At 38.4% G+C, this 123857-nt stretch overlaps 9 protein-coding genes across 26 annotated transcripts; 7 read left to right on the top strand and 2 right to left on the bottom strand.

Moving 5' to 3' along the window:
• Positions 1–11034: 11034 nt before the first annotated feature.
• Positions 11035–15685, top strand: HHP1 (heptahelical transmembrane protein1). Its single transcript, XM_077381850.1, has 4 exons — positions 11035–11424; positions 11544–11636; positions 13067–13124; positions 14784–15685. The coding sequence occupies exons 1-4, from the start codon at positions 11192–11194 to the stop codon at positions 15462–15464; spliced, it is 1065 nt and encodes a 354-aa protein (XP_077237965.1). The 5' UTR covers positions 11035–11191; the 3' UTR covers positions 15465–15685.
• A 2975-nt stretch (positions 15686–18660) lies between these two features.
• LOC143879454 (putative glycosyltransferase At5g20260) lies at positions 18661–24304 on the top strand. 2 transcript variants are annotated; one of them, XM_077381848.1, is made up of 4 exons: positions 18661–19037; positions 19140–19309; positions 22960–23323; positions 23523–24304. In XM_077381848.1, exons 1-4 carry the CDS (start codon positions 18720–18722, stop codon positions 24183–24185), a joined length of 1515 nt encoding a protein of 504 aa, XP_077237963.1. In that variant the 5' UTR covers positions 18661–18719; the 3' UTR covers positions 24186–24304. The 2 variants fall into 2 exon arrangements, with proteins under 2 accessions (XP_077237963.1, XP_077237964.1); XM_077381849.1 differs by lacking the exon at positions 18661–19037 and having other exon boundaries at positions 19166–19309; positions 22955–23323.
• A 6237-nt stretch (positions 24305–30541) lies between these two features.
• LOC143878280 (putative glycosyltransferase At5g20260) lies at positions 30542–34215 on the top strand. The gene is made up of 3 exons (XM_077380581.1): positions 30542–30642; positions 32504–32858; positions 33676–34215. The coding sequence occupies exons 2-3, from the start codon at positions 32517–32519 to the stop codon at positions 34213–34215; spliced, it is 882 nt and encodes a 293-aa protein (XP_077236696.1). The 5' UTR covers positions 30542–30642; positions 32504–32516.
• A 1520-nt stretch (positions 34216–35735) lies between these two features.
• Positions 35736–57113, bottom strand: LOC143879453 (flowering time control protein FCA-like). 6 transcript variants are annotated; one of them, XM_077381843.1, is made up of 19 exons: positions 56620–57112; positions 53989–54059; positions 53389–53467; positions 44708–44790; positions 44571–44622; positions 42465–42532; positions 42149–42212; positions 41939–42018; positions 41775–41839; positions 41632–41694; positions 41373–41535; positions 41172–41255; positions 40517–41065; positions 39914–40117; positions 39606–39812; positions 39486–39518; positions 36880–36945; positions 36614–36659; positions 35736–36104 (listed from the first exon to the last, which is right to left on the bottom strand). In XM_077381843.1, the coding sequence occupies exons 1-19, from the start codon at positions 56918–56920 to the stop codon at positions 36097–36099; spliced, it is 2286 nt and encodes a 761-aa protein (XP_077237958.1). In that variant the 5' UTR covers positions 56921–57112; the 3' UTR covers positions 35736–36096. The 6 variants fall into 6 exon arrangements, with proteins under 6 accessions (XP_077237958.1, XP_077237960.1, XP_077237957.1 ...); XM_077381845.1 differs by having other exon boundaries at positions 42465–42526; XM_077381842.1 differs by having other exon boundaries at positions 42146–42212; positions 56620–57111.
• A 5985-nt stretch (positions 57114–63098) lies between these two features.
• MMH-1 (MUTM homolog-1) lies at positions 63099–71610 on the top strand. 8 transcript variants are annotated; one of them, XR_013251293.1, is made up of 12 exons: positions 63099–63412; positions 63543–63594; positions 64577–64634; positions 64869–64937; positions 65038–65163; positions 66625–66675; positions 69352–69429; positions 69526–69596; positions 69681–69783; positions 70196–70362; positions 70945–70979; positions 71065–71166. XR_013251293.1 is itself a non-coding variant. In XM_077381839.1 (11 exons), exons 1-11 carry the CDS (start codon positions 63184–63186, stop codon positions 71096–71098), a joined length of 906 nt encoding a protein of 301 aa, XP_077237954.1. In that variant the 5' UTR covers positions 63107–63183; the 3' UTR covers positions 71099–71229. The 8 variants fall into 8 exon arrangements, 4 of the variants coding, with proteins under 4 accessions (XP_077237954.1, XP_077237956.1, XP_077237953.1 ...); XR_013251295.1 differs by lacking the exon at positions 69681–69783 and having other exon boundaries at positions 63105–63412; positions 69526–69625; XR_013251294.1 differs by lacking the exon at positions 69526–69596 and having other exon boundaries at positions 63107–63412.
• Positions 71611–73069: 1459 nt separating this feature from the next.
• MAK10 (MAK10 homologue) lies at positions 73070–86165 on the top strand. Of its 4 annotated transcripts, none has more exons than XM_077381835.1 (16): positions 73071–73247; positions 75046–75113; positions 76140–76298; positions 76376–76543; positions 77534–77684; positions 78418–78497; positions 81656–81928; positions 82051–82194; positions 82781–82897; positions 83032–83130; positions 83774–83830; positions 83935–84143; positions 84937–85117; positions 85215–85283; positions 85372–85470; positions 85562–86165. In XM_077381835.1, exons 1-16 carry the CDS (start codon positions 73142–73144, stop codon positions 85799–85801), a joined length of 2220 nt encoding a protein of 739 aa, XP_077237950.1. In that variant the 5' UTR covers positions 73071–73141; the 3' UTR covers positions 85802–86165. The 4 variants fall into 4 exon arrangements, 2 of the variants coding, with proteins under 2 accessions (XP_077237950.1, XP_077237951.1); XM_077381836.1 differs by having other exon boundaries at positions 73073–73247; positions 83935–84139; positions 84999–85117; XR_013251291.1 differs by lacking the exon at positions 85562–86165 and having other exon boundaries at positions 73070–73247; positions 83935–84139; positions 85372–85440.
• A 7196-nt stretch (positions 86166–93361) lies between these two features.
• Positions 93362–103632, top strand: LOC143879449 (putative clathrin assembly protein At5g35200). Of its 2 annotated transcripts, none has more exons than XM_077381833.1 (16): positions 93362–93516; positions 93769–93889; positions 93985–94054; positions 94487–94584; positions 94908–95049; positions 95133–95233; positions 95997–96080; positions 96246–96296; positions 96402–96467; positions 96551–96616; positions 96717–96797; positions 96916–96987; positions 98770–98910; positions 99021–99096; positions 99824–99942; positions 102918–103632. In XM_077381833.1, the coding sequence occupies exons 2-16, from the start codon at positions 93791–93793 to the stop codon at positions 103296–103298; spliced, it is 1647 nt and encodes a 548-aa protein (XP_077237948.1). In that variant the 5' UTR covers positions 93362–93516; positions 93769–93790; the 3' UTR covers positions 103299–103632. The 2 variants fall into 2 exon arrangements, with proteins under 2 accessions (XP_077237948.1, XP_077237949.1); XM_077381834.1 differs by having other exon boundaries at positions 93472–93619.
• Positions 103633–107421: 3789 nt separating this feature from the next.
• Positions 107422–115147, top strand: LOC143879448 (uncharacterized). The gene is made up of 3 exons (XM_077381832.1): positions 107422–108053; positions 109438–109625; positions 114390–115147. The coding sequence occupies exons 1-3, from the start codon at positions 107576–107578 to the stop codon at positions 114897–114899; spliced, it is 1176 nt and encodes a 391-aa protein (XP_077237947.1). The 5' UTR covers positions 107422–107575; the 3' UTR covers positions 114900–115147.
• A 3508-nt stretch (positions 115148–118655) lies between these two features.
• LOC143879447 (protein trichome birefringence-like 9) lies at positions 118656–123379 on the bottom strand. Its single transcript, XM_077381831.1, has 4 exons — positions 122386–123379; positions 120849–121238; positions 120600–120758; positions 118656–119942 (listed from the first exon to the last, which is right to left on the bottom strand). Exons 1-4 carry the CDS (start codon positions 122745–122747, stop codon positions 119591–119593), a joined length of 1263 nt encoding a protein of 420 aa, XP_077237946.1. The 5' UTR covers positions 122748–123379; the 3' UTR covers positions 118656–119590.
• Positions 123380–123857: the final 478 nt, after the last annotated feature.

Raw genomic sequence — 123857 nt, 5'->3', positions numbered from 1 at the left:
GTGGTGTTTGTGGTTGGGCATAGAAGTGTTTGATATTGTTTTTGCTTTATTAGGCTATCCAGCGGCTGGTCTGGACTAATTTATGTTGTTTATCATTTTATGATTGCTATAGGTTGTGTATTTTTTAATTGAAAATTCTTCTTTGCTTAACGCTTGATTTATTTTTATAATAATTGAATGGAAATCTGAGTTTACTTGATAACATTTTTCTTCACTTTGATTAGAGACTAACTCAGTCTTGTTAGAGTTTTCCTGCTTGAGATCTTAAATTGTTTTCTCTCTTCTTGGGGCGCTATCTTTCGTGTTGTGGTTTGTCTCTTTGAGACGCTATTTGCTTGTTAGGGGTTTTCCCTTTAGATTTAGGGCTTTGCCCTAGTTTGTGGTATTACTTGCGTGTTCCCTTTAAAATTGAAAACATTTAAAGGTTCAGAGCATTTGAAAAGCTTTAAAATCCAAAAACATTAGAAATTTAAAATTCAAAAAAACATTGGAAAACTTTAAAAATATCAAAAACATTTAACAAACAGAAAAATCCAAAATCATCTAAAGTATTGAGTAGTTTTAGGAGTGTAGTAGGAGAGTTCGATTTTCGAACTATGTTGGCTTGATCCTCTTCCACGAGGTACGTAGTGCAGCTTGGGATACATATCCCGAGTCCAGCCAAACTTTGTAAATAAAAATGCTTTAACCCTTCAACTTTAAAACCTTGTTTTTAACAAAAATCTTCCTCTAGAGTTAGGAGTTTGTCCTAGATAGAGAGTTTTAGAGTTAGGAGTTCGTCTTTGATTTGTTGTGTGCTTATTTGTTTTAGAGTTAGGGGTTTGTCCTAGCTAGGAGTGCCTCCGTCCGGTTAGTTGACGATTCACATCGCCGACTGATGACTAGGTCTTGGATACGTTAGCAATCTTATTGTTTTCCTTAGGGCACACAGCCTAGTTACACATAGGTTGTAGGAACCACCTGCATTAGCTTAGGGCTAATCTGCATTTAGTTAGGGCTTATAGGGTGTCCTAAAATCTACAATTCACTGGAATTTAAATAATTGCTCAAGAAGCTTTAATAACTAGTCCGGTCTTTTAGATCGAGTCTAAGATAGAGGTCTAGGTGTCTTAGGCATCCTAGCTTAGAATAGGTGCGAAGAACTACGTTGCCTTGATTCTCGTGGAGGCGGGGATACGTAGGCTTCTTTGGATGAACATCAGACCATCCGAGGACTCGGGCTAATCATTTAGAGTCTTAGGATTTGTTGTGTAATTATTGTATTTCTTTTGATGTGTTTTCTTACTTTCTTGTACTGATCTTATACCTTTAGTTATAGCTTGCATGTGTTTGCACATCAGAACTTAGACACCAGTTAGGTATGTCACTCATAACCTAACAATATTTAGGTGGCACCTCTTTCATTTATTTTTTATGTGTTTATTATTTCTATTCTCAGGAAATGCATGTTTAGATAGACGACTCCTGAGGATTGTTCCCATTTCACATGATTTTTGCCCAAAACTCTTCGAGGTTAATAATAAATGGCATAAGAGACCAAGTGTTCGCACTCGGGCGAATTGGGGGCGCTCTTCGGACCTTCTCCATTCGTCATCAGGCACGGACCTTTTATATCTCTGGTTATCCATTGCAAACAGAGCATTTGTTTTGGTTCCATGGCGCATCCATGGATGGCGACTCTGAGTTATTTCTAGATATATCTTGGTTTCGAGCCCTGGCTCCGGATCAGGATGTATCTCTTTCTTTTTATATCGCCACTCATGCTATGCTATGAGGGTGGCACCAGTTTCGAGAGTTCCTTGCCAGAGCTCTCCTTCACGTTGTGGAGATCTTAGAGGATCGCAGGAGGGATCTCGCGTCCCTCGGCACCGTCCTCAGGATCGGGGTCCACAATCGCCTGTGGCCTTGTCCATGGAGGAAAATCCCTTCCCTTGAAAAACTCAGAAACATCCTCAATTCTCTCGACCGCTGGACTCTAACTCACATTTGGAGAGAGGGCAACAGAGCTGCTGACTTCCTATCTAAACTAAATTCTATCTATAAAGGGGACCCAATCCCTCTTTGTTTGGCTCCTGATGAGCTTTTAAGCATAGCATTGGAAGATTTTTCCGGCATGGCTTATCCAAGATTGTAATTATGTTTTATTTAATTTAGCTGGTGGGGGTCTGCCTAACCCCAAAGTACCGAGCAAAAAAAAAATATAAACAAATAAGGAAAAAAAAACTACAAAGCAGTCAGTTGGGGCTAAATCAACAAAACAAGAACTGAGCCGTTGATCAAGATATGAGATGATCCAGATCAACCGATGTGATCAGATGATGATCAATCCCAACTGGCTGTGATCTAGACCACAAGATCACTCTCGGGTGTGATTCGGCAGTTAGACTTGATTGAGTGTGATCTGAATCGTAGAATCTCACGGTAACAGTTAGTGCTCGATCAGGTGCGATTTGGGCCACAAGATAGTTATCAGTTGTGTATCAATGATCAAATCCTGATAGGGTGCGATCCAGGCCATAGGTTGGCGATCGATCACAATCCAAGGGTTAAATAATCATTACAGGGGGACTGAGGCTTTACACCAACCAACAATCACTACAGGAGTCAATCTGGAGTGTAGAATATCGATCTGGCATGATTTAACGGTTACATTAACAGCCTACATTGATCAAGTGCTAGGAGATGGTGCATTTCAACTTGAAAAGGCATTAGTAGGTTCATAAACAGATCGACCAAAAATACATCATTTGCAATAGAATTTGAGATTCCATTTTGGATACCATTCATATGTATTTCTATAGCCTTTTTCACTCTCTTTTTATTCCATTTTTTGTTGTTTTCTCTGGTTATCTATTTTCTGCATAAATAGAAACCAATGTCTCACAAATTTGCCAAATTCTAAGGTTGTTTCGGGTCTGTTTCCGTTTGTGCATGACGTCAACCGGCATCGGTAGTTTTATCTACTAGTGTCCAAGACATTCTCTTGGATATGCAAATTCGTGGATACCCGGTGAACTTCAAATCTTCAATAGATGGGGGTAAACATTGTCTTGAGGAAAGTGACAGTAACTAGTGCGCCTTAAGGCAACATTTCTTTCATATCTCGACTAAAGATTCATCATCCCTTACGTATTTTTCTTCAATAGGAAGCATCATATTTAGCTAGATGTTTGACATAAGTGTTACCTTCTCTATGAATATGGGGGAGGAACACTCCACCTCTCTCTCTCTCTCTCTCTTTCTCTCTCTCTCTCCATAAGTATCTAAATTTTCAATGGAGAGTAGGCTCCATACGAATCCACCAAATAGCGTTAATTGAATTTCCTTAAATCCAACTTAGATACACCAATATTAGAAATCATTGTCTCCCCTCCACTCCATATCCAACATCTGCTCGGTCACCTCCTTTGTACTATTAGAAATCATCGTCTCCCCTCCACTCCATATCCAACATCTGCTCGGTCACCTCCTTTGTACTCTTGACTCTTTCAACTCGCACCCAGGTCACACCCAGTGCTTCGAACCACAAGCTAAATTACCCAAGAAAATTCCTTTTCCTTTCAAATTAAAAACATCTCGCTCATCCAACCTTTCCTTCTACCATGTACTCCATGTGAATGGTTTACCCTTGACAAGGGTCTACATCTCCTACGACCTACTGGGCCATACGTCCTACACTACATCATGGCACAGCACCTCAGTAACCCTAACCTTTCTCTCCCACCCATGGTCACACCAACCCCACTTAATTCTTTGATCTAGAGCTAGCAGTCATCAACTATCTGTTGTTGTGACCTAAGCTAAATATTTTGAGCGTTCTCCCTTTAACCCTTCATTTTTCTTCCCCTTCCATCTGCCAATTGTCAAGAAGTGCTCCACGGGTAGGAATACTATATAAGTAGGATCCAATTCTATGACATCGTATTCAAAGATTTCTATCCTACGGTGTATGAAACAAGAAGCTTGATCTAGGTTTATGTAGAGAAATTTGTAAGGAGAAATCAAATCCGATCTTGCACAATGCACGAACAAATGAAAAAGTAGAAATAAAAGGAAACCATTGGATGAACATCGTGATTTTAAGTGGTCGGCCAAATTGCCCACATCCACGGCGAGAACTGAAAAATTTAGAGAATATTTCACTAAACTTCAATTGCCCACATCCACGGCGAGAACTGATAAATTTAGAGAATATTTTACTGAACTTCGATACAATACAATTAGCCCTAATGAGTAATTATATAGAACACTCAAAAGGGTTAAACATAGAAAGAGATAAACATAACAAGGCAAGAGATAATTCAAGAAAACCTACCTACTAAGATTAGCCTAATTGCTAATTTATGCTAGCTACCTATTCTAGTTAGGTTACTCTATTCAACCCACTTGCCTAATCTAGCCCCATGATGATCCAATGGTGTGAATTCAACACAATCTGACTATGAGATCCCACATATTCTAACATGCCCCCTCAAACGTATGTGGAATGGAAATCAACATACGTTTGATTACAATGAAATTTCCCAATAAGAAAATAAAATTTGCTCCCCATAAGAAAATAAAATCTTTTGATTGGAACCGCACTGCCTTAGTTTGATGATGAATATACCTTGATGTTGTTGCCGAATGTATATTGCCGAAGAAGACGCCGCTTGTTGATTTGCCGTGAAGAGATGGATGAGAGCAAATCATAGCCTCAGTGGGCTAGACAAGAATCAAGCCTCGATAGGCGAGTAGTAATGGGTCATTATGGACCAATGCTGGAATGGGCAAGAAATGGTTCACTATGGACCAATGCCGGAATGGGCAACAAAAGAGTCACTGTAGACCAATGCCGAAATGGGCAACAAAAGGGTCATGATGGACCTATGCCGAAATGGGCAAGAAAATGGTCACTATGGACCAATGTCGGAAAGGGCAACAAAAGGGTCACTATGGACCAATGCCGGAATGGGCAAGAAATCAGCCATGATGGACCAATGCCGAAATGGGCAACAAAGATGAGAAAAAAAACGAAGAGATGGGCGGCAATTAACGGCTATATTGAAAAGGGCGTGACAATATTAGGACTTGTGAATTTTTATTCAGAGGGTGAGAATATCAAATTTGGGGACAATATGAAAGGGTGCAAAGGAGATTCTAAAACATGAGAACTCTTAAAATGGAAATGGTGCCATCATCTTGGAATTTCAAAACAATGAAAAGATAGGAGTGCCCTTATCAACTCTTGGACATGGGTATTTAGAAAAGATGAAGAGAGGGTGCCTCAATAACTATTTATCACTGCTACTTTTTTTTCCTTTTATACTCAAATGGATGAACAAGATGACAATGAATAAAAGGCAGATGACATCAAAGGCAATGAATAAAACTCACATTGGATTGGATAGCAAAGAACACCAATTGGATGCACATGATGACATAGAAAATCACATGATATGAAACAAATTACGGTGACCGAGCAGTTCAATAGAAAATCACATGGAAAATCCCTCCTACTTCATTGATGACAGTGGATTCAAGATTTAGAAAAAAAAATAGCACGAGGGAGATGCTCGTTGACAAGTTTTAGGTTTGGATTTGTAGTAGTGGGATCAATGAGGGCTGGGCAGATCTGGTAGGAAACAGCGAGCGAGGCAACAATGGTCAATGGTTGAGAATGAATAAAATTGCTATTCTCATAGAAGAAGAAAAACTAGGATTACTTGCCGGGCGGACAGCCTTGGTTAGATCGGCCGTCCGCCGGAGAACGAGATCTCTGGTGTTGTGGTCAGTTTGAGGTTCGATTGACCAGCTCTGATACCATGATAAATGTAGAGAATATTTCACTAAACTTCGATACAATACAATTAGCCCTAATGAGTGATTATATAGAACACTCAAAAGGGTTAAACATAGAAAGAGATAAACAAAACAAGGCAAGAGATAATTCTAGAAAACCTACCTACTAAGATTAGCCTAATTGCTAATTTATGCTAGCTACCTATTCTAGTTAGGTTACTCTATTCAACCCACTTGCCTAATCTAGCCCCATGATGATCCAATGGTGTGAATTCAACACAATCTGACTATGAGATCCCACATATTCTAACAAGAACACAATCTTCCACAATGAGAAGATAAAATTACAATGATTATAATGAATTAACCTGCAAACCCTCAAACCCACAAAGTGCAGCCCTTTAATTTGTCCTCTCAAGTCTCAACCAAGATCGTACACATTAGTAACATGACTACATGAGAAAACTCCAAGAGAAAAAACAAGAAAACTCTCTCTTTCTATCCCTCTCAGGCCGCTGCTTACATCATATATGTGATTGAGCTTCTAAATCAAGCTCTTCTTTTCTCATAATATCAATCCACTATTATAAAATGTGAAAGGTGGGGTTTTCATAATTATGGGACGTTTCTCTTTCTGCCAACCTAAAATGACGACTGGTAAATTTTTAAAAGGAATATTCCAATTTTATTCTGGCAATATATAGTTTTAATATAATTGATAGGCAAAGGTCACTACCATCACTTAAGAAATTGCCAATCTACCAACCTTATGTAAGATACCTCACTTAAAAAAGATAAATAAGCTTTCAGGTAATTTGATATTTTAGGTCCCTTGCTTTGATAATCACACTTCTATAATTATACGGATGGGCATTTACTTGGCGGTTACGACTAAACAGTATAAGAAAGAGAAAACTCTTGGGTTTGCTAGATATTTTTCGGGAAAGCCATTTCGCGGCTCCCTTTTGCAGTAGATAACAGCCACGCAGGCTGACTTTTAAAATAATTTTGTCTTATTCATTTAATTCATCTAAGGTGGCATTTTTCTCCTGTAAAAGTGAGCTGTGGAATGCTTTCCATGAAATTGCCTTACAATCCCATGTCGAAATCATTTCCAAATCAATTATTATAAAGTTTTTTTTGTAGCTACTACTTGATTTTGCGTAGGCTTCCCATATGGGAGATGATATATTCACCCTTTTTTCACATGGGACAGCCCCCTCTAGTGTAAAAGAGTAGTCATAAACATGGTTTTTAATTTCGGCCAAAATACCGAAATTTCAAATTTCGGTTGGGACCAAAACCGAAATGCACAAAACCTGAAATTTTGGTTTTTGTCCAAATTTCAGAAAAATAATTTTTTTATTTAAAATTTTACTTTTAATCCGAAATTTCTGCCGAAATATAGGATTAAAAATGAAATTCGATTTTTTCCGAATTTCGGTTTCGACAAACTGAAATTTAAATCCATGGTCATAAGTACACTGGAGGGGCTGCGCCTAGGGGTGGCAAAATTACCCATCAAAAATAAATAAAAAATTGGCCAAACCGAACCAAATCCGAGCCGAAAATTCGGTTTCGGTTTGGTAAGACCAAACCGATTCAAATTTCGGTTCGGTTCGGTTTCGGGGTCAAACCAAACCGTTGCCCCTCGATTCCCAATGAATATGAGTGAGGGGTGGCGAAATTGGCTGAAACGGAGCTGAAACTGAACCGATTCAAATTTCGGTTTGGTTTGGTTCGGTTTGGGGGTCAAAACGAACGGAACCCGAACCATTGCCACCCCTAGCTACGCCCCAAGTAAAAGAAATGGGTGAATAAATCACTTCCCTTCCCAAATAAATGGTTTGCTTCAGTGAATATGTGGCCCTCACTTTTACTTTTGTCCACTCATATTTTTCCTTAAATGGGCATAAAACAAATTTTACACTCATTTTTCACTTGAAAATAGCCATTTTACAACAAAAGAAACAGATCTTAAAAAATGTGCGCATCCTAAGTATGAGAACCCCACTGTTTAGGCCTTGCTTTGAATCTCCAAGGGCTCAAAAATCATTGCAAATATCCAATCCTACAAATAATGTGTATTTGTTTTGTTACTGACAATGCGTGGCCTACAATCTACATAGAGATTTTTACCCTCCACGTTCAACTATAAAATTTACATATTATTGGATGTAAGGATTAGATGATTTGTGTCATTTCAAGGGTGTGGGAGATATAAGGCAAGGCATGTAGTTGGTGACATGTCAGATCAATCAAAAGTGGGACCCAATATGCCGTAGTGGAAGGAAGGACCACGTTGTGATACCAATGAAATTATGTCCAACCCGGCCACTGTTCTCTGCAGCGGTACGAAACTAGGCTTTATTTTATCCTTGGATAGATTTGCTATACATGATTCATGAGGAAAACAAACCCGAATGGATGGGGTATACAGTATACTATCGAAGGAGCTTTTACACCCACATAATTGGATGATCTATACCGTTCATTTAATTGGTTCACGCCTATAGGCAATACCCCAATAACTTTCTCCACAGGATGATCTTAACCATCTGATTTTATAGAGGTTCCTATACCATGCCACTGAAGCATTCCTCTATTCTCACCATACACCTTGTGCCATGATGGATTTTACGAGCTAAAATCGGGACTGTACATTTTTAGGATTGTAAATTCCAGGTTTTAGCTAATAAAATCCTGATTATAAAATCCATGATTCCAAACTACCCTTGTATATATGTCCTTGAAAATAATTAAGTGTAGAAAGTTTTGGAGGGAATGATCTACCCTTTCATTTCTTAGTGATTTCTGTTTTAAATTTTGAATCATGAAGGTAGGTGGCTACGGTAGGTAGAGAGAGAGGGGACAACGAGTACGGAACTCACTTTTTTGCAGAGCTTGTCTTATTCATTTAATTCATGTTAGGCGTTTGTTCTCTCCCACAAAAGTGTGCTCCAAATTGTTTTTTACAAACTTTCCTAGCAAATCACTTAGGGCCCGTTTGGATGCCGAGAAGATTTTGATTTGGACTTCTCACATTTGCAGCCCTTTTTGCATTGTAATTTGGATCGGATCAAATTCTTGGATTTCTAATTCAGCAGCTGCCAATGAAAAAAAATCTAATTTCTAAATATGCTGTGGAAATAAGAAATTGAAAATCCACAGATGTGGCAGTTTCCTTCACCCTCTTTGCTCCTCAACCTCTCCTCTCCACTAGGAAGTACTCCCTACCCTCTGTGTCTCCCTCTACATGAGCTGCCGGATCTATTCAGTTTGTATTCAAAACAAAACTCAATTCCAAATCCAATTACAAAATGGGAGGTATCCAAACGGGCCCTTATTTTAAATTCCCATTTAAAATTGATTTCCCCATTTAATTTTGGGAAATGATTTTTTAGCACTCCATTCCTTTGATTCGTCGTGAAAGCTTCTTGTCATTTTGTTTTTAATTGGCAGGGGACGGTAAAAAAAAACTTCTGATAGCCCTTTAAACACTAAAAGACAGGAAGCTTTCACCAAGTATCACAAGAGGGGACTGCTAAAATCATTTCTCTTAATTTTTCTCTAAATGCAACAGACCATCCGTGAAATGCCTTGTGCGATGGACGCTAGCAAATCCCAAATACAAAATGGCATTTTCACCATGTATTTTGATTAACCGGTGGGATCACCGTTCAGCCTGAGACTGGATCGCAGCAAAGATGATGAACGTTCCTGATCACTATTTACGTCACACGCGTCAAATGAAAAATGAGGTGACGCATGCAGAGTTATTGCCTTGTTTGGGCATGCGTGAGAAGTGAATTAAAACGTGGTTTTGTTGTTTTGATGGTCAATGAGAGTTATTGTGAGAGTTGTGTGGTATTTAAATAAAAGTAGATAGAGGGTCTGGAGGTCGGCCATCTGTCCTCTGTGATGTGGGCCCCAATAATATCGAGGCCGTTGAGTCAAATGCTTTTATTGTGAATGAAACCGGTAACCTCCCCCCAACGAACTATCAACCTAAAATAAAACCCTGGTAGACGACACTCAACCCTTTTCTTCATCAATTCCCCCCACACAAATTTCTTTTGCTGTTTACCTACTTTAATTATCTTCCTTTACTTCCAAGATAAATTTGTGGCCAATTTACGAAAGTGCCCTCCGTATGGACTTTTTACAATTTCCTTGAAAACAGCGGGAATTTTCACTTTACAAAAGGGCAGTCGCCCCTATAAAGATGAATCCACCTCTTTTTACTGCACAATAGGTACAACACGGTTTAGATTCTTGGAGAAGGTGAACCCCATAAAAAGTATATATTTTGGCAAATGATACCCCCAAACATTATTCGTTAAGTTCTAAAGGTAAAGAAAAAGGTGAGCCCTACATTAGAGGCCTCGCCCATAAAATCAGCTCCATAGGTTGATCCAAATACTACGATCAACATTTACGAATCGGAAAGTTAGAGTGGACCCAGATTGTACAAAGATGGGAATAGGATGCCGATTCCGGTGCCTGACTTCGGCATTGAACGCACCCAAAGGGTGTTTTTATCAACATAAGTTTTGCCAGGGACTTCCACAGAAAGGCATTTTGCACCTGGCTGTTGCATGCGAGCAGCCACCCCAGATTATGCGCCCCCTTTTACGTCAAAAAGCGTTAAAGTCTGCCAACAATTCAGTTCAAAGGGGGGCGCATAATCCTACAGGGGGTGAAAAAATAATCGCTCTATTTTAAGGTTAACTGATACGAAGAGTCATCCTTACCAACAAAGTTGCATTTAATATTCCGTTAATTTTATGTTGGTTGGCACCGATTTCATTTCTTACAAATGAACTTTGCTAAGATAGACTAAAAATGGGTGCGCCCCTTGTTGTTGTTTATCACGTGGCCTTCAGGTTATCATCTCATTTAACAACGCAAATCTACCAAAAATAGGGATACGTCTGTCATTTAGAAAAGAACATTGATTTTCTTGTCATAAAGCAACTTTATTAATGTCACCTGTAGGCCTGTAGTCCTGTAGACATGTGGCGTAGTAGAAAGGGTTTTGATCTGGTGCCCGACCGTCAACTACCGTGCGAGCGGTACCACCTTTGATATTTGATCCAACAGCCACGTACCCAGAAGGCAACTCAAAAATAACTAGAGGCGGTTTTCGTAATTTCATAAAGAAGGAAAGCTTACATTTGTAACCATATGCGTATTTTATAATTTCTCTTTCAACTAAACTAGAGACTATAAATGAAGCAGTTGGGAGGGGGTCACTGATTCGACGAAACTGCACTAAATGATCAAACAACCACACCCACACTATTATCATTCCTAAATATCTTCACCGAAACCCGCCCCAAAGATATTTCTATCTTCTTCTTCTTCTTCTTCTTCTTCTAAGAAGTGATAGAAGAAAAGAAAAGGTCGTATGTCGAAGAGAAAGAAGGGAAGGGATTTGGGTACAGAGGAAATGAAATATACAGAAAAGAAGAAAATGATTACATCCTCTTCATCAAGATGGGGTTTGATTTCTTATGATGAGTTGCCCGAATATATGAAAGATAATGAATATATATTGAGGTATTATAGGGCCAATTGGCCTTTAAAAGAGGCTCTCTTTAGCATCTTCCGTTGGCACAACGAGACACTTAATATCTGGACGTAAGTTTCTTTCTTTCTTTTCTCTCTCTCTCTCTCTCTCTCTCTCTCTCTCTCTCTCTGTGTATTCTCTTTTAAATTAATGTTGGGTCTGATGGGTTTGTTTTGTTTTTATTTTGCAGGCATTTGATTGGGTTTTTTGTCTTCTTGGTTTTAACGGTGTTGAATTTGGAGCAAGTGCCTAAAGTTGCAGATCTCCTTAGTAATTTCACCAGGTCTGTTGTAGAACAGAGAAACTCTTTCCCCCTTTTTTTTTTCTGGACTCAATTGTTTGATATTGACACCCATTTCTTTATTTTTAGCATTCAATAGTGGGAAGATGATATTTCCACCCACATTTCCATCTTTTACGTTTCGTTTTGTTTGACTTCTCCTGCTTTTTTAAGAAAAAACAGAAGGGGTGGAAATATCAACTCTTACATTTACAATTCCTAGTTCAAATTAAAGGAGTGCCAAACTAAACAAGGGGGTTGTGAATATGAGTTCCCTCGTTGCTCGTTTGAATGGGAAACTATATGATGCCCGACCGTCAAGTCACGTGATGGTGGTACCCATGATATTTGATCCAACAGCAGCCTCTTAAAAAGTGGGTAGCTGTTGGATCAAATATCAAGGGGGTACCGTTTTGACGGTATTTGACGGTCGGCCACCATATAAAAACTCCGTTTAAATATCCCTGGTAAATGCTTAGGATGAATAAGTCATTCAACCATTTCCATTTAAGCTTCTTATTATTTTTACATTTTGGGAGCTGATATTTGCACTCCTTGTCATGATAGATTCACCCTACTCTCTCCATAAATGGAAGGGTTTTCCAAGAATAAAAAAAGGGAAGACCTTTTCTGCCCATTTTATTGGACAAAAAATGGGACCTGCCCAAATTTATATCCGCACCCGCTTCTTTTGTCATAGCTATACTCTAATAGGAAGGAGTGGAGTTCTATTTCAGGACCTCCAACTCAAAACTGGAACTCTTTCAAGTGAAATGATAATCGTACCCCCTTCTTTTGACTATGACACTCCTAAATTTGTTAGGCGATTTTTTCTTGGATTTGCTAGGGCATTTCAGGGCGGACTTTTGCACAAGAGAAAAGCCACACAGGCTCACTTTCCAGAAGGCTCTGTCCTATTAATTTAATTCATCTGAGGTGACTGTTCTCTCATGCAAAAGTTAACTAGATAAGTTTTAACAAGAAGAGTGCCATTACTAAAATAATGGAGTGTAGATATCATTTCACTAAAAAATAAGTAAAGATACCTCGCAAGCTCACCATAAATGGCCTCACTCTACATTGACCCATTCAATGCTTCAACCGCTCAACTACGTCACTTCCTGTTTGTTGCATATGGTGGGGTCAGAATTCGGATCACCTAACTAGTGCTGTAATGTAAAAAAGAAGTGAAGGGGATATATTCGCCCCATATTCTCCCCCAGGTCACCCCCCCTTTAGCATATTTATGACTACTCTTTTTACATTAGAAGTGGGTGGCCCAGGGATGAAAAGGGGCGATTATCACTTTAAAAAAAAAATACAGTTCTAATACAAGTCTAAAATTTTCTCACTTCCAATTGCGTGTACCCTTCTTGTAACTATTTCATTGAAAATAAAAAGATTTCCTGATTTTCTGTATACGTTTGTGACAGGTCCTTTTCGGTAAATGCAATTGTTGATGCCTCTCACAATCACAGTAATTTCTTCTCGGTAAGTCATTACTATGGTTATAGTTTTGAAGCATTAATCCACAGAACTCTTCAGGCTGTTTTGATATATGGAATTCTTTTTCCATGGAAAATGAATTTTACAATTTTTGGTTATCCTTTCTTTCCTTCACTAGAACACAAATTTTGCCATCCTAGACGGAGAATGCCTATTTTAATTTTACAAAAGAAAAATATATAGTCATGAATCTGTGAACACGTGAATAAATATTTTCAATGTCTTGACCTATTGTATATGCGGCACTTGCCTGCGTTGATCAGGTCCGTTGATTTAGACAATGTTTCCTTTTAAACATGTTATTGGTAAGTTTGGTAGTCCATTTTGTAACCACTTTTCATCAAAACACTTTGAAAAGCAAAACCAATGCAGTTTTCTAGGAAATTTTCCTTAAACATTGAATTTTTTAGGGAAATGATATCACCACTACCGCATTTTGATGATTGCACTCCTCACTTTATTGAAAAGTACGTATGGCCCGCACCGTAGGATGATCCAAACCGTCCATTAGATGGGCCACAGCCTAAATATGTTGTGCCCCAAAAATCATTTCCATAGGTTGATCCTAAGCCTCATCGATCATCCTATGGTGCCGGCCATACGTACTTTTTAATAAAGTAAAGAGTGCAATCATCAAAATACGGTAGTGGTGATAACATTTCCCATTTTTTTAATGTTTGATAATCAATAGGGCTGCAACTCGAGCCGGGTTTTACCCGACCCGCATCGACCCGACCCGAAAATAACCTGGGTCGGGTTCAGGTTTCATGAGTTTCGGGTCGAGCCGGGTTGAGCATTCAAAAGCCCGCATGAATCTCGGGTCGAGCCGGGTTTGAAGGGGCCCAACCCGACCCGACCCGAGTTACATAAGTTATAGTATGTACATTTTTTTCTATTGTTAGTTACAAGTTAAAAGTGAAAACCCACGCACCCACTGTTATTGTATGTGAGTGTAATTTCTGCTTCTATGAGTTGAGTTGATTCAAGCGTTTGATTCAGCATTGTTTGATTGTAATTACAACATTGTTTGATTACGGCATTGTTTGATTCAAGTGTAATGTGAGTGTAATTACATCATTGTTTGATTCAAGTGTAATGTGAGAGTAATTTCTACTTCTATGAGTTGAGTTGCCTTGCCAAACAAGTATTTTCCTTAAAAAATTGCGTCAACGTGAAAAAACCCGACCCGACCCGAGATTTATCATGGGTAGGGCCGGGTTTGGGAATCGTGGGTTTTCCGAAAAAAAACCCAACCCGACCCGACCCGAGATATTTCTCGGGTAGGGTTGGGTTCTCCAAAACCCGACCCGCCCGACCCGAGTTGCAGCCCTAATAATCAATGTCTCATGTAAAACTTTTTCATCAAGAGGAATGGGAAAAATTTTCATTGAAATGTCTTTTTAGAACAGCCAAACATGTGATCTTTAAAATGCTTAATGGATGTATGACCAACTTATTAAGACTGACAAAAACACGAACGATTAAAATGCCACTAGATCGTAGTTTCTTCCTTCTTGCAGGAGAATTAAGCTCAAATTTGTTATCTTTACTACCATTTCTATCTTCAATTTGACTAATCAGAAAAATCCCAAGTTAATTAACACAGCAAGCTAAGACTAACTATAATAATATAAAACGTTGCAGGGAACAGACGCCCTCTTTGACATGGAGAAGACGATGTCCTCAGAAATCTCAGCGACTGTATCAACTCCGGCAACCCGATGGCCGTTCTTCGTGTTCCTCGCCGGAGCCATGTTCTGTCTCATGTCTAGTAGCATTTGCCACCTTTTCGGGTGCCATTCCCACAAATTAAACATCTTCTTATTACGAGTAGACTACTCAGGGATCGCGATAATGATCATAGCCTCCTTCTTCCCTCCTATCTACTACATCTTCCAATGTAACCCAATTTGGCAATTCATCTATCTCACCGGAATTACCACTATGGGAATATTCACAATCTTCACATTGTTCTCTCCGGCCATGTCGACGGGCAAATTCCGGGCATATCGAGCAATGCTCTTTTGTGCAATGGGACTCTCCGGCATTGTCCCAGCGATACATGCCATAATTGTGAATTGGAGCGAGCCTAGGCGCACTATAACACTTGTTTATGAGTTAGCCATGGCATTATCTTATCTTACAGGGACCATGTTCTATGTTAGCCGAGTACCCGAAAAATGGAAACCAGGGTTTTTCGATCTAGCCGGGCATAGTCACCAGATATTCCATGTGTTTGTGATCGCGGGTGCACTTGCTCACTACGGTGCGGCGCTCATCTTTCTTGAATGGCGTGATAGGGTTGGGTGTGACAAGCTTGTATAATTTTTTTTAATCTTCATTTAAGTGTATAATTATGGTTCGAAATATCAGCCGATACATGCTTATTTGAAAATTGATTATATTATTTAATATGCTCGGGTTCGAGGCTGGTTTGAAGTTTGGTTTAGGTAGCAGAATTGTTGATTATTTCAAGATAAAGTGTTTATTATTGTTTCCTATGAAACAGATAACAAGAAGGTTTCAATGCTCATCTTCTTTATTTATTTTTCTTTGTTTGGGTTACAAATATAATTTTACTTTTAGCTATTCATCTATGTATCATTGTAATTATCATCGTTAGGTTGCTGATTTATAGCCGACTGCACTGTAGGGGGCAAATATGATTCTTAAGGATAGTAACCAAGTGGCACAACACTGTTAAAGTATAAAAGATTAAATACTGCCTTTCTCTGAGCCAAGCTAGGGTCTCGAGTTCAAACCTCCTTGTTAACAAAAATCCACAAGCAATGTTCATCCCAAGAACTGGGGCCACATGTGCCATGTGTTTGCCAAGTGGACCACACGTGAGGGGGAGTGTTAAAGTATAAAAGATTAAATACTGCCTTTCACAACAGCTTAAGCTTTTGGAGTAATTGGTCGTTTAACAGACACAACCTTTTCACTTCTTCAATAGAGATCATATGAGATTTTCAACAATGATTTTATCTTCAATTTGATAAGTGCATCTGCCTTCTTTATTTGTTTTCGGAATTAGAATAGTCAACAACCTTAAAACCTTGGATTAGCCATACCAAAGATCATCATATATCAATATTTTTAACAACAAAACAAAATCGTCATGAGCATTCAAAGTTATCATGTCTAGAAGTCTAACCATTTAAAGAAAAAAGATATAAGTAATATTAGCATACAATGGCAATCCACAAAGAGAACCGAAAATGTGTTCCCAGCTGATTTGATTAGGCTTCCATACACCTATAACAGTCCTTGGTCTCTGTTGATAGGTGCATCTCATTACTAGGTTGCTCCATTTTTTGAGGCAGAGCGTGCTTGAGTCATAGTTGCTGCTTCTGTCCATTGTTTACCACTTTACCCTCTATTTCAGGGTTACTTTCTTCTCTTATAATCTCCACAAATGGAGGTGCACTAGGCGTTCTGGCAATTTTTGGGGTGTAGCTCCATTGATAAGATGACCCTGAGATAAAAGTTGAAAATGTTATGGAAATGGTTATTTTGATTGCTGTTGCACAGTGCCGGTATTGTGTTTTTCATTCGAAAATGGACGGTCAAAATTGCACATGGGTAGTGATATAACAACAAAAAATACACATTTTAGATGTTAAGATTGCTTGACTGGTGTGATTTTTGGGTCATACAACTCAAAGCGAGGCCTATCAAATGGATGGTTCAGATCAATCAAAGGTGGGACTCACTTCATATTTGGAGTGCCTCATTGTAATTACAATGAGCTTACAATGAGCTCGAGGTCTAGTCATTCACTGGTAGGGATGCAGCTCGGGTCAAGTAGTTGGGTCGGGTTGAGCCCAGCTTTCCCTCGACCCTAACCCGCTCCAACCCAAGCCTCGGGTCAAGGAGGGTCAGTCCTAACCCACCCCGCCTCTAAATCCCTCGACCCTAACCCAACGCAACCCATCTAACATGTTTTTTTTCCCAATCGGGTCCAGTTGAATCTAGTTGTGCAGGGACAAAAAATAAAAATATTACCAAAAAAAAAACATAGCCCTGAGATTTTAAAAATTATGATGAAATTAGATAACGGGACTGGGTTTAGGTCTGGTTGCCCAAGGCTTTGACCTTTAACCAACCTGAAATTAAGTGGGGTTGGATTTTCCAAACCCCGAGCCAACTCGAACTGGAATCAAGTTGAACTTGTCGGGTTCAGGTTGAACCCAACCCAAGTTGCACCCTGTTGGTTTTTCTGAACAACCACATCTATCTATCTATAATAAAATATTGGGCAAATGATAAATGCGCCCCTTTTCATTACTTGGGACAACTTACATCACATGGGAAGGATTGAAGGGACATTATTGCCATCGTACACCTGGGTGTCCACCTGGGTGTCCCAAGTAATGAAAAAGGTGCATTTATCATTCCCGTATACTATCATATATGTTTCTTTCCATCGTTTTCTTTTGAAGCATTTTTTTTTCTGAGAAAGCCTTTTTCTCACCCCACTTTCCCTCTCCTCTTTTGCAACTCAAGCATGGTGGATCCCATTTCTATTTTACTTATACCTCATGCTACGATGAGGTGGGGCCCAAAGATTTATAACCACGCCTAACCATGAGTGGGGTCATGTTTTGATGTGTTAGCCAAGGGTGGGGTCATGTTTTGCTGTGGTGGGCTCACCATCTTCGCCCAAGATCACACATAAGGTGGGGCCCACCACTTTGAACCTTACGTTATTTATGGGACGGGGCCACAGGTCTACACCTCATGTTTATTATGGGCCGGGGCCTACCAATTTACACCTCATGTGTTGGGGTGGGGTCACCATCTCCGCTCAAATCCATGCATAAGCTGTGGTTCACCATCTCTACCCAAAACCTACACATGATGGTGGGGCCCAACATTTTACACCCATGCATAGCATGGGCCCGGAATTCTAGTCTATCTATGTACTCTGAAATGCTAAACTGAAGGGCACAATTGTGAAAACCAGCCCCAAGGGTGCCCGTTGGATCCACATAACCATAGTGGTAACGACAAATCTAGTCGAAAATGGGGATCCGCCCTGCGTGGGGAGGGGATTCCCTTGATTTTCCGGCGGGGACGGGGATGATTTTGGGTCCGCCCAGCCCCGGTTCAATACATTGCTGTCCTTGCATTATAAAAAGCAGCTTATTTAGAATTTAAATTCCAATTCTGCCCTCGCGGGTATATTTCTATTCTAATTTCTAATCAATTGGGGCTATAAGGCTAAATTAAAAGTCTATAATCTGTTTTGGACACACAATCGGTTCTCAAAATGTCAAAATCCAAAACAAGCAGAGCCTTATTAAAGATGTGATGGGGAGATGTGATGGGGCGGGGATTTTTGCCCAGCAGGGTGCAGGGGTGGGGATGGGGATTAGATATTCCCCGTGGGAGGGTGGGGATTCCCCGCCATCCCGAAGCGGGACGGGACAGGAATGCAACATCCAGCCCCGACCTGACCCGCCGCGTTGCCATCCCTATCCCCGTGGGATAAACGTACAAGCACATGCTCGTTGTTAAGAAAAGGCTGTCTAGTAGTCCATTTTCGGGAAATCTGTGTGACACAAGAAAAGTGAAATGGCATCCTTGGTCCATTTGTCTTTCCTTCTCTTACTCTTGCTTCTCCTTCTTCCTCTCCTAGTTTTCTTCCTCTTCTTCCAACCCTTACATCAACCCTATTTCCAACTCAATAACAATTTCATCATATCTCCTGAAAATCACACAGAGATGAGTCATGGAAGGTTACAAACCCCAGTTTTCTCACCAATCTCAAAAGATTTCCCCAATAGGCCTCCTTTTCCATCCTTCAATATTTCCCCTAACAAAACTAATTCCACCACTATTGTGTCCTCCAATATATCCCCTAACAAAACTAGTTCCAGCACTGTTGCTAGAGTAAGTAGAAATCAAACGTACTTAAATTTGTGTAATTGAAGGATGAAGTTAGTTATTAGAAATTAATTCTCTTTTGTTTTTCATCTTTTGGGTTATTTGCAGGAGAAAGTGTGTGGGAATGGAAGTAATGTTTCTTTGAAAATGGAATTGGGTTTGGAGAAAGCTCGAGCCTCCATTTTGCGTGCCATAATGTGGCGAAATTACACTTCTCAGAAAGAAGAGAGATTCGTCCCAAGAGGAGCTATCTATCGAAACGCCTATGCATTTCATCAGTTAAGAGAAACTATCCATGATCTTAGTTGCAATTTTTTTTCTTACAAGAATATCATCTGCCATGAAGTTTTGTTGGGTTATTTCTGTCGATGCCTCATTCAAAAGAAAATTAGAAGGAAATTATTGGAAACTTAAAGCAGAGGAGAGACATGAGTTACCAAATTTAATTAACCATTGGGATTGCAGTAATTTTCTGGAAAGGTTTGGAAAGGAATAATATTTCTAAAATTTCCTACTTTTTTTACATGGGAAAAGTTATACATTGAACCAAGCCTACTCATTTTGTATTGAGAGGAACCTTCTATTTATGATAATATTCATCGCAATTAACCATAACCTTCTTAATAAAAAGACAAACAAAATAGCTTGGAAATAGAAGGGGTAAAATATCATTGCCCAGTTCACATGTGATTTATCAAAGTCATTCGGCAGAGAGCGCATGGTGCCCATATGGCTCCCACCATTTTTTGTCTTATTCAGACACGATGACTTTTCTTTCTCAAGTGAGCCTACATTATTAACACCCTCTTTCTTTTGAGATTCCACTTGCCTCGTGTTGCCTTGTTGGTAATGTGAGAAATTATCATACATAGGAATGGGCTGTAAATATCAAAACAAGGGGGGCTGAGAATTTCGCTTTATGCAAATATGGCTTTGCTAGCTGTATAAAGTAGGGGTGTGAACGGATCGAATTCGAAGCGGATATGGCTAGATCCGAATTCGATTACAGTATACACTATCTGAATTCGGATTCGGATTCGGATTTGACGGATATTTAATATATATTACCGTATTCGATTCCAGCGGATATTGTTCGAGTTTGGATATTATCCGTACCCTTTTATCCTGTAAATTTGAACATTTTATTGCAGTACTTTATCTTTCTTGTCCTTCTTACTCCTCGAATGAATTTCCCAAACTCTAAAACCAGACATCTACCTTCTCTTCTCAAAATTAACTCTCGAACCCTAAAATATATGAGATCCTCTTCTTCCTTTTAAAAAAAAAAGGCAGAGAGAGAGGGGCGGTGGGGATGGATGGTGTTGGTAGTGGTCTTTGGGTTTTTTCTTTCTTTCTTTTTTGTGTGTATATGATGGAATGGGTTTGGGCTATTTTTAACAGGGGAAGTGGGAGTACTGATGGTGGAAGATGAAGGGAAATGGGGATGGAGATGGGGATTGGGTTAGAGATGGAGGTGACTAGCGGTGATGGAGCTGGCCATGAGAAGGTAGAGAGGGGCGGCGGTGGATTTTGGTGGAGTTGGGGACACCAAGGAATGCCGGAGATGGTGTCTCGACCTCCTCCTTTCTCCTCTCTTGCTTCTCTTTGCAAACCTTAGAAGTCCTCTCTTTTAATTGCATTTTGGGTTTTTATATAACCCTAAGTTGGAAAATTGATCTGAGCCGTCCAATTACCATCAATGACCTAGATGGCCTTTTTATTTTAGAACTCTCCAGAAGCTATACCGTCTTCTTTCAATCACCATCATCAATTTGTCTCTTTCATCCTACAGCCCATATTTGTTGCTTCACAAAGAAGCCAGGTCAAACTCCAAGAATGCCCTTAAAATGAGAGATTACTCAATTTCTCACTCAAAACACTTTTTGTTTTTGTTTTTGTTTTTTTTTTCTAAAAAGAAAATTCACTTTTCTTTTAGAAACAAAAGATAGTGTGTCATTACTAAAAATAAATATTAATGATATTATTTATAATAAATAAAAATGATGTACTTCTCGGATTCAGTTATTAAACGGATCGGATATACCATTTACCAGATTCACATCCGCTAAGAGCCGGATATCTCATAAACGGATTCAAATAATATCCGCTTGAAACGGATTCGGATAATATTCACTTTAAACGGATTCGGATGCGGACGATAATCGAATTTTCAAATATCTATTTACACCCCTAGTATAAAGTACCCAGAGGGCGAGTCAAATTAGCTAAGTACAGTTGAGGCTTTAATAATTAATGCTCCATAAATTTAGGGTGATGATGTTTTCACCCCCTGCATTACTTGCACGCTCCCCTTAAAACGTGATTTACATAAAGTTGCCCACTTTTCATGTCAAATCAAGTTAAAAGGGGAGCGTGCATGTAATGCGGGGGGTGAAAATATCACCTCCCTAAATTTATTTTCTTTTATGAGGAACGAGTTTCTACACACTACTGTAGATAAGTTATCTGCACACTAGCTTAAAACACAGTGGTGGCCACATTGTTTGGCTGATCCAAAAGCATTCAGTTGATGGGCCCTCATATAGATAGGTGTGCCCAAAAAATCAGCTCCATATGATCATTCTAACCATTCGAACAGTGGAGGCAAGAAATGGACAAATTTGTGAAGGTTTATACACGTCCATTTTACCTCCACAAATCGTAGAGTTGGGATGATCCTATGGAGCTGATTTTTTGGGCACACCCTATCTATGTGAGGGCCAATCAACTGAATGCTTTGGATCACCCAAACAATGTGGCCCCAACTTTATTTTAAGCTAGTGTGTAGATAACTTATCTACACTAGTGTGTTGAAACTCTTTTCTCTTCTTTTATATCATATTCCTTAGTGTGTATCACTAGGTTTTATTATAAAAACCTAGTGATACCATTCAAAAAAAAGAAGGATATAAGATATAAGAGACTGCTTTCTTAGGAAACGGTGTTTTAAGTACGGAAAGGTGAATGATAATGTTGTTCAAAGTACATATGGGGTGTAACCGTGTAAGTACATATATATTGTACATAAGAACGTATAGAAAATGCTATTTGGTCTTTTTAGTAAAATTTGTTGTGGTGGTCATTGTAACCATGGACTCTGGTTTGACAGTGGCAATAGCAGCGACGCCAATGATAGGGGCAACACAACACCAAACTGCTGCCTAGCCATGATAGTTAGAGGTCACCGTGTTTTCTCTAGCGGATAAATAGGTTTAAATTAAAACCTAGTGCACTAAAAGCATGTGTAGGGCAAGTATCAAGTGCCATGCGGCTAGTTTCAAGGAGGAGGGATGGACAACACCTATATGATAAATGATACTCTCAATTCCTTATATAAAATGTTCCCACCAACCATATAAATTATTAGAGCGCCGAACGTAATGCCACAGAGAGACTCTCATTTTCCAAACACCTAGACCTACTTTCAACTTCGAAAATATGAGAAAAGGCGAACATTAAGATCATGGAGCAGGCGCACGTTTGGGTCCGTTGAACTCGGCAAATCTTCAAAAAATTTAAGCAAAAACCCAAAAATAAAAAAAAATAAAACATGTTTTTCTTAAAGGTATAAGAAAAGAATAGGTTTCTTCATAGTGATCCGTAGCAATCAAAAGGAAACTGTATAAAAACAAATGTTTTTCTATGAATTTTCTTTCTAGTATTGATTTCGTAAATGTGAATTCCTGATTTATAATTCTGAGTTTTGCAAGTTAGGCTCTTTAGTTCCCAATTCCTTTTTTAGTGAATTAATATAAATTTCAAGTTATTTCTACTTTTCGTAAGCAAAAGGTAATTCTGAATATCGATATCACATAATTTTTTTTGTTAAAAATAATAATAGAAAAATTGAGGGCCTCTCTTTCAAACAATTTCTTGTTCTTGAAAACTATAATTTGACAGTGATGAGAATGAAATTAATTAAGAGCAGGAGCTACATTGAGATGGAGAAGAAATTCAAGGTGTGGGCCTACAAAGAAGGTGATCCACCTCTCGTTCATGATGGGCCTTGCAACAACATTTACTCGACTGAAGGTCAATTCATCGATGAGATGGAGAGCGGAAAGAGTCCGTTTGTGGCCCGGGATCCGGACGAAGCCCATGCATTTTTTGTCCCTTTGAGCGTGGCCAATGTCATAGGGTTCGTTTACAAGCCCATCACCTCTGTCGCTGGGTTCTCTCGAGACCGACTACAAAGGGTCTTCACTGACTACATTACTGTTGTTTCTCATAAATACCCTTATTGGAACAGAAGCCAAGGTGCCGACCATTTCATGCTCTCTTGCCATGACTGGGTAGGCAAAACTCTTTAACTCTCTCTCTTTCACGTCTATCTTGTTGAACACTTAATGATTAAATAACACCAACTCTAATCGCAATAAATGAGAGCTATTGGTTATTTCACATGGTTTATATATGAGTGCTATTGCCTCACGTGAGGACCCAACAACTGCAATGCTTTTAGGGCTGAAGATTTCCTATGCGTGAAATCAGGCACCCGACGTCTCAAGAGCTAGCCCTGAGCTCTACCGCTACTTCATCAAAGTTCTCTGCAATGCCAACACCTCCGAAGGTTTTCAGCCCGAACGAGATGTCACATTGCCAGAAATCAACCTCCAATTCGGACACCTTTCAATGTCAGGAATCGGACTATCGCCTTCGAAGCGAACAATCTTCGCCTTCTTCGCAGGCAAGTCCCACGGCCACATAAGAAAAATCCTACTCTACCACTGGAAAGATAGAGATAATGAGATTCGGGTTCACGATCGTCTCCCAAGAGGCGCCAATTACACTAAATTAATGGGAAATAGCAAGTTTTGCTTGTGCCCAAGTGGGTACGAAGTGGCAAGCCCCAGAGTGGTCGAATCGATCTATGCGGGTTGTGTCCCTGTGATCATTTCTGATCACTATGTGCTCCCATTTAGTGACATACTTGATTGGAGCAAATTTTCCATTCAAATATCGATCGATCGGATACCGGACATTAAGGTGATCTTGCAAGGAATAACGGGACGTAGATATCTAATGTTGCAGAGGAGGGTCATGCAAGCACGGAGACACTTTGTAATCAATCGACCTGCGAAGAGCTACGATGTGACTCACATGGTTCTTCACTCGGTGTGGTTAAGGAGGCTTAACCTTCGCCTTCCCTATTGACCACCTTCATCACCTACATTTGGGTTCAGAATGAAACGTGTAACATCAAGAGACAAATTCTTTCTTTTCTGAGCCACTTGCCCGTCAATAAAAATTTTCGGATCTACCACTTGCAAGCTTGATTTAGATTTATCTAATCAAGGCTGTTGATTGTTGGGGGTTCCACTTGAAGCAAAGATCCAACATCGGAAAAGTGAATGTATGTGGATGGGCTTATAAGGACTTGGACACCCTATTGAATCCAAATACCTGTGTGGGTTTATTTGATCCCAATAGTAGATCCAATTAAGCCCGATTGTTGCCCCACTAGTAGATCCAAATAAAGGTTTGGAATCCAAATCAATTCACATGTATGCTTATACTAAATAAAATAGAATTCAAAGTTAAAAATCTTGGTGGATTCGAACCACCAGCCTCTTGAAAAAGTGGTGGTCAGAACTCATTTCCTAAGTGCTTACCATTTAAGCTAAAGATCCACCTCTTGGCGGCATATTAATCAGATGGATTCCAATACAATAGCATGTAAATGAATATGATAGATCACAGATTCACAGTGAAAGCCATATCATCCAAAAAAGAATTATGTTCAAGAGGCAAATAAAAAGACATAAAGATACCCATTTCATTGGTGTAATACCTCTTTGCCATCCATCTTGTAGAAGCTCTAATTGCTGAGGTAAACAACAAATTTGAAAAGTTATCTCTAAAGTGTGATAACAACAAATTAAGCGTTACCAATCACTACTCTAGAACAGTCATAGCAAAATGCTAGGAGTGAGAGCCTCACAATCCAAAGTGGTGAAGAGAAGGGCCTCTGTACGATTAGGGTGTTTCACCAAGATTAAGGGTTATTATACCAAAAGAGTAAAATGACTGATAAGACAAGATAAAAAGAAGTCTTACACCTCCACTTGGCCTAACAGACTTCCTTTTTGTAGCTTCAAACCAGTCATTATAGCATGATAAGGAACAATGCCCCACCTGCCCATGGTTCAAGTGGCATGCTGATGGGAAGCTCCCTGCGCAGGAACACTTTTCTCAATATTTTATGAAAAAAACATCAGAGAAAAGACAAACGTTTTCTCCTCTTGGTTTGTGCGTGTGGTTTTGCTATTTTAGTTTACTAGTAAAAAAGCTAAGGTATATACATTAGAATTAAATAAATAAGACTTCTTTAGGATAGGTTGGGAAGACTTTTTTTTTGTGAAAAATCTCATTGTATCTACCAATTAAAATGACATCTACTACGTAAACTATATTAATTTAGAGCACAACTTAAATGCACAACTTAATTTCCACCTCAAAAACTTCTCCTTGTAACTCAGAAGACCATCGCTTCTCAATTTGAGCTGTAGAATGCTTACCACTACTTTTCCAACATTTCTTTCCATGGTACATTTGGGTCTGAATAAACATTCTCATCTAGATACAAATTCTACATCAAAGAATTTGTGTCCACATTGTTAAAGTATAAAAGATTAAATACTGCCTCTCTCCAACAGCTTAAGCTTTTGGAGAAGCTGGTAAGTTAACATGGTATCAGAGCAAATGCCTGGGTTCAAACCTCCTTGATAGCAAAATCCACATGCAATGGTTAAACCCAAAAGTAGGGCCATATGTGCCACGTGTAGGCCAACCCTTGAAAGTGGGGCCACACGTGAGGGGGAGTGTTAAAGTATAAAAGATTAAATACTGCATTTCTCCAACAGCTTAAGCTATTGGAGAAGTTGGTAAGTTAACACACATGTTGCCTTTCTAGTTTCTTTCTACCATCAATTGGGATTCCCCCACCTGCACAAAAAAAAACTTTGGGAGAGCTATTCATAATTTTTTCAATTTGGTTAAATTAATGGGTTTTGCTAACGAGTGCACACTCGTTAAGGAGCATTTAAAGCACCTATTTTCATGTACCTACACTTTTATCCTCAAAACACATTTATTATTAGAGAACCGTTTCCCACAATTTCATTTCTATTACGAGAAAATAACAAGAATACCCCTATGTCATAAAAGATAATAGCCAAAGTACCTTAACCCAGTTTCCATGAGATTGAAATATTTTATTATTTTATATGAGATAAGTTTATTTTTGTCATTTTCATGAGATAATGTATTTTGTCATTTTTATGAGATAGTGTATTTTGTTCATAGGATCGATGATCCTAACCTTCCATCTATGCATTTTTTTTAATTGTGGTGTCCATTTTAAACTTCCTCAAATCAAAGGGTTAAGATCATTCTATGGAGAAGATTTTACGGGCCCACACTATCTACATTAGGGCCCAACAAATGAATGGTTGGATCACCCACGCAAACAATGTCGGCACACGTATTTTTTTCATTTGTTGGGGGTGTGCCCAGAAAATATTTTTCAATCCTAACCCCGATCTATGTAGTTTTTTTATATTGCGGTGTCCATTTTAAACCTTCTCAAATCAAAGGGTTAAGATCATTCTATGGAGAAGATTTTATTAGAGAGTAAATTAGATCTGAATTAGAGAATAAAATCCGGGCCCAACAAAATGAATGGTTGGATCACCAAAAAAATGCGGCCACCAGTATTTTTTTCGGGTTGCACGTAAGTGCAGAGCCATCCACCATGTAAATTGTCTTGCATTAGATAGGTCTTTTTTATTATTTTCTATGAGATATAAGTGTATTAGTCATTTTTTATGAGTGAGTGGTATTTTGATCATTTTCTATGAGATAGGGTCCGGAGGATTTTGATAGGCTAAGAATCGAAATGCATGGTAAAAGGAGAGAAGCATAGTTTGAAATGACAGAGATGAAACTTATCTTTAGATCAGAAAAGACACCCGGCGTTAGGGAGATGGTACGTGTCGTTCATCAAGATGAAACTTGTCTTTACATCTTACAATGGTAAGTACGCGTGTCGCTCGTGGAGATGAAACTTGCTAGGTTTTTTTTGGAGTATTGGCAGGGCAAAAGCATAGCTTGAAATTACGGAAATGCCAGAATTAATGAGGACATATAAGGGAAGTCAAGAAAAACCAAAACTGGGATGTGAACGGTATTTCAACAAAAGCATCAGACGAATTTTCAGGGATTTTGCCTTTTAGTAGTAAAGGATTCTTCTTCAGTTGATCTACAACGTATACAATTGGTATCAGAGCAACCTCGGAGATTTGTTCGTCGAAGTTTTGATCAAGGATTCGCTTTACAATTGGTATCAGAGCAACCTCGGAGATTCGTACGTCGAAGTTTTGATAAGGATTCGCTTCTAGGCAATCTTGATCTTTCACATCGAAAGGAGATAGAAGAAGATGTAATATTTTATTCAAAAAAATCAGAGAAAAGATAAACGTTTTCTCCTCTTGGTTTGTGCGTGTGGTTTTGCTATTTTAGTTTATTCTTCTACAATTGATCTCCAACTTCTACATGGGCAACTTTCAACGCGGAAGGGTGTGGCTCTTTGGTGTAAAGTCATGGGTTTGCTCCCCAGTGATGAGCGTTCGAATCCCCCCTTGCTTATCTGTTTCCGGGTGATTGCGCGCATCCGTAGGGAAATAGTCCTACCCCCAAGGGGGTGGGGACACCCTCCATTACCAAAAAAAAATACATGGGCAACTTTGATGCTTTTTGACGTAGAATCACGTTAAAAGGGGGCGGATGCGTACTGCAGGGGGTGAAAATATCATCGCCTAATCGAAAAAACTAGAAGAATTGCCACATACAGGGACGGAGCCAGAGGGGGGCACTTGCCCCCCCCCCCCCCTCAAAATTGAAAAATTCTCAATTTCTCAGGATCTATGTAAGTATGGACAAAGTGAGGGGATGAGAACATAGTGTTTTTTTCAATCGAATAATCTGTGTCCAAACTTTTCCAAAATTGTAATTGTCAGAAATTGCAATTATTACTTCTCTCTCTCTCCCTCTCTGGGATGAAAACATAGCGTTGTTTTCAACTTCGAATAATCTGTGTACAAAATTGTCCAAAATTGTAATTGTCTGAAATTAACTCTTGCAATTAATACCTCTCTCTCTCTCTAGGATGAGAACATAGGCTTTTTTTTCAACTTTGAATAATCTGTGTACAAAATTGTCCAAAATTGTAATTGTCAGAAATTAACTCTTGCAATTAATACCTCTCTCTCTCTCTCTCTCTCTCTCTCTCTCTCTCTCTCTCTCTCTCTCTCTCTCTTTGGGATGAGAACATAGCTTTTTTTTCAACTTCGAATAATCTGTGTACAAAATTGTCCAAAATTGTAATTGTCAGAAATTGACTCTTGCAATTAATATATCTCTCTCTCTAGGATGAGAACATAGCGTTGTTTTCAACTTTTAATAATCTGTCTACAAAATATCCAAATTTGTAATTGTCAGTAATTGACTCTCTCTCTCTCTCTCTCTCTCTCTCTCTCTCTCTCTCTCTCTCTCTCTCTCTCTCTCTCTCTCCAGCAAACTAAAAATCTCCTATGACATTGTGGATTTGTGGCCAACAAATGAACTGTTCGATCATCCTCTGAAGTGGGACCTAGAAGAAAACTGGAATTCACGCATACACACACCATATAAAATCTCCACTGATACGCTCAAAATATATTAGTTATAATATGGTGTAAGCTCGCATAGTTCAAATTATTTTTTAAAAAGTATTGTATAACTTACCATAGGATGATCCAAGCTATCCATTTGATGGGCCACATCGTAAATAAAGTGCACCCTAGTGAAAATGGTTTTTGGGGTACAATGTATTTACGATGTTAGGGTCATAGCCCAAAAACTCATTTCGATAGGATGATCCTAGGCCACATCGTAAATACAGTGCACCCCAATGAAAATGGTTTTTGGGGTGCAATGTATTTCCGATGTTAGGGTCATAGCCCAAAAACACATTTCAATAGGATGATCCTAGCTCTACAATCTGTATTGGAATTGCATATTATGGAGACCTTTCATAGAGCTAGGATCGTTCTATTGAAATGAGTTTTCTGGCATAGCCTTACATTGTGGCCTATCAAATGAACGGTTTGGATCATCATATGGTAAGTTGTACAATACTTTTTGAATGATACCAGACTACACGAACTTTCACCATCCCAAAACAAATTACCCATGCCATGCTAGGAGTGTTAAATAGTGGGCCCGACCCATCAAAACATGTGTAATATAATTTGGTCCCACTACATGAAATATAAGGGAAAAGTTGTACTAGCCCCCTTTTTTACTTGGGAGAAACCCTCTAGTGTAAAAGAGTAATGGGCCTCACCCATGTTCTGCCCCTCAAGCAAATTCCTGACTCCGCCCCTCGCCACATAGGCTTTTTAGAGAAGGGGAGAGTTCGCCCATTTTTTAATCGAAAAAACTGGAAGAATTGCCACGTAGGCTTTAGAGAAGGGGAGAGTGTCGGGTTTCTTGCAAAACGGGAGTCGGTTTGGAGAAAAAGACACCAGTTGCTCTGCTGACACGTGCTCAAGAAACAAAGAAAGGGGCACGAGCCCCTAAAAATCAATTCGAAATTGACCATATCATCAGTCAATTACACCACCTTCTTAATTTCCTAAACGGGATCCCGTTTTAGAAGCTCTTTTTTATTTTATTTTTTATGGGTAAGCTGAGGCAAGACCCCAACCAGATCCCGTTTAGGCAAGATCCCGTTTATTGATGGGTTACGCATGATCCCGTTTTAGAAGTTCTTTCCATGGAGGAGAAAGGAAGTTAGATCTTGAACTTTATAATGTTTTTTATAGAAAGAAAGATATGGGATCATGTAGTAAACTTTCCAAAGTTCGATTAGTTTCTAATTTTGAGAGTTGAACGTGCTTGCCAGTTTGCCCTTATAAAAACCATACCAATGTTTCGTTTCTTGTTCAGTTCAAGAAAATTTTGGTAGAGAGAATGAGAGGCTTCAGGTGGTTGCTCTCCTCTCTCTTAACCTTACTTGTCATTCTCTCTCTCTCTCTTTTCTACTTAAATCGTTTCAATCAGCCCAATTTCAATGTCTTTTTCAACTCCATCTTATACCCTAAAGACCAGACTAAGATCACTCGTGGAACAATACAAGTCCCTCAATCCTCAACACTCTCAGAAGAAGATTTCACAGACAGACCACTTCCTATTCCAAAAGTTAATATTTCTACTAACAACACGCCTTTTGAAGCCTCTATTAGAGTAAGTGAAATCACGCCATGTTTATTATGTTAGGGAATTTCACATTCTCATACCATATGATTGGCATTCATTATATGTGTAATGGTTTTTAAACATTCTAGTTCAGTGAGTGCAACGTCATGTTTATGTTCATATTCAAGGGTTGAATTTAGCTGAAAAAATTACTTCTGCAGGAGAATATTACTTCTTTGAAAATGGAAGTGGGTCTAGCAAGAGCTCGAGACTCCATTCGCCACGCGGTTGGGCGAAGAAACTTCAATTCTCAGAAAGAAGAAAGCTTTGTGCCAAGAGGATCCGTTTATCGAAACGCCTATGCATTTCATCAGTTAAGAGAAACTAGAAAATATTTTACTTCATAATATAAAGCTTTTATCATCGTTATTTTCTCAATTTTTTTACTGTAAATTTATATTAGATTTTCACTTCACTAATCGATAGCCAATTTGAAATCTTTTTTTTTTTTTTGGTAAGTTGCAAATCAAAAGCTTTTAACTGGTAATTAAATTGCTCCTGATTTTTATAAGTAATGATTTTCTAATTTTCCACTGTTAATTAGTCCGTTCTTCTTTTGTTAAGTTTCAATTTTCAAGTTTCTTAACTGATGATTGCAAATTTTCTTTTTTTTTTTTTTAGGGATAATTACATTTACACCCCCTCTAGTTTCTGACACATCCACTTCAACCCCTATAGTATAAAAAGTGACAAAGACATCCCCTCTAGTTTCGTTTTGTTTAAGGTTTGCCCCCTCAGCTGAAGGTTCGTTCATAGATTGAAGGGTTAGGATGGTCCGATAGAGCTGATTTTTTGGGCACATCCTATCTATGTCAGGAACCATCAAATGAACGCTTTGGATCATCCAAATAATGTGGGCCCATGCCCGAATCCAAACACTACCAAACGCTTTGGTAGTGTTTAATCCTTCGTACTTTCAAGTATAGTTTGTAACGAGTTACTTGTTTAAAAGAAACAAAGTGTGTACATCTATAAAAAAATAAAAAAAGGTGTATTTTAAAGGCATGCAAGCCATTTGGCTACGAGGAAGCCCAAGCCAGACGAATGATATGCAGTTTCTACATCATTAGATAGTTCTTTCATCATTGAATATATTCCCTAACCCTCTCAACATGTGTCTGGATCAATTCACGTGTAAGCTCCCTTATTAACAAGAAAATGATATTTCCACCCCCTTTTGTTTCTATTTTCCTAAGAATAACGATATCTTCGCCCTCCTCCAGCTGCTAATCTTTTCACGAGAATGACTATTTTTAGGAAAAGCCAAACAAAAGACGTGTGTATGTTTGGAAAGAGGGATATCATTTCCTAATGCAGTGTTATTTCCTGACGTAGGCGGAAGCACGTGGAAAAAGGGGAAGATCACCATCTTCAACTCGGTAGAAGAATACGTCTTCTTCAATAAAATCCCTTGAATCCACAAGGAACAAGGAAGAGAAAACGAAACTATATAATTCCATTCAAAGATCATCTCCTTTCAATATACACATATGCCCATATATAGCGCTTTTTGTTTCCTAATTCAATAAGAATTCAAATTTCTCTCAACTAAAATACTATTTAATCCTAAGATTCTAATTTATCTATAATTAGAAACTCTAGTAACTAAGAAATCTACATAAATTAGAATGCGCCCTACATCATTTCCACCCCAATTGTTTCTCTTTTTCTGAAAGTGGCTTTATTTTCAGGAAAAGACAAATAAAAGGAAATGGAATAGCAATTGCTTTTGAGAAATGATTTTTGTGCTCCAGTGTTTTGATAAACATGCACTCCACTTTTCTGTCGTGTAGTATTTAAAGGGATGTCGGAGGATATTACAGTTCTCAAAAGACTCTTAAAGCCCTTTACATGCTACAAGACAAACACGTGAGAGCATGTTTATCAAAACACTGGAGCGCTGAAATCGTTTCCCTTTCTTTTTTGTAAGAAATTGCCATTTTCCGGTGTGCAAAAAAAAAACATTTTCTGTATTCACAAATATTACCGATCATATGTTGTACGAGTTTAGGGCTTGGGGTTTAGAATTTAAGATTTGGGGCCGCTTGGAAAATTTAGGACAAAAAATTTACGAGTTTAGAAGGTTTGTAATTCTTCTTAAAAATTAACGAAAATTTTCTACAACACTGGAAAATTCACTAGTCTTATTATTTGCACCTCATATTGATGAACAGAAGCTACATTGAGATGGAGAAGAGATTTAAGGTGTGGACTTACAAAGAAGGGGAGCCACCTTTAGTTCACGATGGGCCATGCAAGAACATCTACGCAAGCGAAGGTCAATTCATCGACGAGATGGAGAGCGGAACAAGCCCGTTTGCGGCCCAGAATCCAGATGAGGCCCATGCCTTCTTCCTCACCTTGAGTATAGTCAATGTTATTGAATTCGTGTACAAGCCCGTTATCAACTACTCCAGGGTCCGGCTCCAACGATTGGTCACTGACTACATAAATGTGGTGGCCCACAAGTACCCTTACTGGAATAGAAGCCGTGGGGCCGACCATTTCATGGTGTCTTGCCATGATTGGGTGTGTGAATCCTCCTCTCTACCTCTTCTACTATAGTATGAATCTTAGAGAGTTATACTAGTCTAAACCTAAAAATAAATAAGATGACTTATTATGGGACTATGAATCTATGATGTAGTGAGAATGGGCCCCATTGTGTATGTGGGTGTGCCCTATAGTAGTTAGCCATCAGGACCATTGATCTGATAGTCATCAAGATAATCTAGTCATCATCTTGATAAATGGAAATTATCATGAACAAATGCACACGTGGCATTTGTGCTTCATGATCAGGACCATTGATCTGATGGGCCAACACAGTGGGTTACTAAAGAGAGGCGTGTAATATCTTTTTCATAATGCTCGTCAAAGATCTAGATTCATCCACTGAGGGTTGGATCAAGGGAAATTGATCGGACTTGGGCCCATAATATTCATGGACCAGATTGTTGAACAAGTGGCAGTCGGTCCATGCCGTACATAGTTCTTTTCCTCGACTAAAAGAATGCTTATACTTGGATTTTATAATCCTGAATTTTACAAGCTAAAACTTTAAACTTGGATTTTATATGGTAAAACCTGGATTTTAAAACACATGGATTATAAAATCCAAGTTTTAGCTTGTAAAATCCAGGTTTTAGCTTATAAAATCAGGGTTTTAGTTTATAAAAGCCAGGATTTTACAATCCTAGATTATAAAATCCATGTATTCAAACGGCTATGTTTCCCTCATTTTGATGACGACAATCCTCTCTCTTTACGGTCTGTTGGTTTACTTCAAGTCAAAGTTGTCAAATATTAAAGTTTTACTTGCTGACTTTTTCCACATGTAAATCAGGCACCGGATGTGTCAAGAGCCAACCCAGAGCTCTACCGAAACTTCATTAGAGTTCTTTGCAATGCCAACACCTCAGAAGGTTTTCGGCCGGAAAGAGACGCCACATTGCCGGAAATCAACATCCATTCCGGGCACCTTTCGATGCTGAGCACAGGAAAATTCCCTTCACAAAGATCGATCCTCGCCTTCTTTGCAGGTGGTTCCCATGGCTACATAAGAAAAGTCTTACTAAATCAATGGAAAGACAAAGATAGTGAGGTTATAGTTCATGAATATCTCCCCAAAGGCCTCAATTACACTGAATTCATGGCCAAGAGCAAGTTTTGCTTGTGCCCAAGTGGATACGAAGTCGCTAGCCCTAGAGTGGTCGAAGCCATATACGCAGGTTGCGTCCCTGTGATTATATCTGATCATTATGTGCTCCCATTTAGTGATGTACTTGATTGGAGTAAGTTCTCCGTTCAGATTTCGGTGGATAGGATACCGGACATTAAGGTGATCTTACAAGGAATTGCAGAAGATGATTATAAATTGTTGTAGAGGAGGGTCATGCAAGTACAGAGACATTTCGTGCTAAATCGCCCAGCTAAAAGCTACGATGTTACTCGCATGATTCTGCATTCTGTGTGGCTAAGGAGGCTTAATCACCGGCTTCCCTATTGATCTTCTTGTATATTTTATTTGAATGTAAAATCCATAAATATCAATTGCAACATACCTTTTTAACTAGATTTTTAGGGTTTGCCGTGTTAGACACTCTGTATCCATGCCGACACTCGACGAAATTTGAAGTTTTTGCATGCAAATTACTATGATTTGTGGACACAGATTCGTGCGTCGAGTGTCGGCATGGATACAGAGTGTCTAACACGGCAAACCCTAAAAATCTAGAAACGGGGCAAACCCTAAAAATCTAGAAATGGGGCACATATGTACATATAAAATTATTTATTACTAATCATAATTCATAACAAGATAAATATTGTATTCATTTGACAAACTCATAAGTCTTAAGATTAAGCACTAGTGCATGAGATACTCAAATAACAATGCATTAATCAATCTAATCTAGTTCTCTTAAGTCTCTAAAATTCAATGAAAAGAAGGGCCAATAGAATGTAATGAATTTGGAAGAAGAGTTTGTTTAAGATTTTAGGTTCAGGGATAAGATAACAAGAGTTAAAAGAAGAGTTGATAATAAAGTAAGAGTTAATGTGGTTAATAATTAAAGAGAAGTTAAACACAATATTCAAAGAAAGAAGTATGTCGACAAATTTATTTATTTTTTAAAGAACTGCTTTGTTTTGATATTGGCCCCAATCACATTGCTTCCAACCATGGTTTAAAATTTCGACCGAAATTTTGGATACCGGTGGGGACCGAAACCAAACATTTCCGAAATTCATATTTTTGCCATTTCGGTAATTTCGGTCCGAAATTTCGGTTTAATGGCATTATTTTTATTTTATTTTTTAAAGTGTTACAAAATTTCAGAATTTCGGTCCGAAATTTCAAATTTTAAGTCCGGAATTTGGAACCAAATTACCAAATTTCGGACCAAAATTTCGGTTTTTTGTGGGGTCCTAAACGGTTAGGGTAACCGAAATTTTAAACCTTGCTTCCAACTTTATTCAAATTGTTATAATGGCATCAAGCTCTCAGCAGACTGGTAGAAGTTCAAAATAAGGAGTTTGCCAAATCAATGAACAGCTCGGAAGCATCACTCCTCATACTTACACATCCATAAACTGGAAAATGAAAATGCTCATGCTCGACACTTCATCAAGCCAAAAAAGACGACCTAACTCAAGGATCAGAACTTCTATATTTTATTTTTTAACCCTAAACGGAGACCCCATTTGCAAGATTTGAGTTCAAAAATCAACTGCTTGAAGACAAACTTTTGGCCGTGTTTTTCAACAGAGGTCTAGAATCATCTGATGGGGACTATATTAAGGACAAATGGCCGAGCTTGGACTTGTTATGGCCAACACTATTCATAGACACAAGCTCCTTGAGTCCAAAGATCTTGAGCGACCCATCTAGCAGCACAACTCAAAAGATACAGTATCGATTCTTCCATGATGGAATCGGATAGGTGAGATTCCGAGCAAGTGTTATACAGAATCTTCTTCATTGAGAAGAAATGATTCACCAGAATTGTGTATGAATTAGCAAGATTAACAAGTTAGAGATGGCCTTATTTTAATATATATTTTACCCTATTATGCAGAGTGTATAATTTTTCAACACGAAATGGTAGAATTAAGCAACATCTCCATTGGTATTACTAGCTTGGAGCAAGGTTGAGGCCTCCCACATGTTAACTCTGCTAGATTCCTGCTTGCATGCATTCCTGGTCATGTACAGCTGCCACTACATTTTCCGTACCCATGCTACCTTCAGCTCGCCTGTTTGGCGTCAAGCTCCTGGAGAAGCACAATATGAAAAACCCGATAAATGCAGCAGAATAAACGTAGCAACGTAACGAAAAATGGAAGAAAAGCTTCCAGCAAAATAAATAGTAGCAGATGTAGACTACCCAGCATCATTCCCACTTAACTTGCCCAGCATCATTCCCACTTAACTTGCACCACAAACAGTCCCTAACTAAGCTACTTCATTCACCGATATTCATTGATCGCACTAGGACCATGAAAAGAACAGCCTTCTAGGCAACCTGTTAGGGAGGTGGAGATGGCTGGAAGACAAAAAATCTGGACCCTAATATTCTTTTGGTAATTTCAAAAAAAAAAAAAAAAAAAAAAAACGTTATTTTTCCTTGGGTAGCTCCGTAGCATCATGCACTTTATTTTCCCTTGGGTATCTCGGTAGGATCAAGCCCAGTGACCTGGACTTTGTGACATCAGGTCCCACCCAGGCAAGGATGAGGCTCAATCCCAACAAGATACAAAATTAGCGAGAGAATGGTGAAAACCTGAAGGTTTGTTTTTCCAAATCCACTCCTGTGCAGCCTGAAGTCCCTGCAACAATCACATGCAAGAAGAGCTGAAAAAAGGAAAACTGTAGCTAAAGCTTATGGGTGCAACTCGGGTTGTTTTTTAGGACTTCCGATTGAGCTTTTACCATCAGATCGGGGTCGGGTTGATTCCAATTCATTTTTAGCAAAAGTTCAACCCGACCTGACTTAAGTTGCATCCTTCAACTTCGGATGAGCAAATTAATGGATTTATATTGGTTTACCTGTTGAATGCGAGCAGGATCAATGCCTGAAATGTTGGTCGTCTGTAGTTGTGCATAACCAAGCTCCTGGAAAGCAACACAGTACCAAACGATAAAGTCGCTAAGAGCCCTTGCTGTCTACACGCAACCCACTCAAATAAAGTACTTAGGTAAATGAAGATGAAATTCCTCACAAGGAGTTATACTACCCTAATCAATCACTATTTAAAAAGCGACAGGTGAATCATATTGGCATATCCTAGAAAAACAATAATTGTTCCTTTCATGAACCCAATGTGGTTCAATAATGAATGAAGGATAAATATTATGTTTATTCAGTTTCCCTCAACGGTGGTAGCTTTCGCTTGGACGATAGCCATGAAGAGAATAAACACTTGTGATTGGCTGAAAAAGAGGAATAGTCAGATGGCGAGTCGGTGCATCTTCTGTTGCTGAAATGAAGAGTAATTGGACCACCTTCTAGCCCATTGCCCCTTCTCACTTGGATTATGGATGAAAATAATAAGCAGCTTTGGTCTTCAGTGGACACTTCACAAGTCAATCAAGACGAGAATATTCTAGAGTGGAGTGCTAGACCTTTTTGGAGAGGTTGGCAGAGCCATGTGGAAATTGGTTCTCCATGCGATGATTTGGGATCCGAGGCAGGAAAGAAACAACCGTATATTCAAAGACCAAAAGCGTAGTTGGGGAAGAATAGTAATCAACATTAAATCCAACATTATAGCGTGGAATCACAATGGGAAGGATGCATCAAATTATAGCCTAGGGAAGATATTAAGAAACTGGAAGGTGAGAATTCATGAGAAGAAGAAGCAAACAGCAGAGCCAAGGTGGAGACCTCCTCGAAGTGGATGGATCAAAATGAACTTCGATAGTAGTTCAAAAGGGAAGCCAGTAAGAGCGGAAATTGGTGGTTTATTCATGGACTCAAGTGGACGACTCCTATCATATTCTAGGTTGGCGGGTTGTTGTAACAGTGTGACTCAAATGAAGCAAAAGCGACAGCATTATTGTGGGGCTAGAGGTGGTTTGCAAATCATGGAAGCAGCCATCTGATTATTGACGGAGCTTCAGCGAATGCAATTTCTTGGGCGACCAACAAGTCGGTCGGTCCATCGGCGATAGCGGATGTTCTTATGGAAATCAGGGACCTTGTTACTTCCATTTCCTCAAAATTTTAGCATAAGCGGCGATCAGCCGATGAAAAGGCCAATAAATTAGCAAAAAAGGGTGCGGAAAGACAGAGAGAAGGGATGGAGATCATTCGGGTGGATCATGCAATGGTGCTGGGGGGAAATTAGGGGGCAGGATCTGAAGTGTCCAATCTAGATATTTCTGGCTTCTGCAGGCGAGCTATTATCTGAAGGGCTGGCTTACAGCAGAATGTGGATCCAGATTGCTAGCTGCCCATCTAGTTAGCTTTCAGCTGGTGGGCTGGGGATTATACGTACTGTAAGGGACAGTGTAATTGCTGTATTTCAGTGGGACACCTTGTCACCTTTAAAAAAAAGCAATAATGAATGAAGGAGCTCTACATAACTGATTAATGTGTCAGTGCAACAATCTACAAAAGATTAAACTACTTTAACACATTTTAGGAGCCAGTTACAGCAAAAATGAGCACAGCCATATAATAAGCTTTTGAAATTTCAAAATCCCATTATAAAATTTGCTTGAAAAGGTGTTCATGGATGCCATATGCATGCCATCACACTTAAATATCCAAGCATCCAGATAACTATTGTCTCAATCAACCGTCCTTATGGCCAGCATTCCTTTGGTAAAAAATGTGGGCATTGTGCAACTCATGCTGAGAAGCAATGCGAGTAACGTTACGGAGTTTATATCAAGCATTTTGGAATATAGGATAATAGAAACTATTAAAAATAATTTTGACTAAATACTTAGATTAAAAATAATTTTGACCAAATGCTAAGATTAAAATAATTTTGACCTATGATTTGTGGACACGGACACAAGTGTCGCATGTTGAGACGGATACAGAGTGTTGGACACGGCAAACCCCCAAACTTTAGAAACGAGGACATGGCTAAAATGGAAAGAATATGTAATCATGATTTGTAGATATGGATTCGTGTGTCCAGTTTCGACATAGATACGAGTTGTCTAAATGTGGTAAATACAATATTCAATAAAAAAACAGAATGTCACACTTAATACAGTACAAAAACATGTCCACAAGTAAAAGTGTCCAAAGGAGTGTGGACACTTGTGGACACGCGTGTCGTGTCGGACATGGCAGAACACGTGAGTCTGCAATAAATTCGAAATGTCTGTCAAATCATAGGTTTTGACCAAATATGTAGTGGAATTATGATAATTGATAGTTCATATTATTATGTATAATAATTTTCAAAGGACAAGGAAAAACCAACTAAGCAAACCAGATCAAACAATCCAAAAACTGATCCTCTAAACCTACCACAGCAGAGTTTTTTTCAGTGCAAAACAAGAATACCACATTTTTTAACTGAAATGTAAAGAACACTCATAATCCCTTAATGGTGACAGCACAAAATACAAGATTATCACAACATTTCACCCCAATATAGATCATGGCCAGTTTAATAAAAAGGAGAAGTTACCGGAATGTTTTGTTGACCAGTTACACTGGAAGCCTGAAATTGAAATGGCAAAATATGAAGTTACACAAATGAACAATACTAACTTCCGACATTATGAAAAGCAAGTAAAAAGGTACTGACCGACAAAGATAAAGACGGTTGCTGGAATTGCATTTGCTGTTGTCTCAGCTGAGATTGAAACTGTAACTGTTGCAATTGAGACGGTTGGTGGACAGACTGTATCTGTGTATGCAATTGGGTTTGAAGCTGCGGAACTAACTGCACTTGTTGCACTTTCTGTTGCTGTTGTTGCTGCTCAAATAGGGTCAACTCTTCTGGTTTCTCCCACTACAAATCCATATTGAAGGCCGAATTATCATATATATAAATAGTAAAGGTGGAAAAATTCAATAGTAAATGCTAATAGGGGAAAACGATAAAAATCTTGCCTTGCTTTCACTAGTTACACTGTTATAGTAATATTTATATCCTTCTGGAGAGGTGTGCTCCGTCCAGTTACAAGTTAGAGGAGCTGCAGCCTGGGTACTGACAGGAATAACTGGGGTACTGACAGAAGATATGCTTGCACGTGCAACAGCAGCTGGTGCAGTTGCCGGAGCGCTAACAACAATCTGTGGTATGTTCCATGGAGACTGATCAAATATATTTCATAAGATACGATCAGCAAACCAGTCCGAATAAAAATTACATCACTATAATAAACATATACAAGGCAAGGATAATAAAGCATACAGAAGAAAATTACCAGAAACAAAGATTGAAACAAAGGGAAATGATATCAGCACAACCATATTTTGATATTTTCAAAAACCATCTTGTCTTTTAGTATTTAAAGAGTTGTCAAAAGGTTGTTACATTTCCCAAAAAGCTCTCATGAGCCAATTAAAGAAGAAAAGACAGCTGGGTTTGTGCAAATATTAAAATATGGTTGTGCTGATAACATTTCCCTGAAACAAATGCATTGATAATAGTACTTCATGACAGAAATGTGCAATGAATTGAGGCCTTAGAGTGACGTAAAATTGGTGTACCTGTGGTTTACTAGTCTGGGAACTCGGCTGCTGACTTAGACTTTGAGTAGACGGTTGCATTATATTCAACTGCTGTTGCAGCTGAGAGAATGCATGTTGTGATGATTGAAAGCTTGATTGTAAAGCCTGTGGTATCTGAGATGGCAATTTTTGGTTTGGTAAAAGCAGTTGCGGCTGGAGAAAAGAGGAAGGCAACTGATGTTGGTTTGCGGCAGCAGCCAAACCATGCGGCTGAAGGTTCGACGGATTTTGTTGTGCGCCAGCCGAGGAGCCTTGATGAGGCAGAGACTGAGAAACCGACAAGGGACCGCTGAAACCGAGTACCTGTGGGGTTGATAGTGCTTGGTTGAAGGAATTTTGACCTTGAGAGTGAGGGAGTTGCAGCTGACCCAGCGGGTTTATGGATGCCTGTGAAGTTGGTGTCTGTGAGAAGGACGACGGAGTTTGTTGCTGGTAGAGTTGCAAGGAAGACGGCAGGTGCTGGGGCGATTGAAGTGGCTTCTGCAATGGCGAGATTTTCTGACCAATGGACTGAAATGGATTGAAACTCTACAAAATGAAAATAGTGGGAGATAAGAATTGTTGAATCCATGATTCTTAAAACAAACATTTATTCTGAGATCACAGCGACAAACAAAATTGAATTTGTACTGACCTGCTCTGATGTAGAGGATGGGGTATCGGCAATGCGCTGAAGAGAATCATTTGTAGGTCCACCAAGGACTCCCAAAGAACCAGACTAAGGTGTTAACAAGAAGAAAGACAGAAGATCTCAGACAGATTACGAAAATACTTATAACAGCTCTGTACTACATGACAGAAAAAATTGCACTGGAAAAATCAGATAGATTCGTACCGCAGTTGAAGAAATTGCCCCAAGACCACCTCTAGAAGTAAACTGACTCTCAAAAGCAGGAGTATTAACTTGAGAAGGTGGTCCCGCACTCCGAGAACTCATAGGATGCCAAGCATTAGGTGGATTACCCCCTACTAATGTGTCACCAAGATTGGGTGTTGGCCTGCAACATGAAAATATTAGCACAATGATGGCGTACCACGAACAGAATGAAACAGGAAAAAGAGATGAGAGTAACATTACAACTAGTAAAACAGACCTGACTCCCGGGGGTGCCTGAGATCGAGGGCCAAAACCAGGACCCCCAAATGAAGGACCAAGCCTGTAAAGGTATTGACAAAATATTAAATATATGGTAAGTTTGTGTGGAAAATAGAAAAGAAAACAAGCAAGACTGTAAACCTTGACTCTCCACCCCTTGGCCTCTTTGGATCGGCAAACCGAACGATTAAAGGTTGATCACAACCCTACATAGCAGAAAAATACAAAAAAGATTGATGAACTGAAGGCATTTGAAAATGGAAACAAAGAATCTAAAAATATTTCAACAAATAAAGCAATCTTACTCTCATCACATATGTTCCGTTAAGAGCATTTATAGCCGCTGCTGCCATATCTTTATGCGAAAATTTAACAAATCCGCATCCTTCATAGATTATATAAACAAAAAATATCAGATCAAAGAATATAAAAGAACCCAAAAGATCTGCACCACTAAAGAAGTGATCAAACAAGGAATTGAATAAGAAAACCACATATGCAAGAGGACACACCACGACTTTGCTTTCGTTCATCTCTCATGATGTAGACATCTTCAACACGACCATAAGGAGAAAATATCTGCACACAGAAAACACTGATGAGAACTTTGACAAAGATATAAATGAGTAGCACGGCAGGACCAATAAAATGAGGTAGACAGAGAAAAGCATAAGATCTCATGGAATATGTTTAGCATATGTCCATGCGAAAAGAAATCTAACTAAGAAACCCCATAATAATTAAAAATTACTAAAATATCCACATGTCATGGCACAAACAATACTCATCTATCAGAGGAAAGCTACAGTGCCCAATCTACATGAAACTTACCTCCTCAATTTCCTTTTCTGTAGCTTGTCTGTTGAGGGAACCAACAAATAATTTGTATTCAACTGCACCTAACATTAAAAAAAGCCAACATCAGAATAAAAGAATTTCGGTCTGTTTTTTAATGGCTCAATAAATTCATTAACAACCAAAATAAAGGGAAAGGACAATATAAAACACAATGGTACAAAACATCAAGCTGTATCAAGTGGTCTAGTATCCATGCCAGTGTGCGAGGATGGAAGTCTCTCACTGAGCATATATAACAAGGCAAACATGAACTTTGGATAAAAATGTATGGATAAAATTGCACGCACACACGCGCACACACACACACACACACACACACACACACATATATATATATATATATATATATATATATATATATATATATATATATATATTTCCTGCGCTCGAGTGCAGAAACAGGGCGGGCCCACATTTTTGGGGAGGTCAAAATGGACAGACACTGTTTGTCCACAAATCTGCCCATTTTGCCCTCTAGTTTTGGAGGGGTTAGGATGATTCAATGGTGCTGATTTTTGGTACACACCCTATCTATGATGGGGCCTTGCAAATAAATGGTTTAGATGACCAAAAAAAATGTGGGACCCATGTGATTTGGCACTCGAGCGTACCTAAGGTTAGGTACACTCGAGCGTACAATCCTTTTCCTCATATATATATATATATATATATATAGAGAGAGAGAGAGAGAGAAAGAGAGAGAGAAAACGGTTCCTACACATATGTGTAGATAAGTTATCTACACACTAGCTTAAAATACAGTGGGGGCCAGATTATTTGGGTGATCCAAACCATTCATTTTTAAGGCCCTCACATAGATAGGGTATCCACAAAAAATCAGATCCATAGGATCATCCTAACCATTCGAACTGTGGAGACAAAAAATGGACTAATTTGTGAAGGTTTAAAGACATCCATTTTACCTCCACAAATCGTAGGGTTGGGATGATCCTATGGATCTGATTTTTTGTAGACACCCTATCTATGTGAGGGCCTTTAAAATAGATGGCTTGGATCACCCAAACAATGTGGGCCCCCACTGTATTTTAAGCTAGTGTGTAGAGAACTCTCTACACATGTGTAGGAACCGTTTTCTCATATATATATATATATATATATATATATATATATATATATATATATGAGGTTGTTGTTCCTGCACAAGTGTGCAAGTAAGCTAACCTGCACACGAGTGCAGAAACAGGGTGGGGGCCCACATTTTTTGGGGGTCCAAAGCATTCACTTGGAAGGCACTTCCATGGATAGGGTGTGACCCAAAAATCAGCCCCATTGGATCATCCTAACCGTGCCATTTGTGGAGGGAGGAAATGGGCAGAAACATGGACACACAGTGTCTGTCCATCCCCCCCACCTTTGATTGGATTAGGACGATCCAATGGGGCTGATTTTTGGGCCACACCCTATCCATGGAAGGGCCTTCCAAATGAATGGTTTTGATCCCCCCCCCCCAAAATGTGGGCCCCACCCTGTTTCTGCACTCGTGTGCAGGTAATTTACCTGCACACTTGTGCTGGAACAACTAGCTCTCTCTCTCTCTCTCTCTCTCTCTCTCTCTCTCTCTCTCTCTCTCTCTCTATATATATATATATATATATATATTTATTTATTTATTTATATTATTATTTTTATTTATTTTTTTCTTCATAGGGACACCCTATCTATGTTAGGTCCTATAGAATCAATATCTAACATAACCAAAACAACATAAGCACCCACCCTATGTCTGAGCTCTAGCTCAAATAAGCTATTTGAGCTCTAGCTCATAAACCATTTCCTAATATATATATATATATATATCCTCTTATACTCAAGCACATTTCTTTCTTAAATGTTTGGTTGCCATTTCTTGACTGGCAAACATCATATTTGTGAGTTAAAAGTTAACAAATTGATCTCACACACACACACACACACACACACATATATATATATATATATATATATATATATATATATATATATATATATATATATATATATATATTGTAACACAAAGTTCCAAAAGCCCTTTAATCAGGAAAATAAAAGTCCTTTAATCAAAAAATGATAAGAAATTACCAAGGCGTTCCCGTTCACCATCAGCGTACCTAACTTGGATGGGACCCAATCCCTGGATAACCAAAGCACAAATTTTTCAAATAGCAGGACATTAGCCAGTTAAGTGAATAGAGCCACAATAGTAGTTTGGAACGCACCCCGGGCAAAGTATATTGATTGTGTAAAGCTCTAATAGCCCTGTCAGCTTCCTCAGATGTTGCATATTTTATGAAACAAAATCCTGTAGAAATAAAGATTTTGTATCCTAATTCCATCAGATTACTGGTACTCCTTTCAAAATGGTATATATCATGCAGATCATGGTACAATAGGCTGGAATGCTTATGCCCTGTTCGTTTCAGATTATGACAACGGATTGTCAGCCCTAAACCTATTATTAGACTCAAATTTGAATGTAATTTTGAGTATAATAATAGGTTTTGGGCTTACAATCGGTTGTCACAATCTGAAACGAACAGGGCCTTAGGGAATATAGATGTGTTTAAAAGATTGTTCATGCTTTTGTAATTTGTATATACAGTTCACAGCTGCATAAAGATGCATGAGCAAATACATAATAAACTGCACAAATGTCATGAGAGAACTTGTACCAAAATCTATAACCATTGCATTCCACCAATGAGTTCTGCCACTCACGCAGATAGATACATGCATATAAGTGCACATATGCACATGTATATACACATTGCAATATAGTGTCAATGTGTCATAATAATGTAGGCCCAATATATGATTGTCTGAACTGATAAATATTATGCGAAATCCAAGGTTCCATGATACAGTAACAGAAAGTTTAAAAAAAGGCGTGTAAGCATAGAATTGGACAACATAGAAAACAATCGTATATTTTAAGTACAAAAGATTAAATAACGCCTTCTCCAACAACTTAAGCTTTTATACTAACTGGTAGTTTAACATGGTATACGCACCAGTTCTATAGATGATGCACTTGACGATAGCTTGCTTATGCACACTGATTTATGCATTAATGATGCATTTGTGTAGCTAAGCATATTAACATATGTGAACAGAAAACACAACCCAAAACAAACATGAGACTGCAGATACCCATCAAAGCACCAAAGAAAGGGGAAGAACACACACACACACGTGTATGAACACAGAAATACACAAGGTATATATACACATGTGTGTGTGTGTGTGTGATGTATATGCATAATACTGATCAACAGAACTGGGACTCATCTCTAATCCTGAGTTTATATTTTATATCACCAAGAATATATTTCAAAGGAGCAGAGATGGACCCATTCAAGTGACCCATCAGATCTTAACTCTAAACCAATGGCACAACTTGGCATTCAATAGGATAAAGTTCAAACCAATAAGTTTGATGATTCCAAATGGGGTTTGTCAAGGATGCCATCCAAGGTATAGGAACAAAAGTGTGTCAAAATCAGAATAACCTTGTTCAAAGGCCCCACACTACTGTGGGACAGGTGCCATACCTTGCTAACCCAGTGAGGGGCTCCTTTTTCAGTTGGGCTAGAGAAGATGTTGAAAAAGCGTGGAGAAAAGGTAAAAAGAATAGATATAAAGAGGACACAAAAGGGAAGCGATAGGTGAGACGAGAAAAAAAAAAGAACGAAATTTTAGATTCAGTGATCTAGATATGACGCAGAATCAATGAAGCAAGTAGCAAAAGAATCCCATAGAGACATATACTTGGACTCATGCAGGAACGAAAAACCATCACAGGGCAAGGAAGTCCAATATTTGGGCATAGGCAGAAAAGAGATCTATGCAGATACTGCTCTATCCGGTTTTAAATCAGTTGTCCTTAACATCAAATTCTGAAGATTTATGGATCTGCATTACGAGAAAATCTACATTTTCACAATGTCCTACGATCTTGAGGAGTCAAGGCCTCTCCAAATCAGACCTACTAATAGAAAGTTTAACCAACTACAATTTCATTGATATGAAACCATGGGTTTAAATTTCGACCGAAATCCGAAATTTCGGTGGAGACCGACACCGAAGTCACTAATACCTGAAATGGTATTTTATTTCGTCCGAAATTTTGGAATTTCGGTCGAAATATCGTTTTTCCCGGAAATTTCACCCAAAAAACTGTTTTTTTTTTATTAATTTAATATTTTACCGAAATTTCAACCGAAATTTGGTATCAAATAAAATAATGTTTTTATTGTTTCGTTAGATTTCAGCCGAAATTTCGATTTCGGTGGGGTACAAAACCGGTACCGAAACCGACATTTAAAACCATGTATGAAACATACATATACACTTATGAAAAGGCCAAAAATTACAGTAAAAATAGTAAAAAAAATAACAAAGAACTAAATTTACCATAGGAATTATGAAAAGGCCTAAAAATTATATTTTTACTCTCTTCCGAAGATTAGACTCCGAGAAAAGTAATCAATATAAACCACTCTTGTGATCGAGATGAGCATGACCAGATGCACTTATGTGGATCCAACCAGATGGCGCTTATATGGGCACGACTATAATTACCAGGTTGGTAAACGAATTCGGGAAGCAAAAACTGAAACGGAAGCAGAAATGCGGGAAAAATAGAGGCGAAACAAGAAATGGGGAAGTGACAGAAAATCGTATGTGAAATACATTGAGAAGCAACAAATTTGAAACATTTCTGAAACGATATGGCAAGAGAAACACATACAAAACACAAGAGAAATACAAAATATATGCGTTTGTAGATTTAGAATTTTTTAATTTCAATTTGTCCGAGCTTTTATGCATAAATAAATGCATTTATAATTTTTTTTCATAATTTTCATTTAAACTAGAGGCATACATAGATGATTTATGTATGTTCTTTATATTTTTATCATCACTTTCTATTTATTTCTAATTTCTATTACTATATATACTATTTTCCTTTTTAATACGGATTCTATAATTTTGTGTATTTTTGCAAAACGATTTTTGTTCATTTCACATACATTTTCCATGTATTTCCCCTACGTTTCTCACAAGTTTCACACATGCTTCACATAATTTTATGATTTGTTTCCCACGCATTTTTCATGTATTTCCCATGTGTTTCGGAAACATTTCCCCAATTACTTTTTCACATTTCAGAAATGTTTCCAAAATGTGTTTCCTACCCACTCAAGGGGTTTCCGGGAACTATGGGCACTACCATGTATCACAAAATTTGTGATTGAAGAATCTTCAATATTCACCCTTTTTTTTTGTTTGATGACATAGGGTATCCCCACCCCACTCTGTAGGGCGGGACTATTCCCTAGGGATGCGTGCAGGCACCTTGAAATACAGCATGCATGATAAGTTTTTCAATCAACTACCATATCAATAACAACCTTAACTGTCTATTTACTATTACATGCTTGAGCATCTGCCTGAGAAGATGAACATTGTTAACTATGAAAAACAATTGTATTGTAAATAGAAATCATAAATATACATCCTCCACAAAGTTGACGAATTAAGAAAATATTTTCCACACACCTTATCAAATGCCTATGTAAAGGCACCCAAGCATTACATGTGCTTTTCTTTTTTCAAGATTTTACTTTTTTATTGGATTAGCTGGAAACTAACCAGAAACTGCAAGGTTTGGGCACAGGACATTGACCAACTTAGCAACAGGCTCAACGTATGTTATTGATCTGATGCATTACTTTTTACGGAAATTCCTCAAGGATTAACCACCAATCAGATAAAACCCCACAAAAGTTTGTCATTGTAAGAAAATTTAATCCGTCAGCTATCTCCAAATCAGTAAACTACGAACAGACATACAAATTGCCATCACATTTTTGGTTTACCATTGTCACCATGGAATGTGTTTCTTCAGTCTCAATAGAGTCATATACTCCGTTTGTCCAGTTTTTAATTCACACAACCAACATAACTATAAGACATCAAAAGATATTACGCCTAAGAATGTTGTTTAGAAAAATTGTGCAACCAGATCACTGCAATAACTAAAATATAAAAGGGATGTCATTCAAGATGCTACTACTATTAGTCATAGTAGGCCTGGTATTCACGAAAAAAATACAAAGATTCTCAAAGACCAAGCCAAATGCACAACAAAGGAATTTTCTTTAAGTGTTAAATTTCACCTGTTCTCGTGAGACCAGGGCACCCATTAGATGGTACTATATATTCATAGATTTGGATATGTATATATAACTCATACAATAGCAAACGATGAGACAAAAAAGATAAACTATGTTACAAATTGGATTTTCTAACATCGATCAATAGCACAACAATACATTACCGGCAAGAATGAAGCTTTGCAAACAATGAAATGTGTAAACCAATTTATGATCATCCCAGATATCAGTGCTCTTAATAAATGGAAAATGAATTTGGCAAAATAAACTTGAGAATATGCTATTTCATATGTAGGAATGGTGCCAATTGTGACATTATGGAACTCTCGACATCAGCTTAAGTTTTCCGAACCAAAAGGAATCATGAATATGCGGTCACTAAAAAAGATAGTGTGCTTATGATTTAACCGGTAGCGACAAGGGATATCCAGCTTATGTCCTTGAGAAAGCCATTGACTTCATTTTCAGCAAACATGCAGAAAACCTCCAAAGAATTAAAATAGACCTCTCCCGACCAAAAGGAATCATGAATATGCGGTCACTAAAAAAGATAGCGTGCTTATGATTTAAGCGGTAGCGACAAGGGATATCAGGCTAATGGCCATTGAGAAAGCCATTGACTTCATTTTCAGCAAACATGCAGAAAAACCCCAAAGAATGAAAATAAATAGATAACAAAGCAATGAATACATTGCAAGCCCATCAAAACAAAACGCTAAATCACCATCTACCTGGTAGATCACACTAAAAGGTATCAAATCGCCATCTACTTGGCAGGAATCAGCACATCCCCATATTATAAAGCATCACTGAATCCGACATGCCCCAACAGAAAATGAGAAGTGCACATTACTTTCAAATTAATACTTACAACTCCATATCAATACTGGCTACCAAAGTACACAAGCAAGGGGTTCTAAAATAACTAAGATAAATAATGAAAAAGTAAATCAAGTTTCAATTGCATCTAGTGAGAATACAAATCAAGACTTCACAAAATTTTCATTTAGAAGATCAAAGTAATGACCCATTCAAATCCTTAGCCAGAAGCAGCATATCCATAGTATAAAGCATCACCGAATTCAACATGCCCCAACTGAAAATAAGAAGCTCCCGATACAACACAAGACTTCACAAATTTTGCATTTAGATGAGCAGAGTAATGACCCGTTCAAATCCTTATCAGGAAGCAGCATATCCATAGTATAAAGCATCACTTAACCCGACATGCCCCAATAGAAAATGAGAAGCTCACAACACTTTCAGACTAATAATCATGAACTCCCAAGAAATATTCAAAGTGCACGAGCATGGGGATCTAAAATAAGTAAATAACTAAAACAAACAATGAAAAGTAGCAATCAAGTTTCAGTTGCTTCACTGACGCTTGCATGTCACGGAATACAACTCAAATCTTTACAATCTTTGCATTTAGCTGAGCACGGTAATGACCCACTCAAGAACAGAAAGGGAGAATAACAATGTTAAGTGTGGTTCCTGATAGAACTCTATCGGAAGCAAGTCTGGTATGCCCCCCTTGACCATCAGATATCAATACATATATAGTGTAAGACAACTAGATCACACCCATCAGTTGTGAGAACAGTTTCCGTATAAAAAAACATTAGAATGATGACAACAGACTCACAAATGGTCAAAAGTTCAGAGAAGAGATATATTAGGCAATGCCCCATTTTTTAAAAAAAGATATATTAGGTGATGCACATAGCTCATTTCAGCAGAGAAAATAAACACAAATTGCAGCAGACTCCGTGCCAAAAGTCCACATCACTATTTCCAGAAAGTCATTAAAGACAAAATAGTAAGATGATAATGAACAATATACTCATCTTACAATAGTTATTTTCATTAAAAAAGTTGTATTGGCCACCATTAAGATCATGTTAAACATGATATATGTTAACTTACCGACTTCTCCAAAAGCTTAAGATGTTGGAGAAAGGCGTTATTTATCTTTTATACTTTTAACACTCCCCCTCACGTGTGGCCCACTTGGCAAACACGTGGCACATGTGGTCCCACTTTGGGCCGACCATCGCATGTGGATTTTTGCTATCCGGGAGGTTTGAACTCGAGACCTTTGGCTCTGATACCATGTTAACTTACCAACTTCTCCAAAGGCTTAACGCCTTTCTCCAACAGCTTAAGCTTTTGGAGAAGTAGGTAAGTTAACAATATAAAGCAGAAATCAGTACACCAGTACTTCATGTCAAATAACAATCTCAATACATCCTATTGGAACAATTGGAAAGGCCGCTTCGGTTTGGCAATTAGAACATGATATCTCAAAGAGAAATGAATCAATGACATTACCACAAAACAAGACAGGTCAAAGACTATGCTACAACACCATAAATTACGAAAAATCTTAAAGAACTAAAATGAAAATTTTCTTGAAGTGTAGAATTTGATTTCCCTGAACCAACAGAAAGATCATAAGTAAACGAAAATGGTAAATCAATTGCAGCAACAGAAATTCAGCTGCATCAAATGGTATGCATATAAAATAACAAAGGATCATGTGGCATGTGATCAGCAATCATTATAAGGATCAACATAAAACTGCAACTCACACCACTCATTCAATGAATGGTGACTCCTAGAAGTTAAACGCAAAAACAATCATCAATCAGAAGAACTAAACTCCATAAACATGGAACATCTAAGGTTGAGATATCAAAATTCTGCAGGTCCCACTAGTAAATTTGGAACCAATTACAACCAAAAGAACACCATAAATTGGAACAATGTGCATCATAAAGAGTACAACAAAGGAAGTGGCAGTAGGGAATAACAATTTCCAACACATCAGAGAAAGATTCAAACACATATTGCTTCTCACACAGTAAAAAATAAGATACATCACTTATTAACAACTGGTCTGGAAGGCCTTACTCCCTCACCAACACTCACAATCAAACAAGAAATATAGGGGATGATACCCATTTCCAGTTGCCAAATAAAAGCATGATCCAATATTACATGCATGACACATGCACTCCACCCCCGGAACACAAAAGAACAAAAAAGGGATGTGTTTCACTAGGAGAAAAAACAAAATCCACAAGAAACACGGGATCCAAGCGGTTGAGGATGAGAGAACACAAGAGGACCTGGTATAATACTTTAGATAATTAAATTTGCATGTACATGTCACATCAGCCAGTAAAGATTGATCTCAGTATTTTGTCACTGTATTACATAAACAAATAATATTTTATAACAATAAATATTATCGGAATAGACAGGTTGGCACACACGGACAGATCCACAGCTCCAATATGAAGCAACAGCCTCATTTCCAATATATAAATAAAATAAATAAATTCATCAATTCTTAACCTGCACATTCTTCAACAAAGAAAAGATCACAAACCACCAGAAACTGAAAACCAAGGCAACATTCTTCCACACAATAAGGGCATGGGCATCCACTACCATAGACAAGAAATGAGTGGTTGAGATTTGTAGCAACTCCCCAACTTTAAATGGAAAAGTAATCAGAGAAAATCAGCCTAAAAGTGGCTGAGACACTCTCGCTTAACAGGTTGCACTCTTAGAGAAAAAGGCAGCTCCATGTACATACATAAAATCCTAGAAGTCAGCTGAAGATTACTATATACCGACATACCGTCAACAACAATTAATAGAGATGAGTTAGAACTTCCAATCACAAAAGAAGCAGAGTATGATCATAGCCCCACATGATTCATTCTTTTCCCATATTAAACAAAAATTAACATAATCAAATTTCTCAACCATCACAGCACGCAAAAAATAAATCATCCAACCCCAAGATAAAACAAAAACTAGGCATCCAAGGAAATAGCCTGATAAGAGACTGGCCAAAGAAACAAAACTCCAGCTCCAAATGACATTCAAGATTACTAATGTTGGAGAAATAACTAGTGTGCGGCTCGTGTGTTTCAAAGAAAAGAAAAGAGTGCCAACCTTCGCACAGGAAAAATTCTGTCTACCATTCAGAGAGAGAGAGAGAGAAAAGTTCTCTGTCCCTATCATCCAGGGCTCTGAAGTTCAAAACATATCATGACAGATGAGAAAAGCCAACCCATTATTACCCAGATTTGGTGATCAACATGATCAAACGACCATCCAGACTTGGAGACCAAATCAAACCATCAAAAATTACAAATGGTATACAGAAATTCCACACCATTCAAAGGGCAAGGATTGATCTCCAGTTACCAAGAAACAAAAAACAGACCGGTCATTGAAAAGTTCCACTTTATACACTGTGGCTGTTTAACATCCGTTAAAAAGCAAATCATCAATATATTGATGTCACTTACTGTACAGCAGTAACAGCTAGGCTAAACATTTTCACATAAAAAAGCCACAGTATAGCGTTGGACATCTCCACTACAAATGACTTGCTTGGTCAATGATGGTGCGATGTCACTGCCGCAGGGAGTGGTACAACAGCAGGATCTATTTGCTTTCCAAGTTTCCAACAGCTATACGTAATCAATGTTTTAGTAGATCCCATTGTCTTGCCTTCTTCCGAATTGGCAGGAAGGACATAAAAGAAAGGTTGCAGACCAAAACCAATAACCACCGAAAATTGTTCCAAAATCTAACTGGGAAGAAACATGAGCTTACTGCCCCGGTCAAACCCTCAGAGGACCTGAAAAGAGACAAATATAAATCACAATAACTTCACGGAAAGCATTTGTACATACCTTGTTGTTGGCCGGTTCTCTTATCCCTGATTAAAGCAACCTCAAGAACATCTCCGTGCTCTTCGAACAAGGGACGAATCTGACATGAAATAAGTGAAGCTCAATTGGACATTTAGGCATCTCAATGAAGGGAAACATGGCTGAATGCAACATCTACTGATAGTGACGAAATGTAAGATGGGAATTCCCAAGACCGGTTAAAAATGTCTAAACTAAAACAGAGGTGATACTCTGAAATTATTTTTGTATGAATTCTCTGTACCTCAGATGCAAAAATTATAACTGGTCCCACTAGTCCCATGTGCAACCAGACCAAATCCAATGAAATACAAAGCCACCAAATTTGAAGTCTAAAATATTGTTCAGAGAACAATAAAGAATTTTATTTTTATTTTTTTGAATGGTGAAATCTAAACAATTAAAAAATTAAGTCGGTAAAGAAGCAACTTAGGACTCGGATCAGTGGTGAATGCAAAATGTAAAAGATAACTAAAGACAAGAAATTTTTTTAACGACAAAATGATAGCAAACACAAGGGTTCTACTTTTAGAAATGGAGACATACTTCTTGCAAATCAGTTTTAATTCAATATCAACTTACATCTTCTTCAGTGGCTGTCCTTGGAACAGCTCCGATAAAGAGTTTGGCAACATTGCTACTATCTGCCTTGTCTGGGGAAAATTGCATAACAGTAAAATGAACATACAAATCTTACTTCACATAAAAAAAAATGAAGATGGAGTAAACATACAAATCCGACTTCGCATAAAAATGCAATGAATAAATCACATCATATCATGAGCATAAGGCTGCAATTATAACCTACGATAAAACTTGCAAACTAGAGAGAGAGTAATTACACACAGGTGAGAACTTTAAATATCCCATTAGCCTTAGGGCAGCGAATCCTATACAAGGAACAAACAACTTCCACTGGGAGCAGATACAAAATACCGGTGCATAGTGACAATCTGAGGCCCCAAAAAGTACCGAATAACAAAGGTAAGCACAAAATGATAAAATATTGGGATCTGTCACTAAAGATGCCGAGTGATGAGGTAAGAACTGTAAAATGTCCCATTAGCCTTTGGGCAGCGAATCTTATACAAGTAACGAACAACTTCCATTGGGAGCAGATACAAAATATCAGTGCATAGTGACAATCTGAGGTCCCCAAAAGTAACAAATAAGGAAGGTGAGCAGAAAATGATAAAATATTGGGGTCTGTCACTAGAGATGTCGACCATCACTCACGTGAAAACATTAACCAAGGGAAAAATATAGAAGACAAAAATATTAAAAAGACGAAATCATTTCATTCATGGGTTGAGTTTAAACAAGATAGGTTGGGGTAGGCCAAGGTAATAACTATGTCATTTAGTGATAAAAGAGGTTTGATGTAAAAGACAGGCTCTAGGATGGAAATAGTACGAAACATTATTAAATGTAAGGGTAGATTACTCCATTATTATGCATCAAGTTATTGAAGATTTCGAACAAATCCCGAAATTCGAAACTACCTGTTATCCAATAAAGACCTAAGATTCCTAATAATAAACCAAAATCCCCTACACGATTAGTTACAAATGCTTTTTGACAGGCATTTGCTGCGATTGGTCGTGTGAACCAAAAGATGAGGACATTGATACTTGATTTCAGGAATACCAGCGCAGACAAAGTCGACAACACACACACAGCACCTTGATTTGGCTAGGTGAAGAGTTACAGAGTTACTAGCCGGACGAGAAAGGGGATGCAGAGATGTTCCTTCTACTTTTTCAGTGACTTTATTCCCACGGCGTGATCCATACGAGTCCCAGTTCGAGCAGCGGATCATATGCTACAAGTTCATCCAATTGGGTCACAAATCCAATCAGTGTCCCCAGGGTGGCTAACGTACTACAAATCTAGCCACCGGTGACAAGCATGAAGAGGATGAGCAGTGTGATGAAGAAGAGAAAAATACAGAAGATCATATACCTACTACTTGTGCTCCCTGGCGATCTCTAGTTATCCAGTGTGTTATGTGCAAAACAAAAGTACAGGAGGACCCCAAAGCTTTTCAAGTGGAGGGGCAATCGTGTTTGACGGTAAAGGAATCCCTTGCCAAATCCAAGAAGAAGAAGATGGTATTAAAAGGTGTCAAAAGGAATAAAAAAAAGGTCGCCGAGTCTATTGCTGAGTACGATACCAAAAAAGCAAAGCGACGACGTGCCATGGTCTTTGAAGTTGGAGAATGACATTACCAATGAACTCGAGGTCGAGGTCTCTTCAAGCGGAGGGGATTGACGAGTTCTAATATCCCACGTCTCCAAGTTATGTTAGGATAAGTATTTTACAAATCCTTGAATGAAGCAAAATAGAAGGTTTAGGTTTGTAGGCTTCTTAGGGTTGTTGAATCCGAGTATAATAGTTGATTTACACGGTAAGCAAGTTTTAGGGGAAACAAGGTTAGGAGGTGTAGTTAAAGGAGGACTCGAAGGCGTCTTCATAAATTACCTACGTGCGAGGGGTTGTGGCACGATTTCACACTTACTTTTATGAAATAGAAGCAAACTCTCTTCTCTCTTTTAGAGAAAGTGGTAGTTTTTCTTGTTCGTTGTGGATTCAAAGAACACCCTTCGTGGATTCAAAGGCTTATTGAACGGAGGTCGATGGCATTCAACCACTGTCTTGTTCTCCACTCTTCCGGCTACTTCATCTAACATCCCCATGTGATCTGTGACTACCCCACAAATCCATTTAGGCCTAAAGAACCTCCATCAAAGTTAGGTTTGATATGACCACAAGTGTGGCTGCCCACCTCTCTCCTACCTTCGTTTGACTTACTATTCTAACAACAACGTCCTGAACCCTATTTACTTTTCTACCATATAACCACACCTTCTAAACGTAGATTGCTCATACCACTCGGAAATACCAACGAACTAATACCTAAAAGCCTAGATAAGGGATTAAATAATAAGGCTATCGATATATTGAAACCAATCCACAAAACTCCAAATAGCAGAGTGGATTGATCTAGGATTTGTTCAAATGCCTCTAGGGTTTGCTCAAATGCCATCATGTTATTTACCCAAAACTACCATATACCATACAATACTACGTCCAAAATTCCTACTAACAAAAACCCATTAACCCTAAATCAGCACACACACAAAAAAAAAGACAAATTGACAAAAAATAATTAAACAAACTAAACAAAGAAGAGAACTTTAAATTTTTACATACCTGGAGAAAAACCCCTGCCGGAATCGGAAAACCCACTGCTGCTACGTTTTTGGCCGGCCATCGGCATGATCTGACCACCGCCATAACCGCCGGACATAGGACGAAACCCAGGCCCACCTGGTGGGTAATTCTGAGAGCTGCTGAAGGGGCTTTTGTCCGAGAAGCCTCCGGACCCGCCTGGAGGGTAATTTTGAGACCTGTTAAAGGGGTTTTTGCCCTCCGAGAAGGAGCTTTGGGGATTACTAGGGTATCTTTGGGGTGGATTAAAAGGAGGGCTGTCGTCCGAAGAACGATAATGCATTCTCGAGTTCCTGTTGCCCTCTGGATTCCGAGAGGGGTATTCTCTGTGTCTATCCAGCTTTGTGAGATTTTTCAGATCGGAACCCTAGAAAATAAGGGCAAGCGTAGACACATACACAGGAGGGGTGATTAGAGAGAGGGGTTTCTGAAATGGGAGAAAAATGGGGGTGGAAGTATCATGTATGTGGTTTGCAGGGACAATAATTAGGGGAGAGAGACTGGGGCACGTGCGACGAGCGGTCCGATAACTGAGAACATAGGACTAGCTGGGCCCGGGATGGACCGTTGATTAGATATGGTGTGGGACATGGGTACGGATTATATTATTCGGACGGTTTCTTTTCAATCATTTGACTTTAGCCAACATAATGTGAGCGGTTGATTTTTTGCGTTTCTTTTTGGGGGAATGTTGCCTATCGACGAATGATGATATTAATTCAGGCCTTTCAGGGCTTGAAAAACTCACTTCCTGGTGAGTGTGATTGTAAGGGAAATCATTTATGCGGCCTTTTTTTTTTTACTTGGGACAGACCCCTCTTGTGTATTTATGACTTCTGTTTTATCCTAGAGAGGACTGTCCTAAGTAGAAAAATGGGCCGGTATATCATTTCCCTAATTGTAAGCTATGAAAATAATTCCATCTCCTGCTCCATTTGGTTGCCGGAATTTTTTTGGTTCTTAGGATTTCTGTGAGACAAAACACTCCCTGGGAGATTGGTGGAAAAAAAACTCCCTGGAAGTATCACGGTAAAATAAAAATCTCATGTTTGGTTGACCGGACTACGGTGGGAAAAAATTGGTTGGTTGCTTGAACTGTTTGGAAGAAAAATATTCTTCTGCAAGCTTATTTTTTGTTCTTGGGATTATTATGGTTCCTGGGATTATTTTGGTTTCTAAATTTTTATTTTTATTTTTTTGGGGTATGGTTTCGTGCAGGGTTATTTTGGTTCCTAGGATTATTTTGGGCCCAGCAACCAAACATGGGTTTCCTGCGAAAAATCCACAAAAGTCCCAAGTACCAAAAAAATTCCGGCAACCAAACAGGGAGTGTGAGTGGGAAAGCTGCTCTCCCTACAAGTCCTCGTTTGAGTCATTTCCATATTTGACCAATACGCATATACAAGGTTTTATTCACATAAGCTGAATTATACCCACCTCAATTGGATCTATTGCAAATTACGCTCGGGATGATTGTGTCGCTTGGGTCTCATCAATTGGAACCAATAAGCTCGGTGTATTTTTAGTTTATAATTTGGCTGGTTTGATTCTAAATCTATGTTTGGTGTTTGTATTGTGGGGTTATCCCTGTCCTATTTGCTCTCCCTTTTCTTTTTTGAGTGGATTGGACCCCCTTTCCTTGAGACACTGTTTCTAAGGATTTGGGCAGGCGTTTTGTAACCTCCAATGTACTATACTTTAATTTTAATACAATGGTGCGTCCTCCTAACCTCAGCTTGTCCATAAAAAAGGTTTTATTTACCATTAGTTTATTTGATACATACGGAATTGCTACGGTTATCTAAATGCTGCCAACATCCAGTAACAAAGTGTGAAACAGAGTGAACAGTGCCACTATCAAAATATGGTGTTTTGTGGCTCTCTCTTTCTCTCAAAACATATCAACACTAGCAAGAAGATTGCCATCGCAAGGCTTCTTCCCTTGCTCGGATCTAAGGAGAAGAAGTTGTTGCCATTGTCAATGCCCTTGCGGTACAGTGCTGCAATTGCGGAGCTTCGTGGAGTTTTGCCATAGATAGCCATGCCGAGGTCACACGGCGATCATCTGAGACAAAGCATAGGTATTGAAATTTTGGGTCGGGTCGAGTGGGCGGCAACATAAGGAGACGGGGTGAGGGAGGAAATAGAAGGGTAACGAGTGTTTTTTCTTGGGATTCTTCTCTTTTATTCTATTTTTCTTCTGTCTTTTTCTTTTCACCATGTTATTTCCTCCAGTTTTCCAGCCCGAGGAATGCAACTAAATGGAGCCTTGGAGGCTATATATTAGAAGAGGCTAAAGAAAGTGAGTTAAAGCTAAGATTTGAAAGGGGATCTTTACTTTTAAATACATGAAAAAACAATACATATATTTATTTCCATGAATACCCTTTAATAACTATAAGGCATATTTTTGTTTAATTTTCCCCGCTCTTTGTATCCCTGTAAAATGCCCTTAAATATGAACTTAAATGGGCATGGTCTAGACTTATTAGCAAGATTCATGGACACATTTCGGATCCCTATATATCACATGATCAGAAATTATTTCCAATCCAGAGCTAACAAAAAGCATGTTTGTAGGGTTGGTGATGGAATTTGCTTCTAAATCCTCGAAAAATCAGCTATGATTTTTCTTCTTCTTTTGGATCATCTTCTGTATGCCATCCAATGATGATTTTGGTTTGGTTTATGCTTTTGTGCTGTTTCCTTTCACTTGGAACTCAATAACATGAGTAAGAACTGAAGTTTTGTTTTTCTTTCTTTACACCACCTCGAATTTGAGTAGTTAATCAATATCTTTTTTAAAACAGTGTACCCTTTTTATTTTTTAATTCCATATTATCTTTTTATTAAATGTTCTAAGATTATTTGTTTCTTATATGTGTTCTTGATACTTTTTTGAAGGTAGCAAGCGATCGACCCGTCCGAATCATAGCAAGAATTCTTCCTTCAATTACCTGATACCCAAACATCAGCTTCGCGGTGAAGTCGGTCACCTAAGGGGCTATTTTTCTGAATGTAGCAAACGATCTTTCGTTCGTTTCCATTTCTATTCAATCACTGAAGTTGCTGTTTTTCTGGATTCAAAATTTCCATAGTTTCATGATTGAATCAAAGGCTGCTTCTGTATCTTTATATCCCTGCTTTGATATACTTGGCACTATTGCTACTGTTTACCAAATTTTTAATCTTCATACTTTTTATAATCGTAACTCAAGTACAAGTATTTTGGTTCTTCAAATATTCAGCTCTATCTTATAAGATGATTTTAATTATACCATTGAATATAAGAAAAATAAGCAAGTTTTAATTTATACGAACAATTTGTCCTTATTTCCAATTTTTTTGCATTTCCAACTTTTTATCTTTTTACGAATGCATTTTTTATTATTTTTTTGAAACAGTTTTTTCTTCCTTTTTTATTGATTTTATGACTGCGTTTTTTATTTGGGTTCAAAGTATCTGATTGCTTTAGGCTATTCCCCTTTATATTGGATTTCTCCTTTTTCTTTCAACTTCAATTTCGATATGTTGGTTTCCATAGAAACAGAGTCTAAAGAAAATGTATCGGATTCTGACTCATATTTCTCAATTACCAAATAAATTTTCTTTAGTTTAATTAGTTTGTAATACTGACTCATTTTTAATTTTTTAGAATAGTTTTAGCGCAACCATTTACGAAATAGATAATTTTTTTCGTCGCTACGTGCATCGCACGGGTCTGCCACATTATAAGCTGTAGTGGTGCCGCGTGTCAGCCACTCCTCTATCCCGCAATTTTAAAAACGCTATTATATATTTACTAGTAAAAAACCCGTGCGATGCACGGGCCGACAAAGAACGGTACGGACCACGTCATAGGTTGATCCAAACCGTCCATGTGTTGGAACACAACATAAATAGGTTGTGCCACAAAAATCATTTCCATAGGCTGTTCCTAGCCCTCCAATCTATAGATGTTTCCATAATTCCTCTTATCTTAAATCGGATGGTTAAGATCACCCTATAGTTTTTTAATTAAAAAACCATAAAGGAGGGGGTAAGATCGAAATTATACGGCTTTAATGGGTGCCTTTGTTAAAAGCATAAATGAGGGGTAGGATTGAAATTATATGATTCAATGGGTGCCTTTGTTAAAAGCATAAAGGAGGGGAAGGTAGGATTGAAATTATATGAGTTGAATTGGTGCATTTGTTCAAAAAAGTAAAAAAATGTGAGGTGTAATTCTCACAGTGATTTTCAAAAAAATCGAAAAAACTCTCCTCTTTTCATCATCCCAGCTTATTGTATTATATATAGGGGTGTAAACGAGCCGAGCCGAGCTGAGCTTGGCCAGGCTCGGCTCGGCTCGGCTCGTTAAGCTCACAAGTGAGGCTCGGCTCGGTTAGGCTCGCGAGCCTTACCGAGCTCGGGTTATATTATGTTTACACCCCTCATCTTCCCTGGACAGCCCTACTAGTGTAATTTGACTACTTTTTTTACACTATGGGGGGTGGTCCTAGTGACAAATGGGGTTTCAAAAATGAAGTGACATATTTTGCCCCCCCCCTTTTACTCCATGGACAACCCTTTTAATGTATATATTAATATATAATATATATTTAAATATATTAAATTCTTAACGAGCCTTAACGAGCCGAGCCGAGCCGAGCCGAGCCTGGCCTAACTCGGGCTCGGCTCGTTAAGGATTCGAGCCGAGCTCGAGCGAGCTTCCGAGCCCGAGCCAAAATTGACACCCTTAATTATATATATATATATATATTAGATGTATGTATTAGATTTCCTTTTTCTCATAACAACGCTTTTAATTCCCTCCCACGCTCAAGTAGGAATAAAAACGCTACTGTATTTATTTTCTTTTTCTCATAACAAAGCCCTTAATTCCCTTCCAAGCTCAAATAGGAATAAACCTCTACCATCCATAAATGCCGATTGTCTAATCGAATTTCCATAATAATGAATAAAAACTCCAAACGGATACAACCCTTTGATTTCCAAACGGTCATCCTCTCCTGCTATTCCCAAATCGCCAACCACTGCTATTTCTAGACAGTTCCTCTACTGCTATTCTAAACCTTCTGTTATTCCCTCGCCTGCTACATAAATAATCACAAAGCTAGAAGAACCTCCTCCACTGGCCGAAGAAAACCCTAAGCAACAATCATATATTGTAGTTGAACAGAACCCACGAATGATCAGAGAGGCATACCTTCGATTCATAGTCCTGTGCACTTCTAATGTTACATTTTCAAGATGTTTCTATTTTCTTTTATGCTTTGCATGTTAATTTCTCTACTAATCTATTCATTTTCTTCAGCAGCAACAGCCTTTTCAAAGCAGCTCTTAGAAGATCCTCCTTCCTTTTTGCGATTCATCTTTTCCTGCATCAACTAATACAAAACATTGGATACAAGGAATACAATCAAGAATATTGATGGCAGGTAAACTTTCTCTAAAACCACTTCTCTACTAATAAGTTACATGTTTACCTCTCCAGTAAAAAATGTTTTATCATTTTATAAAGCTTTCTTTTTTGGGCTACTCCGTGCATCGCACGGGTCAGCAACTAGTTGCTTCTAAGGATAGGTCTTGTCTTTGTTCTATTGGCATGTATCCCTGTTCGGCTGTTCTTGTGATGGGGTTAGTGTTTTGTATGTTGCTTATATTATCTTTAACTTTATAATAAACTGGTGGGGATCCTAGCCAAGCCCCAGCTTACCTATGAAAAAAATGTCATTCATCCGAAATCCTTAGAACTCATTTCATGTGTGCTTGGAGAGCTTAAAAATGTTCAGTCTCAAAGGTCAGTACTTACCTTCCACATAAAGTTAAAATGTGCTTGTTTTTTATTTGTCAACATGTATGTATTGCAACTCAATATTTGTTCATCATCTTAGTCATGATCGTTACTAGATTTTGTTGTTATCTTTAACTATATTATATTATTGTATGTAATTTAGATTAATTTTATTGTTAACAAGTATTCATTTACTTATTTAGAAGTTTAGATTAGTCAATTTATTCAGGAGTAAAGTGTTTCTGATTTCGAGCTCTTAAACTCATGTGGGCCCACAATTTTGGGTGATCCAAAGCATTCATTTGCAAGGGCCCTCCATATATTGTGTGTACCAAAAATCAGATCAAATTGATCATCCTAACCCCTCCAAAAGTGGATTCCAGCAACTCTTTTATGGAATTTACTTATTGTTAACGAGTATTAATTTACTTATTTGCAAGGGCTCAACAACTCTTTTCTCTATAGCTAAATAAATTATTTTTAAAATTCTGACCGTTTAAACACTGATGGACTATCCGGTTCGAAAAGGATCATGACCCCTCCAAACATATGACAAATAAGGGTTTTAGATGAGAAATACGTGATCCGATATAATTGGAAGTGAAGTGGACCCATTGACACCCCTTCTAGGTTCTAGCCCGGCCTTCTCTCTTCTCCGACCCCTGACCCACCGCATTGACCCATTGACACACGCGTTTTTTATATATTTGAGAGAGAAGAGGGGTTGGAGCCTCCAAAGCAAATCGAAAATGCCAGAACTCCCAGAAGTAGAAGCGGCGAGAAGGGCAATAGAGGAGCATTGCATTGGAAAGAAGATCAAGAAATCGATCATTGCAGATGATCCAAAGGTCATCGATGGTATCTCACCCTCCGATTTCCAGGCATCACTCGACGGAAAAACAATCGTGGCCGCTCACAGGAAGGGCAAGAACATGTGGCTCCAACTCGAATCTCCTCCTTTCCCTTCCTTCCAGTTTGGTAAAACACCCAAAACTCCTAACATATGTTATGGCAAATAAATATTTCTCAATCACCACCAAATAACGACTCAACTCTCTCTCTCTCTCTCTCTCTCTCTCTCTCTCTCTCTCTCTCTACATTATTTCAGGAATGGCGGGTGCAATATATATCAAGGGGGTGGCCGTAACAAAATACAAAAGGTGAGAAACTTTCGTGAGCTTAATCTGCCATTCTATACAGCGTAGCCATTGATAGTCCGATTCATGATGAAAACCTAGGATTTCAGTATTTTTCACAAAGCTAGTATTAGTCGCTAATTCCACTAAAATATTGCGGGGCCTGGTATTTTGCACCATTATGGACTGTTTGGATACAAGGATTTTATAAAATAGGATTGTAAAATCCTGTATTTTACAAGCTAAACCCTAGCTCTTACAAGTATTTTACAAGCTAAACCCTAGCTCTTACAACCTAAAACCTGGATTTTACAATCCTGAAAATTTAAAATTCAGCTTTGGCAACTTCACATTAAATTCATATGCGAAGACACTCAATTAGCCCTAAATTGTTTACGCTTGATTCCTCTTTGAATGCCACCAAATTTGGTCATTATCTGCAAATAAGATTATTTTAATTTAATCCCACTTTCAAATGAGACTTCGAGGTCTATTTGGAAGGCATTAACATATGAGAAATTGGTCCTTTAAAACCTTACTAACATATGAACTATTTTCACAATATTTAACATAACATCACATTGCGCTATGCTAGTATTTACCGTGTCCATTCAAAGTTAGGGAATCTTTACATGTAAATGATATCCGCACTCCCTTATTTTGATATTAGCTATTCTCACTTTATTAAGCACTTTTATGATTGGCTGTTGACAGCCTTTTGGGAATTGCCGAATTTCAGCAGCCTTTAGCAAGTAACAACTAATTAGGAGAGTGTAAATGGTGAGAGGAGTGTCACTTTTAAAACAAGGATTGTGGACCCTTCTTCCCTTTTAAATATTGAATACTTCTTTTTATATTTCAGACATTGTTAATTATTAAGTATTTATCATGTATTCATGTCACTGCAAATTTCGTCATCCCTGTTCTCTGAACAATTGAATAATCATATTCTCTTTCATGTTCATCTGCGCTCCTTTTGTCCTTCTGACATTTGCTATGTTTACAGGTCTGCGGTAAAAGACACTGATGAGTGGCCTTCCAAATATTCCAAAGTTTTTATTGAAGTAGGACTTCTTACTTATTGTTTTGTTTCTGGGACGAGTGCCTTTTAACATTTATATTATGAATTTTTTAGTTATCATTAAAGTTCGATAACATCTGATTGGCTGACACATCATTGCCGGTGTGGCAATGCCATTTCACTTTCTTTGCCCGTAAGGATGCATTAATTCTAGCACCTGCTACAATTATTCTTTTTATTCATTGATGTTTGTAACATAAGCTGTTTCTGTGAGCAGCTTGATGATGGTTTAGAGTTTTCTTTCACTGACAAGAGGCGTTTTGCCAAAGTCCGTTTGCTTGAAAATGTACATGTCTCAGTACCTTGCATTTTTATTAGTTTCCAAATTTAAGTCCCTGGGCTATTTTCACCTTTCTCATAATGTATTTGTGATTTTTCTTGTACAGCCAGTATCTGTGCCCCCATTATCTGAGCTGGGTCCAGATGCACTGTTGGAGCTTATGCAAGTTGATGACCTTGTTGAATCCATGAGCAAAAAGAAGATTGCAATTAAGGCTCTATTACTTGATCAGGTTGAAGTGTCCTGCATCATTTGTTAACTGTTCTTGGGATGATATACTTTTTTTATTAAGTATTGGACTGAATTATTTGAAACATGCCAAGTAGTTCCAACAACGATAAGGTATCACATATGTAATCTGCTTTATCATTGGATATCCTCACAGCATCATCTCTGAGTTAATATTTTCTTTCAAGAGGATGTGATTCTTACAAGGGATGTTTAGATTTGAAGACATTGTTAATGAAGTGAGTATGGAAAAAAAAAATCAAGTGTCTAAGAATAATTTGGAGAGTTAACAGTAGTTTCCTGCATAACACATGGATTTGTTTGAGAAGCAATGTATTTCCTAGGCATGTATGAATTTGAAATGTGCTTTGCAACATTTAGGATGGTAATGCTCCAATCAATGATGTTAAAATTCTAAGACTTATGATTCAAAATCGTATTATTGATTTGAATTACATGGAAAACGAGTAGTTACTCGACTTCCTTCAATTCTATTCCATGATAATGCACAAATGATACTACCCACTCAAATGGAATGGAGTAGATTTTGAATTTGTTGATGGTGTTTCAAGGTTCATCTTACCCATTGTGGGGTGATGAGAAGTGCCGTACTGTTAATTACAGCTAAATGCCATGGAGTGTTATGCATTGACCAAAATTTGAAGTGGAATATTTGTGTATGGTTGATTTGTTCATATTCTTATTGTTCCATACATTTTTAAATATCGTAAAATCTATGAAATAATTTATTAATCAATTTGATCTGGCCCTGGTTGCAACAAATCTTACATGCACGAAATGAAAATCAGTCATAAAACACTTTGTGATCAAATTTCTTCTTGTGAGAAGAGACTTTATCCAAATTAATTTGGATAATCGTGGCCCAAGCCTTGGGTCTGTTGATCTTGTTGGCCACCACAAATCCACTTCATTGTTTCTGCTTCCACCACAATCAGATGATCTTAGTCCCTTGATCAAGGGTGGTAAAAAGACGTATTTTTAGTTCTTTTCCAAAGAAAACTCAACCATTGATTGATCCGGCCACGATCTCGTGAGTGACATCTTTTTTCGACATGTGAGTTGGTTGTCAAAAGATGGTCATGGTTTCTGATTTGCCTGGGTGAGGGGCTAGCCATAGTTTAGTATCAAATTCTCTGACCAACAATGTAGGTTTTGTATGTTGCAAGTAGTGGAGTTCTGGCCAACATGGTGGTCAAGGGAAGTTGTGTAAGCAGGGGCATCCGTGATTGAAATCTTTTGTTACATTGGGTGATTTGGTCCTTGTAATTGATGTACCTTTTACACACTCTTTTGTATTAATATTTATTGATAAGAAAGCTTCTACATCCCCAAATGGTTGAGTTAACGAAAGTGTTTATAATTACATTTATTTATGAGACAACTTTGGTACCATTTATTCTTTCCTGATTAACTGGTGACCCTTTAGACATCTCTTACTGTGCAGAGTTATGTTTCGGGTATTGGCAATTGGATTGCTGACGAAGTGCTTTATCAAGTCAGTTTATCCTACCCTTCCAGTCAATGCATGTTACTTGTATCCTTGTTTTTTTTAATGATTACTTGTTATTCTTGCTTAGATTTATAGTTTTTTTTTTATGTAGCAATTCTTTACGCAAGTTCACTTGGGCTTTCATTTTGTGATATTTTTCCACAATCCTCATGTTTCTCCTCTCAGTTTGATGATTTGGGAAACCTGTAATGACAAAATGTCAACAGAGTGATCGTCCCAACAATCTATGATATTTAGTTGTTTGTTCTCTTTGGGTTTGGAAGGTAATTTGGAAGGCAATTGAGATTGCTTTTCTATAGCTGTTCAGTTTGCAGAAGGATTCAATGTTGTATAACTGCATTTGCTTCAGTTAGCTGTTTGGATCTCTTACAAGTAGTTTGAAGCCTACAAATAAAAAAATAGTTTTCTTACCCAATGTACTAATAAAGTCACCAGATAATTTTAAAGGAAATCATTTCATTAACCATGTTGTTTTTTCTTAATGTACACAGATAATTAGGAACTAATACCAGATGAGAATGTACTCTTGATCAAGATAATGAAAATCTCATGAAATCTTTGTTATTTGCATGCACATGTTGTAATGAACATCCATTTTTCTTCGTATGTGAGACAATTGCAATTCTTGAAGACCAAGAATAAAAAGGCTTTTATTGACCCAACAATCCCGTTATTCCCTAATTTCCACATGTAATGATATGCTTCTTTAAGAAGCATTTCTTTTTGGTTGAGCACAGGGTATATAGCAAGATATTATAAAATAAAATAAAATATAATCTATGTTTCATATTGAAGGGTACCAACTAGGGCTTAATGAGTGGCATGGATCTGAAACAAAGAAACAAGAACAGAAACTTTCACGAATTAGTGACAAAGAAACAAGTGCGGAAGCTTTTGAGAAAATAGCTAATAAAGGTCACCAGGCCTTTTAGAGAAAACCAAGAAAAGAAGTTAAGACAACAAAAGAAGATGACATACCTGAGTAGTATCTTATCTTCATCTTACAATCCTGTAGTAGAACAAAAGTGTGCAGATGGGAGTAGAGCATGAGAGGAAAGGCCCGAGACTCGGAGAGCATAGAGTGCATGGGTATAAATTGATAAGTATTTATGTTTTGTTGAAAGAGAAGAAACCAATTGAGGAGAAGATGAGAGAGCACCGCTTAAGATGGTTTGGTCATATCCAACGCAGGCCTTTGGATGCCCTAGTGAGAAGAAGTGACTCTTGCAAGTTGATGGAGTAAAACAAGGTAGGGGCAGATCGAAAACAACTTGGGTAGGAACAGTGAGGAAAGACTTGAGGGCTAGGAATATAACAGAGAACATGACCTTGGATAGGATAGAATGGAAGAAATTGATCCATGTAGACGAACCCAACTAGTGTCAGGATTAGACTTGGCCAATTTCAGCCGGGTAGATCCTTTCACCTTCTTCATGAAATTTTTCTAAAGGATTCATTAGCCGGCCCCAACTAGTTTGGGCCAAAGGCTTAGTTGAGTTGAGTTGAAATAGAAGGAATGATTACATTGTACAAACTCATAAAAAACTACTTCAGTGGAGAGTATAGAATCCTATTACCAAGTGGTGGCCCATAGAATCCCTTATACAAAGTTGAAGGCCTTACGTGCTTGTTATTGTATCTATGCCTATGATGAGCAGATACCTCTAACTGTTGACTAATTCGCGAATCTTGTCCACTACATCAGCAAAGATTGATGGCATTTGGGTGGGAATCAATTTGCATGTGCTGTCAATGTGGTTGCTGGAACTGAAAATTTTCTGAAAAGATTAGAAACTTTCACATATTGCGAGAGAGAATTTAATGGACGACTACTCTGCAAATAGATGAATAATTAAAGAAAGATTCAACAGTGCTCTATGACGTAGCGTGCCTCCATTACAAATATGGGGAATTTGCTAATTCTTAACATTTTTTTGAAAATGGTAACGATTTATTAGTACTGCAAAAATCGCAATCAGTACAAGGGGACAAGACGTCCCCCAAATACATCATAGACCATGCATAAGGTCAAAATAAATTACGGGTCCGGATGAGCATGAACAACAACAAAAACTTATTCCCGGTCTACCCCATCCCGTGTGAGTGAGTCAGCCCAATCATTTGCCGATCAATGCCGATGCTGGAGTGTCAGGTGAATGATCGAAATCAGGTCCCTGATCTCATCAATTTTGCTCGCAAGACGCCACGGGCCACCAGTTTTGTTGGAGGCCCATGCAATAGTATTGGAGGAGTCACCTTCAACAATTAGGGGTCCGTCTTGTGGTTCGCATACCACTGGAGTCCGAACAAGAGTGCTAATTCTTAACATTTGCTTCCTGGTTGTCGTCTGGTTTTCAGCTTTGAGCTACCTTTGATAAAATTTACCCATTTTCCAAATGAACAATGGAGGCTTTCACATTGTGAGCTTTGCAGCAGGTTTTTTCTACTTAATTTAGATATAGTGAAGTTCTGGAAGCATGTTGTTGCAGCTTTGTCTTTCTTGTGGGTCATCAGGATATTGTATTCGAGTTTGATTTTGTTTGATCATGTCAACTTGTTGCGACATAGTTTTTTCTTTGAATCATATGGAAGTCCGTTATTCCTGTAAATTTCTGTTTGTGATGGAGATTTCATTACTAACTTTCTGAAGTTTCCAACCAGGCAAGAATCCATCCACTGCGAATTGCTGCGAGCTTGTCAAAAGAAGAATATGAATCTTTGCATAAGTGCATAAAGGAGGTGGGTCAGTATTCTACATAGATATTTACTTTTCAATTGTGGAAAATTCTTTTTCGAAAACATGATCCTTGAAGAAAATATGAAGGATGCCTGTAGGTTATTCAATATGCGGTTGAAGTAGATGCTGACTGCAGCCGATTTCCATTTGAATGGTTGTTTCATTTTCGGTGGGGCAAAAAGTCTGGAAAAGTGAATGGTAAGATAATCATAAGATTTGATCATCTTGACACATTACTCGATTGATTGTACAGGTCATTGAAAAAGCGTTGGAAGTTGGCGCAGATAGTGATCAGTTTCCTAATAATTGGATTTTTCATTCCCGCGAAAAGAAACCGGGCAAGGCATATGTTGATGGTTTGGTTCCTGACCACTGTACTGATTTTTCTTTTGTTTCTTCAAAAGAGCAGTATAACCAAAATCATCCAAGGCTGAGTTGGCCTCTTCGGATATGTTAGATCCTGTGGTGTTGTCCTGTTCCTCTTGTTCCTCTGGTATATGCGAAACATGGAGATCACCCAGTGGATTCTGATCCCAGTTTGGGGTTGTACAAGCATCACATATGCCTTTTTTTTTTTATATTTAGTTTTACTCGGATTGTGTCAAATTTTCATTTTCATCCTAGATGAATATACCTTAATATGCGAGACTAGGTTCAACATTCCTCTCTCCGCCCTTCACATATCCAGTTCAGTATTCCTCCTTCTAACATCCAAGGGTTTGCATTCTTCTGTCTAACATAATGCGAATTGGTCTTCTGTCCCACCAGATCAACAACACCATTAACCATATGGGAAGCACAATCAGAAAACAGATCTTGGCCTGAAGGTGTCCTTAACCAAGCTCTTCTACACGAGCACCAGGCTCATTCCAACATTACCTCCAGATTATTACTCATCATTTTGCAGAATGCATCGATCTAGAATCGCCAAACAGGTGTTTATCATTTAACATCTTTCTTTTGACTTTTCTTTTCCTCATATCTCATTAGTTTCATCATTCTTCACGAACCCTATCTTCTAATGATATTTTACACAGTATTTTGCTTCCCAAAAAATTTGTATCTTATATTCTCGTCTGTCACCATCATTTTCATCTTCAAAATGTGCTTCTCGTGTGACACCAACAGATGGGTCACATGAATGCAAATCCGACCAAAGTTTGGTCTAGATCTCCTTTGAGAGCTCCACCCTTTCTTTTTAGGGTTCTCGCAATTGTCTAAGTCAAACAAACTGCTAGGGTTTCTTTCTTTCAAAAAAAAAAAGGTCAAACAACCTACTTCTTTGTCCTGCAGAGCCATGTATGCCTCGCAAAATCCTTGCAGGCTTTACCACCTCGAAACCTGTGTCTGATAATACCATTATAACTGATACAAACTTTGAACATTTCTGAGACTGAGTTATTGTTAGTTCCTATGATTGCTTTGTATACAATTAATCCCTTCATAATTCCAACCCACCTTCTAACTCTCTCCCAAGCATAAGCATTAAATGTGTTAAGCTTTTCATGTGTTGACAGGGAAGAAAATTGAGTTCATCACTGCAGGTGGCAGGGTATGAATTTTTGTAAAGCATTATTTTTCATTATTTTTCTGTCTTATCGGCTGTTTGATTAATGGGGTCCATTTCATTGCCTCAGACGTCAGCCTTTGTGCCAGAGTTACAAAAGCTAACTGGGGTACCATCAGAGAAGTCACCAACAGTTAAACGAAGAAAACAATCCAATAACGAGCAGAAGGACAAGGAAGAAGCAGGGAGTGAGGAAGAGGAACATCCCAAGAAGAAAGGCCGGACTACAAAGCCTCCAGCAAAAGGGAAATCAGAAACCAGTAATGGTGATGAAGGCGGGCTAAAGGTAAACGTCAAAATCACAAAAAACAAACAAACAAAGATGAAGGCAACATCGAAGAAGGGAGACAAAACAAGTCAGACTAATGCACAGCAAAAGAAGAAAACCAGGAAGTAAGGATGCCAATGAAAGCAAACTAGTCCTTCCAGGCAGTGCATTTGATTTTGAAGAATGTATAAAAGCCTGGAGTTGGGAGGATAGACTTTTTTGAAATGGAGGCTAGACTTTTTTGGGAGGTTTTTTTTGGAAGACTCAAAAAGTACAGAAAGAAATGATGTATTTAAACTGTATCCATCGATTATATCAGAAAATTAGTCATCTCTTTGGTGTGAAAAAGGGTGTCCATTGGTGGAAAGATGATTAGGCTATCAGTGAAATAGGGCGGTGATATTTTCAAACCCCCACGTGGCAGTACGCATTCACCCCCCTTGTAACGTGATTGGACGTCAAAAAGCTTTAAAATTGCCCACTGTTCGCACACGTGTGCGTGCGCGCGCGCACGCGGATCATCTCCCATGATTTTAGCCCCTTTTAGGCTTCCATGAATCGGTGTGGACCCCATTAACAGGGATAGGTGGAACACAGGTTTCTTAGAGAATTCCTATACTCCCGAGCAGTTGACAATTGAGTCAACTGAGGCACAGAGTTTATATGGTCGGTGCATATGACCGGCCAATGTAATGGTGGAGCACAGTTTTCCGCTGAATTAAGACTCCACACTTGCATAGTTTGATAATGATGCTTTTTAAGAATTGTAAGGTGTTTTTCAAGAAATAATTAGAGAAGTGCAATTTGAATAGGGAGGAGCCGTTGTCAAATAGGAGGGTGCATATATCATCTAAGAGATGGAAACGTAACCATACTAAAAACCATCGCTCCAACGATGGGAGCCTCGTGCACATTTTTTTTTTGGGTAGTAAGCACGGAGATGGAACCATCATGCGTGTGTGTTGCCCGGTGATGCCGTACAAGATCCACTATCTTGATGACCCCTAGCCCCTTGTATAGGACCAAAAGTTGAGTTTTACCATTAATTATAAGAGGAAAGCTTTCCTGAGCTAGCTCGAGCTCAGAAACAGGTGTGGGCCCACATTGTTGGGGGATTCGAAGCATTTATTTGGAAGCCCCTATCATGGATAGGGTGTCGACAAAAAATCAGCTCCATTGGATCATCCTTCACAAATCTGCCCATTTTTCCCTCCATAAATGGAGGGGTTAGGATGATCCTATGAACTTGGTTTTTTGTACCCACCCTATCCTTGATAGGGCCTTTTACATGAATGCTTTGGATCCCCAAAAAACATGGGCCCACATGAGTTTTTGACGCTCAGATAAGCTATTTGAGCTCGAGCTCAGAAACACTATTCTCTAATTATAAGAAGTTATTTTATGCACACTTGTTATGGTGATTAATTGATGGTTTTGGTTAATATGGGCTGACTGTGCCCTATTGTAGTCAAATTTATACTAAGCCTAAGTGGGCCCACCGACCTGAATCGAAGGGGTCGGGCTTTTGAAACCTGATTTGCCCATTTTAAACCAAGTTAAAATATCCGTCAGCCTATTGGAAGCCCAGCCCAACCCCAAACCCTAGTCTTTACACCTAAACTAATTACTCATTTCTTATCTGGTTCCTTAAACTAAGTTGGGTTTTGGGGTCCACCTCTTCCAGTGTGACATAAGTAGGCCCGGAGGCCCATATCTCCTAGCTAGCGAACGTTTTCCGCTGAGACGAGTCTGACAGAACCAGCTATTTACCCACCTAGGAGTTTGATAACAACACTCTTCCCCTCAAACTACAAAACACAGGTTTCCCTTTTCGACAAAAAAAAAAAAAAAAAGGGCAGCAGAGCTTCTTCGTAGGTCAATGGCGACGACAGAAAAGAGAGGAGTTAAAGACGATCGCTTTCCGTCTACCGGAGAGCAGACTGTATGGGCCGACGTCTCGCCTCTCTTAACGTCTGCCTGTAATGGTGAGGGATTGTTCATTCTTCAGTATCGTCTTCTGATTCAGATGCATGTTTTTTTTTTCCTACTGTTGTTTAAGGTTTAATGAAATTGGTATTGGATTAGATTGTAGTTTCTGCTTGACCTAGAATAATCTCTGTTACTTCTATGCTGTTTCTTGTTTGCTTTTATTGGTTCATAATTTGAATTTTTTTGGGTTAGATTCTTTTCTATTCTTGACCTAGAGTAATCTCTGTTACTTCTTTGCTCTTTCCTGTTTGGTTTTATTGGTTCAGTATTTGATTTTTTTGGAAATTGATCTGTAATTGGATTTAAGGTTTGAGATTTTGCTGTTGTTTCCGCGATTCGTTTATTTGCAGTACTCTTTTTATTATTTCTTGTCTGTTTTTATTGGTTCAGAATTTGATTTTTTTTTTTAAATTTGATCTGTTCATTGCATTTAAGGTTTAATTTTGCTGCTGTTTCCGCAGTTCGTTTATTTGTGGTACTTTCTGCTTTCGGCTAGCTGTTGTTGTGTTAATTGTGGTTAGTCATTGATTTTATCTCCTATTAAGCAAATATAATCAAGAAGCACAAGGGATTGTCTCAGAAAGTAGCCCAGACTGAATGTCAGCAATTGAAAATATTTAAGTTCTGATCCATGTCAAATCGTCGATTAAGTCTTTTGAAGTTATGGGATCTAGTTTTTGTCTTATATCTTATTGTTATTATTTTGATAAATGAAAAAAATATCAAACTTAAAAAATTGTCGAGGAACTATTGATGGGTGTCCATGAATGGGGGTGATCAAAATGAATGATAGTTGTCAGAATATTGTAATTGGTTGTTTGAATGTTCTATGTGACATTTAGAAAGAATGTTCCAAGTATCATACCATTCTTTCAATGGGCGAAGGGCGTGAATAAGGTCTTGTAAAGAGATTGAAATTATTGGTGTCTGTCTGGTGGAATGTTCGATCGAAAATGTAGAGGGGTGTCTTGTGGTGGTGGTGCACCAAAGAATCTTAGAGGAAACATGACAATTCTTGGAATCCTATTTGGTTGCTGTTATTTGGGTCAGAGATGGTATTGTCTTTCTTCTGGAGATGGATCACTTCCTGAACTTGAGAATTGGGCTTACAGAAGGTGGAAAACACTCATTTCGACGGAGTGTCATTTGGCTACCACATTAATTTTGGTCTTTCTTTCATTTGGCTGGGAGGGTTATCAAAGAGTAGGGGGAGGTGTTCTTAGGGCATGCTTTGGAGAGCTTAGCCCCGTAGAATGTGGCCATGGCCACAGAGAAAACTCAACAGGCTCAGCTACATTTGCTTGTGCCTCCTTAGGCTTTATCTATGTGGATGGATATATCTTTTGCTCGGCTTTGGCCTCGCTCCCGAGAAGAGGTAGGGCCGAACCCCTTTTTGATCTATAGAGTCAAATAGATCGTCAATTCTGGTGCCCTTCACTAACAGAGCAGAATCACCACGAGCTCTCCTTCATAACATCATATTAGGGTGGTCTCGCCCCCATTTCCTTCCTTCCGTAGTAGGGGGTCCTGGGTTCAACGAGACTGCAACTTCAATCCCAGCTTAACTGTAGTTATTTTCAACCTGACATTTTCACATTGATGCTCATATTGCGGCGAGATGCAGTTTCGTGTTTTTTTCTCTCTCATATTCCGTGTTAATGATATATATGGGTTGGTGGTGATTAATATTGAAGCAGTGATAGAAACTGGGATTTTTTTAGGTTTCTTTCACGATATTTGTGAATATTTTAGGGTCTATTGAGGATATCTTTCTTTGATTTCTTTGCTTTGCAGATCTTCAAGATGGGGAGCTCATTCATGGAGAGAATTTCAGTCTCTTTGCTGCTATGTCTGCCTTGGAGGTACTAGTAAATCTTGCTTATGCTCTTGTTTCATTAGAAAGGTCAGTAGTTCACGTCCACTAATTTTTGGGTTCTCCCATTGGTGGGAGCAATGGTATCCCATGAAAAGGTATGGGATTCTGTATATTGCTGTTTGTCTCACCAATTGCCCCCATGGGAGTGATGGCCACCATCGGGTTTCCCCATTGGGAGCAATGACCTACCATTTTGGATGGGACTTTTGAAGTCCAATGAACTAATAAACCGGTCCTCTTGTTCGATTACATTCAGTGTTGTTACAATTTCATTCAGTCATGTATGAGTAACATTTTTTGAGCTTCCAGTTTTCTACCTTGAGATCACATTGCTTTCAAACCTTTGTTGTTTTATTGTATTGTTTTGGATGCATTAATGGATGACATAAAACAATGTGTGATGGGAATGCACGGAAATTGCATTGCGTGTGGGAACTTTAATTTATGATTATCTTCATAAATCTCTCGGGCAAGATTTGTTTAATATTTGCTTTTTCCGTCTTGCAAAGATCCTCCAGCCATGGAGCATTTACCATATAAAAATGCATATTTGACTGAACAACTTCTGAAGAGGAAAAGGGCAAAAGTTCATTCCACTGAGAACTGATTTTCAAGATATACATGTGCAGATTGAAAGTATGTAAACAAACATTGAATAGTTGTAAGTGTACATTGTACTATAGTCCACTTCCCATTGTAGTTAGGCTTTACCAATGGCTCTGTACATTGTACTATAGTCCACTTCCCATTCTAGTTCGGCTTTCCCAATGGCTTTGTTTACTGATTTAGCTAAATTATCTGGTATAAGAGGGAGACCTCATTGGATTTTAAGGACCTCTCTCTCTCTCTCTCTCTCTCTCTCACTCTCCACACACACACACACACACACACACATTCTCTCTCTCTCTCTCACTCTCCACATAAAATTTTATGTTGTTTCTTCTTATCACACTTATTATTTTGTTGTTTCTCCTGAAGCTATTCTTTCCTGTTGAATTGCCTTTTTGATCAGATAATGGATCCAAAGATGGATTCTGGTATTGAAAGTTGCGGATATCGCTCTGTTGAAGAAGCCATTGAGAATGGTGCTGCACCAATTCCTCTTAGTTCTGATAGAACTGTTGATGTTCAGTGCACCATTGATGTCATGGACCACCTTTTAGCATGTGAGGTACTGTCTGATATGATGTTATGACTTAGTTCATTATTTTTCAAGTTATCTGTCTTAAACAGCATTCTACTTGGCAGGCAACATGGCACAAGGGTCATTCTCTGGCACAGACTATTTTCTCGTGCATCTATCTCTTGAAACTTGAAAGAACATCCTCGCATGCTTTGTTACATTCTTATTGCAGAATCATTCGTGCAACCTGCAACGCTGTCATTTCAGTTGTCTCCGATGCACGTACCCATGAGGTAAATCTTCCCCACTAGGCATTTTCTGCCCCATAAACAATTTGCATTTGATATGGAACACAGTTCATAATTCTGTTGATTTGATTATTATTATTATTATTACTGTTAAAGTATAAAAAGGTTAAATAACGCCATCTCCAGCAGCTTAAGCTTTTGGAGTAATTGGTTGTTTCACATGGTATCAAAGCAAAGGTCCTGAGTTCAAAACTCCTTGATATTAAAAATTCACATGTAATGGCCAACCTAAAAGAGGGGCACATGTGCCACGTGTAGGCCAACCCTAAAAAGAGAGGCCACACATGAGGGGGAGTGTTAAAGTATAAAAGATTAAATAGGGCTATCTCCAATGGCTCAAGCTTTTGGAGTAATTGGTTGTTTCACAATTATATAAATTATGATTGGGTCTATAAAATGAATAATATGTGTAGTAGCTTCTTTTGATCCAAATTCGACAGAAGCTTCTGTGCGAGAGTAAAACGGACAACCATGGAGCTATATGCCCCCCCCCCCCCCCAAAAAAAAAAAATGCATTACGCATGCGCCCCCCTTATAACTTGCTTTGACATGAACAGTCGGCAACTATAACGCTTTTTGACGTCAAATCACTTTAAAAGGGGGGCACATGCGTGGGGGGGGTATCATCGCCCTAATTTTTTTGTTGAGGACCTGGTCTTTTATGCCTGATATATAGTGAAATTATGTTTAATTTTCAAATTGCGCCATGGAAGTGAGGTGGATTCATCTAAGCAAAACTTTTAAAGTTATTAGTTGTCATCATTGTTTCATGGATGTTTATAAAAGGGAAAATGATACTACTAATCTTTGACAAAGCGAGCATGTTGTAGTCCACTGTGCCACAATGTTGCATTTGTCTCTTAATATGCATCTCTGTTCTGGACTGGTCCTCCTGGATAATCAAATTTGTGTCAAGAAGTTGAATTTGGAGTTCAGATATTTAAAATCTCATCATTGATTTTTTTTTCTTGGTAGGAGGAGGATCTTTTTACAATGGCTCATGGTCTGCCTTTAAAAGGGGAGGGCGATGAAAAATGCCTGTCAATGCTAAATGCTGTGGAAGAGACAATTTCTCGTCAGTTGCGCGCTTGTAAAGCACCATCATCTAAAAAGAAAGTGTTAGAAGGTAGTTCTCATATTGTCAAGCTCACACTATTTCTTTTGGTTGAGAATTTAATTTACTTGTCTCTTAATAATCAAATAATAACTATGTCCATTGATTATTCTCTTTCTAAATAGGCTTGAGCAACCCACTGTTATCTTGTGAAACATTTTCTTGAGTTACATGTGTTTGGATTCTTGATTGGAGATTATGTCTTCAATTCTAGAATCATATTTCACATAACATACATTTTTCATTTAAAAAAAAAAAATGCAGAGTAACATAATTAGGGCAGTGATAAATCGACCCCCATGTCTCTCTCTCTAAGCACTGCCCTATATGGGGTCAATTTATCACTGCCCTATAATTATTGTTCATAAAGGCTTGCATGTTGATCTGGGGAACTAAAGCCCTATTAATCCATTCACCGACTGACGTACATGCCCTCACTCCTTCCTCTAGTATGCCCTACTTATAACCGCTCCCATTTTTGGAAAAGTACAAATTACAACTGCTCCAATTCTGAGTGGAAATCCTAATAATTTAAGCCAAATTATTTACTAATTGATAACTCTTCCATTGTATGATTTCTGTAGTTCATGACGACTTCTGTTACTACTTACTGAAGTGCTGAGTTGAGCTTTTGATGATCTTTCATTCTACTTTCAAAACTACATTTGTTATTATTTAATATTTACCCAGCTTAGCTGTTTTGGAACATGCTTTCTGATGGAGGGGCTACCTTTTGTGAATGCAGATATTGAGCCATTACAAACTAATCTTGATTTGGAAGAAGGGTTTTGCAAAGCTTTGCTATGTCGCATACGCTTCCGTAAGGTCTTACCCTGTGTTTTCTCTCTTATTTTTTTCTTGTTTTCACTTTAGAAAATATATTCTAGATTGTCTACTCTTGTATATGAACGTTTGTATGTATGCATATTAATGTTGAATATTATGATTTTGTATGTATGCAAATTAATGTAGGCAATTATTATTTTACTTAATGCATATTATTGTAGGTAATTACTAATTTTACCCAATAAAATTTTCTACCTACTTGTCCATATATTCGTTTGCTTCTTGACAAATTTAATGTTAACGAGTGCATTGGTTTATTTCGTATTCTTCCATGTTTGAACTCATTGTGGCTAGTTTTTTGCAGTCATGGTCAGATTTAACCCCACAAGCACCGACTATAAATTGAAACATTTGCTGCCTTGTCTTTTGGATCTTTAACTATTGGTTTGATAATGGTAGTTTAAGAAACTTAAGGGGCAGCCTCATCTCTTGTTCTCTTAGTGTTATCATTCTGTTGTCAATCTATTGCTATTTCAGAGTACCAGGTTAGTCACTAAATTTTCTCATCTTGGTTTCTTGTATAACATTTGTATACTCCCACAGCACGAGTCTAGGATTTCTTGAGTTGATGACTTGATATGGCTATGTGAAACAAATATATCATAAAAGGCCATGGGTTTTTTTTTTGAATGATAAAGCGTTTTATTAAAATAAAGAAAAGGAGGCCGTGTGACCGAGATGGTTGGAACTGGGATTAATCACCGTGAAAGAGATAAATACAACATAGCGCTCAAGGAGGAGAAAATAAAAAAACACTCTAGGTACTCTCTGGCTATCGGCTTTTGCATTAGCCTATCTTCTAACATGCTGGAAGGAGTTAGAAGAGTCCGCCACCCGCTCCTAAATCTCATCTATCCAGTGATCGAATTTCCATGGGTAAATGTGACTTTCCTTCAACCATCCGGTAAGTGAGCCTTTCTTATTGCTTATTCCACCCTTACCAATCTATTACCCACCTCTGCTTGCTCTATTGCCGGAAGGGACTCGCCTTCCTTACCGCCTACTCGCTTCGCTTCATCAAGTGCTGCTTTCTCTACCCTATCGGAAAGCAAGCTCGCCTACCTGCTGGAAAGAGTGAAAAAAGGGCTCTTGAGTCTTTGGTTGAAAGCGGTGCAACCGACAATGTTTCACTAATATATCTTTCCTTACAGGCGGGGCATGCATATATCTTATCTTTCGCCGTCTGGACAAGGCAACACAAGCCTGGTCTTCCTTGCGTTGCGTGCTTTAGTTAGAGAAGCCGATGGGGCCCCTTGAGATAGAGTAAATGCCTCTCCAGACGGCCTTCGAAGCTTCTAAGGTTTTACGGGGGAATGTGGAGGGATTTCTTCACTTTCAGACTCACAGGAGGAGTCTCCTAATGTGATCATCGTGAGGGTAGGCGTCATAGGCAATTTCGGCTGTTCTGCTTCTGATTCTGTGGATGAATTGCCTCAGATGACAACGTTGCAAGTGTGGGTTTCAGACTGAATATGCCCTAGGTCCCTGGTGTGTGCTGCATGTCCAGTAGCCAACATAGGCCGCCTCTGAGGTGGATTCCACATCCTAATAATCCTGATCCCCTGGAGAACTTCTTTGATCTCCGCTTCATTTGAATATGTCCTTATAGGACCTGAGGAAGCCCACTTTGTCGCGCTCCATTCTTGTCTCTGAGGCAGCCTCCAACTTTGCAGGACTGATATTCCCCATGCTGGAACCGTCAAAGTTAAGCTTGAAGCCACCTGGACCAGGTGGAGCCCATGACTGGGAGGGGCTGACACCTGATCACCACTATCACACACTTCTTTCCACCCTTGCCACAAGTCATAGGCAAGGACAAACCTGAAGCATGGAAGCATCTTTACTGAGGATGTAGTTAAAGCAATCACTTTTAAGAGAATAAAGCGAGGGTATTTTAACCAGTTCTCTGAATATCCTATCATTCCTTTCCTTCCATAAAAACTATAGCGTGGCTAGTAGTGAAACATTCCATAGAATCCTTCCTTTACTACGCTATGGAGCGAAAGTCCACCCCTCTAATAGATCAATAAGTGTCGCTGGAAAACCCATGAGATGCCGGATCTACTCAAGATTCAACTCCACACTTCTCTGGTCAGTCTACAATGGGGGAACATATGATCTACCGTCTCCCCTGCCGCCACACATAATGCACAATGGTCGACGATCAACATTTGCCGGTTGTGCAGATAATCAACAGTAAGTATTTTGTCTTGGCAAGCTGTCCATCTGAATTCACATACTTTGGGTGGAGCTGGAATGCTCCACACTCTAGCAAGAAGCGGGACTGCAGGAGGAGTCAAATATATTGATATAATGATTTGACGATAAACACCCCGAGTGAATTTCATATCCAAACCCTTTTGTCTTCACATGTCTTCTTGATATAACAATCCTCCAACCCTCTACTAATCTCGCCACCCAATCAAGTTCTCTGTCAAAGAAGTTCCTTCCGAAGTTCATTTTCCATGATATCCCGTTATCTGTCTACTCAAGACAATCAGCTACCACTGCAAATAAATCCGGGAAACTCTCCTTGAGGGGGATGTCTTGACACCATTTATCATGCTAGAACATGATCCTATTTTCTGAGTAAACTCTGAATCCGATCCCTTCCATAAATTTCTGTTTTTGCCTCAAGATCTCCTTCCAGACTGTTTGTCAAACTACTGTATCTAAGATCATCGTATGAAATCCAATGCCTCAGTCTCGATCCACACTTGCATTCGATGACTTTGGTCCATAATTGTTGTCTTTCCTCTCCATATCTCCATAGCCACTTCCTTAGTAGAGTACTGTTCACACTTCTTAGACTTCTAATACCCGGGCCCCCAGCTTTGATTGGTTTGAATGCATCTCTCTACTATAAGCTGCACTCTTGTTATTTGATTTTTAAGTTGCCAATAACACAAGTTTATTTTATCTTGACCTGGTTTAAGATTGATCCTTTCATCTGTATGGATAAATAGCTTTGCATTTATTCAACTTGATAGGGGCGGGCTACTGATTTGTATATGCTTGTTTCTGTTTTATAACATATGTTGTATGACATCATGCACCACCATAGGATTTACAAAATATTTGCTTTCATTATTTACTGTATTATTAATATTTCTGTTATCATTTTTGGCTATATGCAGCACTTTTACCATGTTCTCATGTGTATGAGGAAACCCCAAGGAAGAGGTTTGGACTTGGCAAGGAAACACATTGCGGCGTGCCTATCAGAGCTATCATGCATTCACAAATCATTGGGATTCCTTAGATCTAATGCATGTGGTTCTTCCCAAGATGACATTGAAGATGGAACTACGGCTTCTGGCTGTCAAGCTGTTGGTTTTGATGCTAGTTTAAACAGCAGATTGTTAGCACCGACTCCTCCACGTTCAATCAGAATTCTCAGCTGGAAAAAGGTGAGCATCTGAAAAAGTATATCTCATAGTTCTCTTTCAATTTTTTTTTTTTAAAATGGATTTTTTAGTTCTCTTTCAATTTTCTGCTGTTAATTTTGAAGGATTCTTGCTTTTAATGTCAGGCTTTAGAGTATTATGAGAAGCTTCTTCAGGATTTAGACATTATATGTTCCTTCTCTCTGGATCCATTATTAGAGGGTGTTTTGCGCTTCGTGGTTCAGTTCCAAAGATCCCAACCTGACCTGGTTGCAAGAGCTCATTTGCAGGTCAACTTAATTATTTCCACTTAATATACCTTCCATTTCTTGCAACCCTTCTTTGGTTTAGTAGTTCCCTTCAGGCTTCAGATGAAATGTTTATATTGGATGATTGGACTTTGTTTCTATTCATGCGGGCTACATGAGTGTGGCTATCAGCCCGGAGGGCACGTCTGTTGGGGAGACCATTGTTTTTGCTCTCTTATATGTTTTTTTTTTTTCTGCTTTCATTAATATGCATTTTAACTCATAAAGTCAAGATTCACACTCTAGTAAATATCTTTTTTGATCTGAACATATGCGTGCCTTTCTTTTCTAGCATTCTTTCCTGGATTTGTCAATTCTTTTGCTTCCTACTTAATATGTACTTGTTCTTCACTTGGTATTAATAAACATAAAAGCATATTTTTTGACCAGAAATTTAAGTAATCAAAGCTGTATCTTCAGCAATTTGAGTCGGCCAATTTATAATTTATTCTGTAGCTTATTCTATGGAGTTCCATATTGTGTTTCGTAATGGTTCATTATCTTTATATATTTTCTTTTTTTACTATTCTCACATTTCTTTGTTGGCATCATGACAACTGATAAACAGCTTCTCTTGGTTCAAGATGGGAAGCTTTATGGACGGGATCCTTTTTATGATGTGATCTCTAGAGCAATAGGGGACCAAGAAGTTCAGAAAAATAAATTTGTTGGACACCTGGGGCAGGTCAGAACCCTTATCTTATCTCATGGTCCTTTTTTTTGAGGTGCTCATTGCTTAGACCCCTTTTGTTGATACAGAATCCTGTATTCAATTAGATCATTTCTTCTAATTTGTGCAACACATTTATGGATATGTAGCTGGTGATCAACTTGCTTAAAATCCTTTGTACGAATGCTGCATGGCAAAGGCGTAAGCTGGGGAAAATTTTACAAGATTGGAGTGTCACCTCTGTACAGGTTTGTGCGCTCTGTTGAATATTCGATTTACTCCATATGATTTTGATCTGATTGTTTTGTATGTTGTTTCTGATTCAGGATTATTTGGTTATTTTTGTCTTTTGTTTTTATCCACGGATCTTTCTTTATGATGGTTTATGTAAGCGTCCTTCATTGCCATATCCTTCCTTCCCCAACCGTTTGTACTCTTCTCTCGAATTTTTGGCCTACAAATTAGATATGAACTTAAACATGATATGAGAATTCATGTTTACATTAAGCTGCTATGTTTTGCAACTGATTTTCAGTTCTATGGTTTGTATTAAATTTTCATGCATGTGTAATTGTGTTCACATGTTACATGTTTGAAATGCTGATCCATGCTTCCACTTAGGCAACTCATATAAGTGGGTTGAACTGTTCTGTTTACCAGACTAGGCCCATCCACCATCTATATTTTACTATCACACAAAGTTTTTCTCTGACATTGTCCATGTGAATACGAATCTAGAGAATGGTATCAGCAGTATAACAGTAGTCTTTATGGATCAGAAAAATGAAAAATGTAGATTGAGAGCTGACTAACTTATTTTATTCACATCATTCAAAAAAAAAGAAAAAAAAAACTTATTTTCTGCTTCTCATAATTGCTGGTGTTTTACAGGTGGAGCTAGCCTGTAAGATAGAGTGTGAAGAGAAGTCAAATACTTCGGCTGATGAGGTGCTTTCCTCTCAAATCAGTAATTCACAAACATTGTGACCATTTAGAATTGCTTTCTATTGTGGCCTAGCCATATTTTTCACTAAACTTAATTGGCGATGCAGAATGCATGCTTGAAACTGTCAAAAGCTCTCCTTATTTGGACAGAGGAACAAACCTACTGGATCGCTTATCGTTTTCTCATGTTGGGCTTTGAGCTGGAACTCTACTCTCCTAATGAGTACTGCATGGTGTACTGGTTTATGTACATCATTTTGATCAAGCTCTTAGAAAAAGCACAACTCAGGATAGCTGGAAGCATTGACACTAGTGAGTATGATCATCCACTTTCCATTACATTGACTTGTTATATTTGTCTATTCAACTTTCGCAAATACCTGACGTAGGTATATGATTCTCATTTTTTCTTGCTCAAGTCACCCCTCTCCTGGTCCGGTTGGCCAAACACGTCACCAAAATTTTCTTATTAGTGCTTAAGAGCCAATATTTCTGATGGCACATAAAAAACCCACAATCCTATTGGAATTTATTTCCTATACAACTTCTATGAGAGTCATTTGTCATTGTAGCCTGCCTTATCTAATTAACTCAAGGAACTTGGACGACGTACCAAAAAAACTTGTTTTAAAAAAAAATAACTGCACGGTGAAGTTCTACAACTACGGTTCTACTTGTAAAAGTGATAGGTGCAACTATATTGAGAGTTTGTGTAGGATATATTTTCCAAAAGCTTTTGATAAGGAATCATTTTTTTTTAATCGAAGGAATCATTAAAAATAAATTAAGGAACCATTAAAAATAAATTAATAAATAATGAACTAGATCAATAAGTAAACATCACTCCATTTTCATTTTGATCAAGATATGCTTGTTGCATATTAGTTCTTTTAAAGAAATGATAAAAATAAAATAAAATTCATAAGCGAGAACGAGGAGAATGCCAAAATTCCAAGCCCACACAGGAAAAAAAACTACATGCTAGGCATACATCACGAAGAAATTACTTCGTTACTAGACACCCCATAACTTGCCAGATTTATGTTTAATTTTGGGCCTATAATCGGTTGGGCCCCTCACCATTGGTTGTCACAATCTGAAACGAACAGGGCCCAAGTCTGCTTATATGAACTTTTTGTGGATAAAGATGCTGATCTCTCTCATTTGTCAGCCAAAAGGAAAGGGAAGAAGAAAAGGGAGCTCTCAAAGGATGCATCCAGGGATGCCCCTATGCCGCCGTCAATTTTGTTGCTTCAATGCTACATTTTCCTTTCTGAAGGACTTGCAATGGTAAACTGCCCCTTTTCTCCAGATTAATTTTAATTTGCTAGCTCTATTTACCATTATACGGTCCTGTTCATGTACTGAGCGTCACTTTCTTTTTTAGATGCTTGCAGCTCTGTGTAATGAACACAAGGTCTTTCAGAGGCCAGGCATTTTCAATACTGAGCAGGAGGTGTGCCATCACTCTTTGATTTTAATCTTCAGAGGGTTTTGCTTAACAAATTGAAGTTTCTCACTTTCATTTTTCATTGCTTCGCCAGAGATTCATTCAACACTTCGAGCTTCTACAGAAAGCTCGCATTCTTGATCACATTTCATACGTATTGTTTGAGGAATGGACTTTCCGTTCATGTTTCTCTGTGAGTGTTGTAACATTTTATGTGGTTATTGTTGTGGTTTATTTACAAATGGTTACTCGGATGAGCCGATATACGCTACTCTTTTTTCCAGACTGTAGTGAAATACAATTATTTTGGAGATGTTCAGAGGATTTCAAAGGAGCTCAAGAATAGTTTTGCTGGTGACCCAGACAGATTGGCCGAGGTTCGACAGATAGAGCAGGTTGCTGTGCACAACAGGATAGCCCTAAATGTCATTAACCATGCTGGGGGTCATGACCCATCCCTAAACGTATCATTCGAGTTCAGCCATCACCCTTGCTTTGCTGTAGCTGTTGTTAAGAGATCTTAAATTTATTCTGCTGGCCTACCAATTTTGTATCCTTCATAAAGGCTTCATAAAGGCTCCGAGGCATTGAGCCATGCCAGCTGCTCTTTAAACTATTTAGATTTGTATTCATACAATTGAGTTGATATTGCCAGTTTTGTAATGAAAATTAGTTGAGTGTACAATATAGCCTTGGTTTTTCTCCATTTATCATCTGAAACAGTACTGAGTACATGGTGTTTGACAATCGGCTACCCTGAGTCGTATCGTATTTTCTGTATTGTTACTTCAGTACAATGTATTTTTACTTTGGAAAAATTACAGGTGATATATGTATATCTGAGAAAACAGTATCTATTTTATCATTTGTATTTCTTGATTGGATCAATTAGGGCTCTGAAATTTGAATTAGTCTGGAGTGTTCACGGTTTGAACTTCATGGAATTTCCACTAAAACTTGAGCAGCACTGTGATGCCACTGACTTAATTTCTGGGACCGACTGAAATGTTTTTTGAATTATTTCACATAGTGCATCCTTGCACCTTGCATTGTCCTTAATATTTAATTAGTCATAATTGTTGCTTACTACCACTGGAACTACTTTAAACTGACTAAATCGACCGGTCCAACCGGGTTTTTTTTTTTTGAAAATTGACTATATATTGATCAGGAACGGACCAAGCAGGGGACAAGATGTCCCCAACCAGGGCTCAAGTACAGCAGCCCAAAGGCATTACATCGAAAAAATACAGTACCAAAAATGTAATTACCCTTCCCCATCCCCCCTTACATTTCCCGCAATAACAGCCCGCATGGAATCTAACAGAACACCATTTTTAGCCACATAATCCACCGTTTCATTAGCCGAACGCTTTCTGTCCCGCTGAACTAAATCCTTTACTTCCGCAATATAGTTGTGAAGCCGCCAAGGCCCAAGGCCCCTTTGATTTTTCCGAGGCCCGGTTTGACCTGAACCGGCCATTCTTTCTCTCTAATTATATCAAACTACTACATGTTAGCCAAAACCAAATGAACCACATGCTTTGATGGTTGAAACTGATCGCCTTTTACAATTATATGCCTGAATAAACATTCCCAGATTATAGTTGAATCTTGAAATTTGACTTGTAACTATAATTAATATATAGATGACTTATTACATTTGGGTCGGTGTTGGTGGCTGATCTCTCTCTCTCTCTCTCTCTCTCTCTCTCTCTCTCTCTCTCTCTCTCTCTCTCTCTCCCCTTTTAGCATTTTTTTCTTTCCCCTCTCGCTGGTTTCTTTCTCTCCTATCGATGCCTCCCTCCCTCCCTCTCTCCTTTCCTAATCTCTCTCTTTCTCCCCCTATCTCCTTTTCTTTCATTTTTCAGATCTCTCCCTAATCTCTCCCTTTCTACCTTTTCTGATCCCCCTCTTTCTATCTCACTGGTCTCTCTTTCTCTTAGATCTATCTCTCCTACTTTCTAATCTCTCCCTTGATGGGCAAGGGAGGTGTTGGTGGCCGGATGATGCTCAGAGTTGGGCAAATCTTGCAGGCGATGCAGCAATGGTAACTGGAGGTGCGGAATGGCCAGATCTGGGGCCGGATTTAATGGGAAAATGATCGGAACTGGGTAGGGTAGATGGAGAAAGTGGGCTGGTGAGTCGTTGAAAGTGATGGACGTGGCAGGAATATGAAAAAGGGTGGCCGGATTCGGGGGAAAAAGGAGGAGGTTGGATGTGAAGGTGAAGGGCAGTGGTGGTGGTGGAGAAAAAGTATGATTAAGGATGCGGACGATGGTATTGAGACGGCCGGTTATTCCAGACCCTCCTCTCCCTCGTGAAACACGAAAGGCACGTGGAATGTAGGAAATGGTGCGGCGTATGACTAGCAAAGGGCTTTGGGAAGCCGTGAGTCGCAGGATCTGGGGTTCGTGTTGAGTGGCGGAGGCGATGGGTAACCGGAGATAGCATTGGGGTGGCCGTCTGGGGATTGGGGGATAAAATATGGGTTTGATCGAGGTGCAGGGTTGGGGCTAGAAGGGTCGGGGTGTTAGGTTAGGATATGTGTTTTGGTTTGCAAGTAGTTAGCTGGAGTAGTGGAAGGCGGTGGCTGGAGAGATAGTGGATGAGGATTGAGGTAAGATTAGGGTTAGGTGGAACGTAGCGTAGGGTTAGGGTTTTAGGGTTAGGTGGAAGGAAGGGTGGGGTTAGGGTTTTAGGTTCTGCTGGAGGTGAAGAGTAAGAAGTTAGGGTGAACAATAATGGTCTCTCGGGTTAGGCTAGGTTTTTTGGATTGGTGGTTTAATGGGGATCCCCCGGGACAGGCGGTGGCGCAAGGTGGAGGCCACTGAAGATCGGATTCGATTGGTTAGCTATCGTGCACGTTAGGGGCGCATAATAACCTTAGGCCTTTGAGCGGGATTTTTAAAAATCGAATTCGCCAGCTAGAAAGTGGTGGAGAAGTCTGTGTGATGTGGCATATCACACATATGACTTGATGGGGCCCACAAATATGGCACTTTTTGTTGGATTCGATTCAGTTGAGATCATTGGGCAGTGTGAAGGAAAGGAAGGGGGAATAGTGAAGGCACTCTCGGCTGTGGTAGTAGATGAAGAATTTGAAAGGAAAGTGAAATAGTTATTCGGCGTGGTGGCAGCGCATGAAAGTGTGGACCTCACTGTAGCGGTTGACTCAGAAGATCACTTATTTTGGTTTTTACTGGTGTAGGAGTATGCTCATTGCCACCCTTAATTGATTCTATGTAATGCAAGTAGGGACCCCTGGTCCCCAATCTTCATAGTATCAATGAAATTGTCAATTTTTTTAAAAATAAAAAATAAAATTACATTTGGGTTGAGGTTTCTGTCTTGTTATAAAAAAAGGGGAGTTGGGTAACACAAACTCCCTCCTTGGACGAGCATGAGGCTTAGTCAATTTGAACCAGGTTGCACTGCTTGATGGTCCTATTGAAAACAAATCAGTGGTGCTGTTAGGGTTCCACACAAAAGCAAATCATCCCACATCAGAAAAAATAGGTGGATGTGCATGGGTTATAAAGGAAGGGGCACCCTTCCTCTAACGGCTGGCTTTTAGGGGTGAGTTCTACCTGGTTAAATTCCCAATAGGTGCCATTTTGGTATGACCGAATATGCACTGAAGTAACCAATGTTATACTCCCAGGAAAAGCTTGCTTGAACACTGAAGTAACCCATGTTATACTCCCAGGAAAAGCTTGAACGACTAATTGGTAGGTCTGCTATAGCTTATCTGCCCACAGGGGTACCCAAACTCTTCGCCCTCTCCGGGGCAGCCTCTGCCTGCCTCCTAATGAGCAGTGCCGAGAGAGGAATAGCCTCTTGGAGTTGCCCATGTTTCCTTATTTTACCTACTTTTTGTTAATTTTTAATTTTTCTTTTAATTTTCCTTTGTTGTTTCTTAATGCATTTATTGATGTCTCTGTTCAGCCTTTGAACCACTTCTGGACCTATTTTGGACTAGATTAGACTCTTTCTGCTTCAATCACCTGTTTATTTTTAGAGCACTGATGTAAATAATACTGCCAGTGAATATTCATGTTACGTACAAAAATACTAACACAAACAAGTACCAAAAGGAAGCAACTTTTAAGATCAGCATCCTTAAAAATAAAAACGACCATGTACAGTATGGATCCACTGTCACATGTACGGAGATCGAGTCCGTGAATATTGTTAGCCATCAAATGTCCAGCTTATTTACCCCTTGATCCCACTCTTATCAGATGATTCTAGACCATGAAAAGGATGTCCTAAAGATCTCTTCGAGTCGATATAGTGAAGTTATCACAGATTAGTCGCGGAAGGGGCAACCAGGAAAAAAGGTCAGTGTGAAAGCCATTACAGTGGGCTCCGAGAATGACAGATGTGGAAGCATGGTGGAAGTTTATAGTCCTAAGTATGGTTTTAAATTTCGACCGAAATCTGAAATTTCGGGTTTCCGTAGAGGCCCTAACTAAAATCAGTAATACCTGAAATGGTAATTTAGAAACTTAGAAATTTTGGTCGAAATTTTGTTTATCCCAAAATTTCGTCCGAAATTTAAGGGTCACCCAAAAATCTTGATGTTCGATAATTTTTTAATATTATCCTGAAATTTTGCCCGAAATTACCCGAAATTTCAATAATTTCGGTCGAAATTCTGTACGAGATAAAATAGTTGTTAATTTGATTTCATCGGATTTCAGCCGAAATTTCAAAATTTTGATTTCTGTGAGGATCGAAACGCATTCCGAAACCTAAATTTGAAACCATGGTCCTAAGTGGGGCCTTGCCCAGGTGTAGGATTAGGTGGGACCTAGCTTGGTATGGGACAGGTTTAACAGGCCTAAGCTAACGCATTCACTCAACTCCGGAGCTTTTAGTGTATTGATTAGGTACCTAATACATTGGGTCGCTGTGAGATGGCCCATCAAATCAACAGTCTCGACATGGTCGTTTTGATCATCAATATGTGCTCGTCCTCACTCTCGCATGCGTGAGAATAGCGATATCTTCGTTTTTTTGTGTGGCATCGGCCACATGATATCTTCTGTTTTCGTTTCCCTGCTCGGGCTATATAGCTTGCAATGTTGTAATGTTCTCTTATCATGTCATTTTATCAGGCAATCAATACGAAACTTTTGAACAGGTAGATTGGGCAAATATAGCCTTTGAATTTAACTATAGAAGCCGTAGAATGGAAACTAGGAATTTTATTCAAACGTGGAAGAAGTCAAGAAATCCCAAAAAACAAGGCATTTTTCGCGTGGAGGACTACGACCTTTTCAATTCAAATATGAGGGGTCTCAACTCTCAACCTAAGTTTAAGTCGTGGATTTGAAAACAATACACAATTTTATTATGCCAACCTATGATTTGATTAATTTATTTTTATGCCTCCTAATCTGCTAATAAATAGTATGAATTCCTCGTCTGCTGTCTCAAAGTCATCCCTTGGGTGAAATCAATAGGGCCCACAACGCAACACACGAGAGAGCAGATTAGAGGTCATTTTCGGGCCTAGGTGTTGTCCCATTGGTGCAATCGATAGGACCTATAACTGTATAAGAGGGTGGGCCCTGGGCCCCTGCTTATATGGTGGTGGTCTACATATTCATTTTTCCATGAAAAAATACTAGTGGTATTATATTCTAAATCTCCTATTTCAAGTTACTTGAAAGTTATCCATCAAGGTCAATATAAGTACACATAATCTCAACCGTTCATGGGAGAACCAAATCACATATTGGAGATTAAAGAGAAGTTTTTCGCTGATGAGCAAAAGTCTTTTAGTTAAAATTATAGGTTTATAAAGCCTATTGATATCGGCACTACCATGTTTTGATAATTGCATTGACTCACTTCGTCTTTTATTAATTAACAGGCTTTCAAAGGTTATTACAGCCCCCAAGAAGCTGTCAAAAGCCAATTTAAAAAGTAAAGACAAGTTGAGTTAGCTCGGTTAACAAAACATGGCAGCGCCATTATTAATAGACTTTAAAAATCAATAGCTATGCCTATTTTTCCCCCAATTTTTTTATATTTTTGCCCAAGGATAAACAGACTCAAACCAACCCGATTTGGGAAAAAATGTTAGATGGGGTGTTAGAGTTGAGAGATTCATAGGTGAGTTGGTTTAGGGTTGACCCTCCTTGATCTAAGGCTTGGGTTGGATTGGGTCAGGGTTAACGGTATGCTATCTTGGGTTGGGCTACGGTTGGCCTCAATCCAACCCAAATATTTTGTTTCGGCACAAACCGAAACGGAATTCACATGAAGTTGTTTCTTTACAAGATTTCGCTGAAATTTTACCTAAATTTTACTGAAATGTCGTCGAAATTTCGGTTGAAATTTTATTTTTGGACCTTTTTACAAAATTTCCACCGAAATTTAAAAAATTTACATCGAAATGTTATAATTTTCATCGAAATTTCAACCGAAATCGTAGAAATTGACACTGAAATTTTAGACATTTCGGTCAAAATTAAAAAAATTAACGAAATCATAATTATATTTTTACATGATTTCAGCCAAAATTTATTCCCGAAACCGAAATATTTTAGTTTCGGTGGTGGCCGAAACCGACTGAAACCGAAATTTAAAACATCGGTTGCACCCCTACTTTTTACATACCAAGGGGGTGGCTATGGAAGAAAAGGGGGCGAATGTATCATTTCCCAAACCACAAAGTAGGTCCCACTGGACAGACAGCCCAGATCTCCCGTTAGGAGATGACGAACATTTTTTCTTACGCTGAACGTTAAGACAGCATTTAGCGAGACTCCTCAGATTGCGCGAGGCCGAGACATTATGTGGTTTGTCGTCGAGGGTACGAACGGTGTTTCATGTTTGCGTCTGAATTGGGTGGAAATATCAAAAAGGACAAGTAAAATTGGAAAAGCAACGGAGCACGTCAAAAGTCGCGGGCCCCACACAAGATGCCGTTCGGATATTTCAGTACTTTATTGGTCAATGGTTTCAGCTGCCATGCGGGTCCCACACTTATATATATTTCTTCTTCGAAGGTGAAAGTACAGCCAAGCAAGAATTGATGAAAAGACTTAAATGACCTTGAGAGTTGAGATTCCTCTTTTCTAAGAAACTCCGAATCTCGACTTTCCCTTTTGTTTGTACAACTAACTATACGGCTAGTTTTTTTGACCACGTCTGTTTTGGATTTTGAGAACCGATTGTGAGTCTAAATCGATTATTGAATTCAAAATTAAGGTCATCTTCGTTTTAGATTGTGAAAACCGATTCCTATCAGACAATCTTAACCCTTTTTCAGTTGCAAAAATAGATTTCCTTCTTTTAAAAAAAATACCGTAGCAAGGGTATACCAGTCTTTTCACCCAAAATAAGTTGAGCTGTGTGCGTCTCGCACAATCACGTGCGAATGGGTATCACTATCTTGGTAGCTGTCATCACTACCACGTGGCACCTCCTCCCAATGGTAAGTCTCAAATACCCCTACCTTTCGAAATTATTACAACCCAACTCTTCTCCTTGCCTCCAATACTCCCCTCAAAACCAGTCCTTTTCTGTCGAAGAAAATTCAGACTCTCTCTACCTTGTCTCCATCGTAGTTTAGTTTTATAAACTTTTCCAGAGAGAGAGAGAGAGAGAGGCGAGCATTTTGACGTCGGTGGACAGAGAAAGAAAGGACCTAGGGTTTAAACCTAACCGTGGTTAAGTTAATAAAAATAAATAAATTTAAAATAGGGAAATGTTATCAGCACTGCTGTATTTTGATGAGGGCACTCCTCACTTTATTAAAAGTATGGTATGACCCACACCGTAGGATGATCCAAACAGTCCATTAGATGGTCCACAGCCTGAATAGGTTGTGCCCCAAAAATCATTTCAATAGGTTGATCCTAACCCTCCGATCTAAATGTTAGAGGGTTGATCCTAATCCTCTATAGAACGGAGGGTTAGGATCAACCTATGGAAATAATTTTTGGGGCACAAGCTATTTAGGATGTAGCACATCTAATGGACGGTTTGGATCATTTTATGGTGCGGGCCATACCGTACTTTTAATAAAGTGAGGAGTGCCCCCATCAAAATACGGTAGTGCGATAAAATATAGAAACTTAGAACTAGAAAAAAAAAAGGGAAATGTGTAGACGAACGCTGAAATTCCATCAAAACTTTTTGTCTCAGAGAAGGGCGGCGGGTCTTCGTCTCCTCCGTAACCCGCCCTCTCTCTTTATAGTATTAGATATTTTTGTCAAAGGTACGCTTTTTTCTAATTTTCTCTTTCTCTACTGCAAATAAAAAAGGAGGAAGATTTTAGATCTGTATTGAATTCCTCTTCTCTTTCATTTGTTAGATCTAAGGTATGCTTTTATTTTTACTGTGAATTCAGTTTATTTCTAGTTTAGGTTTTTGTTTCTAGTAATCTTAGTTTGAAAGAGTCAGCTATTATTTTATTGATGAGTAAGAGGGTGATTGGGAAGAACTGATTGGTTTGATTGTGTGTTGGTAGGGTTTTGTGATTGGGAAGGAGAATGTCAGGGGGTGGAACTCAGCAGAGTTTTAGGAAAGCTTTAGGAGCTATCAAGGACTCTACTAAAGTGGGATTGGCTAAAGTGAATAGTGGTTTTAAGGTGGGACGTTTGAACCCTACGAAAATTCTTGTATGTAGGCTTGGATTTTCTGATTTTTTTTTTTTTTTTGAAAGTTTTTGTCTTTGGGTTTTCAGGAATTGGATGTTGCGATTGTGAAGGCAACAAATCATGTTGAGCGTCCTGCGAAAGAGAAACATATAAAGGGTGAGTTTATCTTCTGTGTAACTTCTCTTCTTCTTCTTTTTGTGAAAATTTGTGGGGGATTGATTTGGGAATTCCACTGCTTCTCTGGCTTCAAGTATTTTTCTTGTGAATTGTATCAAACAATCGGTTGTATTTGGTTGGGTGCTTGATTGTCATGTTGCTATGTTATTATTGTTAAGTTGATTTAGTTCCCTAATGTTTTCACATGTTCTGTAATCTCAAATACAATTATTTGATCGACTCTACGTTAAGAATACAAACTCAGGATTCCTGCGTGTTATGTTATGTTAGTAGTAGTTTATTTTTGTTTGGTTTTGTTATGTGTATTGACTATCTCAGTTTTTTTTTTTCCTTTTCGTATGATCTTCAAGCTTATTAAAAAGAACGGAGAAATTAGGATCTGATCTGATTTATTACTTTGTTGTTTTCCAGCTATTTTTGCTGCTGTTTCAGCTACAAGACCTCGGGCTGATGTGGCATACTGTATCCATGCTCTTGCTAGACGTCTTGCTAAGACACATAATTGGGCGGTACGTGCCCATGCATTTTCCTTGATTTTGATCGAGCCACTTCCTGTGTCTTGCGATAATTGAAATGTATTGGATTTTGTGATTTGATCTTTGTTATGGATGTAGGGCGTAAGTTATAGTCTTTGGGTATTTCTAATAGCAATAACTATATAAGCCATGTAAAACAAATGAATTTATATTGGATTAACTAGACAGAGTAAACTGGAATAGTTGCTACGTGAGTGCTCTCATGCTTTGACAGCTTGCTCGTATCTACAGTTAAACATGTTTTTTTTTTTAATTTTTTTGTAATGTGGCTAGACTCAATCTTGGTTGTTGTTTAGGTTGCGTTGAAAACATTAATCGTTATACATCGTGCTTTGAGGGAAGTAGACCCCACATTTCGTGAGGAGCTCATTAATTATGGCAGGAGCAGAAGCCACATGCTTAACATGGCCCATTTTAAGGATGATTCTAGCCCAAATGGTACTCATTGTTCCAAAATTCCTCTAAAGTTCAAAACCCAAATAAGGGTCATTCATAGCATCTTTTATTTATCTGGTTTTCAGCATGGGATTATTCTGCTTGGGTGCGCACATATGCTCTATTTTTAGAGGAGAGGCTTGAATGTTTCCGCGTGCTGAAGTATGATATCGAGACAGAACGGCCAGTAAGTATTTTATTCTATGCATTCTCTTGCATCATCTTTCTTGTGTCCCTTTGAAACTTTAGTCAAGTAAAAATGCATCTGTTATGACTTCTGAGCATCTCCAAATTCCACCTCTTAACTATGCAAAGGCCACATTTCGTATTTGTACAAATCCATTATGGTTTTTCATTATGAATTTTTAGTGAATAAGCAACATGTTGCATGCATTTCTTTAGTTTTGTCAGATATCTTGAAGAACAATAGTTGCACCTGCCACAATTTTTTATGGTTCTATGCATGGTAGTATCTTATTTAGTCTAATGGTTTCAACAACTCTGAAATCCATTTCTTATACATACCGAATGAAACCATTTTCTGTCAGCCTTTTGCAGCTGATTCTTCTGAACTCGTTTGTGATGATTGTCCTTCCGTACAGTTTTATTGTTCCTACTGCGTATTGATATATTTTTAAAATTTTATTAATTGTTAATGTTTTTGTACATGCACAACATTCCCACTCCTTGATTCTTCAAATTTTGAGTTCCTCTTCGCATCCAATTTTACCCATTCATAAATAACTCAATATTTGTCTATTTTTTTGCACCTGCATTTGTCTATTTAATGGTAACACATTTTGGATCTATTCATGGATTTGATTTGACTATGTTATTGTTTGGGAATAATATATCCCTGCTACTTGGTCAACTGAAGGCTTTAATAAAATGATCTGAATCCATATGTGATGGTATGTAGTTACCTATATAAACTGTGGTGTTGTCTACAGAGAACCAAGGAGCTGGACACTGCTGAATTGCTTGAGCAACTACCAGCTTTGCAACAGCTTCTTTTTCGCCTTATTGCATGCCAGGTAAAATTTAATGATTTAGTATTCAATGTTGTATGGTCTGTCCTCTACAGTTAATGCTGTTTGGTTTTTCTATGCAAACCCTCACATGGGTATTTAAATGCAAAATAAGATCAGCATCCCTTGATATGTTTTTTGATGAATATTTATGTTGGAACTTATATGCAGCCACAAGGGGCATCCGTCTATAACTTTGTTATACAGTTAGCACTTTCATTGGTAAGTAGAGTTTGTATGTTTTTTATTTTTGCTCAACGATTAGTTTAGCCGAAGCTCTGACTGTTTTCAACTTGTTCTTTCGTTGTCCATACTCAATTTGTACAGGTTGCCGTGGAGAGCATTAAAATTTATAATGCTATAAGTGATGGTACAATTAATATGGTTGACAAGGTAAGGGTATTGTTGATTTCATACAGTAAAAGTTTCTCTACACTCTACAGTAGAACGCATTCAATCATATGTTATTGTTGCAGTTCTTTGAGATGCAACGCCATGATGCTGTTAGAGCCCTTGAGATATACAGGAAGGCAGGGCAGCAGGTATATGTTTGCCTTGTGACATTTATCCATTTTTCTTGTATCACTGCACACCAGTCTAGTTTTATTTGGCATTTTTCTTGAGTTAGCTGCTGACTTTCAGGCCGAGAGATTGTCAGAGTTTTATGAAGTATGTAAAGGCCTTGATGTTGGGCGCGGAGAAAGGTTTATCAAGATTGAGCAGGTTTTGTGTTATCTAGTGATGCCAGCTATAATGGATTTTACTTTCCATGATACTTCTCTTATCAGCTAATTGCTAATCAATTCAAAACTTTTAAGGCATTTACTTATTAACAATGCAGCCCCCTGCATCATTTCTCACAGCCATGGAAGAGTATGTGAGGGATGCTCCACGAGCTTCATCGGTTCGAAAGGTGAGGAAGTTTTCTTGGTCAACTATCATCCTCTTCAAATTATAATTTATTCTATCACTGGACATGTTTAGTTGATTATGTTGACTAGCGTAAATGAATAGACAGTCACTGTATATGTAGTTTTCGGGGAAGAGACATTTCAAAAAAAAAAGAAGAGAAGAAGAGAAATCCTACATATCTAGTTTCTGTTTTCTCGTTTTAAGCTAGATATTTTATGACACTATTCATGACACTGCAGTTAGTTTTGTGGATGAGCTTTCTAGAGGAGGCATTTTTGTCTTTTGGGTTTTCTTGTGCAAAGGGTTATAAATTCTCTAGAACCTCTCCTACTCTATAAATGCAGGCCTTTGGCCATCCTTTTTACATGGTTGAGTGAAAGAAACAAACCTAGAGCTCCCAGCTTGTGAAGAACAGATTTCTTCCCCATTCAATCACGAAGTAATTTCTCGATTGCCCATTGGAGTGATTCTCTTGGTTCAATTGTGTGAAGCTTGAGATCTATCATTTCTATTTCCTCTATCCTCTCAAGGTGATATCTAAACCATCGTCTTTGATATTTGTTGGAAAAATGAATCTTTCATAGATCTTTGTATTTATACAACCCAATCCTATCTATAATCCAATGCCCCGATTGGATGATTGATCTCAACCATCAGATAAGTGCACCTCTCAATTTTTAAAGATTTCATTGGCTAAATTTCCCTTTGAGACTTGAGTTTTAGTAAAAACACCAAGAAAAAACAATCTGAACTGATCTAGTAAAAAATCCTGTGGTTAGATTGATCCAATATCAACCATCAGATTCCTAAGTTGAGTTGACTCAAAACAACTGATTGGATCTAACTGAATTCAACTTGGATCTTTAGTCCTCACCCCGAGTGAGATTTTTCAAAATACTTAGGAGATTTAGATCTGATCTTTCTAGAAAGTGTGTCAAAAGTCACTTCCGGCCATATAATATGGATACTTGTACATTATCAAATTAGACATTTCTCTATTAATCCTATATCATATTTTGTATCAGGGCAACTAGGATTAATATTGGATAATAATTTCAACAAGAACTAGCTACTGGCAAGTCTAGTATCTTCCCTATTGGTTCTGCATCTGTAACCGTGTAGCTTTTCTAGCAATTGTCAAGTATGCAATAATAGGAAATAAAAAAATATAGATAGATTTTTTTATATTTATTTGCTAATTTTATTAGTTAAGCTGATGTGAACCCACACCACAGAAAGAGGGAGGGAGGGATTTCCGTAGATAATTTTTGAAGTTCATACTTCGCTTCAGCATGATGTGTCTTAATAAAATTCTTGCCAAAGAATTTTCTTTTCTTCCTCACACTATCCGAAATATTAACTGTTTCCAATTTGATTTCTGCATGCATAATATGATTGCGGGGTAGTATTTATTTTTTAATGATAATTATGATGAAATATCACAATGTATCAATTCCAAATTTTCTGTAGAGATGGAAATTAATCAGTCAGAATAATGTGCTTTTGCTACTTGAATAATAACTTAGTCCTAAGGTATTATTGTCTTTTAATCAGCAAATCTCGTTTTCAGTTGTTTTCTTGCTCAGGTTTCCATCTACTTCCACATCATTGAGGTCATATGTTTTACAGATTTCAGATTTGTATGTAGTAAATTTTCAAAAAAAAAAAGAAGAAGATTTGTATTACTTACCGCTATAATGTGCTGTTTAAATCTGGGGGCATTTCACTTTCTTGGTTATAGTTAACTGTCTAATGCTACACATTCTTTCTTTTCATGTACCAGGCGATTGATGATTCTCCCAAAGTGATATTGGCGCTGGAGTATAAGAAAACCCCAGAAGTACAGGAGAAAGATGTGTCATCCCCACCACTACCTGAACCGGTCAAAGTGAAAGCTCCTACATCTGAACCTCCTGATCTTCTGGTAAAATTTCATCAATGTTTCTGGATTATATCGAATTAAAGTTTGAGATATTTTGCATGCGCCTGAAACCTTTGATGCCCTAAATGATTTTTGTTTCGCGTGGTTGTCAGGGATTAAATGATGACAACCCAGATGGGTCGGAACTGGATGAGAAAAATTCTATGGCACTTGCTATTATCCCAGCTGGTAGGCTACTCTTCTTTTTTTTTCTGAAAAAAATGCAACAGAATTTAATTATTGAGGCAACAACTGAGTTACAACTATGGGGCAAGGTGTCCCACCTCTGCTAACAGTGACTATACCAACCCCAATATGAGTATATCAATGACACCTACTCCCCAGACCAAGACCTTCTAGATGTGTTACATGTTTACCGCTGAGAACCCCACCCAGAACCATTTCATCGTGAGGCGCGCCTGGTAGAAACAAAACTGCTATACAGAAAGAACAGCATCCAAACTGAACCAGGGTAAACAAAATGAACACCATCATGATGATCCCACTGTAACCAGCAGAACCATACTCTGAACTGCAATCCTTTTAACATTACAGATAGGCTTCCCTTACTCTGGATAGTGTCCTGCATGGCAATCTACTCATGAAACAGTGTCTTATTTATTTAGGCCCTGTTTGGATTGCAAGAAAAATATTTCTCAGGGAAATTTTATTCTTTCCACATTTTAGAGGGAATTGATATGACTGGTTAATTTAGTGGGATATTATAATAGGTCGAAGGTCAGTGCAAAATTGAATATGATTGGTTCAAGTTATCTCTTTTCGTGTGTAAGAAATAATATAGGAAAGTATACTAATATTTTTAATTTCCAAACTTTCCCTGAATATTCCTGCAATCTAAACAGGGTGTTTGTGTAGAAACAGGTCCCCTGATTTTCTTTTTTGGTGATAATTGCAGCCCCTCCAACGGATGTTTCATCTGCTGGTCTAGATGCGGCTAGTGCAACTACAGGTTGGGAGTTGGCACTTGTGACTGCTCCAAGCTCCAATGAGGGTGCTGCAGTTGGTAGTAAGCTGGTATTCTTCTTGTTTCTTATATCCTGTAGGACATTGAAGTCTCTGTTTGTTTTGTCTTTGACTATGCTAGCCAAACACTTCAAAATGGAAATGCTACATGTGTACAATACTTCAATTTTATTGTTAATGCCATATCCTTGCCATACACATGCCACAGCTGGGTATCATATACTATGACAATTCTTTCATTCTACAAGATCTTAGAGCAACGCCATGTTTCTTTTCAAATATTCTTGGCATATTTCCCTTAACAGATGATCTGCATTACATTCAAAGGGTTCCTGTTTTATAGTAATTGTCAATACCTGTATTGATGCTAAGATTCAATTTTCTGCTGGAATAGAAATGCAGTTGTCTCTGTCATATCCATTATCAAATATTTTGTTCTTCTATTAATGGTCCTCGGAAATGGTACTTCAGACCTTCCATAACTGAATAACTGACAAGTTGAGTCTTATTTGATTACACATGTTAAGAGTTAAATAGTTTGTGTTAGATTTATATTGAAGTTTCAGTATGTTATTATGATAAGGCCTGTCTAGGATGGCCCAAATGGCACGGATTGTAATTACTTACAGCTCAGTATTTGTTAAAGCAAAAAGTTGTGGGGTTGGACTTCAATCTCCACGAATATTCTCCCTTTTTCTTCTCCTCTTTCTTCCTCTTCTTCTTTCTCCTTACGAATTGGGTGATGATTAATTTCCAAACATTAACATGATCACAACATCGTTCAAGAGCGTTGTTCAGGATCTTGGAAATTCTCCACTCTCTTCTCTGGTCCTTTGGCTCTCCCTTTCGCAATCAAATCTGAAACTTTGGACTGATTCTCCCCCTGTCTGCTGGCTCTCCCTTCTACATTTGGATCTAAGACCTTATACATAGTTGTCTTCTCTGCTATCGAAGTTGTTGCACCTTCAATCTTGTATTCAATATTAAACTCCATAATCTCCAAACGCTAATTTCCACCTGCTGTCTCAAAACCCCAATCCCACCATTCAAACCCAAATCAAACCTTGATGGCTTCCTCACATCCTTCAAAAACCCTAAGGTATCTGAAATCCTAATTCCCTCCAAGTCGCATGACTTAGAATCCTAATTGCTTCTGTAAATCCTTCGAAAACGCAAATCTCTCTATTCCAACCTTTTGAAAGTCATGAGATGTAAACTCTAATTCCCTCCATCTCGTAATCTGAATTCCATCATTTTCACCATTTGAAACCCTAAACTCATCCCTTCCTGCATTAGAAACCCTAAACCTAGCTTTCCTAGTATTTGAAATCTTAAACCTAGCCTTCATATCATTTGAAACCATAAACCCAATTTCCTACCAGCCATTCACCAAGAAAAAGAAAGAAAAAAAGAACACCAATTTCCTACAGTTCTACCATTCATAATCCTAAACCCAATTCCTATCTATTCAAAATCCTAACCTCACCCTTTCTCCTTTGCCAACTTAGGGTTTTTCTATCTTCTTCTAGCACAAATAACACATGGGATGTTCTGGTTTTTATGTGCTTTGAAGTGTTCCATAAATCTAATCCTCTTTGGTGCTAATTTGAGACAAATGACTTGCAATGAATCTGATTTGCTAAAGATCAGACTCTATTTCTGATCTGTTTTCCATATTGACTGTTGTACATCATTTTGGACTTTTATATCCTCATCTGGACTTTTGTGTCCTTATACCAATTTTATGTGCTTGTGAAGGCTGTTATGCCTCCTGTACATTGCTACGCTATTATATGTTGGACTGCTCTTGGAGTATGGACTGTTATGTCACTAATTGAAAGTGTTTTACTGTTCCGTTGACTGTTGTGCCTGCATAAGGACTACCGTGCATTATGTGGCTTCTGTGATCCTTTCTTGCTGACTGCAATACTCTTCTTAGTGGGTTGTGCCTTGTGTGGATTTTTGTGAACTGCTGTGCAATACTCTCCTCCATGGGTGCTTGTGCATTGTGCCTTGGGGGGTTGCTGTCGCTTCGTGTGGCTGCTTCCTTATGTGACCTGTTATTACATTGGGGACCATTGTACCTTGTGCGGTCCACCATTCCATCTTTAGGCCGCTGATTGTTAGTGTGGACTGCTGCGTTCTTGGATGCACACTGTTCTTTTCTGTTGTGCACTGCTCCTCGTTTCAAGTGTCAGCCAGTGTGTTCAAGTGTCATCCTCTGCCGCTCATGAGGTTGCTGTACCTTGCTGGCCGTTACCTGTCTACTAACATTTCAGACTCATACAATCATTGTGCCTCGTCAAAATGAGCAAAAGTAAACCCACGATCATGGAGATACCATCCATACAACATACTTAACTCAAGCTCAATGAGCCCAATGATCTTCTATGTCCCAATCAGTGAAGATAACCTTGGGTTCCATTCATAAATTGAAAAGGGAAAATTAAAAATGTTGACTGAAAATGGACCAAATATACGTCCAAGGATTTTTTATAAATAATCAAGCCCGCTTAATTTCTGTTAATTTACTAACTACGCTGCTTGCAATTCATAAACTATCCCCAGGAAAAAAAAAATGTACAGTTCTAAAATCTCCTGTGAAAAGGAGGTCAATATAGTTGCTATACTGAGATTGTTCAGCCTGATGTTTGTTCATGCTTTGATTTCATGGGCTGCAGCGTATTATCTTGCTATCTTCTTAAAGTAGGAAAACACCTTTTTTTTAATGGCAAAGTGGGGAAACACCTTAGAAGACAGTTTTTTTTTTCAAATATATAAAAGGAAATGGTATCCACACTCCCTTGTTTTGATAACGGCAGTCAGTATTTTACTAACCACTATTCTGATTGGTTGTTGATAGCATCTGGCAAACACCTTACATCACACCTTGCCTATGCCTGCATAAACACATTTACTGAATAGCATGAGAGAGATTGTCACTTGCATTTTATTTACGGGACTTCTCTGTCATTGATTTACTTCAATTGCACCGCCAATGATGCATTTTACAATTTTGCGGACAGGCTGGAGGACTGGACAAGCTTACACTGGACAGCTTATATGACGATGCCCTGAGACGAACGAACCAGAACGCAAGCTACAACCCATGGGAGATGGTGCCAATGGCTAGTCCTGTAATGCAACCAATGGCACATGACCCATTCTATGCCTCTAACGGGATGGCTGCACCCGCTGCCGTGCAGATGGCGGCAATGGCTCACCAACAACAAGCCTTCATGTTGCAACAGCAAATGATGATGGGCCAACAACTGCACTCACCACCTCTACTGCAACAACAACCTCTGAATCCATTTGACAATCCGTATGGAGCCGGAGTTCACCCATACGGTGCAGCTATGCCGCCACCGGTTCAGCCGTACAATCCATACAGAGGTCTTATTTAGAGACTGGAGAGAGAATGCTCATTCATTGCAGCGTGGGTGGAAGGGAGCAAAGAGAGGAGATGTGTCTAGATTGAAGACAATAATGTACAATGTATATTCATATTTTGTGTAGTGAGACAGGTTGGTTGTAGATCGGAGCGAGGGGGGAGAACTTGGGGTTATTGATTATTTATGGATTGGGTTGTTAATAATGTTGGGAGATCACGTTTAATTTTTGAATCTTTTATAAGTGCATATGTTTAAGTGGCAACCCTCCTAGGGAGGGTTCTTTGGATTTTTCATTCAAAAGCATTAAAAAAACTTGTTTGTTATTAATTCAAAAGAATCATTTTTATGTTTTGGGGTTCTTATATATTCACCCTTATTTGGAGGGCCTATATGCTGCTTGGGAAACAACAGAATGAGTTTATCAGGTGACTCTCAATAGCCTCTCTCATTTATTTTTTTGTGGAGTAACGACGCAGAGGGGTGCACATTTGATTGGTTTGATCCACATGTTTAAATTAATCTACAATTCATTTTATTAAAATGAAACAACATTCTGGTAAAAAAAAAAAAACAAGAAAATTGATTCTTAAATGTGAGTTTGTCAACCACCATTCTATTGCCAGGAGCTAGGGGTGTAAATGGATAATTGAAAATTCGATTACCGTCTGCATCCGAATCTGTTTAAAGCAAATATTATCCGGATCCGTTTCAACCGGATATTATCTGAATCCGTTTATGAGATATTTGGCTCTTAGCGAATGCGAATCTGGTAAATAGTATATCTGATCTGTTTAACATTCGAATCCGAGAAGTAAATCATTTTTATTTATTATTAATAATATTATTAATATTTATTTTTAGTAATGACACACTATCTTCTGTTTTTAAAAGAAAAGTGAATTTTCTTTTTAGAAAAAAAAAAGTAAAAAGTGTTTTGGGTAGGAAATGACGTAATCTCTCATTTTAAGGGTATTCTTGGAGTTTGACATGGCTTCTTTATGAAGCAACATATGTGCGTTGTAGGATGAAAGAGACAAATGGATGATGATGATTGAAAGAAAATGTCATAGTTTCTAGAGAATTCTAGAGCAAAAAGATCATAAACATTGATGGTAAATGGACGGCTCATATCAATTTTCCAACTTAGGATTATATAAAAACCCAAAATGCAATTAAAAGAGGGGACTTCTAAGGTTTGCAAGAAGAAGCAAGAAAGAGAAGAAAGGAGGAGGCTGGGACACCTTTGGCATTCCTTAGTGCCTCCAACCCCACCAAAATCCACCACCGCGCCTCTCCACCTTCTCACAACCACCTCCATCACCGCCAGTCACCTCTATCTCTAACCCAATCCCCATCTCTTTATCTTCCACAATCAACACTCCTACTTCTCCTGTTCAAAATAGTTCAAACCCATTCCATCATATACATAAAAAAAGAAAGAAAAAACCCAAAGACCACTACCAACACCATCATCCATCCCCACCTCTTTTCTCTCTCTGCCTTCGTTTTAAAAAGAAGAAGAAGATCTCATGTATTTTAGAATTTGAGAGTTAATTTTGTGAAGAGAAGGTAGATGTCTAGTTTTAGGGTTTGGAAAATTTATTCGAGGAGTAAGAAAGAGAAGAAAGATAAAGTGTTGCAATAAAATGTTCGAATTTACCGGATAAACGGATACGGATAATATCCGAATTCGAACAGTATCCGATGGATACGAATTCGGTAATAGATATTAAATATCCGTCAAATTCGAATCTGAATCCGAATCCGAATTCAGATAGTGTATACTGTAATCGAATTCGGATATTACCATATCCGATTCGAATTCGATCCGTTTACACCCCTACCAGGAGCAATAAAAAATATTCATTCTGCTTCTCTATTCTAGTAGGATAAGAATCAAGAGAATGGTTTCCAAACGCATATAGAATGAGCTTTTTGTTTTTGAATGATAATAGGATGATCTTTTATACAAAAATAAGCCAGGCCGCCTCCAATTTTTAGGGTGAAAATAAAAAAGAAATTCTTGTGCTTTAATGTACATAGGTAGACAGACCCTAGCTCTATATCTTTATCTCTCTCTCCTTTTGAAAACCCAATTGAGATTTTTTCGCTAAATCAAACATTTTGTTTATTCTTTCAAAAAAAAAAAACAAGAGATTGTTTGGCAACCAGGAAAAACATTCAATGAATATCTGTTTAGATAGAGGTTGTGTGTGTGTGTGTGAGAGAGAGAGAGAGAGAGAGAGAGGGAGAGAGAGAGAGATTGGGTATGAAAATACAAAAAAAAAAAAAAAAAAAAAAACCCTTTTTAAAAATAGTCTTTACACACCCTTAGAAAATGGAATCAAGAATAGATGTTGCCTCTCTGATAATGAAAATTGAATAGGAACCAAAAAGACAACACCACACTTCTTTATCTTTGAGTTGTTCTGTCGGATCAGTCACTCAAGACCCGATGAGAAAAAGAGTACTTCAAATTCTCTAAAATATCTCATATGTACTATACTACTATATGCTATATATTCGGGACTGATATCCTCACTACTGTATTTTGATAATGGCACTAGTCACTCTGTTTGACTTTTTTAATTAGCTTAGATGCAATCAACATTCAATCACAGAAAGGTAAAACAAAGTGAGCATCACAATTATTATCAAAAGACGACTGTCTAGGCAATTTCGCCCCAATTTCAATTTTTCAAAAGAGAAGAGCCTCGTTATAACTTAATTTGTCTTATTCATTTAATCAATTGCTTTTGTAAAATTGCTTCCACAAAACTGTACTATGATTATATTCCACTTTTAACAAGCCTCTTTACAAAAGCAAGTTGATAGAAAATAAAAAATAGAATAGATTAGTGGTCATATCCTCCTTCCCATTCTTTTACATCAATCATTCTCACCTCTTTCTCATCCTATCATCTCCTGCGCTTCTGTCCTGATAAAGAGTCACCACTAAATTGGTTTAGTACAATAGATTATTACTAGTAAAATATCTCCTGCGATGCACAGGTGACTGGAGACTGGTGACTGGGAAAATGTAAATTTTTTACCATCAATAAGTATGGTTTCTTCCAATATCTCAATTGATCCTACAACACGATTACCTCAATAATTACTCGCACCCTTTTCTAATTTCATTTGAGCTCACCTCGCAATAGTAAACGGACAGATTCATTAACCTTTATAAGGACTACTCATGCCAAAATATTAAGTTCGGTGTAGCTTTAGCGCTATATCACACCATGTACATTGCTCTATTAGTGGTTTTGCCATGTAAAGCACATTTATTGTTATGGAATATTGTGCATACATGCAAAATCAGTTAGGAAAGGTTGAGGCGTGAAGAAACTGTTGAGAGTCATAACTGACTCTATACACTGTGCCAAGGGGCGAGTGAGGACGGGACGTGGTGCGGCACGTTGCGGGCCCATATGGGTAGACAAGTTTAAGTCCTAGTTAAAGTAGGAGTCTTGAAGTTTAGAGAGTTATAGTTTGTTTAGAATTAATTAATTAGGAGTTTTACTGGTAGTAGGATTTAAAGTTTGAATGATAGTGGGTTAGTGTTTTTAGTTTTGTCTTGCTTTTAAATATAGAGGAGAGAAAGCAAAACGTAATGTGAGAGATAGAGAAAAAGGTAGTGTCTGCAAAACAGAGAAGAGAGGTGAAACAGAGTATGGGTTGCAAAGAGATTTAATTGACGTGAACCGTGTGAAGAGTGTGTGTCCACGGTGAAGTGCAAAAACAAAGACAGTAGGGTTTGTGTATTTTTGTTTAGTATATTCAATAGAAGATCCCTCTCTTTCTCTCTCTCTCTCACACTCATCTCCTTTGTCTTTTATGGTGTGAGTTTTGCTTCTTGCTTTGTTCTTTGAGTGAACAAGTGTATCAAAGGGTGGCGCTTTTTTTTATGTACGACACTAACACTCTTCTTTGGTCATTTGACAAAAAATAACCTGTTTTGGTAGTATTAGAATATTTCTACGTTTAAAGTGGCGTAGAATAAGAATAATGACCCCTACCCCATCAATATTTTCCTATCAAATAGGAAATTAGTAACATTTCCTATCAAATGAATGCTCTCATCATCCATACAATGTGGGCCCCTTGTGTTACTAATTTACTATTTAACAAGGGAGCAAAAATGGATGTTAAAATAAGGAAGAGCCCAAACTCGTATGGATTCTTTCTTCTTCTATCCACACTCGTTTCACTCTCTTTCTCCCAATTGCACCTCAAATTAAACCCTAAAAATCTTTAACAACACACTACTCTTTCTCCATCCAAACATGTCCTGGTTCTCCATCTCTCTCCCAAATCCCTTCAAATCCCAAGAAGAAGAAGAAGAAGAAGAAGAGAAGCTTCCAGAAGACGAGAACGATAGCCATGTAGGAGGTGTGAAAGAAGACCTATCGGAGCTCTCCAAAACCATCGGCCAAAAGCTATTTGGAGTCGCGTCCTTTCTCGCTTCCCCTCCTCTCTCCAACGAGTCAACTCACTCTCCTTCTTCTTCTCCTCCTTCTCAAGCATTGCTTGGAATCCGAAACGATTTTGTGGAGATCGGAGGTAGCTTTAAGACTGGTCTCTCTCGTCTCTCCACAATTCTCCATCTTCATTCTGATGACCTGCCAACGGATTCCGGTGCCGGAATCCAAGGTTCTAGGGTTTCGGATGTGGTCGGAATCACTGAAGAGGTTTTGGAATTAGCAAGGGATTTATCTACGCGGCCGGAATCTTGGTTGGATTTCCCCTTGCCACTCAGTGACGGTAAATCTAGTTAATTTAGGGCATTGAAACTCAACTCTTTGAATTTGTGGTTTCAGCATTGCAAACTGTTAATCTGATTTTGATATTGGATTTTGGACACTTGATACATAAATATCTATGGAGTTGTCTTTCTCTCTCTCTCTGAAAAAAGAACTAAAATTGTACAGTGAAAATTTTGATTTTTGGCACTCAATTTTGCACCTTTTTTGCTGTAGAATCGAATATTTCACTTCCTTTGCGTATGCATTCCTCTTTAGAAGGATCAAATTGCACTCAGTTTTGCACCTTTCTGCTGTAGAATCGAAGATTTCACTTCCTCTGCGTATGCATTCCTCGAGGGATCAAATTGCACTCAATTTTGCACCTTTTTGCTGTAGAATCGAAGATTTCACTCCCTCTGCATATGCATTCCTCTTTAGAAGGATCAAATGACACTCAATTTTGCACCTCTTTGCTCTAGCGTCGAAGATTTCACTTCCTTCGCGTATGCATTCCTCTTTAGAAGTATAAAATTGCACTCAATTTTGCACCTCTTTGCTGAGTCGGAGATTTCACTTCTTCGCGTATGCATTCGAAGGATCAAATGGCACTGAATTTTGCATCTTTTTGCTGTAGAGTTGAAGATTTCACTTCCTTCGCATATGCATTCCTCTTGAGAAGGATCAAGTGGCTTTTGGACTTTTGAAACTCCAGGGAAATAGTGATTTTGAACTTTGTTATTTAAAAAATAAGGATTAAAATGAATGAGTACTGCAATTGTAAGTGTGTTGCTCTTGTGAGCATCTAAACTTCTTGGCGAATTATATGCTAAAAGGTTTTTTCTAAGATAGTTTTGGCTTCACAAAAGTCTCCATACTACTGCCTATAATATGGATGATTTATGTTAGGACATGCTTGGGACGTTGGAAACTAAGGGCCTCTTTGGATACCCCTAAAAATTATTTGGGTATTATCTTATATGCATATACCTTGTTAGCATATAATCTTATATTTAAATAATTCTTATAATAGTCTTGTATCTTAGTTAATTACCTCCAAAGTCGTCTAAATGTCCCATTTGCAAGGTTAACTTAAAATAATCAAGTAAGGACTGGTTTTGGTGGTATCCGAAGAGGCCTTAAGTTTCAGTTAGGGTGCATTCACATTACACTCAAATTGCAATGTGAGTACAATTTAGAGTTTATTAGCTCAATTGCATTTAAACTACAAATTCTGTGTAAGCAAGAACACAGTGTTTTCTATTGGAGTAGCTTTCAGCCATACTTGTCCCATAATAGGCAATAAAGCCATAACTCGGTATGTTATTTGATACGACATGTATATGTCTCTGTACCATTAAAAAAACCGTATTTGTCTCTGAATTTTTGGGCATACTCCCTTGCAGATTTTGATATGTCTATTTCTCAAGGAGACCATGCTGCAACTATTGAACATTTGGCTCCAAGTTTAGCTGCACTTAAAAATGGGATTTGTCCTTTTCACATGAGTGAGGGATGCTTTTGGAAGATTTATTTTGTTTTGTTGAACCCAAGACTCAATGAGCATGACTCTGAGATTTTATCGACCCCCCAGGTGAGACTTCTATAATTGAACAGATGCCACTCAACATTGTTGCAGTATTTAATTGTCTCTTAATCATCATGATTAATCTCAGCAGAATACCAGCAATTGCACTGCTCATCTACCTTAATAGATGAAATGTTCATTGACAGTTTTGTTCATACATCATATCTTCACATGGAATGATTCTTCTATATCATTTTTCAGACAGGAGTTCACACTATACTTATGCTACTAAATTTAAAGACTTTATATGTCTATTTTAGAAGTGTCTTACAATTCCTGAGTTAGTAATTTGCCTGTATGTCTCTTAATTTTGACACAAATGTATTTGCCATGATTAAGAATTATTCTTCCAATACCCGGGCGGGGTTAGCACGTCGGCTTGCGTCGTGGGTTTGCTTCCCATAGACATGAGTTCGAGTCCCCTCGGAGTTACCCAATGCACGTGGTTTACGGGCGATTGTGTGCATCCATAGGGATTTTTCCCGCCCTAAAATGGGGTGGGTATTCCCTATGTCATAAAAATAAATAAAAAAATTACTCTTCCAATATGAACTTTGGGCAACAAAGTCCAACCAGTGGGTATAATGCTAGGTTTATGAATTTGGTTGTTGGGCTTCTACTTGGGATGAAATTCCAGCATAAATTTATGGTATTGGTCTATACACTCCTTCCTATAAAAGTTGCATGTTTTTTAAATAGGGAAAATGCAGTTACACCCCCTCAACTTTCTGACATTTTCAACTCTAACCCTTACCAACTACACCCCCTGAGGTTTCAATTTGTATAAGGTAGACCCCACTTTTGAAAGACTATCAATGCTAATGAAGACCTCATACCCCCTTCCAAACCCCTTACCCGAATCTAAACACTACCAAAAACACAGTGGGCCCACATTGTTTGGACGATCCAAAGCGATCATTTGATGGACCCTGACATAGATAGGGTGTGCCCAAAAAATCAGCTCCATAGGATATCATCCTAACCCTTATACAAATTGAAACCTCAGGGGGTGTAGTTGGTGACTTTTAAAAGTCAAGGTTAGAGTTGAAAATGTCAGAAAGTTGAGGGGGTGTATCTGTATTTTTCCCTTTTAAATATGATGTGCTGATAATTTTAATAGAATCATGTAATCTGTTCTATTAAATTGATATTATTTTTCAGAAATTTTAGCACTGGACAAGATCAAGCACCCATTTATACTTGTGTAAGACAGATGTATGTTGCGTTGCCAAAAAGGAAAAAGTGCGGGGAACTATCACTCTTTTACGCTTGAAGTAATGTTGCTTCTGTAATTCTCTCTTTTGTTTAATAACCACCATAGCTATACCATTGCTAGTTATTTTTATTGTTCCATGCCAGTGAAAGGGGTTCACAAGCCAATTAAATTGAACCGAGACTGCTGGTGATTTTATCACCACATAGGCCAAGTGCAAACATCTTGTACCATGCAAGTCTTTCTACAGGAATTTTTAGGGCCTACCATCTTGCACATGGATCAAAATTTTGGTAATATTGGCACAGTTCAAAATATGGTTGATTCAGTATATATGACCTTCTATGTGGAATTGGTCTCATAATATTATATACATATTTATCGGCAAATCTAGGTCCCCCTTCTGCAAATAAATTGTCATTTTGGTGATTTCTTGTCTGTATTAACTATTTCGGCGCATACTAGCCATTCAAAAGCCTGTAGACACTTGTATTGGCTTCAAACACATTTTCCATTTTTTTTCTTATATTCTCTTGGATGAAGAATCTGTTTGACCATATTTTGTCATTCCATAACTAGATCCCAGATCAAAACCACTGATTGAAGCTTTAATTGATGAATGAAATTTGTGTTGGACCATTCCTAATTTTTTTCAATGCGAGGTAAATAGGTCAGACTTTCCCCTCTTTGGGTATGGATTGTGTTACAAGGCAAAAGAAAAGACGTGAGAAGAAGGGAAGGGAAAATAATTTGTTAGGGTTTGATTCTAACCCCATGAATTTTGTCTTATATATATGAGGTATGCTACTATTCAAAAAATAAATAAATAAATAAATAAAATATATATATATATATATATAAGGAAAGTGAAGCTACACCGCCGGTGTAGCTAACTTAGCTACACCGCCGGCTTAAAATACAATGGGCCCACATTGTTTTGGTGATCCAAACCATTCATTTGATTGGCCCTCACATAGATAGGGTGTCCACCAAAAATCAGCTCCATAGGATCATCCCAACCCTTCAAACTGTGGAGGCAAAAAATGGACAAATTTGTGAAGGTTTTTACACGTTCATTTTTGCCTCCACAAATTGTAGGGTTGGGATGATACTATGGAGCTGATTTTTGGTGGACACCCTATCTATGTGAGGGCCAATCAAATGAATTCTTTGGATCACCAAAACAATGTGGGCCCATTGTATTTTAAGCCGGTGGTGTAGCTAAGTTAGCTACACCGGCGGTGTAGCTTCACTTTCCTCTCTCTATATATATATATATATATATATATATATATATATATATATATATATGAGGAAACTGTTGATGAGCTTAAGCTCACCAAACTTATGGTGAGCTAGCTTGCCCAATCACATGGGTCCCACATTTTGGGGAGTGATCCAAACCATTCATTTGCAAGGCCTTATCATAGATAGGGGGTGTACCAAAAATCAGCTCCATAGGATCATCCTAACCCCTCCATTTGTGGAGGACAAAAATGGGGCAGATTTGTGTCTGTCCATTTTTGTCCTCCACAAATGGAGGGGTTAGGATGATCCTATGGAGCTGATTTTTGGTACACCCCCCATCTATGTAAGGGACTTTCAAATGAATGGTTTGGATCATCCTAACAAAGTGGGACCCCATGTGATTGGGCAAGCTAGCTCACCATAAGTTTGGTGAGCTTAAGCTCACCAACAGTTTCCTCATATATATATATATATATATATACGCCCTTTCAGCCATTTTTGCAAGGGAGCTCCTGAGTTTACCACGAGAGCTACAGTCGAAGCTGAAATGTTGTTATAAATAGTACTATAATAATTATGAACAGGAACTTAATAGAGGGAACTGACTAAGCCTTCCCCAGAGAACTTGGTTTATTTCAAGTAACGAACTGGGTCACTATGATTAGAACAAACATTGCCATTCCCAGTTGAAAAGGGTGGTTTCCGCATCATCTGAATCTGAAAATGTATTATTGCATGGAAAGCATAAGAATTGGTAGATATGGAGCAGCCAGTTTGGTACAGAGAAAAAGAAAGAAAATAATGAACTTCTCTTGATTAAATTAATTCATGGGCTCAACCAAGCTTGAAGGACATGTTTTGGCCTTTGGAAGGTTTTAAAGCCTTCTTAGAAGAGAGGTTTTTTCATAGCCAAGTACATAATCCTCTTATCCGACATCTTGGAATGGATATCATCTTTCTCCTTTTATACATCGTTGGCATAGATATCGTTAGGAGTACCTTGGGTGTGTAACCAATACCAAAGAAACCCATAAAAAAAAAAAAAAAAACCCATAAAAAGGAATATATGTGGAGGAAGCTTATCTGAGCTCGAGCTCAAAAACACATGTGGCTCCACATTTTTGGGGTGATCCAAAGCATTCATTTGGAAGGCCCTTCCATGGATAGGGTGTGTACCAAAAATCAGCCCTATAGGATCATCCTAACCCTGCCATTTGTGGAGGGAAAAAATGGGCACACGGTGTATGTCCATTTTCCCCTCCACCTTTGATTGGGTTAGGATGATCCTATTAATCTGATTTTTGGTACACTCCCTATCCATGGAAGGGCCTTCCAAATGAATGGTTTGGATGCCCCCAAAAATGTGGGGCCACATGTGTTTTTGAACTCGAGCTCAGATAAGCTTATATGAACTCGAGCTCAGGAAGTGTGTGTGTGTGTGTGTGTGTGTGTGTGAAGATTTCCTCATTTGGAATGCATGCCAGTGTTGAAGGGTTGTTTGCCGATCCTACAAAATACAGAAACATAGCAGGAAAGGTACAATGTTTAATCTTCAGCAGCCTATGTGAGACATTGCAGTGATGCAGATACGTCTATTTATGCATTAAGCTTGGACTACTCTCTGGAAGCAATGGAACAAATTACTGTTATGTATACACGCACATATGTATATGGTAAGTGATATTTGCTCCCTTTTCTAATCTGGGCCAGCCCCTCTAGTGTATTTATTACTATTCTTTTACACTCCGAGGAGGTGGCCCGAGGAAGAAAAAGGGGCGAATATATCATTTCCCTATATATTTATGGAAAATAGAGATGTGTTCTTTTACACACATATCGGCTAAAGACATTAACGCTACCATATTTTGATAATTGCACTAACTCAGCTTGTCTTCTCTTTTTTAATTGGCTCCTGAGAGTTTTTTGGGAGCTATAACAACCTTTGACAGCTGTTTAAATAATAAAAGACAGGATCAGTTAGTGCAATTGTCAAAACATATATATTGCACAGCTATATCTGATTCCCCATGTGTTTTGTGCTTTTGCAAGTGTCCACTGCAGGGAGATGTGCATTCCAGTGTCTTTGTAAACCATATTGTGAATCCTATGGCCACAAAGTACAATTTTCAAATTAAACTTGCCATTGATATAAACAAACTTGTCAATACCTTGTTTGAAACTATATTATTTACTTGCCATATTAGTGAGCACGTGCAATGCTGGTTGAAATCCAACCTGTTAGTTTTAGAGGAATCCAAGGAGTATTTAATAGTAGTGGCTCTTATGCAAAATTCTCAACTTCTTTGCAGATTGTGGAAGCATGGCAACAGCTGCAAAATAGGACTAACACACAGTTGAAGAGCCCTGAGGTGGATTATTTATCCGTGGAGGCTAGCAAAACAGGAAGGAATATTCAAGAAGAAAATATTGAAATTCAGGAAAAGGATATATTGTCTGAGACTGTGACAGTAGCAAGTCAGGTGGTTGCTGATGAACATGACACTACTGAACAATGGTTAGAGGAAGATGGTGGGACTGTTAATTCTGTTGTTACCAGAAAACAACTTGGAAATGAGGAGGATGTTTCATTCAGCGATCTGGAGGACGATGATGATGGAGGATTGAGTAGAGACACAAAATCAAGGTCAGGACAGGATGCTCAGGATTCTTCACCAAGTGGATCCAATGAATGGGTCCAATTGAGCAAAAAATCTGACATTCATGCTACCAAACATTATGAAATCCAACCAACTTCCCAGGAGAAAAATTCGGAGGCTGATGAGTCAAGTGACTGGCTTGATGTTGATGATTTCGATTAGGATGAGGGGGTGACTCTTTAAGGTGCAAATATCTGTAAAGTTCTCTACTCATTGTCTGGATTCTGTGCCTTCTGCTTCTAGACCTGCACAAGAAGCTTTGATGTTTATTCTAATAAGCAAATCATATTTAGATCACGTGATCATTTCAATCACTTATCGTGTTTATATTGACATTTGATTGTGTTATCTGTCGTTACCATTGTAAGACTTTTTCCTCAGTAAAAATTTTTTGTTGCCAGTTTGCTGTATTTGTTTATTTTATATGTGGCCTGTTAGTATGGATTACGTTGGGAAATTATCAACACAGAAGTAAGAGCTCTCCTTTTTTTTTGATGGATTACGTTGGGAAATTATCAACACAGAAGTAAGAGCTCTCCCTTTTTTTTGATGACATAGGTATCCCCACACCATTCTAGGGATAGACTAATCCCTATGGGTGCACGCAATCACCCGTAAACCACGTGCATCGGGTAACTCCGAGGGGACTTGAACTCACAAAGTAAGAGCTCTCCTTAACAGTAGAGGTATTTTTAACAAGGAGCCAGACTCAAAAGATTGTAATTGCATGGTCTTCCTTTGGTTCATTGAGATAAGCAAGATTCATTATGGAAGAGTTAGATCCTAGTAGGATATTTTTCTTGCATTTTGGCATATATATCAAGATCTGCCAATGAGATGGGAGATGGGAGATGGGAGATGGGCTGGCAGTACGAGTGTTGGAGTTGGACTCGGCATTGGGAAACATGAACTGAGGATTGGCTGACATTATTCAAGTCACTATTTACATGACACTATTCACCACACTAATCACGTCGTTATTCGTAACATGTTTAAATTTTTATTTTCATTGGGTTTTTTGCGTGAAACTTTTTAGAGTTAGGTTCTGTGATGCCCTATACTTCTATTCTTCTCTTTTTATCTTTTTTTTTTGTTTTGAAATGGCATATTTTATTTCTCTTTTATCTTTTAAAGTATCGTCTATACCTTTTTCCTTGTTCTTGTCAGAAACTAGAAATCTCTTCTTGAACTATGTTTTAAGATTCAAAACTTATTGTGCAATATTATTTTAGTTAGACTCAAAACGTGATCAGGAATTAAGTGATCGAATCTGATCGTGACCCCATGACTGGATTTGATCAGATCTCTACCATCAGATTTATATAGATCATCTTGATCTCAAATCCAACAGATGGATCTAAGTATTTTTGTTTAGAATTCAAGTGATTGATATTATTGTAGACTCAGCAGTTAGATCTGATGGTATTTATGTGAATACATCCAGACTCTAGACCAACTGAATATTATTGAATTTTCTTCTAGTCGAATTGTTTGGATCTGTACTGTCTCTGTAACTCTGCATCAGTTTGGTATCTGAGCTATAAGAGTTAGTTTTCTTCCCTATTGGTTCTACATGACATTGTTTCTTTTGCTAAATCTTGAAGCAAAATCTCAGTATATGCTATACTGGTTACGAAATTATTTTGGAACTATTGGCCGTTGCATCGTCCCCTATTCATTGGAATCTCTTCCAAAGCTACAAGCATTAAACTTTAGAGTTCTAGACTACACTTTCATGAAGCAAAGGCTGGAGAAGGTGCAGGGAAGGCCGGTTCTCAAATAAGTTACTTAGTGATTGTTTTTATTGAAAGGCTCAAAGTCGGAAAACACCAAACCAAAAATGTACAAAACCAATTTAGTCAAAGGTAGTCTGAATTTAAGAAATTTAGTTATAGACAATGTTAATCTTATCATTACGCTAGTCAAAGCATTTTTTTATTGATTTGGTAGGGAAAAACTTGACTCGGATGAGAATTTGGCCAAGGTGAATGGAGTGATTCAGATGGGTTGATGATTGACTCGGGGAGTTTTAAAATAGTGTGTGGATATGCTCACCTTGAAGACTCTACGCTCTATTGCAGGTTCTGAGCATATTATGACTCCTTGATTCTCACTCTAGAGACTAGAGCACACCCATCTATACACTAGATAAAGTTGTCGAACTACAGTCGCACAGATTTCTCCCAACAGATAAAACCCGAAAATCGCGTGGGTTGGTGGCCACCGTGGATGGTCCACGACCAAAGAATTGATCCAGATCAGTGATCTCAACTATCTAATCAATTCTATCTTCAATCATCCATTCCTGGGTCAGGATTGTCCGATTGGTACATATTTAGGGTTGTGTCCATCCACATTTCATGACTATTCCTAAGCATTACTTAGAACCATTGACAGGAACAATGAAAAGAAAAATAACATTTCCATGAGCCACCAAAGACTGTCAATGCAGAAAAAATAAGGATCGATCAATGGGGGAGGATGATGAGTTGATGACTGCCATTCGGTGTCAGAGGAGGCATAACTCTTGGTTTTTTCTTTCTATTCTAAAAGTAACAGATTTTATTGATAAACCAAACTCTTCTACATCATGTACATTAATGGGATGAGTTATTCCACAACATAAGAAATGTTACACCGACTCCCTACTTTTTCCTTACACTTCTGCCCACCTGTCCCCAAGATAATCACCATTGACGACTGTCATATCCTCCTTTTCCTTTCCGCTCCATATTTTCCCAGTTTGTCTATCTATTCATTAGCCAACCTAAGTCTATGTTGAATTTCTGGAGAAATCTCACCTCAAAGCTCCCTAATTTCCTCAATTACGCCTGCGAATTTCCATGGACCATTTGCTTTATAAGAAGCCATGCAAATATATTTGTAGAATCTCCCTCCATGACCAGTGGGGCTTCCATTGTGTTGACATACCACCAGGGCCCTCAAAGGAGAGCTCCAGCTTCTGCCTTGTTGTAGTTGCAAACACCCACAGGACCCGTAAATGATAGTAATGTGCCATCTGAATCCTGAAATAAGTTGCTACTCCTGAAGTTTCCTTCGAAGCTTCCATCGAAATTAAGCTTATTTCACCCACAAGGGGGCGGAATCAACCTTGGCTTGGACGCCATTACTCTTGGAAATGGTAAGATCCATATCAACACTGGCACTGTCTCAAAAAGGAGCTCCTCGTCGACGCTATCCACCTGCACACCTTCATGCACTTTTGACTTGCTGGGTGGCAACCGGGCCAGGCAAAGTTTAAATCACAGAAGAGATGGGGAGTGGGGGAGGGAAAGGATTGAAAGGTCCTGGGTGAGAAGATATGCAAAATGGCTGGAAAATAAGGAAAACAAAAAATACTCTATTTTGAGTAGAGTTCTTCTATTTTCTTCTTCTTCTTTTTCGTTTGTGTTTTTCATCCACGTCTCACCTTCTCCCCACTCATCCCCTCTCAATTCTCTCCCTCTCCCAGCCTCCTTGCCCCTCTCCCACCAGGCCACCACTTGATAAACTAACATTCCATGGAAAAAACTTTCATGCTGGCCAAACATGGCCTAAGTCTCCTTCTCCCGCCCTCCTTACCCCTCCTTGCCACATTAGAAACTAATATTACATGGAAAAATATTCATGGTAGCCAAACATGGCCTTAGGTGAAAACCCTCTAATGAAGAGAAAAAAAAACTACGGAACAGAACCAACGGAAATCTCCAATATTTAAAATGGGTAATACAACATAAGCAACCCACATTCATTCTTTTTACTTATGTTCTCTATGGAGTTTTCAGCTCCTCATAAAAGCTCATTACATGTTTTGCCTGAACCTTATCAAATCAAAACGATGGTCTTTAGTACAATATATTTCGACTACTATTCTTATTAGAACAAACACAAACAGTTGAATATTGTGTACAGGTGAAGTAGAAAGTCATTCGATCTTTACATGAATTCTTCTCTAATTACTTGAAATGGGCTTCTCACACCTGGCCCATTTTGCTTAACAACAGTTGAACTAATGTTAGTCAAATTACCTTATAATTTACAGGTTGCTCACTTGAGGATACAAAAATATGGCGGCTATTCTACGAAATGTACACTTTCTGAACCTAAATAGTCCCCTGAAGTATCTGACCTGTATAAATGACTGTTTGAGCTTCAACATTCTTTGATTTTGGCATATCTTTTTAATAACAGATGACTATGATATGAATTAAAAGATTACATATTCACAAAAATGGGGAGAGTGCACCCGGAACAAACCAAGTGCCTCAGAGCCTCGGACTTAGCCAACCGATCCACAAGATTATTGACACTCATTGGAATATGTACAAAAGAAAGGAACATGTCATTAAGCATGCCATTTATCTCATCCAAAAACTTTGCTGACCTGATGCTCGTACAGTCGTACCTTTAACCCATTAAATAGCATTAGAAGAATCACCTTCCACCTCCAGCCTAACTTCCATTTGATCCTTAAAAAAGGTCATGCCAAAGTAAAGAGCACGGACCTCCGCTTCAGCAGAATCTGTTATACGAACCGGACCAGAGAATGAGTGGATAATGGTGCCATTATTATGTCTAAACACCCCTCTGATTCCTGCTTTGTCGGAGTTGCCAAGGGAGCAGCCATCAAGGTTGAGCTTGAAAACATTAGGTGGGTGTGGTAGCCAAATCTCTAGCCTCTTCTTTGTAGGAATAATCCGAGCAGATAACTTCAGCATCAAGATGGAAAGTGCATCTTTGTCCACACATCTCACGAAATGCGACATTTTTCTCATCAGTATCCCATTACAATTCTTGCTGAAGAATGAATAATAGCAGCAGATCTTATCATACAACAATTCATCTTAATTCTGTCATCCTGTCTCTACTCGCCTTTTGTTTTTGGTGCCATAGCCTTTTGATAACAGATAGGCATAGAGAAGCTCATTCCATGTGTCTGGAACTCCAGGGAGGCACCAATGGCTGCAGTCTTGGGTGATAGGAACAGGTGTTCCTGGCTCTCGATGGATTGAAGGGTGACCATCTGTCCTGAATTCTGATAGATATGTTATGTTTAGGATCTGGACCTTTCTCCTTGCATCCTTGATCTGTTCAACTGTTTCAGAAATAATCAGATTATACCAAGGCTCAGTTTCTAGTTCTGCGTAGTTTGTTTCTGGTACAGTACTAGAACTACACTCGCCACCGTTCTTCCATGTTCCTCCCCTGCATTTTGTTTGTTCACATCATGTTCTACTTGCATCTGGATATATAAATTTGGATATATAAATTGAAGTAATTTAGTCTAAACAACTGTTATTATTATGTCTTGAATTCTATCCCATATACGTTTATGTACCCCTCATGATTACTCCATGGAGAAGCAAAAAAAATGAATTTGTGGGAAAATCTGATAGAGTATGCATTTGGGTCAAACTGTTGTACTTGGATTAGGGTTGGGATTCTATATAATGTCTCTTGTTCATAGACCTTGAGCACAAGTATTTCAGCATTTGGCTAACTCATTTTTCATTGAAAGTAGAAAAAACATTCATATGTTTTTTTTTCTATATTCAAAGGGGCCCGTCAGGGTATCTTGTACTTTGCAATCTTCGTCTAAAATGTAATGTAATTTCTTGGATCCCCTTTGCCTCTGGGTGTGGTGGTTACAAAATGTGTTAATGTACCAAACCAATACGCCAAAAGCCCTAGGACTGATAAAAACGCCTTAGAGTAAGCATTTTAAACGTTTCTCAGACCGAGTTAGGTCCTGCCTAGTCTCATACCTAGGTACCCGTCCATCAGATTCTTGATTTATGTTTTCTGCCTAACAGTATTCACAACAACATTTGCCAAGGAATTGGAAATTTCAACGCTACTTACCTGTAATGTACTGGAGAATAACTCCTGAAGAAGACATGGCTCCTTTCCAACTCCAAATTTTCAACTACCCATCGTTCCCACGTCTGCAAAGACCTTCGGAACGCTTCCTTCACATCCATTGTCATGTTTACAGCTCCACCTTCATCAAAATATCGACCCCTGAAACTCAAAAACAGAAACCAAATCCTAACTGAGAAACAAACTAAATTGACATAAAGAAAGCGAGAAAAAAAGAAGAAGTGTGCATACATATTAATAGTTTTATCCTGATTCCAAAAGTGCCCAGAATTGAAAATCAAAGCATCTGCTCCAACAAATTTCTTGAAATGCCAATGAATTTTGTCGACACGAATCACGCCTTGGACTTGGTGAGGAGAATTCTGGGGCGGGCGATCTACAATTACCAGGAAAGGGTGTCTGTAGTATTCGACAGTGAGGTTGTAGTTGTGGAATCTGAATGAGAGATAGCCGTGGTGTTTGGTAATAGGATTTCCATTCTGTTCGTAGATAGCAGACTGGTTTGAGACTGGTTGGGCAAGCATGCATAAGAGAGACTCCCATTGATTCCTTCCAAGTGAATCACCCACAAATATAATTCTTTTGTTTCTGCTCCTTTCCAGCATTTCCCTTGCATTAAACCTGTAATATCAAGAAATCAGACACAACCGGTAAAAACATTGCATCTGAAAACTTAAAATTATGAGGAGGATTTGAAATTTCTTAGCCTTCCGAACTACAGAGTAAACTGTATGTGGAAATGATATTCTATTTATGCTGTGGCTCATCAGGTCTTCCTAGGGAGTGAGCCGTACAGTCGATGACCTGCATTTGGTTTGATGACCGGCTCGTTTTGGGTTGTATGAATAAAATCTAAACCAGATTTATTTTTTACTTCTTTAGATGGCCTACAAGATGAACAGTGTCTATCATACATACAGGCCCCCGTGTGGGACCCACAAATTGGTCTTTAGTTTTGATAGATAACCCCTTCTTTATTTGGAACTTCCTTCTTGCAGTATAGCACTCGCACTATAGCTTGTACCGGCAAAAAACATAACAAAATAAAGAGAGGGGATGTTTCTATCAAACAAGGTAGTGTGAATATTAATTTCTTTCCTCCCCGAAGTAAATGAAGCTATTTTTGAAATCTCCCTGCAATAGAGGCAAGACTTCAGACTTCTACAGTGGGATTTGGTATTGCCACCCACTTGCTTTGCTCATTTTCCACCCACGTCTTTATTTATTTAGATTTACCTTCTTGTATGCGTACGGTAAATTAGCTTCAACAGCCAATGAAAATTCTCTAACTGAAGAGGAGTAGGTGGCAAATTACCAAATAAAGTGGGCAGCAATAAATTTCCACAGCAACAGAAATCCGCATAACCTTATTTTGATAATGACACTACCCTTACACTTTGTGATTAGCCTTCAACGGCTCTTACATTACCAAAGATGCTATTAACGTCCAATCAGAAAAGCGTAAGATAAAGTTTTTAGTGCCATTATCAAAATATGAGTGCGGATATCAGCTGCCGTTTACACTCCTTTCCAAATATTTCCACTTCTTCCACCCTCTTTTTCTTGTCTTTTCCTGAAAATAAACAAACAAAAAAGGAGTGGAAATATCATTTCCCCATCAGGAATTGCTCATCTCGCTAAGGAGTTTAATAAAACCCAACCAAACCCACGCAACCCATCAAAAAAAATAAAAAAACCCAAGCAAACCGAGTCGACTCGTTTGAGTTTGGAGTCACTCACTGAGTTTTTATAAGCTCGAAATTCTTACCTTGGAAGATCACAACCGTCAGGTTTCCATCGCCATTTCAGATAGTCTTCATCTGGCCGTCCATTTCTTTTACACTGAAATCCAATATCGAGAAAAGGGCAGTCCTCAGAATAAGAGCCCAAATGATAACTTTCATCCCAAACCCATCTCCCATTAGAATAATCACAAGCTTTTGAAACTGAATTTCGGTTGAAAGGTAGAATTTCCGATATGAAATCACCGATTCCTTGACGATACTGAGTTTGTAACAGGACTATGAAATCAAGGAGTAGAAAAAAAGAGAGCAAAACGAGGATAAATGAGAGAACAAACGTTATATCTCTTTTGAAAATTTTCAAGGATAGAAATGGGTTTTGATCCATGAGAATAATAACTGTTCTGTTTTGGTGGGTTTTTCGTTTTGCATGTAGGAAGAAAAAATTAACAACTGTCGGTGGTTGCTTCTTTTATAGAAAGCGGTTTTGTAAACTTTGCAAAGTTTCCTTTTTTAATTTTGGATGGTATACAGAGTTTTGAATTTTTCAAATATCTGTGTTTGATTTCTAATCCACGAAATGAGAAATCAATCAAAACAAAGAAATTAAATTAGAAAACTATAGCTTTCAGAATGCAATTTTTCTATTTAATGTTAAGATATTTATCTATATATTAGTCCAATAGAGGTATGTATTTGTCTTTTCCTATGAAACTTTAAAAGAAAAAAAGAGTCTGCTTTGCTAGAAATATTATTAAAAGAGCATCATATTGCTTGATAACTATAAAACTATAAAAGAAGAAGAAACTTTCTACTTTTTATAGATAAAAAAAGACTGGGATTGATGAAACCACGCATGATCTTACAGTTGCAAAACAGAGCACCTTTCAAACGTAATCCGAGAGAGAGGAGGAAGAAGAAAAGCCCATCTTTCTAAGCGATAAGGAATAAGAAAGAAAGAGTTTGGTTGCTTGGACTTAAAGTCCTTCCTACTTTATTGTATTGATGGAAGAATATGTGGAAGAGACATATTTACTTTGTTTTTATAGCCCTCCTTAAGATTGTTTCTCGGCCTGCGAAATCCACGCCTTCAACGCGAATATTTGCTATCCTCTAATAGTAATATCCTTTATTTTAGGCTGATGATATTGGCACTACCTTGTTTTGATAATTGCACTAGCTCATCTTGTCTTATATTATTTATAACAGTTCGTAAATGCTCTCAGAATCCAATTAAAAAGAAAATATATGCTGAGTTGTGCAATTATAAAAGCATGGTAGTGCCAGTATCTTCCTTGTTAGATAGTGAATGGCCTTGTTAGATCGTGTGGACATAGCCCATGATGAAACAATAATGACCACTGATAATCTTCGTGACGTAACAAATCCGGGGTCACATATTGCACACACTCACATGCACATGGTTATCAAAAGAGCTGTATATTAATTCATGGCATGTGGATTTGGGAACCTTGAGAGAGGATGAGTCACACCACGT

The sequence above is a fragment of the Tasmannia lanceolata genome, unplaced genomic scaffold (assembly GCF_043159265.1).
Source record: "Tasmannia lanceolata isolate RefF3 unplaced genomic scaffold, GAP_Taslan_0.1 ptg000006l, whole genome shotgun sequence".
Lineage (NCBI taxonomy): Eukaryota > Viridiplantae > Streptophyta > Magnoliopsida > Canellales > Winteraceae > Tasmannia > Tasmannia lanceolata.
The sequence above is the reverse complement of the archived record's forward strand: the minus strand, read 5'-3'. Positions and strand labels throughout refer to the sequence as shown.

Excerpts from the sequence above, each read along its gene's own strand:
- LOC143879449 (XM_077381833.1), top strand. The coding sequence starts at position 93,791 with ATGTCAGGGGGTGGAACTCAGCAGAGTTTTAGGAAAGCTTTAGGAGCT. Across the intron at positions 98,911-99,020 it reads CTGAACCTCCTGATCTTCTG|GGATTAAATGATGACAACCC; the intron begins GTAAAATTTCAT and ends CGTGGTTGTCAG. Across the intron at positions 99,097-99,823 it reads ACTTGCTATTATCCCAGCTG|CCCCTCCAACGGATGTTTCA; the intron begins GTAGGCTACTCT and ends TGATAATTGCAG.
- HHP1 (XM_077381850.1), top strand. The coding sequence starts at position 11,192 with ATGTCGAAGAGAAAGAAGGGAAGGGATTTGGGTACAGAGGAAATGAAA. Across the intron at positions 11,637-13,066 it reads CTCCTTAGTAATTTCACCAG|GTCCTTTTCGGTAAATGCAA; the intron begins GTCTGTTGTAGA and ends CGTTTGTGACAG. Across the intron at positions 13,125-14,783 it reads ATCACAGTAATTTCTTCTCG|GGAACAGACGCCCTCTTTGA; the intron begins GTAAGTCATTAC and ends AAAACGTTGCAG.
- LOC143878280 (XM_077380581.1), top strand. The coding sequence starts at position 32,517 with ATGGAGAAGAGATTTAAGGTGTGGACTTACAAAGAAGGGGAGCCACCT. Across the intron at positions 32,859-33,675 it reads TGGTGTCTTGCCATGATTGG|GCACCGGATGTGTCAAGAGC; the intron begins GTGTGTGAATCC and ends CATGTAAATCAG.
- LOC143879448 (XM_077381832.1), top strand. The coding sequence starts at position 107,576 with ATGTCCTGGTTCTCCATCTCTCTCCCAAATCCCTTCAAATCCCAAGAA. Across the intron at positions 108,054-109,437 it reads CCCCTTGCCACTCAGTGACG|ATTTTGATATGTCTATTTCT; the intron begins GTAAATCTAGTT and ends ACTCCCTTGCAG. Across the intron at positions 109,626-114,389 it reads AGATTTTATCGACCCCCCAG|ATTGTGGAAGCATGGCAACA; the intron begins GTGAGACTTCTA and ends ACTTCTTTGCAG.
- LOC143879447 (XM_077381831.1), bottom strand. The coding sequence starts at position 122,747 with ATGGATCAAAACCCATTTCTATCCTTGAAAATTTTCAAAAGAGATATA. Across the intron at positions 121,239-122,385 it reads GACGGTTGTGATCTTCCAAG|GTTTAATGCAAGGGAAATGC; the intron begins GTAAGAATTTCG and ends TTGATATTACAG. Across the intron at positions 120,759-120,848 it reads CAGGATAAAACTATTAATAT|GGGTCGATATTTTGATGAAG; the intron begins GTATGCACACTT and ends TTTGAGTTTCAG.
- MAK10 (XM_077381835.1), top strand. The coding sequence starts at position 73,142 with ATGGCGACGACAGAAAAGAGAGGAGTTAAAGACGATCGCTTTCCGTCT. Across the intron at positions 82,898-83,031 it reads TTGTTGGACACCTGGGGCAG|CTGGTGATCAACTTGCTTAA; the intron begins GTCAGAACCCTT and ends ATGGATATGTAG. Across the intron at positions 84,144-84,936 it reads GGAAGCATTGACACTAGTGA|GGCCCAAGTCTGCTTATATG; the intron begins GTATGATCATCC and ends TGAAACGAACAG.
- MMH-1 (XM_077381837.1), top strand. The coding sequence starts at position 63,184 with ATGCCAGAACTCCCAGAAGTAGAAGCGGCGAGAAGGGCAATAGAGGAG. Across the intron at positions 63,595-64,576 it reads GCCGTAACAAAATACAAAAG|GTCTGCGGTAAAAGACACTG; the intron begins GTGAGAAACTTT and ends CTATGTTTACAG. Across the intron at positions 66,676-69,351 it reads CTGACGAAGTGCTTTATCAA|GCAAGAATCCATCCACTGCG; the intron begins GTCAGTTTATCC and ends GTTTCCAACCAG.
- LOC143879453 (XM_077381842.1), bottom strand. The coding sequence starts at position 56,920 with ATGCATTATCGTTCTTCGGACGACAGCCCTCCTTTTAATCCACCCCAA. Across the intron at positions 44,791-53,388 it reads GAGAACCGGCCAACAACAAG|GATTTTGTTTCATAAAATAT; the intron begins GTATGTACAAAT and ends TTATTTCTACAG. Across the intron at positions 44,623-44,707 it reads ATCAATATACTTTGCCCGGG|GGATTGGGTCCCATCCAAGT; the intron begins GTGCGTTCCAAA and ends TTGGTTATCCAG.
- LOC143879454 (XM_077381848.1), top strand. The coding sequence starts at position 18,720 with ATGGCATCCTTGGTCCATTTGTCTTTCCTTCTCTTACTCTTGCTTCTC. Across the intron at positions 19,310-22,959 it reads AACGCCTATGCATTTCATCA|GAGCTACATTGAGATGGAGA; the intron begins GTTAAGAGAAAC and ends AATTAAGAGCAG. Across the intron at positions 23,324-23,522 it reads TGCTCTCTTGCCATGACTGG|GCACCCGACGTCTCAAGAGC; the intron begins GTAGGCAAAACT and ends GCGTGAAATCAG.